We start from the raw sequence: 144179 nt of genomic DNA, 5'->3' as shown, positions 1-144179 counted from the left end.
GGACGCCTCTGCGCTCGCCGCGGACCCATCACCGCCCTTCGACATCGTGGGCGTGGGGACCCCCTCGCCCATAGCTGGCTGGGGCGACCTCTGCTTTGTCGCGGGCACAGACGATCCTCCACCCACCGCCGGCGCGGGTGACCCTCGACCCGCCGCCGGCGTAGGCTATCTCCGCTCCGCCGTCGCTGACGCCTCATTGCCATCCTCCTGATAGTCCGGCGGGGAACTCGCGCCCGCCGCTGCCGCCGCCTCGTCGTCGCCCGAGGGGTGAGCCTCGGCATCCGAGGCCTCCTCCTCGTCGTCCGTGGATTCGGGCGTGGCGGGCCGCGGTTTCCCCTCCGCTTGTGCAATCTTGCACGCCTTGTCGTGCCTCTCCTTCCTTTTCCTCTTCCTCTCGGCCGTCGCCTCCGCCTCATCTTTCCGCTTCTTCACCGCCTCTGCGTGCAGGCGGTTGATTTGGCATTCTTCCAGGACCGGAGGCCTCGAGGGGTGTCACTTCAACCCCTGTAAAACAAGACCAAGTCGAAGTCAGGAGGCGGGGAAAGGAACAGCACAAGACAACAACGAATCCGGAATCGAGACTCACCAGAGAAATGTACCCCGGCTCGGGGCGCATCTTGATCCTCCAAAGATGTTCGGGGTCATTGGGGAACTCCGCCACCGCGCTCCTCGCCCTTCGGGCAGCGATGTCCCGGGGGAGCAGCTCGACCGACGTCCTCGAGCCCGAGGCCCGGGCCCCGGGGGTGAGCTTGAAGATCGGCAGGACCCTCTCCATGAGAGGGATCACCCTCTGCCGGTGAAAATTGGCGATGATGGTAGCAGCCATCAATCCTCTTCGATCTAGGCGCTCCAGCGCGTCGGTGAGGACCTTGAGCTTGGCCTGCTACGCTGGGGGCGATACCCCCCAATCCCACTTCTCGGACCTCTCCCGGAGCACCCTGTTGGTGAACGCTTGGAGCTTGCTGCTGAAGTTGCGCAGGTAGAACCACCCTCGCGACCACCTGGCGTTGTTTGTTGTCATCTTGTTGGAGATGTACAAATTCTTTCGGCTGGGACGCAAGTGGAGCGTCAGGTCTCCTGCGCGCGCGTACCTCTTCGCTTGGTTCCGCACGTGCTCGACGAAAAGCTCGCCGCGGAAGAGGTGGATCCATAGATCCCAGTGCACCTCAATCCCTAAATATCCCCCGCAGACGGCGACGAAGACCGCCGCCTGCGAGATGGAGTTGGGGCTGAAGTTGTGCAGCTCCGCTCCATAATGGTCGCACAACGCCCGCATGAATCGCCCCACGGGAACGCCGAATCCCCGCTCGTGGAGCCTCACAAGGCTCACGTCGTAGCCCGCGGGGGGATTCGGCTCTGTCTCCTCTGGCCGCGGGGAGATTGATGCCGGCGCCCCTGAGTCGGGGTTCAGCGGGAGCAGCCTGTCCTCGACTAGCCGCTCCAAAACCGCCCCGGTGGCGGTGGATCTTCCCCACGGCAACGGCTCCTGGATGTCCTTCATTGCTTCAGATCAGGGGGGACGCGGGGAGGCAAGCTCTGCGGTGGCTAAGGTGCGCTCTCGCTTTCCTTCCTCTACTTCATCTTGCTCTCGGCTACGTGCCCAGAATGCAGGGGAGCGCGAAGAGGGTAGGGGAGGTGAAGGCAAATGGCCAGGTGAGCCCAAAATAACCCCCTTCTCCTCGCTTTTATTCACCGCAACGGACGGGTCCGCCGCCACAGCCAAAATCTACCGCATTGAATGTGCGAGATTTTGCTGACACTGATGGCCAAGTCCCACGAGCGCGGAGTCTCCCACGCGCGCACTCGGCAATAATTACGGCGCGGTAACCGACGGGCGCGGCGTGACTATTGCGCTGTTCCATCCGTCAGCCGCCGCCCACGCCGCTTCGCTTACCCGAGGTAGACGCCTGAAAAGGCATGCCCGCACCGCACCGCATGAACCGGGCCACGTCGCCCACGACCGGCGAAAAACTCGCTCGCGTGACCCACAACTCCGCGCCGTTCGCAAATCCTGATGGAATATTCCTCCCGGGGGCTCTTTACCCTCGAAGGAATCGCATTCCGAGGCCTTACTGATTAGGGGTTCGAAGCCTGGCCCGTCGAGGGTTCGACAGGCGCCCCATATCGCCAGAGTCAGGGACTGCATGGATGTGCCGTACAAGCTACCCTCGAACGCGGTGTTCGAGACATCCTACGCAGTGTTCAAGGCCAGTCGAGGGTGCTTAGTAGGGGGATCCCATCGAGGGAGAGCATCGAGCCCTCGGACCCTATCGAACGGGTCCGAGCCCCGCGTAGAGAACCTTCGCAAGCACTCTATGTGACATGTCCATGGACCACGAGCCAACCCTTATCGAACGGGGCACGGATGTCCGCTTGAACTACCCGCTAATAGCTCATTGAAGCAGCCATAGCTCGCGGCCCGGGCATGGGTAGCATGGTGTGCTTCACTCCTCCTCCCTGCGGAAGGGCGACGAGGGTCGTAATCAAAGTCGAGGGTTCCCCTGAATGCCTTCACACAGGCCTGGGCTCAGGGGCTCCTCGCACACCGTGGTTTAGGCCGCACCCTCGAATAAGTGGATAACCGTCGATTGTGAAGTTCCGCGTGTCTAACCAAATCCCCTACTATTAACGCGCGCCCGCCTGATGGTTAAGCTGAACGCCGAGTCGCTATACCAGCACTGAGAATGCCGAGGGCGGCTGAAAGAATGCCGATGCCGGCTGAAAAAGACGCTGGACGGCCACCCCAGTGAAGCAACCCAGCGGGGCGACGTTTATAGCCCTTGCATGAGTGCAAACACTCCTCCAAGGCCTCGGGGGCTACACCCGCGGGTGCGCTGACGCGCCCCCACGGAGGAAACTTCACACATATTCGAGGACTGTAACCCTCTGTATATCCCTATACCCTCGGTCATCCTTCTCGTGAAGGAGAAAGGGACTTTATTGCTCGATGCAAATAAAGATTACAAAGGGTTACCGGCGCGAAGCCGTCGAAAACTACAAACATGTTGCCACCTGCGTGGCAATTTTCCCTGTCTTGGGGAGGAGCGAGCGCCGGTGAAAGGCCCTGGCTGACGCGACGGCCAGGCTGCTAGGGATGCGAGGAACAGCCCCTAGACCACACGGGTCTAGCGGGATGCGCTCCTCGCAAGCTTTCTCCTATCATCTCCTCCACCGACGACCATGCGGGGGGTCGAGCTGGCAGACAGCACCCTCTACATCGTCTCCCCGAGAGCAACCTTGTTGCCGGGGGGGACGATGCAAAGAACAGCCACCAAACCTGGCACTAACGCCATGGTCAGGCATCTCCACCCTCCTTCAGGCTAGGGGACATCGCAGGAGTAGGACCCCACGGGCCCGATGTTCTTCCGCTGATCCCACTGAAGCTGAGGGATGGTGCGCACGCCCTCTCCGGCTTTCTCCTGCCGCTCGCAAGCACTCTTCTAGCATCAAAGCCTAAAAATGCCAGGCCACCCCATCTGGGGGCCGGTCGCAAAAGGCAAGGGAAAACATTACGAGACTTAGGCGATGCTGGAAGTAAGAGCAGGGAAGTTGAAGAAGAAAGGGAGTCCCTCAACCTCTATTTATAGCTGCGTCAGGCTCCAAGCTTCAAGCCTGTTGAAGGGTGAAGGTTTCGGCAGCCCGTGACGGCGTAGCACTCCACGAGCAAAAGATGCCCTCGGTTATCGCACCGAGACACGACAGAACAAAATAAAGCCGAGTCCCTGGACGCTAAGCGGCACAGCATCGGCCTAGGCCGACCGCCCTCGAACGGCGCGTCGCAAGGCGACCAGGGAAAGCGGGGCCGAGGCCCTGAGCGCGGGACAGTGCGACGAAAGCACCAGCTGCTAAGCAGCAGGCGCCATCGTTGCCCAGTCCCACTCAGCACACAAATGCGTCTCGTCCCCGGAACGAACCAAAAAAGGCACGCGCCTTGAAGTACTCTCCCGCAGGCGTACTACCCCGACCGACGAGTCGTCACATTCGCTGGGTTGGCACCCAGGTGCGCCTGGCGGGTGTACAACACCGACCGGTCACTTCAAGGGGGAAAATCGCCGAAATACCCTTTGGCCGAATCCCTTGACTCGACCAAAGCCTCGGGGGCTACTGTCGGGTACCACGATTAGGGACACCCTAATCAGGGTACTAAGATCACCCTAAAAAATGCAAACACATGTTAAGGCAACTAGGCCCACGTAGGCCCACGGCCTCCTTCCTATCTGGAAGAAAGGAAAGGACTCAAAGAAGCCCAGCATGCGGCACATTTGCATCCCCCCTCGAACCCGCGGAGCGGTCTCCACCTCGCTCGAGGGCTCCCATCGAGACCCTCGACTGCGCCCCGCATCTCCGCCTCGCTAGTGGGTAGCGAATCTACCCTCGAGCGGGCAAATCATCTCCGCCTCGCTCGAAGGTAGCGGACCTACCCTCAAGCAGGCACCTCATTTCCGCCTCGCTCGAGGCCACCCCTCGGCATAAGGGACAAACGGCCCTGCCGCTCACCCGCCCGTCGTACGGAGGCATTAAGTGCCAACCACTCCTCCACAGCGCCCAGGACAGACGGCATCAGGCCGCCATTCCCCACAGTGGCTGTGACCGGAGTCCCATCCGCCAACTCCGGTCCCTGCTCCGCCATCCCTGACGCTGTGGCAACACTGTGGGACCTGTGATGCGGGACAAAACGCACTCGGCACAGTTCCGTTACTATTCTGCCAACTCCGGCCGTCCTGACTCCACCTCATCACACGTATGGCCCTGGACCCGCCCCCTGTTCGGGAAGGGGTCCGGTGTCGCCACGAGCCCCTCGGAGAGGGACGCCCAGCGCTAGCTGCCGGAGGCCCGGACCTCCCCCTCGAGGGGGCCGGGACCTCCACGCGACCCTTGGACCTCCTTAGTGCGCATGCCAGCACTTTGTCCAGGGAGGTCCGGGATCGCCACATGCCCCGTTACCGCTGAGACACGCAAGACCTTGACCTGCAGGGCCCACGAAACGCCATCACGCCACGTCTGGAGGACAGTACGCCCTACAGCGATGGCCACGCCGCCTGCTGGGGTTGGCGGGACGCCGGCGCGATCTCCGAGAGGACAAGGACGATGCCCAGGATGACCACCACGCCCGACGCCATACCCCACAGTGTACTTCCCACAGTACTCGACTGTTGTATCCCTATAGCTCGGGGAGAAACGACGACTTCCGCGATCCCCTACACATGTACCCGTCCCTCCTTGCGTCTATAAAAGGAGGTGGCGGGCTTCCCTTAAGGGGGTCGGTCGGCTCTCTAGGCATAACACCGCCCACAGAGCACACACTCGCTTCTAGCCCCAACATCGCTATTCGCCACGCTCAACTCTTCTTCTAGTAGAGACTTGGGAGCCACCCTTCCTCTCTCGCCTCGCTTGTACCCCCTACTACAAGCACTCCGGGTGCAAGATAATACAGTGCCCTCGCACATCCTCTTGCTGGACGTACGGCCCCGCGGCCGGAACCAGGATAAACCCGTGCGTTACTGTGTTGCCTCTTGCATCAACATTTGGGACGAGGAAACACGCAGCATTTACTAGTTGGGATCCGGACCCCCGGGTCAGGACACCGACAAATACATTACTATAGGTATAGGCTATGAAGCCGATTTATAGATGAGGAATAAAGCCAAAACTAAACTTAACCGTAAAGAAATGCATCTAGCCGATTAAACTTAACTTATCATCACCATCAATCAGATCAAACCTAACCGAGAAAGCACTGACAGCCAGGGTGATAAATCAAATAGAACTAGCCAATGATTTTAATTAGGAGAGAAATTCTTAACTCGAATCTGTGATCGGCTAAAACAGTGGATTGGAACCCCAAGTTACCTTTATCACCTTTCTTTTCATAGAAAAAGAATTTAACTGATAAATTTTAACCTAATACCACTGTTCAAGGATCAGAGCTAATGGAGATAGCTTGTAATAGTGAAACTAGTTCAAACAACAAGCTGGTAAGATTAACTATGACGAGAAACAAGACTCAAATAACCTGAAAGTAAGACTAGAATCAAAGATACTATCGGCTATTAAGATGATGTGAGAAAAGATTAGATAGAAGCCGATAGATCTATGATCGTCGTGAGGTAAATTGTGAAATCTATTAAGTACAAGCAAGAGATCGGACGATGCATCCTTACGAGTACTTAAAAGAAATTGATAACCGGTGAACTCGATTAAAACTAACAAGAGATCGAAGCAATGACAAGTTGACAACCTTGTTTGATTCAAAAGAGATCAGATATCATGATAAATGAATTAGGTAAAACTACAGCAATACACCGGTAATTATAGTCTAGAAAATCTGACAAAGACGATACTTTTTTTTACCGAAAGATAAAGACGATACTTACGAGCAAAACGGAGATCGAAGAGATGTAGCCCTATTCACTTAAGAAGTCACCAGGAACACTACATCACTCCCACTCCTAGGATTTTGACATTAAGCCGAAAAAAGTTGTATTGATTGATGGTTCTTGTTACAAGTCCTGACAGCTACTATTTGTACCCTAAAAATTAAAGACTCCTAGCCGATCATGATGAAACAAACTTTACTAAAAAGAAAATAAATAACACTACTATATTTACAAAGCTTTTCCAAAAAAAGAAACGGACTCTTGCAGAATCTTCTGCTAACGTCACATTCTAGTCCGATTCGCACGGAAACTGGCGTTGTCTTTGACCGAGCCCTTGCCACTTTTGACCATATGTGTGTCAGCTCTGACCATCCTTTCCTATAGTGTTGACCGAAATAGGTTATTGGCCTTCTCCATCGGCTTGATTGAACCACCATCCTTCAATAATTACCCTTGTAAAATTTTGACGTCAACACATTCTTAGTCTAGACTTGAATTTTACTGCTGGCAAGACCATAACACAAGTCTAGTTTTGCTTGTCTAAGTTTAAGTTGAACCCATGTAGAAGCCACTTTGAAATTTTGCGGTAATTTGACTAAATATCACACATATAACTAAAATTATTGGCAAATCATGTCCTCGATTGGTAGGATAAATATCACACATATGACTAAAATGAGGAATAAAGCATGTGCTTGTTTGCAAGTTGAAAGATTTAGAGGATTACAACAAAACCAACAGATTTTTTTTCAACTTGCTGCTCTGGCATCAACACCACCACCATTCACATGTAAAAACAAGTATGACAAACGTCAAGTAAAGAAGATATTACCCATTCACTTAGGTTATATAATCTCAAATCTCTCAGACCATATGATTCACACTGCATGAAATTTGAATCTGACTCTGCTCGAGGGCTTCACTCCGCTGCGGTTGGAGGTCCTCGATTGATGGCTGAATGGCAGAGGAAATGTGTGAAGACCTCCGAAGGTGGTGAGGGCTTCCCAGGTCCGTCAAGCAGAGACAGACACGTGAAATCCGAAGACCCAAAACTGGTTCCGACCTCCCGGGGTCACATGAGAAACGTGTCTTTGTAATAGTGTTCATGTTGTACACACTAACCCTAGGAAATGACCATTTGCCCGGAATACTCTCTGTGTACTGAAAGCAATTGGGGGCATTTTTGGAATCATGTAACCGAGGTCGGGGGTATAAATAACCCCACACATCTTCATTATACAGGGTCGATTTTTTGGGAGAATTATACTGCATTTTTCATTCCCGAAACCGTTTTGTTCACCATTCTCTTCCCTTTCTTTTTGGGTTTTGCAACTTGGATCCCAACATAGATGAACTATTTTTCTAATGACTTTGTCCGTGGAAAAAGAAGCCAAACTGCTATATATAAAATGACAGAGTACTAGCTCACTGGAAGCTGGAAATGAAGCAGCATCATTGAACCGAGACGCGCATTTGCTTCCCTCCAACTAGGCTCTTCTTTATGCTGGTTTTTGCCCAAGCAAAAGCTATATGGCACGAACCATATATATAATACATCCTTTTACGTTAACACCAGCAAAAGCAGTGTTAAAGGGGACCACATTTACCTATGAGTTAGCACAAACACAAGTCATAATGATCGAATTAAATTTTATAATACAGCTTGTAGTTTACTTATTATAATTAAAATCATCTACAAATTTACTAATTATAAGTAAAATCATATACACTCTGACGGCACATGCATTTATTTACAAATTCACAGGCATATACAGCCCATTGGCGCTTAATTTACAGATTGATCTCCGAGACTGCCGGTTGTCACATCACATAACCTCATCCTCAACAATGTCTTTAGCAATCTCTAGCCAAATTCCCCCGAACACCTCCATGATAACTCCATGGTACTCCCTGGAGTTCAGCGACAAGTAGCACTCAAGAAGTTCCTGCATATCCTCCGGCGTGTGCATGTTGTTCTCAATGATCATCTCCATCATGCTCTCTCTGAAGTCGCTGGGCGGGTCCATCGATGCCTTCACGACGGCAAAGCTCCTCCTCGCGGCACTTCTCCGGTGACCGCTAGCTCTAGTAGTGCTGACCCTACCATCAGTGAGAGCATGTACCCTTCTACTCCTCAGCCTCGGTGAACTCGGGCACGTACCACTTGTTGATCCGTGGGTAGGCGCTGGCCTGGTGCGAATTGGACGTAGCTGCAATTCTTGAAACTCGTGGTTGGCTTTATCAATGACGATGGCACTTGCCGTCGATGCTGGCGAGTGATGATGATGATGTTGGTGATGGCGGTGATGGTCTATAGGGAATGGGATGTCTGATGCCTTTGGATTAAGATGGAGAGCGGAGGGGCGTAGCTTCTCAAGTGACATGTGCTTTGTGTTCATGTAGTGGTAGGATCTTTGTGGCGATAATGGAAGAGGCTTTGGAGTTGTGGTTCCATGGTAGTAGTGGCTTGATCTCTTGGAGGTCCTTGTTATTTCGATGTTTCTTTGGCTTGTTGACCGTGGCCTTGGTCTCTTCATGTCCCTCAGCTTGTAGAACCATGAGTTTGGCATGAGATGGGATAGTTTGAACCTATGATGGTTGCTCATCTTCCTCCTTCCCTCCCCTCCCTCCCTCTCTCCGCTCACTACAGTACGGTGTGGTGTGCAGCCATGGAGCATTACATGGGAGGGGAAGGCGGTCTATATATCTTGTAAGAGCGGCAATATAATGGGAGGTACGTGGTTCTGAGCTGAAGAATCTGAGAAGTTAAAAATGTAAACAATTGCAAACACGCTGCAAGTTGGCACGATAAGAAATGAGCCTACAGTTCATATTATACCATAGTACCATTTGGGTAGCAAGTCGCTTAAAAAATTAGTTCAAAGCTACCAACACCTTTGCAAAAGTGTTTCAGCATCGTACCGGTTTCTTCATTATGATTTTGTGGTTGCAATGATGTGCAATTTTCTTCAACAATTATGGAAGCTGAGATAGTACACTTTGGAGAAACAGCAGAAAGTCTTTAGCAGCTTGAAAGTTGCTAATGGAAATCAAGTGTGGGCCAAATGGTCCTAGTTGATTGCTACACACATGAAAGGAAGCGGAGATATACTTGTTTATGGAGTGAGCAACTTACTATATGATATAAACTAGGTCGAAAAATGCACTGTGTTCTTAAATGCAGCTCCAATACTCATTACCCTGCCTTTTTAGAGCAATGCGACATTAGCCTTTTGCCTCATAAGCAACTTTACAGCAAAGCACACGAATATTCTCTCACTTTTCTAAAATGAACCACTGTTGCATTGTGAGAACTTTCTTTGCTGTAGGACGTATCCTTGTTTTCCTTTACCATTTAAATAAGGGAGAACCAGATTGTGTCTCGAGTTTTGCTAATGCCTAATGGTGCTGAGGTACTCCAAACTAACTGTGAGCTGTGAGCCATCCATTTAAAGAGATCCGGACGGTTACTATAGCATATTACCTTCTAGAAAGTAATAGAAGAAATACTTATTTATATAATATTTTATTTTGAGAAATAGGAAAACTAGCAAAACATCTCAGATCTAACTACTACCCTCTCCGGGCCGTTCTTATGTCGAAGCCGGCAGCAAAGCTTAAATCCCGCGCTTCTCTCCTCTCCTCTCTTCTCCGCCTTAGCATTCAGCCTGCTTAAACCTGTTACTAAACTTGCTCTCAACATCCAGCAGAAATATTACACGCTGACAAAAAAAATATTACTAATGCAGTGGTGGCTGATTAGGTGGCTACAATGTATCCTAAACAGAAGGTATTTGCGAAGTAAAAGTTCGGAAATCATAACATAAAATTCGATCATAATATGTGATGTATAATCGCCACATATACCAATGCAATCTAATAAAGTTATCTTCCGGACTCCATTGTGCCACTGCTACAAACATGCCTAAATCCGAGTGGACTTCCCACGATATCCATGTACACCTCAACGAAGAAATTACACTTTCCTGTCATTATTAAGCAATCAAATAATGTTACATTACACTGCTACAGAAATCTTTTCCGAGACAGGCAAAAAGTATTAACCGAGGCAGTTGCAAAAACCGTCTCGGAGCCAACGTCACGGTTAATCATGGCATTAACCGAGACGGTTTTCATGCCCGCCTCAGTAAATAGAATAAAAAAATTAAAAAAAGAGAAAGCTCGCCGAGCCCATCACAGACCCGCCGAGCCCACCGCCCGCCACCACCGCCGCCGCCCTCGCCTCGCCCCGCCGCGCTCGCCCGTCGCTGGCGCCAGCTGACGTGCCTCGCAGCAGATCCGGTGAGGGTGAGCTCGAGCTCCCCTCAGTGGCTACCATCCATCGGCGACAAGCTCGGGACCGCCGCTGCGCCGCCGCGCACCGCCCGCTCGGGGCTGCCGCCTCCGCACACTCGGGGCCACCCACCGCCGCTGCCTCCGCGCGCTCGGAGCCGCCGCCACACGCCCCCCGCTGCCTCGCGCTCGGGCCGCCGCGCCGCTGCCGTTGTGAGGTCGGCGCTGGGAGGAGAGAGAGAGAGATAGAGATAGAGAGAGAGGGGAGGTTGGCGCCGCCGCCGCCAGTTGAGGCTGGGAGGAGTTGGGGTGGGGGAATAATTGAGAGGATAGAGCTAGGGTTTTGGGGAGGGAGTATTTGTATATTGTTTAAATTGCACCCATCATACATCAACTTGTGCGGTTGTATCACATTAGTCCAACAAATGGTAAAACACATGGATAGATGCATGAACTCGTCAAAAGTGTGCATCTACGATCATGTGTACACCACAAAGCATATTTAGGTCACAAGCTTTAATGTGGACAAGAGAGATGACCATAATGCAAAATATCTCTTGGCTGACATTGGTCGTCTCTGCCAAGTGATGATGCTCACGCTATCTATCTGCCCAGTTCAATCTGTCGATAGCTCATTACACATGAACATATATCTGTTGTTTGCTTTTGTGTCCACTGTTGATAGTCTAACATCAAAATTTAATGTTCCGAGTTCTCAAGGCCTAGAATATTATAAGCAAACACACAAGTTGAAAATACAAACAAACAAGAATATTGTAGTCAAAACAAAACTATATTAATTTGTCAATAAAAAACTGTGAGAAAGCACTAGTGATGGTACTAGAAATTCATGGCAAGTCACATGATAAACATTGGATTATTCTTGAGATTCTTGCTGACTAAGGTTAACTGGAGCATTTTGTGTAATGTTAATCTCCTCTATATCTATTGCGGCACACTTAGTTCTCCTATACTATCATCATCTCTCTTAGCCCTTTTCTTACCACGTCCTCTTGTACCGCACTGAAAAATTCGTCAGACGAGCCTACATACAAGAATACATGGCACATATGTGTCAGGATTTTCAGTAGGAAAAAATAAGCTTGCAATTGCAAGCCCTAAGAACACATATAGTTTTCAAGAGATCTGCATGATTGTATCCCAAGCTATCAACCACGTGTTTGGTATTTACATGGGCAAAGTTAATTTGACTTGCTAGCTTGTTGTCTCCAAGGATGCATTGCATCTGCTTCAAGGTTGCATCTACCATACCCATCTAATCTGCCATATGCTACTCGATTTGTTGCGGCCACAAATAATCGTGCAAGGACCGGCTTCCACAGACCTTTAGCAGGAGAAGATGGACTAACCATACGCAGGAAGGAGACCGTCTGGTGCACGTCGCTGAGGTTCCATCAGTGCCGCCAATTGCTGTGGAAATACGAAGCTGCCGATGGGTATGAAAGGCCACCGATATTTGTATCATGGCCCTCCTTTTTCTCCACATTAAAGCTTATGACCTAAATATGCTATGTGGCGTATGTGTGACCTTAGATGCACACTTTTGTTAAGTTCATGCATCATATTGTGCATTTTCCAATTTATTGGACTAAAGTGATACAACCACATAAGTTGATGTATGATGGGTCCAATTTAATCTTATACTAGGAAATTATGTCCGTGCGTTGTTACGGACAAAGTTGGTATAAGTATCAGATATATATTAATGCATGTATATTAATTTGTAGAGATCTACATGATCAAGTCGTGGGCGGAGTGGTCGGTCTGACTCGCATATGAGATGGACTAAGACCCACCTATCAATAACACAGACAAACCAAACTAAAAATTTGAGTGAAAATTTTACTCGCTTTAATAATAAGTATAGATAAAAGAGAAGGGTGCATGTAGTTGGATTTTCCTACTGCTGCTTAGCTTGCTCATTCAATTCCGCCATATTGGACGCGCCACACCTGCTAGGACAAGAAGAGCGATAGTGGATTGGACGTTGGTGACATAGAGGAGCCGGAGATAACCTCGAAACGATGCCTGCACTAGTGTACACTAAAAGGAAGAGCTCAACGTCATGAACACTAAGCGTCTAAGCAGGTTCACCCACACCGCCACACGGACTCGAGGACCAGGGTGTCACCATGTTACGACACACGACAATTATGGAGGATGGAGAGCAATTCGAATTGGGACCGGCAAAGATAGCGTGGCACGTGGTGGATATTGAATCGGACTTGACCCAACGTGCGATAGGGTAATATGAAGGGAATCGGTGGGGACAGAATGATGTAGGCCCATATGTAGGTGTCTAATGACGGATCAAAAGTCAAAGTACCGCAGAAACATTCTGCTCTATATAAGTAGGTAAAGATATATGTTCGCAATTGGGCTTTTCGGGCTAGTGCGCTGGGCCTATTTTACCGAGGGGGATGAGTTACACTGCCCACCTCGATTAATTATTAACCGAGGCGGTTAAATTAGGATGACCGTCTAAGTTAATATTTATTAACTGAGGCGGTCATATTAATAGTGTCCGCCTCGGTTAATCGATTTTGCGAGGCGGTTTTCTGTGACAGTTTCGGATAATAAAAAGTGACCGCCTCGGTTAATGCAGAGCACTAACCGAGGTGGTTAAAAATTATGCCCGCCTCTGAGGCCATCTTTAAAGGTCGCGGTTAATATTTTTTATAGTAGTGTTAATATATACATTAAAAATAAATGAATACACCAAATAAGACAATACAATTACCTTCAGACTATGGAGTTAAACCCTCCATGTAGACAATATTCTTAGTGAAAGTACCATATATCGTTATGGTATTTTTCTTTTCCTTTTTTTCGAGAAACACAGTACAAACGCAGACGCTCACAAATGCACGCATACAACCCTACCCTTATGAGCACTTCCGAGAGACTGAGCTGGCAGATCCTCGAGATTGACAAAGTCACCACTGGCACCTCGCTATTGACGAGTACATCGCCTACCACTGAAAGAATAGCACTGGTTAAATCCTGGAATAAATCCAGAAAAATACGAGCACCAGTGCTGGGTCGAGGACTCAAATCTTGGTGGGCAGACCAGCTGAGCTACGCTCAGTTGGCCTTTGAAATTTCATTTTTCTTCTGTTTCTATGAAGTTTTCTCCTTCACTTAGTATTTAGCATTTTTCTTGTCCTTTTAGCTTCATCATCCAAGTGGTGGCATTAGGGGGAGCAGTGAGAATTTGGATGTTTGTTCTAGAGGTTTCCCTCAACACTGCAACATACAATTGTCCATACAAAAACATGGGCTTCGGGAGGTAGACACCAACATTATATTATTAGGGATAGTTTGATCTTGTGACTTATGTACAATCATCGCAAAGCTGAGCCTCCTAGGAAACTACTAGTCAGGTTGGCGCGCTACGCGCGCCTATACCAAAAACGTGGATCTAAAGTATTAATAGAAAGATATTATCCGTTACTATATTCGAAGCAACATTGTATCGATGTATTGAGTTAGATCTAACAGTAAAGCGGCATAGTAGTTTTGTGTCTGAGAGCGAGCAAATCTCAAGCATTGTAGTATAGAGGTACAGGTAATTTTTCCTTAGGAATTTTTTTTGTGCCAGTAGGTATAGTTTAATTACTTTAGTAGGGAAAAAATAAGATTAGAAATGAATGAACAGTTTATTTATATTTTGTGGGTTTACGGAGGGAAATCAAAACCCAAGAAGCAGTACAACTATCACATGTAAATGGAGTATACAAAGTTTAGTTATTATTTTTGTATATAGGAAGTAGTTAAATATATTTTGTATTGTCAAATAATGGAAGGAAAATATTTTTTCTAAGATAAAGAGACTAACTTAATAGAATCGTGGGCCCCACGTGGGTCCCGCCTGAATAGTACATGGGTCCCACGTGGGTCCCGCCTGAATAATACGTGGGTCCCGCCTGAATAGTACGTGGGCCCCACGTGAATAGTATGTGGGGCCCGCATGAACAGTGCGCGGGCCCCACGTGGGGCCGCGACTCATGAGGTTGCTCCAATTCTTGGAGCTTTAGTATATGTACTCAATTTTATTTTGAATTGGAACGGAAAAGTCTGGAACCCAGCACAACAGAGTCAGAGATCGCCTCCCAACTGAAAATAATTTTCATCAAGATTAGACCCCGTTACCGTCGTAGAGGTCCTACTTGCTAGGTCGAGATGTTTAACAAAAGGGATCTGGACCCATATTTTTGATGAACCTATTCCACACCCGAGTGTTTTAGATGGATGTGACACCCGAGTGCCTGAAGCTGACAAAACACACGAAAAAGACCGGACATAAATTCGAGTGTTTTCATAGGATCTAACACCCGAATTTCCTAGGGCTAACCATTTGAAATACCATTTTGATAAAAATTAAGAGATCAGTAATCTGAATAAAGACACAAGATGGTTATCATAGCTTAAAAAGTAAGATAAAATATTGGATTGCATAAGGTTGAAACTGGATTACATAGGGAAAAAACCAGTGCTATTGTGAGCAAAGCTAACAAATTCCCTAAGTTCATAGGTTAGAAAACTCTTACACCATATACATTTATCTTACATTCGCCACTCCACATAGCTTGGAGCGAAAAGAAAAAGGATGGTTAATAGCTACAAATAGATGACTTCTGAGCTGAAAAAACATCTTGAGATGTCCAACCTCCGGGGCACGATGTGAGCATAAGCATCTTGATTTGCAGGGTGGATGTTGATGTTCGCAAGCCAGTGATTCCCCAATCTCGTAGACAGGTCCACACAGCAAGGAAACATGTGCACATAAAAAAGTTGCACTGATGATCAAGAGCATACATGCGCACACTAAGTAAACCCTGGAATTAACATGTAAGATAATGACAATTACCCTACACACAAATTAACTCAGTCATGCACTGTCAAATCAATTAATATGAACTGTAACTAAAACTAAGAATTGAAATATGAAGCCGAGTAAAAAAAAATTGAAATATGAAGCGAAGTCAGAAGGAGACATTATATGATCACAGAAAAATCAAATGAAGTAAAGTAGAATAGAATAAGACTTCTATTCATATTGGAATGAGAACTTCAGAACACACAAAGACTGAATAGAGCTTCAAAATTCAGTCACAAACGCTGAGTTCATAAATGAAAATCAGAGATCGCAGCTCACGGTATTGAACACAATTTTGTTCGTTTGTTTTGACAACAAATTTGCTTTGAGTGCCCTCAATAGAAAGTTATGTGTGGATGTCCATATCGATGAGAACATAGTGCCTCTCAAATGAACTAGTGGGTGGAATTACACCTACAAACATAGACATCATATGAAAACCAAACATGACAAAGCATGACAATTGAACAATTACAACATGCAGACATACAAATGACAGTATAATAACCACTGGAATTTTAGCTATAGGCACCGTGACTACTGAAATATGAAACTAAATGGCATGCTGGAGAAACATGACATAAGAAATGTCAGCAAATTACAATAAAAACAAAATGGAAATGCCAGGAAAAATTAACATTACAAGAACTATATTTCAGAAAAACTGCAATTACATCTTGTTTAATTACAACTGACAGTATAATTGCCACTGGAATTTTAGAAGATATGACCTGTCACTAAAACTCTAGATAGACATGTAGATCAAAGCTGGTAGACATAGAAGAGATCATAATAGTATTGGGTAATGAGTGAAACCCCTCAAATGCAAATGACAAACAGACATGCAAGGTCATAGATAATTGTCCTCGAGTCAGTCAATTTTGAAGTCATTGCATATAAATATAGTAATGAATTCTCTATAGTTGAAGAAATGAAAAAAGAACATATAAGATAAAAAAATAAAAAGAACATATATAAGATAAAAAAAATATCCGGAGTCAAATATACACATTAAATCACTTGGACCTATATTATACATAATCTAAAAAACAACCAGCAAGATCATAAACATATTAATCTAAAAAATACCAAATCATACAAGCCTTACACCTTGATTCCATAAGAATGACAGTATAATGTGTACTGGAATTTTGAAATAGAAAAACTGTAAGTACTCGAGCAATTTTGAAATTTGAATGTATTTAGCAAAAATGATTGTTAGCATTTAGATGATGGTAAAATTACCATTGGGATAAAATCAAACCAAAAAGGTAGAGAAAATATACCTTGACAGAAAAAGAAAGATCCCGCTAAAGATACTACTAACAAGAATGTAGATACCTGCATTTAATTTCAAAGCAACATATTGGTTTGAAACATTAGAATGAAACATTGTATGCTTGTTAAAAATACAGATCTAAATGAAGAATATAGAAGCAAAACAGTGAATTTGGGTTCTAAGTCAATCCATACAGACGCAAAGAACAAAATTTCAAATTATTTCCATGGCTATCAAATGAATAATAGATTAGGTCTTTTAGCAGAAACCCAAAAAAAATCAAATATTAAATGCATAAACTCAAATATTCAAGTTATTTCTATGGTTAGTCAAATGACAAATAGTTTAACTAATGAGTGAAACCCACATATGCAAATAATAAATATACAAATTCACAGATCATCAAATAATTAGAAACAACCTAACCAGAAACCCTAAACAAGTGGCAGAAAAATCCCATTTATGATTTTCATGTTTGAAACAACTCACCAATGAAGCCATGTAGATTGATCTATTGGGGGCCTTCCCTAGTGTCTAATAAAAAAGACCAGTAGAGTGACCTTGAAATTTTGAGGAGCAAAAAGATCAAAGGTTTTCATAAATATGTCTACCAGATTTTTTGGGGGGGGGGCTTACTATCTAGATTTTTGGGGCCATATTAAAATCCAATAAACGAAAGTATCAAGCTTCTAAATTTATAGTAGGGAAAACATGCTAGACTGATCCAAATGGAAAGTAGATGTTCAGCATGTACGCTTACTATAACTATGTTAAAAAAATGAAGATGTATCTAATATCAAACACAGGAAAAAAATAATCTCATAGCCCTTGCAAACATATGAATATGTTACACCACCATTGTATACGGATTACAGTCCTCAAGTCACTGTAACTTCTATGTGATCCAACTGTAAGTACTAAAATACATTAGTAAGCTTTTATATGATAACTGATTGGATTTCAGATTATAAGATTAAAAATATCAGATACGCACATGGATTATACTACTATATTTCCATATATAAAAAGGACAGATATAAGATTTGAAATATGTAACTAATGTTGCAATTGAAAACGTTGCTGCTAGTATTAGCTTGATTACAATATAGACACAATGAACTGATAATGAGGCGCCATACACATAGCCAAAATTGAAGAACCTAGTAGCATTTTATTTATATAACAGCATAGACATGCTGAACCAACAGTCCCAAGATAAGTGTAAATTAAATAAAGAGTCACCTATGAGTAATAGACGTGGGAAATTCCCATGTTCACAGAATGTATCTATACAATGACAAAATATTTCTTTGATAAACTGTATGGGTTGCATTTCCAGCTGAAATGATGGAATGACATGCTGCACAAGCCTATAAAGAAATGAGAACAAGCATAAACCCTCAAAAATAAAATGCCTTGGTGTTAGTTTGAATAAGCAGCTACTACACAGAGTTCACACCCTCAAAATAAAATGACAAACATACAACAGAAACCCTATGGCCTGCACATGCGACAACTCGAGGGACAAAATGATGCCTAAATAATACTCTAGTATACTACGTTCACCAAATCAAATCTTAGTAAAAAGGCAACAGACCTGACCCTACCACAAATCAAACCAAAGCAAGTCAAAATCGAACACAGATCGAGCTAAATATGATGCAGGTTAAACCCTAAAGTTAATCTAGGTACACAACAATGGAAAGGAATCAACAGATTCATAAGAGAAATGGAGGGATCACAGAATCACAATTGCTAATGATGAATCCGCTGCTTAATCGGGAGCAAAAAATAAAAAAAGCAAACCTAAAGGATAGATACACGGCCAAGCAGGCATCCACAACATCAAACTACGGGAAAAGTTCAAATAGATCGAACACCACAAAGGATTGCAAAACGATTCGCATAATCCAGAGCAGAAAAGGAGTGGGGGTCAAATCAATTCACCTGAGGCGGAGAGCCTCACTTCAGCAATAATTACAAAGGAAAATCAAATAGATCGAAACAACAATCAGCATCCCCAAGGATTCAACGGAATCGGCAGCAAAATGAATAGGGGGAATGGTCAAATCGCCTCACCTGAGCGCCTCACGCCTCGCCCGCAACTACGAACATGAGAAAAGGCAAAGCGAAATGCTTTGTCTTTTCCCACGATCTGAAAACATTAGTGTAACACCCTAGGTGTTAATTTCATGCATTAGTCGCTAATCATCACTTAAGCATGGTCATTAGTGTTAATCATGTATGCTTAGTTAAATTTCAAATCTTGATTGAGCTTTGACCACTGTTTTCTCCCAAATTCAAGACTCAAATCAACTTTTGTCCAACATCAATGTTGTAGAACTTTTCTTCCTCTACAACTTTTGTTTTTGCTGAAAATCAAGTTTCAGTGTAAAATCTTGAGTTTTTGCCAGTCAAATTCGACTCAAATTTTGGTCAAAAGGAGTAAAAATCTTCAAGAGCTCCCGTCTGGCATCCATGGCCGCTCGACGCGCGGCGAGCGCTTGCTCGCTGTCGCCCTGTGTCTTCCCATACCGGCCGCTGCTCACTCGTCCTTGCGTCATCCTCGCCTTATCCCATCCCGGCGCCCCATTCCTCCTCCAATCCCCTCCTTTCTTCCTTTCTTCAGCTCCGGTCGAGCAGAGCAGAAGCCGAGCAAAGCCACGCCGCCGACGCCGCGCCGGCCATCCATGCACTCCCACTCCGATTCCGCATGCCCAGCGCCTCTCCATCCTCGTCCTCCGCCTCGGCCGCATATCCCCCACCCCGGACGTGCGTTTCCCCAGCCGAATCGGCCCTCGCTCCGGCCGACCACCATTGTTGCCGCTCGAAGCTCCGCCCCGTGCTTCGATCTCCTCCCTCCGGCCACTTCCCCACTGATTCAAGCCCGCTGTGAGCTTCGCGGCGTCGCCCTCATCATCCTCGGCCTCTTCCTTGGCCTCTATTGGCCACCCTCTCGCCGGAACAACCTCGCCACCACCGTCCGCACTGCTGCAACGCCGCCGGCCCCCTTCCGACCATCTCCGGCCCCGCTCTTGCTTGGAACCAATTGCAAGTGAGCCTCTCGTGCTTCCCCACCTCTCCCTCACCGCCGGCGAGCACCCCAGCGCCGGAATCGAGCTTCTGAGTGCCTCCCTTGCTCAGATTCGCGACCAGGGACCCAGGTAACAATAGGGACAAATCTAGGGGGCTAAGTGCACAGCTATAGACTCAGATGAATAGTGCCCCGAAGGGTCTTTTTTAAAAATTTGCTAAAACTTTGAAATTTCATAGTAAATTGTAGAAAAATCATAAAATAGCAAATGAAGATGTTTTAGAATCCTTGTAAGTAGATCTATGCAGTGGAATCATAATATAATGGGTGTTAGTTGAAAAAATTTTCTGTAAAAAATAGATTTATGCTTGTTAAGGTTTTAATGCTAGTGTTGCTTGTCTTTTTCATAACTGCAGTTATAGTGCTCCAAATGATGTAAAAATTTGGTGATAGGCTATTATTGTGATGTGTGCGCTGTGGTAAAAATTTCAAGTTCATTGAGTGCAGTATGACCGAGTTATTGATTTAACTCGTTGAATGCTAAGTAAATGGTGTATAAATAATAGAATTGTATAAAAATAAAATGTGTTTCCTCTGCCCTTGGATGGTGTTCGTATGCCTTCTAAACATTTAACATGGCCATGTGCTTACAGAAAATGTTGAGTTTTGCCTTTATCTTGCTCTCATATGTTTAATTTCAATTAAAACTTGTTTTGTTGGTGCTAATTAATTTATAAATCCTGAGCATGCAATATTTATACAATAGCCTCATATTTGCATGTGTATTTCACTGTAAATTCCTAGGCTCATAATCTATATGCATGTTTTTATATCTTTCTTTTTCAACTTGTCTTGCTAAGTCCAAAACAAATATTGTTTGCTATCAATAAATGTTGGAAAAGTTTTATTCCATGCTTTGTCAATAGCTTGTTTTGCTGATAAATGTGTGTTACTAAATCATGGCTGCAAGTTAAGTTTTTGCATTAGTTTAGTTCCTAACTATAGTTTTCTTTTTATGTTGTTAAGTAAATCCTTTTTCTGCATGTGTACTTTTCAGAAATGTATTTTGTTTGGTTGTAGATCATTCCAACTCTGTTATGATCAGTTTGTAGGTTGCTTTTGTTGGGCTTGCTGAAGTTGCTTGCTAGTGAAATAAATTGTCCTATTTGCTCTTTCTTGCTTTATGTCTTGCTTAGCCTCCTTTAAATAAGTTAGTAATACTTCTTGTAGGAAACACTTTAGGCTAAAACAAATTGAATGAACTCTCGCGGTGTAGCACCAACCCATTTTGTCTTTTGAGTTCGTTTGCTGTGCTTACTTGATAAATGATTGCCCAGTCAGGTCTTTCTTGTAATTGCATTGCATCATGAGCACTAATGCATCATATGTTATTTTCTTTATGTTCATGCACTTGCCTCATTGCATATCATTTAGGTACACTAGACGTACAACGTGTGGACGTGGAGCACGTGCTGATGGAACCGAACCACAAGACGGTGTTGGGTGGACGCATCCTGAAGAGAGAAGGACCCGCTAGAGCAACCGAAGACCCGGCTCAAAGTCGAAAGGGCCCAAGGCCTTGTTAGTACTAACACTAGCTTAGTGTTACTCCCAGGCAAGCCTCGGAACATAACCCCTAATTTTAGTATTCAATATTTATTTAAGTATTTGTGCATTTACATTTTTAGAAGTTGTATGGAACCCTAGTATGCATGTTTCTCCCTAGGTACATATGAGTCTATACTAGTATACATGTGTCGTTAGTATTGCCATGCTTAACTAGGATTCGGTAGAAGTCGAGTGATTCCTGTCACTCGCGAGCTATAGGTTTTTGTTACTTATGGCAACATGGCTTGAGAATGAATCAATGAGGAAAGAGAAATAGAGACCAGGCAGAGATGAGTTTGGTTCTGGATATGGAATGGATGGAAAGTAGCCTCTGCCTGTGTCGTTTTAGGACCATACCGTTGTTGGCCCTACTGACCAAGTTTGAATAGTACTAACCACATGCCGAAAGTAGGAAGTAGTCGAAACCGGTAAGCTAATTACCTGAATTACAACGATACTTTGAATTGTGACCCGCTGCTCTGGGAGTGGGATGATGGCGGGTGTTGGAGTATATGTCGCCTCTGGGTTCTCTGGGAGTTCACCGTGAAGGGCCCTTCACTCGGGTTTTGGCAGGCGTGATTCAGATGTCGGAGTAATGATGGGAACAGTTGATGCGTGTGGCCCGGCGTGGTTTGCATGTGTCGTGTGAGTTAGGTCCACCTTGCAAGGTTAAATCGGATCGATTCGCCATCTCTCTCGGTTAAGAGAACCTTGGTCAATGCGTCGCATCGTAGTAAAGAAGTGGAATAAGAATGGAAAGGTGAAGATGGAATATTGCTTCTGTTGGTTTCGAAGAATTAATTTGATCACCCATGTGTGTTTAGCTATTCAGGCAAATCTAGTTGTTACCTATTAAACTAAACCTGAACTAAAATTTGAAAGTAAGGATCCATTGTTAGTAGCATTTTCAGTAAAATAAATTCCAGAGCCAAAAAGCTTTGCATGTCTAGATAGTGGGCTAAGTATACTCATAGTCGGGTAAGCCTTGCTGAGTATTAGTATACTCAGGGTTTGTTGTTATCCTGTTTTCATGTATTTGCTGCTAGTTGGAGCTAACCAGGATTCACATCAGTGGGCTCGATGTGACGTCCTCACGTCTTCGTAATTATCATTGTTTTTAAACTAAATTTCTATTTAAATTCCGCTGCATTTTGAACTCTGATATTTTATGTTAAACTCAATTTGTAAAACACCACATTGTAAATTAAATTTGAGAACTTTTGTCTGCTTGTAATCATCTGTGCTCGTCTTCGTGCGAGACTTCCAGTGTTTTTCGATCCTTAACCCAACAGACGACCGGATTACACCATTTTAAGTGCGTGGTAATTTGATTAACCATTAAGAAGATAGTTAGCGCACTTAAGCCGGTTTAATTTGGGCGGTGCTGTTACAATTATTGCTAGAAGCTGACATCTCAAACCCACCAAACACCGTTAACAAAACAAACAAAACAGAGGAAGCCAAATCCAATGCACATGCTACAAGTCAAAGGAGGATCAGTTGGTGACAAAATCGAGTGCAGGCAATGCCTAAAACACTCTAGTTGTGGAGGTTATCATACAGAAGGATGGTGGGAACCATCCATGGAGACTATAAGAGGGGGGGCTCTCCCTTATTCAAGACACACCACCAAGATGTAGAACTAGTGTTCCATTCCAAAGGCGAGGCCCTACCTAGGCTAGTGCTTAGAGTAGAAGGAGGGTGAGGAGTAGTTCAGGGAAGCGCTGGGCCTATCGGCTCTCTTCTTGAAGCTTTACAGATGTTGGCTTCCTCTGGTCTAAGTAAGTTGGTACTCCTTCCGTCCCGTTTTATAAGCATTCCTAGCATTCAAACCCAAGAAACATCAGTGGGAGGAAATTACGCATGTGCCCCCACTGACACCCCCTCCTTCCTCACTCCCTCCGCCTGCCCCTCTCTCTGCGCCTCTCTCCCGGCCGGCACTTGTCTCCTCTCTCCACTCCCTCTCCCCAATCCAACCGGCCGACCGCTCCTACTCCGCCTCCCGGCGCCAGGCATGCTCCTCCCCACCGCTCGAGCCGGGCCCGAGCTCGACCTCGCGGAGGAGATCCAGTGGTAGGCCGGCGCTCCGACTCCACCTTTGGCGCCGGCATGGCCTCTGTGGTGGGTGAGATGGGGATGCCGCCGCACCTCCCGGTGACGCCGGCGTCGCCGCACCGCGGACCGCTGCTGCCGCACCTCCCTGGGAGGCCTCCCAGCGTGGCGGCCGGAGCGGGAAGGGAAGGAGGGCAGCTCGGCAGGCCCGCGCGCGCGGCCAGAGCGGGAAGGGAGGACGGCGGGGCGGCGGACCCGCGCGGCAGCCGTAGCGGGAGGAGAAGAGGGCGGCTGCTCGACACGGAGGGGGCGTCGGCTCTGGAGCCCCGCGGTCAGCGCGGACCACCTCCGCCCCGCCACGCTCGCCGGGCACCTCCGTGATGCCGCCGCTGCCGCACTGCCCGCGTCCCCTGCTCGCGCCGGTGCTGGGCGCCGCCGCCGCGCTCGGCCCTGCGTCCCCTGCTCATGCCAGCGCTGGTCGCTGCGGCCCCGCGCCGCTGGTCCTGGGTGCCTGCCGTGCGCCGCTGCTCGCAGGTGCCCGCGCGCATCGGTCGCCGCGGTACCGCTACAGCTCGGCCCGCGTGGAGGGAGGGAGAGCGCCAGAGGCCGCCGGCGGCGGAGAATGGAGCGCGCGCAGAGGAGGGCCGGTGTCCGTGGGGTGGAGGGTGCTCGCCGGCGGTGGGAGTATGGTAGGGGCCATGGAGGTGGAGGAGCAAGGCGCGGCCTAGCTTTGGTCCACCGCGCCAAAGGAATGCTCCGCCGCCGCCGCTCAAAAATTTGCTGCTGGTGCCGCTCAGCTCGCTGGCGCCTGCGCTGTTCAACACTTGCCTCTTCCATGGGGAGGGAGGGGAGGTGACTGGAGGGAAGGTGAGAGGCCAATAATGGAGCGGCGGAGGGTGGGGAGCTGCCTGGGTGAGCTGTGGAAGGAGATAAGGTGAGATTTTTCTCAGCCACACATGGCCTCTCGAGGGTGGGCAGGTTGGCAGGGAATCCAATGCGTGTGGGGCCCACAACGCTGTAAAAATGTTTACATTGTGACACAAAATTTGAATGCTTCAGATGCTAAGATATTGGGACAGAGGGAGTATTTGTGATTTCTGTCTTGCATAGTACTCTCATATGAGTGAGATCAGTTCTCGTACTTGTGGGTTCGTTGCTCCGTATTTATACGGAGTGCTGTTGTTTGCTACGAGTCATCAGATATAGTTAGACTACGGTAGTAATTAGTAGCACAGACGTGGTGTTTGGGTTAAGGGTTATCCTACATTTGCCTTATATCCCACGGTTTGTAGAGGTAGGCCGTAGGTGCTCATAGCCCAGTTGGTCCTTCATAATCCTCCACATTAGGATATAGCATAAAGCCATTGGCCAGAGTCTTCTGACCATTTTAGGTGTAAACCGGTGCTCGAATCGAGTATTCTGCCTAAGAGATCAACCTTTAACTCATCTTTAGTACTACCTCAGGAATCCTCTCTATCCTCGCCACTTATCCAAGGTGTATCATTGGACCGACTAAATGATGAGTTAGTGCACACGCATTCCCTGTGGATACGATACCCTTGAATACTCACAGGTGAAAGCTACAACAATATCTGCGTGCCATTGCCGAGGAATGATTGTTGTATCTTTCTTTGAACCTAGTTGGCCCTCATATCTTTTTCTTCTCCTTTTCAAAAAAAAATCTTAGCCTTTATTTTCTTTTTTTTCTTGCCTCTATCTTTGTCCCTGCTACCCCTTTTCACCATCGTATATTTTTGTTTGCTTTATCTTGACCTTCACCCCCGCTATCCATGAAAGGTTATCCTTGTCAATACCTTTCAACCCTTCAGGGTGAGTCTCTAGAACCATCCTTTTTGGAACCAATTCCACATCCGGCTATGAGATTCATCCCTCACTCTTAGTGCTAGTTCAGGAAATTTCCTTCTCAAGGTTAAGCTATAAGCATCCCTATGAGAGGAGCAGAGCTCTTTGAGCAACTAAGGACTATGATCAGCAGAATTCAAGTTTTCATCTCTGGTATACTTGAAATTCTACTGAAGATAGCTTTTCTTAACAGCATGAATCTTGGGGAAAGAACACTTCATGCAAATCCAACCCCCGGATTCACTTTTGGTTCTTTCTTCTTAAGTTTCCTCAAGACCATATCCTGAGGGAGGTTGAGGAAGGAGTGGCTAGAAAAAAAGGGGTCATTCCTAATGACCTATATATTTCGACCACAACTTTCGAGAAGAGGTACCGTAGGAAGTCCATCATGTTCCCGTGTCAAGTCAACCTCCCAGTTGTTTTCACGAAGGAATAGGCCTCGACATTGACCCCTGTATCACAATCCGTAGGACTCATCCTTTTGGTCGAGGGATCATAGGGCCACGCCTATCGAATTGAGTGAACCAAACTCACATTCTCATCCTCAATTACCAATTGATGCCAATCAAATCAAGCGATGCAAAATTCACATCTTATTCCTTAATTTCGGTTGATGCCCAATAGAAGTTGTGTTCACCCTTCTATTCAATTGGACTTCTATTGGAAGCTTAGGATAGATTGCTTTGCGACCACATTCATCTTTAATGAAGTGCGAGGCTTTCTACCTAAGGAGGGGATGAGTTGAAGAAACTCATTTCCCTCATGACCCGAACTAAAAATTGTTCATTTGGCCCACATAGTAACACATTCTCTTTCACTATGGGGGCCATGAACATTCTCGAGTTGCTCTATGCGGAGATCAAGCCACTCACTCTATGAGCATGAAGTTTCTTCACAAAGGTAATGCTCATCCTTGATATATCTGAGATCTTTTCATCCGTTGTGCCTAGTTGCTGAGAGTCTTACGATCATCTTAGGGTTTCCCATCATAGACACCCTTTATGATAGTTGTATTTTGTTCTATTTATCATAACATCTTTGCAGGGCTCGTAGTTGTATTTGTGCACTAACGTTCACGCTTGAACGATAATAAATCAACAAATGGTGGTGAAGCTGAGAACTACATCACCATTGATAAACTGTAGGATGGATTCCACATGGTCAAACTTGCGATCATAAACAATCTCTTTCTCTTAAAAAATAAAAGCAAGGACTTATTTTTAAGCATAGTATGCACCTTCGGGTATTCTTGGTTCTAACCATTGCAGGTTAAGATTAAGAAGAGACGAAGACATACGATGCTCAAGAACATGGGAGATGCATCAATTGTACACTATGATGCTCTTTGGTATTGGAACACACTCGAAAAGGAGACCCCGACGTTGCATACTTGACTTTCACCTAAAAGTTCAAGTGTCGGGGAAATCGCTGAGCGTCTTGCTGCAAGTTCCAGACACGAAAAAGAGTATCCTGATTTAAAGGAGGTGTCAGTTCTGGCTTGCTTGAAAAAAAATAATAAAGATGTGGAAAAAAGAGAGAGATAAAAAAGGGAAAAAGATAAAATAAAATAAAAAATGGTGAAAAGGAAGAAGAAAGAGTGAGAGAGGCAGCAATATTCACATAGGAATTTCATCCGGCCCTTGCTCCACAATGTTTCACTCAAAGAAGCTGATGCATGCAAACAGTCAAGAGGCTGCTCTTCTTCTTTTCCAAGCCTTTGATACTCCACTCCGATTAGCACTTGCTCACATGCACAAAGGGAGACGTACCTTGCGTCTCTAATCATAGAGCATTACACCAAAAAACTTTTATTTTGGTCACTTGTTCATCCAGAATAGTGGTAGTAATATTGTTCACAAATCTTATGTATCTCTCTTCAAGTTTTAGAAAACTATATGAGTGATACAGATTTTGTGAACAACGATACTAACATTGTCGAATGAAGAAATGACCAAAATAAAAGGTGTACATCTTGAGAAGTTATACAACTTTGTAGTTGATAACTTTTAATTTGAATTAATTTACTACTTAAAAATGTGCTTTAAATTTCGTAATTGCTGTGTGCCAAAAAAAGAACACGTAAAGACATGCTTTGTTGTGTGCCAAAAAGAAGTACATGGCAAAGCCATGTTTCATGGTGGGTTATATCTTTGCATGTGTTACCCGTCAAAGAGATTCTTTGCAGTGTGCCCGATAAATTGCACACGACAAACTTTGTGGCACACAGCAAACACACTGTTTCTGGTGGTAGATCTCTTAGCACTTTGGCAGGCTTGTCACCACCCTTGGCACACCTAACAACTGGGGCAAAGCCCAATAAGGGCCCATGGGTGTCCCGGCAAACCCCCCCCCCCCAATTCAAAAATTCTTTAGATCAATTGAATTTCAGCTTTATAGGCACCCCCAAGACCCAAACAAAGGCACCCCCACCATTCCAGCCAACGTCCCAAGAGGGAAAAAGCCCACGAGTCCACAATTGCTGCTTCCTTCCATCCTGGTTTGCACCTCATGAGCCTCCCTTGTGAGTCGTGACTAGTCGCCTCCCTCGCGATCGCTTTGCCTCTCGCCTGGCCATCACCCCTCCGCCCTCTCCCAGGGCAGGCTTGCCCCCTTGCTGCCTGCCTACAACCTGCCTCGTGAGTCCCGACTGTCGGATTGCTTATCCGGCAACTCCATCAGGGGTATGCCCGGCGGTAGATTTCAGGTGAAGGATCACAGAACCATGAACTTGATGGCAACACAAGACAATGATTTAGACAGGTTCGGGCAGCTCAGAAGCGTAATACCCTACGTCCTATTTGGGGTGGATCTGTATTGCCTTGTATTCGAGATGTGGAGCCGCCAAGGCCGGGACTGTCAAGGCTGGCATGGTATGATGTGTTGTAGATGGATCCTATGGGTACCCCCACGACTCCTTTATATAGTCCAGGAGCCTTGGGTTACAAGTAAGGGTTTAGATCTAATTGGGTTGTTTACATGGAAGCAGGTCAGTTATGATCCCTAGATATCTAAGCATCTATGTCGAGCCTCCATCCTGATCCGCTGAGGACTCTTCTGTCGTGCATATCTGCCAGGTAGTCTGAGCAGGGTAGTCGAGTAGGGTAGGCACCTGGACTCAGGGACCCCACTCGGCAGGGAGGTACCAAGGTCTACCTCCATCACCGACCTCTCCCGCTCCCGCCGACCGCCAGGCGTCGCGCAGTGCGGCCAGGGGCAGAGGCTGGGGCGCCGCCGTCCGCACGGCATCCCGGCCCCGGCCAGGCCGGCAGGCCGCCACGTTGATTTTGAAATTTGATTCTGTATTGGTGCTACAATTTGATGATGCAAATGATTAAATTTGGGAAATTATGGAGAGGTATTTTAAGCAGAAAGCTAGCTGCCCAACTGAAGATGAAATCAATTGGGATGAGGAGATTAAATATGACCCCAGTTTAAGGAAATAAATTGATTCTTATCATCCTAACCTGAGAGAAAAGGTGAGAAGAAAATACTTGGAGAATGGACCTTGTCAACCTCGCAGCATAAACTTCTCTCTTCTAAAAATTGGAGAGAAAGAGAAATCAAGAAGATTTATGCGAGAATGGTTTGATGAGTTTGGTCCGTGGCTTGAATACAGTGAGACGAAGCATAAAGCATATTGTTTTTTATTGTTTCTTGTTTAGAGAAAGAAAGATGCAAGATATGATGCATTTGTGGTTAATGGTTGGGATGGTTTTCATAGGAAAGAAAGGATAAGATCATATATTGGTGAGGTTGGTGGCTTACACTATAATGCAATGAAGAAGTGTGATGATTTGTTAAATACAAAGCAAGATATAGATGTTGCTTTCGATCAGATCAATGAAATTGCTAAGAAGGCATACTTTACTCGGTTAAATGGATCCATTGACACTACTAGGCTATTGTTGAAGCAAGAATTGCCTTTCTGTGGCCATGATGAGTACAAAGAATCGTACAACAGAGGGAACTTCTTGGAGTTCTATGATTGCGTAGCTGAACATGATCCAATTTTATGCAAAGTTGTGACTACACATGCTACAAAAATAGATGTTTGCTTGCTCCAGAAATTCAGAGGGACATTGAATATTCTGCAAATGAGGTTGTACAATATATCCTTGAAGAACTTGGTGATGATGTGTTTTGCTTGTTAATTGATGAGTCATGAGATGTTTCTTGCAAAGAGCAAATGGCGGTGGTCTTGAGGTATGTTGACAAATGTGGGATTGTGAAAGAGAGGTTCGTTGGCCTTGTGCATGTGAGTGAAACAACTTCTTCCCATCTCAAGTCATCCATTGATTCTCTACTTGCTAAGATTAAACTAAGCTTAAAGCAATATCGAGGCCAAGGATATGATGGTGCTAGCAATATGCGAGGTGAGTTGAATGGCTTCAAATCTTTGATCATGAGATAGTAGAGCAGCTTATTATGTGCATTGCTTTGCTCAATAACTTTAGTTAGTTATTATTGGCAATCGTGAGAAAACATAAGGGTGTTAGCAATTTTTGAACAAGATTTCTAACTTACTAAATGTGGTGGGAGGATCGGCTAAGAGAAGGGATATGATTAGAGATATCAATTGTGAACAAGTAAGAAAGGCATTAGGTTGTGGGCAACTTGAGCCTGGGACAGGGTTAAGTCAAGAGCAATGTCTTCAAATACCTGGAGGTACAAGATGGAGTTCTCATTATAAAACTCTAAAAAGTTTAGTCAACATGTTTCCTACAATAATTGAAGTGCTAAAGGTTATTGAAAAGGATGACAAAGATCGGCAAAATAGAGATGAAGCATCAAATCTTTTGATAGACTTCCAATCGTTTGACTTTGTCTTTTATTTGTATCTCTTGTTGACTATTTTAAGTGCCACAAATACATTGTCATTAGCATTGCAACATAAGGATCCAGACATTGTAAATGCCATTGGATGTGTGAATTCAACTTGACTCCATTTGGATGATCTTAGAAGAGATGGTTGGGATAAATTATTAGATGAAGTGAATGGGTTTTGTGACTTGCATGAAATAGATAGAGTGGAAATGGAAAGTGCATATATTGATCCCAGACAGCGTAGAAAAAAAACAGGAATTAGAAACAAGCATCACTATGCAGTGGATTGCTTTAATGATGTTATTGATTGGTTAGTTGACGAGCTTGATAGCCGCTTTAGTGAGGCCACCTCTCAATTGCTTATTTGCTTATCCGCTTTCAATCCAAGAGAATCATTTCAGGCTTTCAATGGGGAGACTATGATGAGCTTAGCCGAACTATATCCTGATGATTCTAGCAAAGATGATATGAGGGACTTTTGCCACCAACTTTGCCTTTACATTGCTGATGTGAGAGCAGATAACGGATTCTCCAACATAAACACTATTGGTGAGCTCTCTCAAAAAATGATAGAGACAGGAAAACATTGTTTGTTCCGATTAGTCTATCGACTTTTGAAGCTTGTGCTAGTTTTGCCTGTCGCTACAGCAAGTATTGAGAGATGCTTTTCGGGCATGAAGATAGCAAAAACAAGTTTATCAAATCGCATGGGTGATGAACACTTAAGTCATAGACTTATTTGCTATATAGAGAAAGAAGAAATGAAAAAAGTTACCAATGAGGCTGTGGTTCGTCGTTTTATAACAATGGAAGGAAAAGGGCGTAAATATGATCTCTAAGAGGTAATATAGTCTATCTACTTTAACTTTCAATGGATAACCCTACATTTTCTTTGCTAAATAATTGACCTATTTGTTCTTTTTTTCTTTAGGTTGGATCACATATTTTGCTATATGGAACATCTTTTGTCAATGTTTTGGGATTTTGGCTAAAGTGATCAATGAAGTGTTTATTTAATTATTTTGCTATATACTACAGATGATGACTGGTGTTGACACTCACTAACGATCATTTTCAGGCGTCAACTTGATCAGAAAATCATTAGAGTTTGCATTTCTTACACACATCCTTATCCAATAAAGTCCCTAAACCACACTTCACCTTCTAGAAAATGCAAGTTGTGTTTTTGAGCTAATATGCAGGTTACAAACACACTTTGGCCCGACATAAAATCACAGAAAATATCAGAGCGATGATTCAGGCTCAAATGGACCAAGTGTAGCCCAAGAACCAACCCAAACGCAGTCAAGACAATGCAAGCCCCAGCATTCAGACAAGAGGAGGCCCAAGACAGCCTGCCAGAAGAAGATGGGGGCAGTTGTAGCCCCGGGCAGGCCAACCGACCTACCAAGTCGGCCGAACTGGCTCGTGGGCCCCACCGCCTCAACTTCACCACATGTTGCCTCCTCACTGGTTGCTCAAGTCGGTTCTGCAGGTTCTCACCCATGGCTCCTTGCTATAAATACAAGGGGGGTAGAGAATAGGACACACACACCACACTTCCTCTACTCTCTTGCTCATCTTGCATAGTCTTTAGGCTTAGTGGAGTTTAGGAGAAGTCTAGGAGTCTTCGAGTCGCCGGATCTGCTCGAGAGTCTGGTATGGATTCATCTCTAGCTCTCTCTTGTAATATTCGGTTGTTTGTAATAGAATTAGACTATGGTTACCGATATCTGCTCGAAGTATATTCTGAGTCATCGGATATATGCTTCTTCATATGGTTGCGTTATTATTTAATACTTGCATTGTATGATCGCCCTGTGCTTGAGATGATTAGTATTTCGTGTTTAGAACTCTATCAACTGCTTCAGTATTCGTATGTTTGGCCTAGTGTGATGTCTGTCCATCCGGAGGGTGGGGGCTCCGCACGGGACACTAGAGTAACCCTTACTAGTGTAGACATGGTGTCTAGATTAGCTAAGAGTTGTTGGATGTCAACTATACCCACGGTTTGTAGAGATAGCCGGCAGGTGGTGACAGCCCTATCCGAGCCCGAGTAATCCTCCACGTTCGGTATGGGGGGTAGGAGGTACATAAAGCCACCGGGGTGTACGGGCTCCTCCCATTGCTTCGATAACAGTCTCCCTGTTGTGTAGTTTAATCTCTGACGATCTAACCAATGAGATAGTATAGATATAGCTAGCCTAGCACAATTGACTCGAGCTCTAACTTCTGCCTTGCTCCCGGCCTAGAGCATCTTTTATCTTTCTTTTATTTATTTATCCAGAGGGTAGTTTGTGTGTGTGTCACAATACCTCCTGCCATGTTATATATCTTACCCCTGTTTATGCATGAGAATATTAAAATCTAGATAAAGTTCATCAACTAGTTTATATCCCTTCACTCACCGCCTTCCCTGCGGAAATATAAATGATGCCCCGGTATACTCCCGGGTAAAATACTACAGCAGTATTCCGTGCGCTTGCGGATTCATTCATGGTTCATGAAATACTGCCACCCAAAATTGGCGTCTGCGGGTGTCATCGCTGCTTTCCCGGTGGTGACATTGGTAGGCCCCAACAACTGGTGAGTGTTGTAGCCTAGTCTCTAACAGTTTGCGTATGTGTTACTAATGACTAAAATGACATTGTCATTATTAGAATATATTATCTTTTATTTGCATATTATATGAGTCACTGTATTCTCGATGAAGTTGTGTGCACCCGGCAGCCCCACCCATTTGCTCTAGCTTCGTTCGCCCCTGCCTGGCAATACCACCACTCAGAAGTTCTAAGACCTAAAACACCTGAAACACACCTCATAATAGAGGAGAGCAGACATGGAATCTCCGATAACATTCGTGGCGGGGAGGCGCGCGGGCAGCCCGGCCACGTCGCCCAAAATTCATTGGCCCTGCGATGCTTATCGGGTGGCTCACAGCAGCTGCTAAACTTTTTAGATGAGTCGGCCATCCTCAGAACTGTGACGTGTTGCTGGCGGCTTCAGTTGCCACGTGCTTGGTTTCTTGCTGTGGTGGCAGCTCTAGGCGCCCATCGGCTTCGTCGTCGTCCGTCCCCGCTCTTCTCCTTCCTCTGCCTCCCACCGTCAGCCTTCCTCGCCCCTGCTCGGTCGCACCTGGCCGCCAGCCACTGCCCATTTGTCGGCCGCGAGACGCTCTCCATCATCTTTCCCACGCGCCACGCGTCCATGGTTGCCGGTGATGAAGCCTCATCGACGACATAACCACTCCATGGCCAAATCCAGGGCTTCTGCGGCCGGATGCGTCATTCCCACCACTGAATCTTCAATTCTGTATCAGGCTAAGCCGGGTAATGGCTGCCTACATGTTGCAATTTGCGGCAGCAAACTTGCTACTGGGTGGGCGGTGTTCTGCTTCTGCACTTGCACAGCAGTGGAGCAGCTGATGCCAGGATAACACGTATCAAGGCAGCCACAACACTAGGCAGGTGCAGACGAGAGGGATAAGCAAGATGTAGCAGGCGGAGCCGTAGAAGGGATAAGCAAGAAAGGTATAATATTATGTACTTGATGGCATACGTATTGATGCGATTTTATCCTTATGCTACTGTAGTTGTAAGCATATTGTTGGTCAGTGCAGGGGGAAAGGATGTTGCAGTGGCTCCTCAATCTGCAAGGGGTCCGGTTCGGCCCACTTACGAAGTCCCCTAAACAAAAGAGGGCGGCACGGGTCTGATCCAGTTTACCCCCAATCGACCCTAGGGTCGACCCGACGGGGCTCTCCTTCCTCGCGACATCGTTGCCGCCGCCGCCGCCGCCTAGAGACAGCACCGCTCTGCCGCCTCTCCCTACCTGCTGCTCCTCGCTACACGGACACCGTCCACCAAAACAGAGAGCCACCGTCAAGAGCTACCTCCACTATGGAGTCATCGTCCCCGCCTCTCGGTCATGGATCCCATCGTCTGCAAGAGCGAAGCTTCCCTGGAGCAGTCTCGACGACTAGACCTTCATCACCGGTATTGGCTCTGGATCATTCGGTCCCGACTGCATCACCTGGCCGCCACTTGGATCCCACCCCTCTCCCATCGCATGGTGATCCATGGTGAGATAACTTCTTGCTACAGAAATTTCTTGATGATTGGTTGACCTATAGTATACTACGACCACGACCCACTATTGTTGTTTTGTTTTGCTCCAGACGTGTTTTGCTTTTGCCAATTGCTCCCAAAACCGTTCCAATTAATTAATAATAGTAAAGACATAGTAGCTTTAGAATAGGGCAACATTGTTTCCTTTCATGATGCATTCCAAGTAAGTGTAGGTCATACTCCTTTTCAGTGTGTTGTAGATTTTTTTTTTGCTAAAACTGATCCATATGAATATGCATGGTAATTTATTGATAATTGCTCCGAAAACTGTTCCAATTAATAGTGGTAAAGAGCTAACAGCTTTCATATTGCATTCCAAGTAATTTAACCTTCCATCCCAGTGATTTGTTATGTGCCTATTTGACATTATTTGAGGCCAGTTACAATAACAATAATACTTTTTTTACCTCAAGCTTCTCCTACGATAATCGTGAAAGTCTCGATCTTGCGACAGCACACCGTGTAGGGTCCCTGGAGATTGTCGCTTCACCTACGACATCTATTGGTGAGTAAGAGCTATTTTCATTGAAAGTGTATTTATTCTAAGTAGCATGGACACAAGTTCAAGATTGAATTAAACCATCTTCTTTGATTGCCAGTGTTGTTTAACTATTAATGTGTGAAAGAAAGATTAGAATTGATGGAGCTGTATTTTATTTTTGAACCAATGCTAGAGCTGTGTGATAGTCAACATTGCTCATGTTGTTCTTGCTGTCATGCATAACTTTATTTTCTCTATAATAGTTTAACCCATAAAGTATTGATATGTCAACATTGTTAGGCTTTTTCTTGTTGCAATAGATGACCAGAAAATAACTATCTACTCTCTTTTGTTGGTAGGTTTTAATGAAGATATTCATACGTGTGATATTGAGGTTGACAATAGCCTTCACCAATCTGAGGGGACTGATCCATCTGTTAGAGCAGCAATTGAAAGCAACTAAAAATTTCAGATCCCAATGTTGGCAAGAATTTGAACCGGTAATTGAAGATGGGGTAGTTGTGCAAGGAAGGTGCAAACATTGTGATACTCTGATGGCTGCCAAACGAGGTGCGGGAACAAGTTCTCTTTTGACCCATTTGAAAAGATGCAAGAAGCAGAGCAGAAATCTTAGGATTGTGCAAGACTTGAGTTCTACATTAAGGTCTCCATGCGGTAGTCGTTTGAAGGATTGGAGTTATGACCCAGATGTATCATGAAATGATTATGCGAATGATATCTTTACATGGGTTTCCATTCCTCGTTACAGAATATGATGGATTTAGAAGCTTTGTGTCAAGTTTAAACCCACTGTTCAAGATTCCATGTAGGACTACAGCTAGGAATGAATGCATGAAAGTCTTTCATGAGAAGAAAGTTGCACTCAAGGAAACATTGCAAAATGAAAACTGTAGGTTCTCTCTCACTACAGATATGTGGACAAGCAATCAAACACTGGGTTACATTGTTGTAAACTATCACTTCATTGATGCTGAATGGCAATTGCAGAAAAGGATAATAAAGTTCATTGATGTTAAAACACCACACACTGGAGTTGAGCTTTTCAACAATATCCAAAACTGCATTCAAGATTGGTCAATTGAAGATAAGTTGTTTGGGATTACTCTTGATAATGCTGCAGCAAATAATTCAATGATTGACTTGTTGAGGCACAATCTTGTGGATAAGAACTTTCTACCAGCAGAAGGCAAGTTACTTCACCATTAGTGTGCTGGTCATGTCATAAATCTTATTGTCAAGGATGGACTTCGAGTTGTGGAATCAGTTGTTGTGAACATTTGTGAAAGTGTAAAGTATATCCGTGGTTCACAATCTAGAAAACAGATGTTCAAGGAAATAATTGCACAAGAAGGAATTACATGTAAGAAGAAGACAGGGCTTGATGTGGTTACAAGATGGAACTCAACACTATCGATGCTTCAAACAGCCTTGAAGTACAGTGTAGCCTTTGAGAAATTAAAAAGTGAGGATCAAAAGTATACATATGCACCGTCTTCAGATGAGTGGGAGAAGGCTGCGGTCCTTTGTAGGCTGCTGCAGGTCTTTAATGGTGCAACAGGCATTGTTTCTGGCAGCCAATATTCTACTTCAAATCTCTATTTTCACGAAATGTGGAAGATCAAATTAGCTTTGGAGCAAGAGTCCTCGATTGAAGATGCTGAAATTGCCACGGTGTTAAAGGCAATGAAGAAGAAATTCAACAAATATTGGAACAAGTCATATGTATTACTTTGTGTGCTAGTTATCTTTGACCCAAGGTATAAGCTCAAATTCATAGACTTCGTTTTCAGTCAATCATTTGGAACCAAAGCCAAGCAAAGATTTCATAGAGTGGAAAGTCTAGTTCGTGAGTTGTTTCAAGCATATTCTTCTAAAGGAAAAGAGTCAGATTTACCATCTATGAGCCACTTGGGATCAACCAATCACAAAGTGCCTTCCATGAAGACTGATCCATGGGCAGCTTGGGATAGGCAGCTTAGCCATGATCTTCAATCGCAGATGACGACTGAACTGGATAGATATTTGGATGAGACCGCAGTTCCGCGTTCTGCAGAATTTGACATCTTGAAGTGGTGGATGGGCAATGCTGCCAAGTATCCCACTCTTGCATGTATAGCAAGGGACCTGTTGGCCATTCCAGCATCTTCTGTGGCCTCTGAATCGGCCTTTAGCACCAGCAAAAAAAAAATCAATGATTTTCATAGCAGCTTACTTCCTGAGACGGTAGAAGCACTCATTTGCACTCAAGACTGGTTCAGGGAAGAAGGAAAGAAAACAGAGTTTAGCATGTCATCTATCAATGATTTGATAATGCGCGAAGATAATACATGAAACTGCATTAGGTAATCTTCATTGAAGTTTATGTTGATGCCTCTACATTGTGTTGCTAGCTTTCATGATACAAACAGTTAATTTTAGGATACAAGACATATCCTATTCTCTGATTTTGATGCATTGTCTAATGTTTTCGGATACTATCAATGATTTTGCTGTATTAAGGGTGGTGTTTTATCTGAATATAGTATCTTGTATTCAATATATAGCATGTTTCTCCTGCTGAGTTAGTTCTTGATTTGGTACAAAGAAGGCTCTTACCAATGCAAAGGGCGGTGTTTTATCTGAATATAGTTAAAATACTGTCCAAGATGGAAAAACCCAATGCAACCTGTTCGGCAATACATCATATATAGTTTACTTTTGATGTTCCTAATATGAACATATTGACCTCAGTCGAGCTGTCATTATCCAAACTAGACTAGGGAGCATAGGCATTCTGTTTTGTCCAGCAGTTGAAGTCTCTAAACTCCCTTTTCAGGGAAGTCTGTTGACATGCATATTTAATTTTGTTTAGCACACATTTAATTTTTCATGGCAATTTGCAGTGTTCAATCATAGCCGAGTTTTTCTGTCAGAATCACAAGACCGAAGCAGAGGAGATTTGTGGGCATACAGCAGCTTGGAGAGAACTAAAGACCAAACTGGCCACCACCTGGCACCCGAGTGTTGGAGATGCTTGATGACTCGGAACCAAGCATGCGGACAGCATGGAAATGCTTGATAGCACATTTAGTTCCCTTCTGTGTTATATTTTATATTTTTTTCCTCACATATCTGGCGTAGGGAATGTTTTAATTTAATTGCTCAAACCAAATTGAACGTCAAAGATAGTATCTTTTCGGATTTTTTTTTATCGTATTCATCTTCTATGTTCAATCATCCCAAGAGATTGTTTTTCTATTTTGTTGCCTACTTGTTTAGTCATTAGACAAAGATGACGCGAAGCTCGATTTATTGGCTGGGTTTGTTGTCATGTGAGCGGGTCAGTGTAGCAGAGGCTGCTAGCCTGCAACGTGCCGGCGATTGGCATGTGAACGCTTAGTTAATAGGGTCGACCCCTGGCTACCCGTGGGTCTGGCGGAGCAGTTATTTCTACGAAGCGGTTCGACCCATGAACCTGCTCTGGCACAGAAGGAGCGGCGGGTTACAATTAGGAGCGCTCCGCTCCGCACAGTTTACCGGTTGAGTGGCTCCAATTTGAAATGTCGACTTGAAGTGTCCTAATGTGCCCAATCCATTCCAAGTGCGCCCAGCACTACTTTGACAATTTCAATGAATGGAGCAGATAAGTGCAGCCAAATCTGTTTTACTTTTTGGGTTGAAACTTCAAGTGCTGTACCCATGGTGATATGGATATGCATCACTGGGATAAGGGTTGACGATGCTCTCTAGTGGATACTTATCCTTTGCAATTTATCAATCTTTTTCTTAGACAGGTAGAACATTGGCAAGGCTATTTCTAATTGCATATTCTTGTGATTAATTTATTGGTTTCAAATTTATGCACCAATTAGTTCATGGAATGGCTGTGGTGTTGATCCTTTTTGCAAACAGTTCAAAAATTTTGGTAGCCCTCATCCAAATTCACAAACTATTAGAGATGTTTTGTATTGCCACTCATTGTAGTGGAAAATTGTCTTCTATTTGCTTGCAACTTATGTAAAGATGATTAACCAATTGTTCCTAATTTGTTATAAACGAGGGAAAGTAACTCTATGTTTGCTGTGACCTCATAAAATTGAAATACAAGGAAAAAATGTAATATTCTTCCTGGTGCTGGATGGAAAGATGTGTGGAGTGATCAACCTGACAATACAAGCAAGTTCCGATGACCAGATTGCCCAGGTACGCTGAAATATTTCCATTCGCCTTTACGTCGCTCATGTGTTTGATGAAATGTGAACGTAACACAAGCCACCTTTAAGATTAAATTATGATGGTAATTATGCTTGGTGACAATTGACACAACTTTGTGCATCTGAATGGTGTGCAGGCTAATGAAATCATCCTTCCATTGTCTAGACATTTTTCGTCCATCTAATTGGAGTTTTGCTGCTCAGGAATATCAAAAATAAACAAAAACTTTATAAGGTATCAGAATGTGAGTGTTTCACTTTCTTTACTTCACGTATCAAATTTCTAGATCTGATCTGTTATTGGCTACTGCTCTCTATGTTTTCAGGGTATATTTTGCAAATCTATTTCTTTGGTTCTTATAGTGCGAAATGAGAAACTGACATTTATAGGATGCAAAAGTTGTTACTATCAGGTTCATGTTATAGTGCGAAACGAGAAACCAAGATGGTTGGTATCTGAATAGTTTGATAGTAGAAGGACTGATTGAGTTTTTTTTTGCTATATAGTACACATGTATATTGATTTCATTAATTTAGAATGAGGATATTGGACATTATTTAAGTAGGCTGATGTTATTGTCATTATTCTGGTCGAGTTTAAAGGCCAAAACACTTACTGACTTTTTAAATTTTTGTTAGCTCACTTCCAATTTGCTACCAAAGAAGTTGCAGAAACAATTTCATCATTTTTTTCCCGTATTTGTACCAACCCAACAATACTATATTTTACGTGTATACCATCTACCATTTATATGTCCATTTGATGCATACATATGCATCTCTCATATACGAATCTATGTCCTTCAAACTAAAACAGGACGACAGTTTCTTAACACTCAATGTTAATTATTTTTTTATTTTTCAACTTTCAATGTTACTTAACTCAAATAATATCTCTGATTGAAAAATGACAAACAAGGGCTCTAGGCTTTAACAGAAATAAAAAAAAAGTATTTTTGGAAAAAAAATACAAAATATTGTGAGAAATCAGTGTATATTACCTTACCATATTTTTTGCTCAGATCACCATGTTCTCTTTGTTAGTTTAGGTAAGAGATCATGTGAATCTGTATATCTTGATACGAGTGTCTCCTTTTCCCAACATTCAAATAATTTAAAAAGTATATAATTGTAATCTTCGATTATGATTTGACATTTTTTGGTCACATACATATTGATTTGTGCTGATTTCAAGAGGTTGCCTACCTTTAGTTCATTACATTTCTAATTTCACAGAGAGATGGGTAGAACCAAGAAAGCCAAGAGATGAAGTGCCTCCTTTTCCCAACATTCAAATAATTTAAAAAGGATATAATTGTAATCTTCTGTTATGATTTGATACTTTCTGGCCACATACGTATTTATTTGTGCTAATTTCAAGAGGTTGCTTACCTTTAGTTCATAATTATATTTCTAATTTCAGAGAGAGATGGATGTAGAACCAAGAAAGCAAAGAGATGGAGTGCCTCATTTTCCCAACATTCAAATAATTTAAAAAGGATATATTGTAATCTTCGGTTATGATTTTATACCTTTTGGTCACATACATAATGATTTGTGCTGATTTCAAGAGGTTGTTTACCTTTAGTTCATAATTATTATATTTCTATTTTCACAGAGATGGATGTAGAATCAAGAAAGCTAGGGGATGGCAACTATATATATATTACAGTTGTGAACCTGGCAGATGAAGGGGACCTTGACAAATTCGTACAAATGTCAGTCAGTGGCAATATAACAAATGTTGTATTGATATATACCGTTATGTTGTAGATAAAGTAACAAAAACCACCATGCAATTGAGCAGCCATTTCATATCAATGTATATGCATTATTTGCTCCACTGAAAAATTCAGTTCAATAAACATTATCTAAGAGCTCTAGGACACTAACTACAGGCTCTCTACTACTTAGAAAAGGCGACGCGCGCATCAGCGCCCGCAAATCACTAGTCCTAAAAGAGAGTGCTGAGTACGCACACGCGGGGGAGGGGGTGCCATGGCCCATGGGCCGAGCTTCCGACCCGCCTCTAAGTAGTTATCTATTATCTATCTATACTATAAAGATAAAAAATAATTGAAAATTTTTCTCACCCAAACTAGGCTCGCCGTACCCCTCATGCCAGACCCGCGTGTCAGGATCAAGGGAGGTGGGAGGGTGTGGAGACCCGTAAAAACAGCGTGTTAGGGTTGTTTTTGCCGAAAATTAATTTTTTTTTTGTCACCGCCTCCGGACCTACCCACCGTATACCCCCAGTTACCGAACTGGATCGGCTGCCGCCGCCAATGGCCCGTTCGCCACGCCGGCGCCGCCCGCATGCCGCCACAGCATACTCCTCCTGCTGCTCGGCGCACGCCCCCCTCCTGCCGCTCGGCGCCACCACCCGTTCGCCGCACCACACGCCACGACGGCCTCCTAACCCTCCTGCCGCTCGCCGCGCACCCGATGGCGTTCGTCGCCGCCACGGCCTCCTCTCCCTCCAGTCGCTAGCCGCACAACCGATGGCGCTCGCCGCCGCCACGGCCTCCTCCCTCTCCCGCGGTCCCACCTCGTCCGGCCTCCTCCCTCACTCCTCCCTCGCTTCCCCACCCTCGGCGTCACCCGGCCTCGCGGCACGGCACCTCACAGCCGCAGCCGCGTCAAGGAGGGGCAGCAGAGGCGCCGCTCGGTGGCGTCGTCACCTCGCTGCGGCGCGTGCGAGCACCAAGTGCTCGACGCTTTGCCCACAAGGGGCCGCACCACACGTTTACCTTGCCTTTTCCTTTGAGCATGAGCTTTGCAATCATCATACTATAATGATAGACTAAATTCAATGCAGCGAAGCCAACGCGGTGGTTTTCTCAAGAAAGTCAAAGTAGTAGTGACAATCTTCAGTAATGAAACTTGGCAATGGCTGCGTAAATAGGGCCTTTATAGTGCTTTCTGCCACAAAAGTTGTCATGTTTACTTCTCGTGGTTACTCTGAATATGGCATAGACACCCCCTTTTTCTTATAATAGTGACAATTTTCAATAATGAAACTTGTCGATGACTGCATAGGATCTTTATTTATTATTATGCATCATGTGCTATTCGGAGTTTGTTGTTTCCGTTGTGAGATTAGTTCAAACCATATAATTTCCTTTGGTTTACACCGTACTGTCAAAGTTTCCAGCAATAGTTGGTTTATTCTGAAGAATAAGCAGCATCATTTTGTAGATGTGTGGTTCTGGGTTGGTCATTGCACACACAAAATAATATTGAGAACTAGATTAACTTTGTGTTAGTTTTTAATTAGTACACACCTACAAAGCTTGATTTAACATTGCTAGCAGACATCCATGTCATGAACAGATAACCAGTGGCTCGGTGCTCTATCTTGACTCATTTGCAGGTAGGTATCTATAATTGAATCCAAAGATCCAAAGTAGCTCAATTGGTCTATGTTGACTCATTTGCAGGTAGGTACGTATAAGTTATAACTAAATCCAAAGGATAGAGAGAGGGGAATGATGAGAAGGAGCGTGCCTCCCTCAAGCTTGTTGAGTTAAAGCTGACACCATTATACAGGCATATTTTGAGTTCCTGATATGTAATCAGTCCTACGAAAACTTGTAGCCTGTTTGTATTTTTTTTTTACCCAAAGAATGTCTTGTACTCGTTACTCAAATATTCTCTTGTTAGGTTGTCGGTTATAACTTACAATCCTTCCAAATCCACTCTCAGTAGCACCTTAAGTTTGTTTCCATGATTCCATTTAGTTTTCTTTGTAAACATTTGTGTCTTCATTTGTTTTGCATATCTTGAATATATGCTCGCCTCATGTTTATTTGAATCTAAGGTTATTGGTTTTTACATATTTTAAGAGTAGAAAAATATTGTTCTGTTATGTTAAAATTTTAATTATAATAATTATTATTATCATATTAACAAATAGCACGCCGTGCCACGCGGGCATCTGAAAATAGGACGAAGCTTTTGCAAGATCCTATTTCAGAAGCTTACATGATGGTATTAATTGGTTGAAATGCATTTGGCTAACGAATTTAAACTTTGGTTGTGATGTTTTGGAATCTACATGGTTCAACGGAACATTATTGTTTACTAGGTTTATTTGATTTCATTAATGTATCTGGGAGATATATAATTTTTTAGATTGTTAAAGCTCAAAGTGGATGAAAATAATTGTGGCTGAGGTTATAAAAATAAAATTATCGTTTACACTATTTTGTATACAGATAAAAATTTGGTATAGATATAAAATCTTATTTACTGTATAAAATACGTGCGGCACTTTACTAGTTATCATAAAATAATGATAAAAATTCAGTCCTACCGCGTGCGCGCGTGCTCGGTCTCCGCGTTTCAAGGTTTGAACAGAATCCGCCGCCCGCTCCATCACAGTTGTCTTGGCTCGCTCCCTCACACCTTCCAGTCTTGTTCACACTCAGTCAGCAGTCAGCACAACACCTCTATATTGTGTTTCACTCGCCGCTTGATTACAGCAGTAGTAGAGACACTCCCTCCGGCCCCGTCACGAGCGAACTAGTTAGACAACAGCAATGGCGGCCTCCTCCTTCCAAAGAGGCGGCGAGAGACGAGGAAGATGGGGGAGTCCCGAGCGCACGGTGGTCTGGACAGAGCCCAAGCCCGCGCCCAAGGCGACAAGGAAGGTGGCCGTGGTGTACTACCTCTGCCACCGCGACGGTCACCTCGACCACCCGCACTTCCTGGAGATGGAGCTCCCGCTCCCCTCCCACCGCGCCGCCGCCGCCGGCCTCTACCTCCGCGACTTCACGGCCCGCCTCGAAGCGCTCCGGGGCAGCGGCATGCCCGCCATGTACGCCTGGTCCTCCAAGAGGAGCTACAGGAACGGGTACGTGTGGCAGGACCTCGCCGAGGACGACCTCGTCCACCCTGCCCACGGCACCGACGAGTACGTTCTCAAGGGCTCCCCGCTCCTGCTCTTCCCGCAGCAGCCGCCCCCGCCCACGCGCCGCGACGCCTCCTCGGCTTCCTCCGCATCCTCCTCCGGCCACAACACGAGGGCCGGCCGCCGCCGCAAGAACTGGAGCTCCTTCGACCTCGGCGAGTACAGTAATAACAAGCAGCTGGTGGCCCTGCGCGCCGCCCAACAGTCCGCGGCAACGCAGACGACCAGACACCGCGGGCCGGACCAGGAGTCCACGGAGCTGGCCATCGACGAGATCTCGCCGCCGCCGTCCTCCAGCAGCCCGGACGACGCCCTGGACAGCTGCGGCAGGGACGTCGGCGTGATCGCCGGCGGGCGGATGCGCGCGTCGGCGGTGCTGATGCAGCTCTTCTCGTGCGGGTCCATGGGCGGCGCGAAGCGGGGCCACGCGCGTGGGCGCTCCGACGTGGCGCCGATGAGTGCCGGAGGCAGTAACAGGCAGGCGGCGGCAGAGGAGGGGGATGCGTACGCCTCAGCAGCTGGAGCGGAGTGCTCGTCAGGTGGTGGCGTGGGCGTGGGCAATATCATGGAGCGGGACTACTTCAGCGGCAGCCTTGTCGAGAGCAGCAAAACCACCGGCGGCGGCGGCGATGCCGCTCTTCTTCTAAAGAGGTCCTCCTGCAACGCCGACAGGTAGGTGCCCCTTTTCAGATGCGTGGACGACGCATGCGCGCGTTCACGGGATTCATCAGCTCCGTTTCATTTGATTTGGCACTCCTCCTTACGTGTACGCAACTGAGCAGGGGCGCCGCGAGGCTGAAGCTGCCGGCGGCGGCGAGGGAGCAGGTGGTCCGCGCCGGGTGCCTGGCCTCCCGAGGAAGCCGCGCGCACAAGAGAAACACGAGTAAATCCGTGGCGGCCGCGACGGCGAGCAGGGACGACGGAGGCGAGCGCAGGGGCGCGACGGAGCCGGCAGCGGCGGCCGCCGACGGGGCGGGGAGCAGCTAGATCGAAGGCGAGCAGCGGCCATGAAACGTGTGCCTTGATGTGCAGGCGGCGGGACGACGGGCACGGCACGGCGCCGTGTGGACGCCTCGAGACGTGGATGGACTTGGTGGACGAGTCGATTCGCATGGCGGTGGCTGCAACGGCCCGGAGTTGTACCGATCTACTGTAAACAATGGCGACGAGATCCGGCAGCAGTCTCGCGTGACTGCTCTACTTCCCTAATTTTATTTCTAATCAATTAGTTAATCAATCACAGTGCCTGCCCTCCGATCCGATCCCCTAAGCGAGCTAGCTAGGACTTGTACTCTGTTCTTTCTACTAACCTCCGTTCACAAATAATTGACAACTTTGACTTTACTATTCAAAATTTGGCCTTCAATTTTTTCATAAATTCATTGTTATGCCATTTTAAACATATGTTATACTTAAAGTATTCTTGACACAAAATACAATGATACTCTAAGTGTTTTCATTAACTAGATACTTTTTAAATAATTAGCGGTCAAAGTAGCAATAGTAAAAATCAAAGCTGACAAGTATTAGGTTAGTACTACTCTTCCACGGATCCAATTCCATCCACCCATGTCCGGCCTCTGCTACGTTGTGGAGCGCGTACGATCATTCCATTTGCTCGTTCTTCTCCGGGGCGCGTGACCTGCGGCGGGCCCATCCCTCGAGGTTTGGGTCATTTAAGACTTAGTTCTAGTCTAAATTTTTTTTATTGGAATCTTATTAATTTGAAGTACTAAATAAAATATATTTATAAAACTTTTTGCACAAATGGGTTGTAAATCGCGAGATAAATCCAATGATGCTAATTAATTTATGATTAATTAATAATTAGCGGATGATACTGTAGCATCACTGTTGCAAATCATGAATTAAGTAGTCTCATTAGATTCGTCTCGCGATTTACAGCCCATCTATACAAAAAGTTTTATAAATAAATTTTATTTAGTACTTCATGCATGTGACGAAACATTCGATGTGATATTTTTTTTTTCTCTATAGATTTATGGAGTGGGAACTGAGAACTAAACAGGCCTTAGCGGGTATGGGGCGTGTGAATCGAAGAATGAAGGCAGCAGCGTGCCTGGTCCACCTTTTGTCGTCTCTCAGTTGGACAGTTGCTGGACACCATGTGACAGCAGACCCGCATGTGGGTGGGGCCAAAAGAGTTGACACTTTGACCAAGGACCACTTTGCCTCACCATTACGAGTACTTTTGATTGGACGATTGTCATGGATTGTTTCCGAGAGACCGGATTAAACGTGTCGCACAGAATAGCACAAGAATTTTAAGTTTCTACTAGAAAAATAAAGCTAGGAGAAACAATGTTCATGCTGCATGCATTATTAAAAACAGCAAAATGCCCATGTATTGTTAGAAAAAATAAAGCTAGAAGAAACAAAATTGAAGACAAAACGTACTACTCCTATCTTAAAAAAACAACAACACAGTAGTGCTTCAATTTCAAAGGGGGCCGCGGAGAGTGCTAATTGAAGCCTCCGCCACCATGCCACGAAGCCACCCGTGCAAAGGCAAGCCAAACCTGCGTGATGCTGTAGGTGGCCACCTAGCTCTCGGTCGCAGCTTGATGGTACAGTAATGTTTGGTCGGAGAGCGAAGTAGAATTGATTGGCTCGGTTCTAGATTTTAGAGATGAGGTGATTCTATAGCTCATGTTTGATTGGTGTGGTTCTACTTATTGTTCGGTTGGAGGGACAAGAATTGAATAGCTCCTGTTATGTCAATTTCTGTTACATGGGGCCCATCCGTTAGCTACTATTCATCTTCTCTTCTTCCCTTCCCTAGTTCCCCTATGTGCTGCGCCGCCGCCGACCAAATTGTCCCGGTATGCTGTGCCGCCAAAGCCCTCTACCCCCCTGCCGGCCTCCGCACCATGCGGACTCATGCACTCCACCACTGCACCATGAGGACCGAGGAAGAGAATGCACGAGGCGAGACAACAATATACAGACCCGAATACCCGATAAGGAAGTAAACGGATCGCGGAAGCGGACCCGACACCGATCCGACACCTCTCCATGTTGATTGACAGAAAAGCAAAATCTCAATCAATTGATAAGGAGCAAATCTCATACTATATATACGCTAGTATAAATGTATGTACCTAGCTATCAGTTGTATTTTATAACACGATCGAATAACCTCCCACCAACTATCAATAAATAGACCTAGCCTACCGGCCGGGAAATCTCCATGTGGCCGGCCCTTGTGAACTCATTCCACCGGCCGCCGCGGGTGCTTGGATTAATCTGCTAATTCCGGGGAGCATCATTCGTGCCGCCGCTGGGGCCCGACGGCGGCACCGGCGCCCTCGGCAGCATGGCGAGGAGCAGCGGCGCGTACTTGTCAACGACGGCGTCTTTCACCTCCCTCGCCACATCGATGGCGGCGGCGCCGTCGTTCCCCTTCGGCCGGAGCAGCCGCGCGCTGGACGGTCGCCGGCTGACGAGCAGGAGCAGGGCAAGGCACATCGTCACGTACGTCGTTCTGCTCCTCTGGGCGCTGCGAGAAGCCATTGCTATTTCGCCGGCGGTCGCTGGGAATAATTGGGATGAGCAATAGTGGATCGGAGAGCGCTAATGGAGTAGTTGGATCGGGAGCACGGATGAGCTGAAAGACAGGCTTAGCTTGGTGTGTATGCTAGTGCGTACGTGATTCTGAGGTGAGCGGGGTTTGGGCGGATATATATGGAGGATCGACGGGAGGAAGTCAGGTAGCAGACGGCGCAGTGTGTGGAAGTCTGGAAGAGGCCAAGGTGAGAGGGCAGGCAGGCGGCTGGTGTGGAAGGGGATCGGAATGTTCTCCAGGTTTGACTCGTTAAAAGGGGACAAAAGAGCAGGTGGTGACTATGTTCCCAGCCTGTGGACTCCGGTGACTGTACTAGTACTAGTGCCGTCCGGAACATTTTGCTTAGCAACTCGGACACGGATGCCAATTGTACATGCATGGCTACCTCAGTGACTTTCATGACAAATCGTAAAGTGGAGTAGCTAGCCACAAAGGATCTTGACTACAATAGTTTCCAGTTCCACAGTTTGCAAGTCGTTGGCGTTCGCGTTTCTCTGGCCCCAAACCGGAGGTGCCGAGGTGCCAATTGCAAAGGCGTGGGCTGCCGCAGTGGTTCAACGTTCAACCGGGGCACAAGCCAAGTCGGCGAGACGACGACGACGACCCAAGTCAAAAGTAGGCCGCGTGCGGCGCGCACCGGCCGGCGGTGGCGGGCGAGGCAGAGGTTATGGGGGGAGGCGCGTTCGCGGACGCCGCGTGCCGTGTCGCGGCCGCCGGTGGTTCCCCCCACGTTGCAAGCCGGCGCGATGCCAGTTACGAGGGCTTGTTTGGCAGGGTTCCGGCTCTTTCAAAAATAGCTCCGGCTCTGGATTCTCAGATGGAGCGGCTTCTCTGGTGAAGTTGAAGCCGTTTTAGAAAATGTTTGGTAAAACAGCTTCACTTATTAGATTGATGTGTAAGCCGCGTGAAGCCACGATTTCATGGCTTCATCTTGCCTGTGTAAGCCGCCGATGGCTTCAGAACCGGCTTCACGTGTGAAGCCGGTTACAAAATAAACATTTGGGAGGACTTCACCTGGAGCCGCTCGTGAAGCCGCTGGTAAAGCACTCCCACACGGGGCCTGAATCTGCCGAGCGGCTTCGGCTGGCGGCTGGCCGGGCCGGCCAGAAGGCCAAGTGGTAGTGGAAGATCACATCATCACCACAGCGGCTCTGGCGCACTGCAGTTGCCACGTGGAATGCACCGCGCGATGACGACGATCAGCGGCGGAGAGAAGAAAAATGCGTGTTCGCGCAAGCCGATTCGCTTCCAAGAGAAGTTAATGCCACGGCTCCCTGTCCCTGGTTGGCGTCCGCACCGCCCGGACGTGCCCAACTGAATTGCTTGTTTAGGAGGTTTCAGAAGATACTCCCACTATTCTAAAATAAGAAGCATCTTAACTTTCTGCTAAATTAAACTATTCTAAATTTAACCAAGTTCTTAAAAAATAATATATTTACCATATCAATAAAACTAAACTATAGAAACATATTTTATAATGGGTATAATCATGCTTGCTTGATATGGTTAATTATAATCTATAAATTATGTTGAATTTTAACTACAAGATGAACTCATGATTCCTTGTATATTATTAGGACGGATGGAGAGTATATATAAAAAGAAAAGGAGACCTTTTTCGAGTCTCTCGGCTAAAAATTTAAAGTCTCAACAAAATTTTAGCAACTAAGCGACATTGAACTAGTAATTTTCCAACAAAATGTATGTTAGTCACGCGCAACGATGATTTACGCATGTTTTAGATGAATTAAACATAAAAAAACTCGACTGGAGGTATGACGGCCCAACATTTCATTAAGAGGAATCAGTTAGCTTGAAAACTCTTTGAACCCTAGCAGCGGTAGCGAGGAGAATTTTTTAAAAACCAACCTGAAATTCACTCCCATGGGCCTAGAATCTGAGAAAAGCTGCCAGAGCCACCTAACCAATGCAGCTAGAGGCACATCTGCTCGAAGTATACCATGCATTATGGAAACCTTGTTTCATTGTGGCAGCATTGCGCCGGTGGGGGCGCGTTTCTTCTCCCGGTAGCTTTAGCCTCTAGCAGATGACCCCGATCAAAGAAGGGGATTCTAATTTACGGGCGACCATAGGGAGGGCTCTCTATAGTTTATTTTCCGACCATCTTTCTTTCTTTTTTCTTTTTTATTATTTTTTTTATCATTTTCTAACAAAAATTTTTCAAAGAAAATTTTCAAGAAAAATATTTTGGAGAGGAAGGAAAAACTTTGATGAGAAAAATTTTAAAAGAGAAAGTTTGGAGAAAATTTGAAAAAAAATGATGAAAAAACTTGTGCATCCAAATACAAACAAAAAAAGTTAACAAAATTTTTTGTAAGACACTATTGCATTCAAGAATAACAAAAAAAGAAAAAAAAGGAGAAAAAAACACTGCTGTCCTCGGAGGCTCGGAAGCTCGCCTGATGCTACCACATCTCCTGGGAAGCCCGCTGCCAGCCCGCCTGGGCGGAGCTCGCGGAGCAACTCCAGTCGGAGATGCCGTTCGCCCCTGAGCGCGGAGCTCCCTCCAGCCGGAATCGGATTTAGTGAAAAAAAGAGGAGAGATGAAGAGGGGAAGGTAACCGAGAGAGAGGCTTGCCAGGAGGAGATAATCACTTGGACGTGGGGGCCCGCCACGTTGGTTGGTCAACCGTTAGTTCCCCCAGACGTGGGCGACTGTAAAACCGCGTGATGCAGAGCCGGGAGCTCAGTGCCGCTGGTGCCGTTATTCACCTCTGCTTGCATCCGGCCTCCGGCGACCGCAGCAGGCCTGGGCCTGCACTGCTAGAGTGCTAATACTAGTTCGCGTGACCTTGACCAAGCAGGCCTGATCCACGGCAAGCCGCCAAGGTCACTGCTGCCGGCTGCTGCCATCCGGGCGCACGCAGCCCATTACCTACAGCGGTTTTTTCTTTTTTATATTTAAAAAAAATTAAAATTTCAAAAATATATGTCGGTTTTGGAAAATTTCAAAAATATACCCCGGTCGCCCTATGGGGGGCGACATGGCTCAAATGTAATTTTTTTTCTTCAAATTTGCAACGAAGTCCCTGGAGAAAAAAAGGGGGCCTGTCGCCCCCCCCCAACGGGCGACAGGCCCTGTCGCCCACCCCAGGGGCGACAGGCCCCTGTCGCCTGTTGGGGGGGGGGGTGCGCGACAGGGTCCCCAATGCAAATTGGAACAATTTCTTCCGTTCTTTTCTTTTTTCGAAAATTCACTACAGTGATGCCTTTTTTTTCATATGTAGTTCTTTATTTGTCAGATTATTATGCAACTTTTGATATCTAAAGGAGTTGTGTATCTACTGCTCTCTTCTGACAATGATGGCTTTACACAGAATTTTTACAATATCAATGTTCGAAAGGTGCAATTATGAAATTACTCATTTTGATGGAGATTTGTAGCATCATTCAAGTAAATACAAATTGAGATCGTAGAAACATGAGCTTGTGATATAGCTACACCTAATTCCAGACCTGTTAATGCTAGAACTATAAATAAGGGATCAAGATCTCCTAAGAAATAGAAAATATTATTCAGAAATAGCATAGTCCAAGCAAACCCACTTAAACCCTGGCCACCATTCGCCGCCATTCCCTTTGTCATTTGAGCCTAAAAATTCAGAAAAAAAGAGAGGGGTGAGGAGAAGAAAAGCGGCGAAGCTCTGCCGAATTGCGTACTCCTGATCTACAGGAAACTTAAAAGCACACATGTAATTAATATAACGATAAGAAATAAGAACTAAGAAATGCATTACGTAATGTGAACCACCAAATTTTACATCATAATACAACGATAATGAAACACACATCACACATGCAGTGGCATGTCAGAACCCGTTGCAAACTACGGTAAACAGATTCCGGACTAACCTAACATGCCTTAGGTAATTTAAAAAAACAGAATAAACACAATGATGCAGCATGTCACTAGCACTAGGGTAGTCCTAGTAGCCGTACCCCCACGTAGCAAACTGCGTTGAGCCTTCTCCGCAGTATCCACCCATTGCAGGTGGTGCAGGCGGTGGTGCCGGAGGCGCATGGCCCTTCTTCTTGTGACAAGGGCAGTTGCAGTAAGGAATAGTGCATGGTTCATCATGTGAACCGGCTGCATTGCTGGTATCATCAACTTTGTCGTCTTTGTTACCCTCGCTCACTTCCTCATAATGGTTCACCTTGCATTCCAGATCAAAGATCTTTATCTGGAGGCACTCGATGAACTCCTGAACAGAATCAATTGGTGCAGGATCTACCCACCTAGTAAAACCACAGTTTTCTGGAGCATCGGAAGACTGCAAAACAAATTCCATGTAAGGTGTCTCATTGAAGATAAAGAAATGAAACAACCGAGTATTACCTATGCGTGTGGACATTTAAAGAAACGCCGACCGCCATCCATCCCGTCGGTGCACATCTGCACTAAGCAGTCCTCACCATGTCTGCATTTTGGCCACGGTTCTCTACGGTTATCGTATTGTCGAAGAGGAGTTTCATTGGTAAATTCACTCTTGTGCTGTGGCGGAAACTCAAACACTGGTTCCGGAAAGGAATCAGGTCCAAGAGGCCCCTCCCATATTATGGGGTCTCCCTTTCTTCCCCCTTTTCCTTTCCCAAAACCATAGTAATTCTTCCCGCTAGACCCACCGCCAGACATTGATTATACAATGAGGTTTGATGTTTGAGTTGTGCTGGGAGTTCACAAACTTGGGAGTATTTATAGGCGCACAAAGGTCTGATACCCGGAGTGTGGAGTGTAAATGCACCTAAAATACCTACATGACAACACAGTGAAGAGGCTAGCTGACCTAACACTGAAAAGGCTAGATTCGATTCTCGAAATGAATACTCGATGCATCTCTATGCATGCAGACTCACAGCACTGCATTACTGCCGCTCGGTCGATCGCGCCTAGATGCCGCCTTCCCCACTACACGCCACAGACCTTCGCTGTAGAATGACAGGTCCGTCGTCCTCGCCAGAGAGACTGCTTTGAAGGTGAGCTGGTGTGGTTGCCGTCTTGTCACATCTTTTTGAAATGTTGGAAGAGCACTGCTATTGGGGTTGTCGTCTTTTGTCACGTATGTCTGGGCAAAGAATGCGACATTTGGGAAACCCGTGATCGCCGTGCTGAGCAGTGGCAACCTGTGATCTCGTACTCGCAGCTAGATACACTATGGTTCCTATTTTGAGCTATACAGAGCGCGTGCAGCAGCGCCGCATCTGCTTCCTGGGAAACAAGCCCTCCTTCAACCCCACTCGACCACACTCGATTCAGAGGGGGATGTTTGGAAGGGGGGCTGCCCGGGTAGCAGCTGGAGACCTCGAAGGACCACCTCCTCCATGCTTCAGGGGTGCCATGGCTGCCTAAACCCACGACACCATTTCAACCCTATTCCACTACACTGGATGGGGGAGAGAAATACTGATCCCATGGTTTTCCACCGGCAGCAAAGAACCCAGCTTTAATGGCGGTCCCGGGGAGGAGCCCCGGAGCCCCGCCATTAGACTTGAGCTTGGTGGTCTGTCCATCTTGAGCTTGAGTTGGAAGAAGCACCCAACAAGGCTATTTAAAGACTGGCAGGAGGACGGGTGGACCAAGCAAGGTCTCCCAGCGGGACCCTGGAAGAATCCGCCGGTCCAAGGGGCGCCCAAACTCTGGCGCACTTCCCACTTTCTCTCAGGCCCTCGGTCAGTGCAGTGGCAGGGCGAGACGAGCACGACAACTGCTCCAGCCCCACCACATGTCCCGGTCTGCAGAAATGGTAGTGAGGCATGGGCGCCATGATGGGCGAAGCTCCTGGTCGGGCCCAGCGCCTACGCTCCACGACGAACGCTGCTCTGGCTCGTCTGCCCTGTCAAATCGGAGGGTGTGGCGCGGAACTCACCACTGGCACCCCTAGGTGGTCTGGCGCGGCAAAGGACGTGCGCCATGCAAGTGAAAACCAGCAAGCATGTCAGTGATCAACATGCACAGAAGAGGTTAGGCGGTCAATGCCACAAAAGAAACTATCTTAGAGAGTGTTAACTAGAACTAAGTGCACGGAGGCACTGACACTCCAACAAGAAAAAGCAAAGAAAAACAAGCGGCCCTAATGGCCGGCGTCCGACTCCTCCTGCAGGTCCATGGTCTGGGCCGCAGGGTCACCACCGCCTCTGGTTGGGGGGTCACCGCCGACTTCGGGCACAAACATGGCCACGACGTCCGCCTCCAGGGAGCGGACGTGATCACACACCTCAGACTCATAACCTGGGATGATGCCCAACAACACCTCCTCCACAGGGATATGGGGATGCGGCTCCATAGGCTTGCCATCGTGAACTCCATCGCCTCCGTGGCGAGCTCTCGCGAGCTGTCCACGATGGTTTGCTGGAGGGCGCCATCTAGTGCCTCCAGCCGGTCACCCAAAACGCGCATCCTGGGAAGGATGTAGAGCTCAATCGGAGCATTGCCCTGGGGCAGGAGCTCCACCTCACCCAGGCACGCCGATGACTAGGCCGTCTTGAAGCGCTGCTCCAGGACGCGCACCCTGTCAGCCAACTGGCGGAGTTGGCCGTGGAGCTCGGCCACCTAAAATTGGTGGCTAGCGCGGACGGCCTCCTGCAACTCTGCTTCCAAGCGGGCGATGTTCTCCACGGCGGCGTCGCCGCGTGCCATCACATTCATCGCTACCTCCTCTGTTTCTACAACCCGTCGGTTGGCCTCACGCAGTTGAGAGTCGAAGCTCACCCGGGCATCCTTGATCTTGGCAGCAGCGTCCAGCTCCGCCGCCGAGGCACTCTCTCGCACCTCCCACTGGGCGGCTGCCACCCGCTCATTGGCCTTCGTGGCGGCAGCTCCCTCCCGTCGAACGTTCTCCTCCCGGAGAGACAAATCTTGCGCCCGCTCGGCGAGCACCATTGTGACACCTCAGGTGTCAGTACATTTAAATACAATCAATGTACCTTAGTTAAAGTTAAATTTTTTTTTGAGAAATTAATTCAAGGAGAAAGGGGCAAATAAAAGACAAATCATACAAAAGGAATTAAAGGCAAAAGAAAAAGGAGTGAAAAGCTACTCAAAAATTAATTCAAAAATGTCCACCAAATTTTAGTTGGCTTATGAGAGGTGTTTTAATTGACATGTGCTCAATTGAACTTCAGCCAAAATCAAGTCAAAAACTGAATAAAACTAAAGTCCTTTTGTGCAAACATACAAATGTACCAATAGTTCAAAATATGAGTTTCAAATGAAAATTTGCATAACACAAAAGTTGTAGATCTTGAAAAGTTATGCAAAAATGGTATTCAACACTTTTCCATTTGAGCCCTCCAACTAGGAGATAATTTCAGTTTACCGAGGGGTCCCTGGATTTTCAGAAATCACAAATATGCCCTTATCTCCATCTCTCTCTCCCCCGGCCTACTCTGTTCGCGCCGCCCGCCGTATGCCGCCGGTGGACTTCGTCCACCGCGCGCCCGCGGCCAAATGGACCCGGGGAAACCGTTTAGCGCCACCTGGTCCGCCCCTTGGCACCTCCTCACGCGCACACGCGTCCCAGGCCGCTCCCCGAGCCGCCACGACACCCCCGCCCTGCGCCGCGCCGCTGCAGCTCCGCCCGCTCGCCGTTGAGTCGCCCAGGGCCAAATCGACCGCCCCCAGTCACTACATTCCTCACCCAGGAGCTCCTTGGCCTATAAAGACCCCCAGCACCCCACAGTCGCGCCCCTTCTCCCCCTTCTTCCTCCTCCCGCCGCTTCGCCATGGCCGCCGAGATCCAGCTCTCGCGGACCGGCTAGCCCAGCCCCACATTGCCCCCCTCCGACCACCGCAACAGCTTCGCCACCTCCCAGTTACGCTCCACGCGCGCGGAATCGAACCCAAACCTCCTCCCGACGCCGTTCCCCTTTTGCGCCGCCACCGGCGAGCTCAGGCTCACCGCGGACCGGCCGGCTCCGAAGAAGACCGAGCACGACAGCTACCCCAGAAGCTTCCACGAGCTCACGCGGTGCTCGTGCGCGCCTTGTTCCCCTACCTCGAGCCCTCCTTCACCTCCAGCGCCGGCGAACCGAATAACCGACCCGCCATCAACGCCGACGAGCTCGAACCCGTGCACCAAACACTCGAACGTCGACCAGGGTAGGTGTTCCTCGATCCCTTCTCTCCCACGCGCCTCCCCGTGGCAGCCCCGGTAAGCCCTGCACCGCAGAACACCACCGGCAAGATGCCACGGCGGAGAAGGCCGGCGAAGGACCCGGTTGTAAATTATTTTTTTTGTTTAAGGGTGTTTCTGCAAGTAATCCAGTATATACCAGTGAACTTATAAAATGCGAAACAAATCACAGAAAAATCAGAAAAATGCAAACTCAACTGATCTGGAATCCTTGTAACAAAATCTACAAATTTTGTAACATTTACATTTGCAGAAACTCAACCGAATTTAATCTAGGGAAAAGATTAAGAAAACCACCTTATGCATGTTCATGAAGTTCTGCTCATCAAATGACCTTGATTTTCGGATATGTTATCACTAATGGGATGTTAAGATCATAGTAAAAAGATGACACCAAACCAAAACAGTTATCACTAATGGGATGTTAAGATCACAGTAAAAAGATGACACCAAACCTGAAAGTAAGGATCAACACTTAGCGGCATTTTTGGCAAACAAACCCCACCAACCAAAAAGCCTTGCATGTCTAGTTATCGGACTAGGTTATATCCGGTGACGGGTCAGTCTTGCTGAGTATTAGTATACTCAGCCTTGCTTGTGGCACTGTTTTTCAGGTACTAACTTTGAAGATCTGTTTGCAAGTCTTACATGGCCTTGTACTCTGCCTCCGGGTTGGTCTGTGGAGTGGGATGGCCCTTCAGCTGGTGCTGACCACCCTCCCGCTGAGTGATGCATTCGTACGGGCTTTATCGATGCGTCACGTTATCTCGCTAGTTATCTTTTCTGCTTTCGCTGAACTTGAGACTTGAATAATTGGAATAGTTGGAACTCCGTAGTACTTGCTACTCTGAACATGGTTTGTAATAAATTTTTTTCCGCTGCAATCACTCTGAGTTGTATGAAATGTTCTGTGTTGTAATCTCTGGGCTCACCTTCGTGTGAGTGTTGTCTGCTGATCCTGGAATAGCGTGGCTTTTATCGAGGCTTCACTCGAGGAACTACCGGTGAGTGCCAAATTGGGTCAGAGTTGCTTAGCAACAAAGATCAGTGCACCCGGGCCCAGTAGTTTTGGGTGGTTCCGCCACAGCTGGCATCAGAGCTCGCAGACAGCCTACCAGAGATGGCAACCTCGGTCTTCAAAACAACAATTTAAAACTTGACTTCAAAGCTACTAAAGTTTTTGAAAGAGTTTAGGATCTCCAAGGACAAGTCTAGGACGTAAAGCCCTAGGGAATCTTATGGGTATAATCAGGTGGCTTATTTTGTATGGCTAACTTCCATCACATTACCTTTTAGTATTTAAATTCTGTAATTTAAATTCTGCAACTACATCATCGCCACGAAGGTATGCTTACTCAGTCAGCTGAGGGAGTCTGACCTTCCCGTCGGTGATGCGAGCCGAACGCTGGAGCTCAAGTAGTGGCCTACTTGAGCTGCTGCCCATATACCAACTTCGGTTGAATATATGGGGAGTAACGGTTCGAAATTGGAATTCAATTCCCCGTCAAAGACGGTACTCAGTCAATATGTTGTTTCGATAACGTATGCTTAACGTTGTCCATACGACGGTAATGGTATGGATGCCGATTCTATAGTGATCGGTAATGTATGGGGACGCTTTCGTGAGTGCTGGCATGAAAGGTTCATTTTATATACTGTCAATCTTCTGCAGGTACGCTAACTCGAAATTGAATTATAGGCTATCTAGCTATATCGAGTAGCTATATAGTGAGAGACGTAATATGTATGCCACCAAAGTCATTCCGTAAGACCAAGGTTACTTGGCAATTTTTCCCTTGGTGAGGACGTATAGGTTCTGCATTCATTCTCAAAAAGGTTAGCAAATAAATCTCTGGAGAAATCGCAAGCAAATCAGCTAAAACACTATCCTAAGGAGTATCCAGAAAGTCTGCAACCTGGTTTCCACGAATTTTAACCTTCTGTTAAGTTACTCAAATCGACTTGGGGTAGTAAGACTAAATGGTTTTTCCTAAGTTATCAAGCTTCTGTAAAAATTTGAAATTTTTTGAAGCCTTCTAGCATGGTATTTGTATTTTTGGATCAACCCTGTGTAAAACTGTTAACTCTGAACAGTCTATACAACTGAAATTTTTCGACCTTTATATGTTGTTCAAACTAAAAATCGTTCAACATGAAAGTTGTACACAACTAAGTGATGAACTTACCATAAAAATTTGAAATTTTTTTGACGTCTGGGTTGAGAGTTATAGTCAAAATACACCCTCTCTGGACACTCAGTTTTCCTGGTTGACATCACTCTGAATACCTGAGCATATCACCCCCATGGAATCCGAATTGAGCTTAGTGATGACTAGATGAATCGTTCCTTAATATCAGAGGGATCTTGTGTAAATTTTTGAGAATTTTTGAAGCAAGTTCTCTACAGTTTTGGCCATTTCTTTCACTGTTCCAGAGTTAGTAGTTCTTGTTACCATCAGCTGATCCATCGGTCTTTTGTTGGGACAAATGAAAGAGCTGCTGGTCGTTGACGCGCAGGGGCACGTGCACTCCACTTGCCTGCACTGGGACGGGTTTCCCCGCCGTCTTTGGGAGCTTTTGAGTGCAGATGGTTACCTCCAGCCACCGGTTTACGATGGCCACGAGTTTGTGGAGGACGGAGTTCGTCGCTGCAGTGTGACGATGGTGATCCCGCAGCACCCGCTCAACGGGTGGGAGCCGATCGTAACTCAGATGGTCGGTCACTACCTGCTGGACACTTGGGAGCTTACCGCCATGAGGGCGATGACCACCTTTTGCTCTTTGCGCCCTTTGGAGGTGGTTCTGACCGCGTTCGGGTTGTTCCCTGCACCTGACCCGGCAGACTCGCTTTGGCTCGACCGGATGGCACACGTGGACGTGGTCGCTACCCTTGACCCGGTCGGGGCACTTCGGACGACAGCGATGTGCTTGGATGGTCTTTACAGACTTCACACTTACCAGAGTTACGCCGTCGCTCAGTTGGTGGACCACGCTCAGGCCCTGCACCTGGCGGTCCAGCTGAGAGATGGGCAGCTTCAGGAGGCTAGTACCGAGCTCGAGAGCAGGGCTACTCTTATCGCCCAGCTCCACGGCCAGGTTCACGAGCTTCAGGACACTGTGTCGGATTGTGACGCTACGATCAACTTCCTGGAGGACCAGTTTCACGACCTGCAGCTTGAGTTGGACGAGGCCCAGGGGCAGCTCCACGCGATACAGCACGCGCAGGATGCCCTTCACGCACCTCCCGACGAGATGCAGGTGTACGAGGAGGACGAGCCCCAGGAGATCGAGGGCTTTTCGGAGATGGACTCCGAGGACCAGGCGCCGCAGCCCGCACCAGTTGAGGTTCACACTCCCGCGGCGAGTGAGGCATCGGTCAACATGTAGACCGAGGCGCTGTTTCTTAGCTTTTGTAGACTCCTCTTAGTGTAGCCTACTTTTGGATCATGGCTACTAGGCTAACTTAGAGTTGAGTAACCCCCTTAGTACTGATGTTAGGAGTGACCAAGTAGAAATGAGAGAACGATGGATGTAATGAACCCCTAATGCTACTAGTGTTAATTATCAGTGAACTGTGAAAAGCTGAAAGCAGCAGCTAGTTTGAATTTTTATCCTCTTTTCCTTTCGGATCTAGCTCCTGAGTTGAATACCAAAGTTGTCCCAAATTTCATCGGGAATATGCTCGCAAAATTTCAGCCCAAACGGATCAGTATCGCAGGAGATAATCGCAAATTACAGAAGCTCTGTTTTCTGTGAAACAGAAAAACTAGAGAAGGAGTAAATGAATTTTTCGACTAACCTACTCTGGAAATCTGACTTTGTGATGACTACCAAAGTTGTAGATAATGAAATTATCTATCTCCTGTAAAAATTTCAAGTTTATATCATGTACAGAACTCCAGTTATGAGCATTTTTGTATCACGGATTTTCTGCACGACGTGATTTAAGCATTTCTGAATATTTACATGTCATCTTGAGTTGAAATTCCCATTCGAGATGATGATAATGATGGGTCTAATGCAAAAGTACTCACATTTCAGATGGTGGGATTGACTCGAGGCACCCCTAGTGGTTTTGGAGCCGGGGGGAATGGCGATCCACTTCCACCTCCTCCACCAGTGGGTATTGCTGAGGTTCTTGCCGCCCAGACAGAGATTTTGCGGCAGTTGGTTCAAGCTCAGCAACAACCGCGGGGTGGGCATCATGCTCATCATACACAAGAGGCGAGCTACCAAGATTTCCTCAGCACTCAGCCTCCGCTGTTCAATAAAGCGGATGAGCCTCTAGACGCGGACGCTTGGATTCGCACTATCGAGTCCAAGTTTTCTCTATTGACTACTCCTTGTTCCGAAGCGAACAAGACTCGCTATGCCGCGCAGCAGCTTCGAGGATCAGCTCGTATGTGGTGGGATCATTACCACGGCATGCTACCGGCTGATCATGTGGTGAATTGGAATGAGTTCAAATTGGCTTTTCGAGACCATCATATTCCAGCTGGACTTCTTGACTGTAAGCTCAATGAGTTCTTGGCCTTGACTCAGGGCACTCGTACTGTGGTGCAGTATGCCCAAGTATTCCATCAATTGTGTCAATATGCTGGACATCACGCGGATACCGACGCTAAGAAGCGTGAACGCTTCCGTCGAGGCCTTAGTACCAAGTTACAAGAGAGGCTAAATCTTGTCCGAGCAGACTCTTTCAATGAATTGGTGAATATGGCTATCTCTCAGGAGGATCTTATTTCTGCACACCGCGCTGAAAAGAAGCGCAAGGCACCTGCTGGACCCTCGAGTGCCTCTGCACCGAGGTATCGTATTGTGCAGAATAGCCCAACCGCACCCTCTCAGAAGGCCCCTCAGCCAGGGCGTTGGATTATTCGACCTCCCCAACAGCAGCAGCAGACTCGATTCGGGTTTCCTCAGCTAGCTCGATTTGCACCTCAGCAGCAGCAGAATGGCCCTAGGCCGCATACTCAGCCAGCCGCTCGCCCTGATAATAATAACCGCTGTTTCAGATGCGGGAGTCCGGATCACTTTGCCAAGATGTGCCCCCAGGCGGGACAAACTCAAGGGCAGGCTTCTCGCAGAAATGATCAGAACAAGGGCAAGAAGCAAACCATTCAAGTCAGGCAGGGCCGACTTAATTTCACCAACTTGGCTGACCTACCCGAGGGAGCGCCAATCATGTCGGGTACATTCTCTATAAACCATCACCCCGCAGTTATATTATTCGACTCTGGTGCATCTCATAGCTTCATTAGTTCTAAATTCGGAGCAAGGGTTGGGTTAGATTTTTGCCACACGAAAGGGTCATTCATGATATCTACCCCGGGTGGCAAAGTTGCATCAAACCAAATCGTTAATAATGCGCCACTAAGTTTGGGTAGTAAAACCATCCCTACCACTTTAATATTGCTGCCACTAGAAGGTATGGACATTATTCTGGGAATGGATTGGATGAACAGACATGGGGTAGTGTTAGATACCTCTTCCCGAGCTGTCGAAATAAATTCTCCAACTCATGGTCATTCGGTTCTATATTTACCTCATCACCAATGCAACAACTCTTGTGCCTATGCCATGAAAGATATTCGTCTCGAAGATATTCCGGTAGTCCGTGAATATGCATATGTGTTTCCGGACGATTTACCCGGTATGCCTCCAGACCGGGATATCGAATTTATCATTGAACTTCAGCCTGGTACAGCCCCTATTTCAAAAAGGCCGTATCAAATGCCGCCTAAAGAATTAGCCGAATTAAAAATCCAGCTGCAAGAACTTCTGGACAAGGGTTTTATTCGCCCAAGTGCTTCACCTTGGGGTTGCCCAGCATTGTTCGTAAAGAAGAAGGATGACAGTCTGAGGTTGTGTGTTGACTACCGGCCTCTCAATGCGGTGACCATCAAAAATAAATATCCACTTCCCCGCATTGATGTACTGTTTGATCAATTGGCTGGAGCAAAGATCTTCTCCAAGATTGATCTTCGTTCGGGTTATCATCAAATTAAAATTTGGCCTTGTGATATTCCCAAGACCGCCTTCTCAATCAGATATGGACTCTATGAATATTTGGTCATGTCTTTCGGTCTCACCAATGCTCCGACTTATTTTATGTATCTCATGAACTCGGTATTTATGCCGGAACTTGACAAGTTTGTCGTGGTCTTTATTGACGACATTCTGATCTATTCCAAAGATGAGGCAGAACATGAGCAACATCTGCGCATTGTTCTTCAACGTCTCAGAGATCATAAGCTGTACGCAAAATTCTCCAAGTGTGAATTCTGGCTGGACACAGTCAAATTTCTGGGTCACACTATATCTAGTGAAGGCATTTCAGTTGATCCCAGCAAAGTACAAGAAGTGATGGACTGGAAACCTCCTACTTCAGTTCATCAGATCCGCAGTTTTCTTGGCTTGGCGGGGTATTACCGCAGATTTATTCCGGACTTCTCCAGAATTGCTAAGCCCATGACAGAGCTACTAAGGAAGGATGTCAAGTTTAAATGGAACGCAAAGTGTGATGAAGCATTCCATACTTTGAGAGCACATCTAACCACTGCACCAGTCTTGGCTCAACCTGACAACAATAAACCATACGACGTTTATTGTGATGCTTCAGGCACTGGTCTTGGTTGTATTCTAATGCAAGACAATCGGGTTATAGCCTATGCTTCCCGAGCTCTTCGGCCACACGAGCTAAATTATCCCACTCATGATCTTGAGCTAGCCGCAGTTATTCACGCTCTCAAGCTTTGGAGGCATTATCTTATGGGCACTCATTGCAATATCTATACCGACCATAAGAGTCTCAAATACATTTTCACTCAAAGTGAATTGAATATGAGGCAACGAAGATGGCTAGAATTAATCAAAGATTATGACCTGGAGGTTCATTATCATCCGGGCAAGGCGAATGTTGTAGCCGATGCGCTCAGTCGCAAGGTTCACTGCAATTGCCTTTCAATGGAGTCATATAATGACACATTGTGTGCTGAAATGCAAAGGCTGAAATTGGAGATCATCCCTCAAGGTTCTTTGAATCATATTTCGGTGGAACCGACACTTCACGACAAGGTTATCATGGCACAATTACAGGACAAAAGTGTTGGTATCATCAAGCAGAAGGTAGTAGAAGGTGAAAATAAATATAAGTGTTTCCGAGTGGACCATAAAGGAATTTTGTGGTTCGAGGATCGCCTAGTCGTTCCCAAGAATCCTGAGCTGCGGAAACAAATCCTGGACGAAGCACATCTCTCTAAATTCTCTATTCATCCGGGTAGCACCAAGATGTACCAAGATCTCAGACAAAATTTTTGGTGGACTTGCATGAAGAGAGAGATTGCCAAATATGTCGCAGAATGTGACACCTGCCAGAGAGTGAAAGCTAGTCACTTGAAAGTTGCTGGAACTCTCCAACCTCTACCAATTCCGTCTTGGAAATGGGAAGATATCAGCATGGATTTCATCGTGGGCTTACCAAATACTTCTCAGCACCATGATTCCATTTGGGTCATTGTAGATAGGCTCACAAAGACTGCTCATTTTATTCCAGTGCATACTGAATATCGAGCCAATAAATATGCTGAGATCTATATTGATCGGATTGTCTGCCTACACGGTATACCAAAAACAATTATATCGGATCGTGGTCCTCAGTTTGTGGCAAGGTTTTGGGAGCAACTCCAAGAGGCTCTCGGAACTAAATTAATTCGAAGCTCAGCTTACCATCCACAGACTGACGGACAGACCGAAAGGGTGAATCAAATTCTTGAGGATATGCTTCGAGCATGTGTCATCCATTATGACAAGAACTGGGACAAATGTTTATCCTTGGCTGAGTTTTCTTATAACAATAGCTATCAGGCCAGTCTGAAGATGGCACCCTTCGAGGCCTTGTATGGTCGACGGTGTCGAACTCCTTTGAGTTGGTCCCAGACTGGAGAACGTCAAATATTTGGACCCGAATTAGTGGTCGAGGCTGAGGAGAAAGTAAAAATAGTACAAGCAAATCTCCGAGTAGCCCAGTCTCGGCAAAAGAGTTATTTCGATAAAAGAAGGGATCCTTTGAAGTCCATGGTTGGTAACTACGTCTATTTACGAGTGTCCCCAACTCGAGGCGTTCAACGTTTCGGAGTCAGGGGTAAGCTCGCACCTCGCTATGTCGGGCCATATGAAATCATTGAAGAATGTGGACCCGTGGCTTATCGTTTGCGACTTCCTTCACGACTTGCCGCCATCCATAATGTTTTCCACATATCCCAACTCAAGAAATGTGTTCGAGTTCCTACGGAAATCATTGATCAACAGGAAATTTTAGTGGAGCCCGATCTCTCATATACCGAATATCCACTCAGAATTCTGGATCGAAAAGAGAGAGGTACTCGTCGAAAGGTGGTAAAAATGTATAAAATTCAGTGGTCTCATCACACTGAAGAAGAAGCCACCTGGGAGACGGAGGATTATCTTAATCGACATTATCCGGGTTTCCTTAGCTCCACCTCAGGTATATCATTTTCCCCACCTCAATTCAATCATCCAATCTCGGGACGAGATTCTTTTTAAGGGGGGGAGGTTGTGACACCTCAGGTGTCAGTACATTTAAATACAATCAATGTACCTTAGTTAAAGTTAAAGGAAAATTTTGAGAAATTAATTCAAGGAGAAAGGGGCAAATAAAAGACAAATCATACAAAAGGAATTAAAGGCAAAAGAAAAAGGAGTGAAAAGCTACTCAAAAATTAATTCAAAAATGTCCACCAAATTTTAGTTGGCTCATGAGAGGTGTTTCAATTGACATGTGCTCAATTGAACTTCAGCCAAAATCAAGTCAAAAACTGAATAAAACTAAAGTCCTTTTGTGCAAACATACAAATGTACCAATAGTTCAAAATGTGAGTTTCAAATGAAAATTTGCATAACACAAAAATTGTAGATCTTGAAAAGTTATGCAAAAATGGTATTCAACACTTTTCTATTTGAGCCCTCCAACTAGGAGATAATTTCAGTTTACCAAGGGGTCCCTGGATTTTTAGAAATCACAAATATGCCCTTATCTCCATCTCTCTCTCCCCCGGCCTGCTCTGTTCGCGCCGCCCGCCTTACGCCGCCGGTGGACTTCGTCCACCGCGCGCCCAAGGCCAAATGGACCCGGGGAAACCGTTTAGCGCCACCTGGCCCGCCCCTTGGCACCTCCTCACGCGCACACGCGTCCCAGGCCGCTCCCCGAGCCGCCACGACACCCCCGCCCTGCGCCGCGCCGCTGCAGCTCCGCCCGCTCGCCGTCGAGTCGCCCAGGGCCAAATCGACCGCCCCCAGTCACTACATTCCTCACCCAGGAGCTCCTTGGCCTATAAAGACCCCCAGCACCCCACAGTCGCGCCCCTTCTCCCCCTTCTTCCTCCTCCCGCCGCTCCGCCATGGCCGCCGAGATCCAGCTCTCGCGGACCGGCCGGCTCCGAAGAAGACCGAGCACGACAGCTACCCCAGAAGCTTCCACGAGCTCACGCGGTACTCGTGCGCGCCTTGTTCCCCTACCCCGAGCCCTCCTTCACCTCCAGCGCCGGCGAACCGAATAACCGACCCGCCATCAACGCCGACGAGCTCGAACCCGTGCACCAAACACTCGAACGTCGACCAGGGTAGGTGTTCCTCGATCCCTTCTCTCCCACGCGCCTCCCCGTGGCAGCCCCGGTAAGCCCTGCACCGTAGAACACCACCGGCAAGATGCCACGGCGGAGAAGGCCGGCGAAGGACCCGGTTGTAAATTGTTTTTTTTGTTTAAGGGTGTTTCTGCAAGTAATCCAGTGTATACTAGTGAACTTCTAAAATGCGAAACAAATCACAGAAAAATCATAAAAATGCAAACTCAACTGATCTGGAATCCTTGTAACAAAATCTACAAATTTTGTAACATTCATATTTGCAGAAACTCAACTGAATTTAATCTAGGGAAAAGATTAAGAAAACCACCTTATGCATGTTCATGAAGTTATACTCATCAAATGACCTTGATTTTCGGATATGTCATCACTAATGGGATGTTAAGATCACAGTAAAAATATGACACCAAACCAAAACAGTTATCATGTTAGGACAATCAAGATTCTCTAATCTATTGTTAGCTTTCTCGATTTAATTATGGAAAATATGCACATGAACTTGCCCTGGAATTTTTACTGCGTGCATGTAAAACTAAAGCACTGTTAATAACTAAATTTCAGATTTATTAGAGTTCATTTGCTATATACCATGATTTATGCTTGTTTAATCAACTTAATTCCTCATATATAGTTATTTTGCTCAGAAAAATCCATATTTATTTCTTGAGTCTCTTTTTATCTCTTTATTCCTGTATAAAAATTTTGAGCTGCAGTTACTGAGTTTGTCTTTGTCGAATAATCATGCTTAGCATCTTAGTGCTAGGTTTACTATTTTTGTTTTGAGTAATCTACAATGTTTCTGGTCATGATTTTTGGGCATGATCTTGTTTAGAGTATGTTCTACCTGTAATAAAAAGTTCAGATGCAATACTAGTCAAATGCACCTTGAGAAATTTATGCAAACTCATGCTAAGTTAACTGAATAACTAATTTATCATAGTGAGTTAAATCTTGAACAATTTTCTGGAGTATTTTTAACTCATGACTAGTCTCTGGTAAAAATTTGAGAACCAAATCCTTAGTAAAACTTTCTGTAGAATTAATCTTTGTTAATGGCTTGCTGTTTTTATTCTTTTTATCACCTCTGCTGTATAAGTTTATAAAATCTGGAAAAATTTCAGTGCTGAGTATATGCTTTGAAGTTGCTCCCATAAAATTTTTAGCACCAGAACCCGTGTTCAACATTCTGTACAAAAAGATGAAGCAACTAGAGTAATCCATTTGCATGAATAGTTATAGTTTTTGCTCTATGGTAGATGCTGAAATTTATACCATGAATGTTCAAGTTTGGATCTGAGTTACTTTAGTGTTTCATCACTAGCTCTTTAGTAGTTGTGTTGTTAAGGAATAATGAAAGCATGCTATGTGTTGAAATTAAAAATGAAAACCCAAAACCCCACTCATTCATGAATAAACGTAGTTATGTTTGCTACTCTATAAACGATTGCCCATGCAATGAAATGTGAAATCGTCACTAAATTAACTTTCGTGGACTACAACTTTATCGTGAAGGAAAGAAATTGTTATCCATGAATAACTCATAATCTTGCATTGCATATAGAAACGGTTAATCTCGCGGACGGTGACTACGAATTGATGCCCGCGGACTCTCGTGCGGAGCAGGAGATTAACCTGAACTGTGCTAACTTGTCTCAAGACCTGGGCCAAGCCTCAGAAGATTTTCTGCCTGACAGTGCCCAAGAAGGCAAGCCCCGGAGCATAATCCCACTATTTTCCGAATTTTCATTCAGCTATCTATCTATTAATGTATTGTAATATTTTGTTTTATGCATTTAAGTTTTCTAGGCGTTGATCGAAAACCTTAGATGCATGATCCCTAGGAACCTATGTTTGATACCGGATCTTTTATCGACTAGTTGCCATGCTAAATAGGTACGGTAGAAGTCGAGTGGTTCCTGCCTCTCGCGAGCAAATAGGTTTTGTATTGACTTTAATTCCTGCTGAAATATAAGGACAACGGGCGGGGTTGTGTAGTTGTGATACCCCGCTGGTATAGTCAAAAATGGCTAAGGCCGCGGTGTGTGGCTCATTTCGTTAAGCGTTTGAAAGTACTAGCCACATACCGAGAAATATGGTAATCGGCAAGCTGAAGTACCTGATTGGACCGACGAGTGGAACGATCTCGCACCCTCCTGGTAGAAGTAGGGTTTATTTTTATGTCGCGACGTACGGGTGCAGAGTGGTCGGACTCTGTAGTCGGGGAGGGTGTGCCGGATCCACGGACTGGAAAGAAAGGGGAAATGTTGTGTGGGTGACTTGGTTCCCATACGTGTGGTCTAGGTTCCCCTGGCCAGGTTGAAATTCGATTCGGAATCGTCCGCCTCTCACGGCATGAGATTGCTTAATGATTTTGGTCACATAGAGTAACAAGTGGAACATGATGATGATAATACTGCTGGTTGATTAAATGATTGCTCTACCATGTTTGTGTAGAGTTAGTTGCAAATTTAGAATGGTTAATCCCACTAAAATCCGGCTAAGTAAAACCTGAAAGTAAGGATCAACACTTAGCGGCATTTTTGGCAAACAAACCCCACCAACCAAAAAGCCTTGCATGTCTAGTTATCGGACTAGGTTATATCTGGTGACGGGTCAATCTTGCTGAGTATTAGTATACTCAGCCTTGCTTGTGGCACTGTTTTTCAGGTACTAACTTTGAAGATCTGTTTGCAAGTCTTACTTGGCCTTGTACTCTGCCTCCGGGTTGGTCTGTGGAGTGGGATGGCCCTTCAGCTGGTGCTGACCACCCTCCCGCTGAGTGATGCATTCGTACGGGCTTTATCGATGCGTCACGTTATCTCGCTAGTTATCTTTACTGCTTCCGCTGAACTTGAGACTTGAATAATTGGAATAGTTGGAACTCCGTAGTACTTGCTACTCTGAACATGGTTTGTAATAATTTTTTTTTCCGCTGCAATCACTCTGAGTTGTATGAAATGTTCTGTGTTGTAATCTCTGGGCTCACCTTCGTGTGAGTGTTGTCTGCTGATCCTGGAATAGCGTGGCTTTTATCGAGGCTTCACTCGAGGAACTACCGGTGAGTGCCAAATTGGGTCAGAGTTACTTAGCAACAAAGATCAGTGCACCCGGGCCCAGTAGTTTTGGGTGGTTCCGCCACAACCATCTCCTGGGAGGCGGCCTCCGTATCCTTCTCTTGAAGCTGCTGCTCCCTCTCTTGCAGCGTGGTCTCCTACTACTGAAATGAGCCTGGCCCTCCTCCAGCCCTGCGAGGCGGACAACAAGGTCCTGCTCATGGGCTGGAATGGTGCCTAGCTCCTCTTCCAGGTGAGGTGCACCAGGTTGATGGCGAACTCCTCGAGGACTGCCACCAAGAATGGTGAGAATGGCAGAGCCATCCCCTCCGCCAGGAACGAGAGGAAGATCACCACCTCCCGAGCATTGCGGGGCGCGGGGAAATCTCCGCCCCGGCGAAGCACAATGCCCGCCGGCACCATCTTCCGAGCCACCTCCACACCATCGCCGTCAATGACAGACGGCCCGAAGTCTAGGACCCGAGGGCCGCTCGCTTGTGCACCCCGACAAGCCATGGCGGAAGCAAGGAGGAAGAAGAAGGCCGGTGGCATGGAAAGAAGGAGTGTGAGGGCAAAGAGGGAGCGTGGCGGCCAGCTGTGCTTCCCCCTCCACTTATATACCTATGGGGGAGAGAAGAGGCGAATCGACACGGGGAGCGACCACGGCGACGCCTTGACTCCCCCGGCAGATTTGACACGATCCCCCATGATGGCGACATGGGGAAGCTGCAGCGAAATGGAAGGAGTTCTTGGACCCACCACCAACCCATGCTTCAGGTTGACGGTAGGCCCGAGGCTACTGTCAGCATAATTGGAATGGAGGTACCCATTACCCCCGATAAAAGCTTGATTAGAGGGAAGGTGGCCCACCAGCCAGCAACGTTAGCAGGAGTGTGCCTAGGGTCAAGAGCCCAGGCCGTCCGCCCATGAAAGCGGGCTAGGCCTGGGCCCACCAAAGATGGCTCAGGGACGTCCTTTTCCTTCCCATGAAGACACCCGCCTAGCAAAAATCTTTTACCAGGCGGGAATCGTAGGGGATTACGGCACCGCTCCACCGAGATCGGTACGATGCCAAAGAAGAGCACGACTTCCCCATAAAAACATCATGATTACGGGGGAGCCTTGTGCTCAGACGATAGAAGATAGACGGCGGCAATAGATTATCCCTGAGCTACGTACCATCGAACTGTAAATGGGTGGTGGCAGGGGCCCACCACCATTTACCGCGCGTGACGCTAAGGTAACAACCGGGGGAGCCCGAGCCGCCTTCCCGGGGTTGACCCACGGTCGCCCCGGGACGCAGGGGCCCATAGGGCACGCCCGAGGCCATCGTAGGAGGCCCTAGGGCACCCCGGAGTATGCCTTCGAGGTCATCCCGAGTCATGGGCCCCATTAGGCAGACCCGGGGCCACCACGGGGCACCCCGGAGCATCGCAGAATATACCACGGAGCACCCCGGGATGCCATCGGGTCTACTTCAAGCACGCCATGGCGGGCTCAACAGGCTGCTCGCTCGACTGACAAGGAACAGGATAAGCTGGAGGACTGCGCCCACCATGCGAGGAGGGTATTCACATAGTTGGAAGGAAGATTTGTACTCTATAAATAGAAAGATCCCAGGACATGTAAGGGGATCGGATCCCCGAACACCGATAAGCTAACCAACCACAAAAACACAGGACGTAGGATGTTACGCCCTAGGGCGGCCTGAACCTATCTAAAAAACCACTGTCTCACCCTTCCTCCGGGGAAGCTCTTGCTGCGTGTTACACACCTGGCCGAATCTCTAAACGGGGGTTCCCACAAATCCCTGTTAGCAGTACTCACCCACCATCACTGGCGCACCGAGATACAAGTTGGTTCACTCAAGAACCAACACAAAAGGTGGAGCACCTTGCTCTCACACCCTCTCAAGAGCTAATCCTAACACTAACACTCACAAAACTTTTGCTAAGCCTAAGGATTTGATCGCTAAGCACTTTGGTTGGATTAGAGATGTTCTTCAATGTGTATGGGGTCTCCCTCAACTCCAGCAACAACAAAATAGCCGGGGGATACCATATATATAGCCCACAAACTTGAAGTAGCCGTTTGTAGCTGTTGGACACATTTCTGTGTGGGTGTCTATTCAATCGGTGCTAGACCGTCGGTTTAACCGGTCTCTCTAAGCTTAGAAGTAGCCGTTGAGTTTCTGACATGGGCCTGCAGCTGACATGGCCGATGTCGGTCCAACGGACCGTCGGTTTAACCGATGCTGAAGACTTTGGTTCTAGCGCTTGACATGCTTTCTGGATAATACCAAGGTCAATGCACTGATGATTGTTCTATGACCATCGGTTCAACCGGTGCTGAAGGCTTCGCTTCTGACCTCTTGACATGCTCTCTGAGTAATGGTATGTCGATTGCACCGACGTCCTTTTGTGCACCATTGGTCTATCCGGTGCTACTGAGTTTTCTTCACTTGGCTCAGCATGGTACGTCCAATTGCACCGATGCCCTTGCGTCGGTCTATCTGGTGTCTACCAGTTAAACCAGTGCTGAGTCATCGGTTAAATCGGTGTTATTGTTTTTGGTAGAACTTGTCCAATTCAACGTTTATTTGAGTTCTTTCTTCTTATTTTGTTTTGCTAGAACTTTTTATTTCATCCTTGAGCCTAGATAGATTCGCTAGACAAACTTGTTAGTCCCAATAATTGTGTTGTCATTCGGTCACCAAAATTATAAAATAATCACCTAAATGGGGCTATGTTCGTTACAATGTAAGTATCAACTTACGTGCATAGCATGTAAAACAAAATGTTACCACAAAAACAGAATCTATTATACAAGCAGCAACTTATATATGTATATCGTACAAACTTCTTCAACAATACTAAAGCTCAGATTTACACTTAAGTTGCTACCCATGTAAACAATCAAAACATATGCAAATAGGGTCTAGTTTTTCTCATCTCATCGTATAAACACAATGGTGCAATCGGTATTCAAAACAAAACTCGTACGAGGAAGATAAAATATTTTTATAGAGAAACTTGATTCAAAAGGAGAGACATGCAAAAGGAGGGAGGGAGAGAGACGAGGGAGGTGGGAGTCACGAAGGCATTGGCCGCGTGCACAGCAGGCCATAGCTAGGCCACCGTACCATGGTGCGGTCATGCGTTGGCGCGACAAGTTGCCCTACAAACTTTACCATTCTTAAAATTGCTAAAAGTGTATAGGAACAAGCTCACCGTATATTTTTGTTGAATGATCGTATCCATGCGTGTCATGCCCACATCAATAAAGACTTCTAACTGAACAGCCATATTTTTGTCTGACAGCATGGCCGCGTAGATCTATCGCTCTTCTATAATCCAAGGGCTATCTACTGATGTCATAGCAATTGGAAGTCCTCATTTAGTTTTGACATAGAGTACAGCAGATCATGAGATCACACAGCTGCATTATCATCACATACTTACTATATATCCGGAGTAGCTACTAGCAGCAAGAGCACACAGGACATGGCTCCAATTAATCATCAGTCCTGCCCTGGCCCGGCCCTATATGCCCAATGGTACATTATAACACGCTCTACTCCAGAGCCACTGATAGATGATGCACTAAAGCATCACCTCGCCTGCCAGCTATGGGGCTCACGCAGTGGTGGCGGCGGCACAGACCGGCAGGTCCTCCTCCATGGTCGGTCGCTGCTTGAGGATGGGGTTGCTCTCGAAGAAGTTGACCGGCTTGAGGTCGAAGCCAGAGGACACGGTGGGCATGATGGGGAAGTCCTCCTGGCACGGGATGTGATGGAACCCCAGCGTGTACCACAGCACCAGGTCCCTGTTCTCGATCGGACGGTCCCTGTTCGTCCATGCGCATCACCATCACATCATATACAATAATAATCCATTAATTGGATGGAATAAAAGTCTAGCAGATACAAACTAACAAACCTGTCAGCCCAACTGGCCAGTGTGTCCTCCCCTTTGCTCTGGTATACGAACAACCCGCCTGCCCATTCCTCGGTCTTGTTGTAGGGTGTCACCCATATCTGATTGTTGGTGAAGGCACCTCTCTTCTGCGGCGGATCCTCGGGGTCGAGCAAGGTGGCGGCAGTGCCGGCGGGGACAACCTTGTAGCCGACGGGGTTGCCGACGCGCGTCTTCTTGGTTGGGTTGACGACATGGAACTCCGCCGGCTCGTAGAGCTTGAGGCGCACCTGGGCCTCCTTCTCGGTCCGGGCGACGCGGCGAGTGGCCTTGAGGTAGCTCCTCCGGGGAGACTCGCCGGGGCTTGTCTCCTGGCGAGCCATGTCGACCCGCACGAAGGAGTTGTTGGCGCCGTCGACGTCCATGTCCAGCCGGAAGGTGACGAAGTGGTCGTGGATGACGCCGATGACGTTCTCGGAGAGGAGCGTGCCGTGCATGTCCTCGTTGTCGCGGGCCTGGTTCAGGTGGGAGTAGGCCGTGCCCTTCACCATGAGGATGCCGCTGAGGCCAACCTTAATTTGAATTTCACAGACGATGATTTTGTCAGGTCATCATTAACACAAATCACACCGTTAATTATTACCTGCCGAATATATATACTATCTCTGTAAACAAGACTGATTAACTATAATAATCCGTCGATGGATGTATTTGTAGCAAGCAACATCCACTGTCGAGGGAAGTTTAGCACTTGCGTGCTCCCAGCATGCTTGCTTGTCCTCCTAAAGCTAGCTAGCCGATCGCCATCACTGGACGATATACTGTCCAATGAAATGGATGGAACAGCGACGCCATTTTCTGTCGACAAATTGTGTTGTGGGTAGTTGGATGCTGAGGTAACAAGCTGACTATGGCCGAGACGTCCAGCCAACCAAGGCCGGCCGTGCAGTACCAATCCCAGTGATGTGAAGCTCCACTAACCAGCAAGATCGAATCCCTGATCTTTAATGTAGGGTTCAATTAAGTCGCTGAAACCATCATGCATGAGAATCTGACTGAAGCTAGTACCACCAGGGTTCACCTAACCGGTGGGAACCGGTCCGGTTTGACCGGTTACCGGTCAAACCGGTCCGGTCCGATTCCGGTTTGGGCCGGTACCAAACCGGCCCAAATTCAAAATTCAAATTTGAATTTGAAAAAATGAAAAATTCTCAAAAAAATCTTAAAAATACTTCAAGGTGCGACGAATCTAATGGTATAAAATTTTCTCAAAAATTCGTTCGTTTAACATACTTTTAGGGCATTTAAAGTTAAAACAAAAAAGAAAAGGAAAAAATGAGACGGCCCATTAAGGCCCACTTCCGGCCGGTAAACCGGTCAAACCGGCCGGTATACCGGTCCAAACCGGTTACACATGCGATTTTAAATTTAGATTTGAATTCAAACCGGTCAAACCGGCCGGTAAACCAGTCTAACCGGTCGGTATACCGGTACGAACCGGTTGAACTGAGTTTTTTGAATTCAAATTTGAATTTGACCGGTTTCTACCAGTAACTGGTCAAACCGGTCCGGTAAACCAGAACCGGAGTGCTCCGGTTTGGGGTGTCCGGTTGGGAAAAAAAACCCAAAGTACCACCCGTAATAATATAGTATTTATTAGTGCAGAGATCTTAAGAATCGGAATCAACAGCCTCTCCAACTTGTTGATATGTTATGGCCCCTTTACTTTCATTTTTTATACTCCCTCCGTTTGGAAAAGAACATTAAATTTGGTCCCACAAAACTGTTCATTTAAATTGCAGTAAAGTACATCTAAGTAAAACAATAACAAATACTAAGAAATAATTGCATAGAGAAGAGTATGAAACTTAAAATGTAACTTTTCTGGTTTTTATGCATTTGCATTTATTGAGAATCTAGAGAATTAAATAAATAGCGCGATCTTCAATCATAACTATTATAATTAATTAACGGTAACATGATCATTTTCCGGTACTAGTAGTATGTCTAAAATTTTCTAAACAAACGGTCTAAACTTATTAACTACAGGACTAGTAAGAACATCTATAGTATCATTTATATAAGGACACGGGCAAATCTTTTGTTCAGAGTCTAGTTAGCAGATCAATCGTCCTAATTTCTTGGAAACCGGTCCAAATGCCACCGACGATGTGCATGCACCTGCAGAAGCGTGTGCATAAAAAACTTGGCACGTTTTTGCACGTACGGGAGAGAGAGAGAGAGAGAGAGAGAGAGAGAGAGAGAGAGAGAGTACCTTGATGCGGATGAGGCCGTCCATCTGGAACTCCCAGTCCATAATGTAGTCGTAGTTGGCCACGGAGGCCACCATTCGCGCCACCAGCGTCACCTTCGGACGCGACTCCCTTATCTGCAGGAGCATTATTTCAGTGTGTTTTGTCCTTCCGGGGGAGAGCAAAATAAAAGACCGGTGTCATCACTAGCTTAGCTAGGGTCCAACCATACGTTGCATCATGGATAGAGCCATCGGTTTGGTAGCTACCTCGCTCAGTTCCACTTCACCTACTGCGTGAGCCACTCTTCTAATTTTGCAGCCGTTCGGAACACAGTTAATTACGTTCACAAATAGATGTCGCAAACATCGTGCATTTAAAACTGGATCGGAGAGTAATACTAGATATTAGAAAACAAAGAGAAATTTATACCTTTCCCCCATGTGATTTGAATCTAAAATTCTGCATCTGAGTTTTTATGTTAACATTAACCGAGACAGGCACATCATAAGATCCGCCTCAAATAATACTGGCCCATCACGAAGCCCAGACAGCCCTTCTCGGCATGATATGTCGTTTGAAGTATATAAACACGAGTTAGGGTTTTCCTCCTCATTCCTCTCCTCCCTCTCCCAGCCGCTACCCCTCCCTCTCTTAGCGCCGCCCCTGAGCTGCACTTCTCTGTCCACAGCAGCAGCGGAGGTGGCGCGCGGCCCTCTCCTCTCCAGGCAGCGCAGCTCCCTCTCCTTTCTCCCCTTCATTCGCGGCGGCATGGGGAGCTGCAATGGTGGTAGTAGCGGCGGTGTGGGCCTGGCCGAGGTGGTGGCGTGGGGAACAGCAACAGCGGCGGTGCGAGCTCGACCGAGGCAGCAGCGCCTCCCCACCCCAAGAGGCGGCGCGCGAGCCCGAGCAAGCGCGGGAGTCTGGCTCGAGCGGCGGCGGTGCAAGCCCGGCAAGGCGGCGGCGCGTGAGCTTGAGTGGCGGAGGCAGTGAGGTCAAGGTGGCGGCCTTCCCCTTCTTCCCCACGGATGGCGTCCTCCACCACCTCAAGATCTGATGCGGGCGAGGACGGATCCGTAGGAGGATGGGTTGTTCCGCGAAGGCGTTCTCCACCACGTTCAATGTGGTGGTCCAGCAAGTCACCGGCGAGCTGCGGTGGCGGCCTATGGATGGGCTTGGTGGGCCTGTGGATGGGCTCACTGGACTTATCCACGGGTTCTGATTTTTTAATTTTTTTGTACTCGATTAACCGAGCCTACAACCGCCTCAGAAAAGGTCCGAGGCGGTTGCAAAAAAATGTCTCGGTTATTCGTTTTTACCCGCCTCGGTAAAGATTATTGTAGTAGTGGTTGTCCCAAATATTAGGTGCACCATATATAGTAACTAATGACACAATCCTTGTTATTTTAGGTCATTGGGTTGACCTGAAAAGCTTGATAAAATGAACTAGGTCAACATTTCACGTAAATAATTTGGAGTAGAATTGAACCAGCTAGAATGACCTTGTACTATACAATAATTAATTAATTAACCTAGAAGACAGTATTGGGTATACTACACGCACCCTTAACAGCAACGAGTCTATATACAACATGATTCTTTAGGATAAAATTCTAATTGGTGACACTAGTTTCCACATACAAAAGAAATGGTCAAGTTCAATAATCATGAATGCCTGAGAAGATATCTCTAATGACAGGGGAGGAGCTCCCCATACACCATCGTGGCCATGGGGCTGCTGGCCCCAGCTAACTGCAGCACAAAGACCCCCTCACTCCTCCCCCGCATGGCAGCATGAGCGCTGCAGCGGTTCAGCCATGGACCCATGGTGGCTCGAGGCTTGAGTATGTACATCGACGAGTAGAAATCAAGTTCAAGGCAATTTCTGCCCCCACCTAAAATAAGCGAGCGAATGCCATCCGGCGTCACTAATACTACCAGCGTTATACTGACTTCCCGTTAAATCTTTTGTAAAATTAAGGTTTCAGCTTTTCAGTTAAGCAAAAAAAAATTCAGGAAGTGTGCTTCAATTCTGTAGTCTTGCCCAAGACTCTTCATCATTCCCAGATAAATTCTGAAGATTATATATTCTTTCGCAAGAAAAAAAGCTCACTGATCTGTCTACCACCAGTCTTTGTCACATACTTGCCACTAGCCAAAAAAGATGACCGGCGGCTACATTTGGCACGGCACGGCACGGCATGCCTAGCCTAAGCCTAAGCCTAGCCTGACGTATAGCACTGGCTCCGTGGCAATAATCTACCTAGTTTAATTCAGGTGCCCATTTTTTCTTATTATATAAATTTCTTTTTCTACCACAAACATTAGTTCAATCATGAATGAACTTGTAGAATAATTGTTTTCTACCACGAGTCCTTGAAGCTCAGATATTTTCATTTTCTATTTCACGGAAGATTGAATAGGACGGTTTCAGATGCTGTCCCGTTGTTGTTGATCGCATCTGCAATTCAAGATTCTCGCTTTTGTTCTTACACTCCCAGTACTACAGTGTCAGAAATATCTTAAGCCACTTTCTGCCACACCCTCTGCGAGTTGCCAAAAACCCTTTTATATTTGAAAGGTAAGTGTTGCCAAAAAAAAAAAACTAGAAGAGGACCGGTTCGTGTACTATCTAGCGTATGACTCGCAGCCCCAGTGACAGACATGGAAAAAAGGACAAGATCGGTGATGGAGACTGTAAGAGCACTTACGTCCATGCCGGTGATGGGGCTCTCCGAGTGCCGCCACGCGACGTCGCCGGCGTACCGCTCGAAGACGCAGATCATGTTCTCCCGCACGTAGGGCCGGCCGTCGGCGGCCACGAAGACGCCGTCGAGGTAGCGCGCGTGGCGCGGGCAGTCGTTGAGCGGCACCAGCGGCATGGCCTGCAGCCCGAAGCCGTACTCGCCGGCGTCCATATAGGTCTTGAAGTACCAGGCCTCGGAGGGGTCCATGTACGGCACGAACAACTCCGACGCCATGCCCTTGTACAGCACCTCCCGGTGCGCGCCCGTGCGCGGGTCCTGCACCCGCGCGCGCGACACCACCATGCCGGCGCGCGCGTCCGCCTTCAGGTGGAGCTCCCAGCCGCCCCACCGCACCGTGTGCCCGTCCACAAGCTCGACGCCCGGGCCCGACGGCGCCGGCTCCATCGACGGCGCGCGCACCTTCTGGAACCCGTTCGATGCCGGGTCGCCTTCTTCTTGCATGTGGCGGGCGTACCGGTAGTCGGTGTTCGCGGCGGCGGGGATCGGGATGCCGGCGCCGCGGTCCGAGATGTGGATGACCTCGGCCGTGTCCATGTCGACCAGCACGGTGAGGCCCTCGATGGGGCGCATGTAGAAGTTGGCCGTGCCTTCGGCGGAGAAGCACTGGACCTTGATCAACCGGCGGTTTTCCTCGGTGGGGCCGTACCACCCTAGGGAGATGGGCAGGCACGCCACATCGGACAGCCGGACGCCGCGCCGGCGGATGGTGGCGTTGAACGCCGGGTCAGCGAACGGCGCGAAGCAGAGGGACACCTGCTCGTCCATGGTCATGGTTGGGTACCCGGAGGCGGGGACAGGCAGAGGAGTCACGGCGCCACCGGCGAGGTCGACGGCGAGGACGAAGGCCTCGCCGCGGAACCGGACGACCGCCACGGCGCGGCGCGGGGGCAGCGGGTCGACGCCCCTCCGCCATCCCAGGACGACGGCCTTCTCCGGCTCGTCTAGCGCGAGCGAGTGCACGAACAGGGACGACGGCGACGACGCGAACGGCGGGTGCGCGCGGAGGATCTCGCGCGCGCGGTTGATCTCGCTGACTGTCAGCGGGTCCAGCGGGTGCCGCGGCACGTCTGTCTCGTGCGACGGCGGCTTGGGCTTGGGCTTCGTCCGGTCGCCCTTCCGGCACCCCCACGGCGCGAACCGGGTGCAGCTGCTGCCCGCGGCGGCGGCCGCGTCGAAGAGCGAGGTTGTTGGCGTGTCGATGCCGCGTGGAAGGTGGAACGCGGAGCGGAGCACGAGGAGGACAAGGGCGGCCCCGAGGGCGAGGAAGATGAGCCGGAGCAGGGAGGTGGAGTGATCCATTGGAGTGGTGGGTGTCTCCTCTCCTCTGGCCTTGGTGTGTGCAGAGCACTGAGCTCAGTAATGACCTCTGCCGCCGTATATATGGTGAGTTGGTGACGGTGCTTGGCGCCTTGGGAGGTTGGGACGAGGGCAGCTGCTGTCCGCTGTCCACTATACCATATTTCGACCCTCCTATTATTGAACGGGTTACGGTACGGTTTTTATCACGACCCAAAGCACGACACATAAAATTTTGGCCGTGTCGGCATGTCATGAATACGAGAGCCGGGGCATGCCAAGGATCTCAGAACTCACATTTTGAGTTGTTTTGGGCTAGCACGGCACGAAAATAGTCCATTACCTCGCACGTAGCCCACTACTGTACTATTGCGATTAATATTGCTTCATAATTAACAACCATCACCGAAGGATTAGAGGTTATCTTTGTATCACTAGTGTACTCTTACGTTTCCTATTGAGCCCTATTATAAGATGTAAAATTTTTAATGAGGCAGTGTACTACTGCAAAACAAAATTAATAAAGCACTTTTTCCTCCAAGGCTCCAACTCGTCTCTTCTCGTCTTTCTTATATTAGTTTGATTTTTTTTCTCATTGTTGCTAATATACCAATGCATAGGCATGGCGTGTTACTTATGATCATCTCTTCTTATAATGATGAGTACGCAAGCCCACTGCAAATATTTGAAGGGTCGTGCTTGGACCAGCACGACACGAAGACGTTGTTATGCCGATGTCCTAAATGTGCTGAAAAGTCTAGATCTGACATGGCAGGAGAGAGCCGGGCTGGCCCGGCACAGGACGGTCCAAGTCCCACCTCACCTCAGTAGAACGATGCCTTGTGATAGCTTGGGGTGGGAAGATGTGGATATATGGATTTCGCTCAGCTGCACACTTCGTCCAGGCACGGTCAGAACTGCATGCTAGCCACGCATACAATCAGCTCGCCACCTGGCACCTCACTTCCATGCCTTAGACAATCACAGTAATGGTTCCAAATTCCAGATTTGTGCTATGCAGTCCCACCGTAGATTCCAGATTGAAGAACTGATCTGTAGAAAGGCTATGAGCAGGGTCTGTGTCCAGATTTTGGCGAGATTTTATGTTTTTCTGACCCAAACAAAAGAAACCGCCAATTACAAAGGTTAACATCTTGTTGAGAGATGCAACTTTCATATAACTGTTGGATCTACTACTATTGTCAATTTTTTCAATTAGCGATGCTTTATTGCCCCCCTAGAGTTGCTGCTTATTCCTCCTCTATCTCTTTATTTTTCTGCTCCTCTTTTTCCCTCTTATCATTCCCATATATCCTTTGGTGCAGCAGCTCGCCAAACTCCACGCTCGTCGCCTCCTGCCATGCCCTCGGCCACGCCCGCGCCGCGCTCCTCCTGCTACGCCGTTGCCCTCTCCCCCATCGCCGCCTCCGCCTTCCACCCCCAGCGTGCCGCGTCGGCCTCGCCCTCTCCCCGGACGCCATGAAGCTCAAGGTGGAGCCCTCCAACTCGGTGTAGAAGACCATGGTCGTGGTCGTCGCGTCCCCGCGTGCCGCCGTCCATCCCCAGAGACGGTGCAGCTCCATCATCGACGGCACCGGGAGCGTCGAGAAACTCACGGATGTCAAGGCCAATCGTGCGGTCAGCTCCATCGACGCGTTCGCGTGCGAGGCGCTGCGCACACTCTGCCTGGCGTACCAGGACGTGACTAGCGGCAGCGACATCCCCAACCACGGGTACACGCTCATCGGGTGTTCGGCATCAAGGATCCGCGTACCAGGATGTTGATGAGTTCAGCGGCAATTTCAGCAGCTAGATCTTCTCAGCGGTTGCCGGTGCCACCGCGGCATTCCAGGTGATCATCGTGGAGCTCCTACGGACGTTCTCTAGCACGGAGCACCTGAGCGGGAGGCTCTGGCTCAACAGCGTGATGATCAGGTTGGTCAGCCTGGTGATTGGTGCCATCCTGAAGCTCATCCCTGTTGATTCGGCAGCGACGTGTCTGATCGCCGTGATGGGTACCAACCCATCCTTCCATCACGTTGAAGTCAAATAATTTTGGCGTGTTTGGATTAACCCTGGCTGGCCAAACAGAAGTTTAGCCATGTCCTCCTAATAATTTGGCTGTCGATTCCCTTCTACCTTTGATTAAAAAATAACTATCGAAAAGAAATTGCCATAAATAATTCATAGTACTCTTAACTTTAGAGGCATTGAGAGGTGTTACGGCACATATGAGCCCACCGGCCATACACATATCTAATGCTTCCCAACGCCTCCGCATGGACGCCTCTCAATGCATTCCTTCATATTGGGCCCATGAATCAAACACATGAAACGTCTCCGGACACCTCGCAAGCATTGTAAAATTTCCCCTGCCGAGCCGATCAAATTTGTCGGGTATCTACCAGAGCTCCACTTGTCTCCACCTTTACCAGTCCTTTTATTTTTGGTTGGCAGCCGGGTAGCCTCGTCCTTGCAAAAGAACATCAAGTTGCATATTGTTATGTCATAAGATATATATAATCTTTTCGATATGGGTGTGTGTTGCATGTCATGAAGGCAAACAAACAAAGAGCAGCATAAACTGAACGAGAATCTTTGCCTCGATTTGGAGCAAAATTTGGTTTACAATCCTTGATATCTGACAATGTGAGACAAAGAACAATTATATACAGTTAGTATGTACAGACGAGGTGCTCATGTTTTACACAGGACAACAAGAATCTTAGGTGTAACGAATAGGGCACCATTTATGCAATTTCGAGTGATTTTAGTGATCGTATGACAACGCAATCAATGAGACTAATGATTTTATCAAGTGAACATTTCTAGATCACAGGGATGAAGTAAAAAGGCCATACAAAGCAAAACACAAAGAAAGAACTCGAAAGAAACGTTGAATTGGACGAGTTCTGCAGAAAACAGAGTCACCGGTTTAATCGATGCCTAAGCATCGGTGCATCCGATGGTTGTCGGAAGATCCGACGCCCGGGCATCAGTGCATGTCTGAGCGCCAAATGAAGATCAAGTGAAGCACCGATTGAACCGACGATGTCAAGATAGACATCGGTGCAATCAATGTACCATTGTCCAGAGATGATGTCAAGCGAGCAGAAGCGAAGTCTTCAGCACCGGTTGAACCGATGGTGCGTCGGAGCAATGACGTCAGCAAGAGCAACGGCTACAAGATAATCAAGAGTCACCGGTTGAATCAACACCATTGTATCGGTTCAACCGATGGGTGCCAACTCAGCTGTAGAAGCCTCAGAGAAGCCAACGGCTAGTTTCAGCTTGTGAGTGACCGGAAGAACCGATGCAGAAGCACCGGAAGTTCCGATGCCCACGCAGAAAAGCTGCTAACAGCTACAAATGGCTAGTTCGACTTGGAGGCATATATATATAAGTTCCCCCGGCCATTTTGAGTTTGCTGGAGTCCCAAAACATCACACACACATCCAAGAACACCTCCAAGCAATCCAAGAGCATAAAGATCAAATACTTAGTCCTTTGCACAAGCTTTGTGAGGGTTAGTGCTAGATTAACTCTTGAGTGAGTGATCAAGCAAGGTTTAGATCCTTGTGCTGTGGTTCTAGAGTGAACCAATATTGTATCTTGGTGCGCCGGCCATCCTTGGAGCTTTGGTGGCTCGCCGGCAAGTCAACGACCCTCCGGCTTGGTGTGGAGCGGCGTCGACAACATTGTCCGGGGGACAAAGACCCCTCCTTCGTGGCCAATCTCTCTTAGTGAAGATCGGGATCAAGGTAACCGTGATTGTGTTCACGGAAGATACTTGTTTGCCGGAAAGCGATACTCTTAGTGAGTGCTTCAACAACGTGGATGTAGAGGCGCCTTTGTGGCAATCCGAACCACGGGATAAATTCTCGTGTCGAGAGTTCGCTTCCTCTCATCCCTCTCTTTAAGCTTCCGCATTTTATTTTGCAACTTATGTGCCTTTATTTTTATAGAGTAGTTTCTTGATAGGATTGGCTATAGATTGCTAAATTCTTTTGGGATGAGGGTTTTACACTAAGGTGAACCGTAGTTGCACATCTGGATATGTTGTTTTAGTTTAAGTTTTGTGCAAATTAGTTGGAGCCATATATTAAGGTTTTAAGAGTGCCTAATTCACCCCTCCTCTTTTTAGGGTAGAGCACCCGATCACTTTCTGCTTAGGTAGAGAGAAAATGTTTACCCAATAAACTCATCCTCGCATACAGCAAACCGCCGTCGTCAGCTCATTTGTCCTGGTCAACACGATACCTGTTCTTGTCTCCGGCACTCTGCATCTTTATAAGCCACCAAGATAAGGAAAAAGGCAAAGCAATATTTGGTCGAACAGAAGGAACTTTGATAGAATTTGTGCAATATTTTCTTCGACAACACCCAAACTTAGTGGAGAATCAAAAACGAGCAATTTTGCGCCACGCTATGACCGAGAAATTTAGATTTTCGCCATCCCAAACGTTGAGCTTCGCGTAATTGCCATCACAAATATGGGCTTCACAAAATCACCATCTAAAACGTGACAACTAGTTTTCAATGCCATTTAATCCATTTTGTTGATTGTTTTTTTCGCATTTTCAGGCACTAGAAAGGATGAAAATACCCTTTCCTCTATCGACGTTATCTTTATGCCTTAATTGTGGCTGGTTGCTGCTGGCTCTGGTCTGCTTGCCGCTTGCTCTGGTGTCCGCTCGCCGTCGCCGCGGCTTGCGCCACCTGCTCACCCGGACCTGCACGCTCCTTGCCGCCCTGCTCCCTCTGCTTGCTAACCGCCGCCGCTCGCTCGATTCGACGCGGTCGCTTGCCGTTGCCGCGAACTCAACCCACTCCGTGCTCCCTGTCAGCTATGACGCACTCCGGCCGTTGGCTGCTCGCCGTCTGGAGTACATTGCATTTGTAATAATCACTACAATACTCTTGCTTAATGAATTAAAAAGCACTCGTAGATGAAAAAAATGATGGTAAATACCGTTGAGAAGAGTCCATTGCAACTGTCACTACTACAAAAATAGTTTGTAGGGGTGGGTAGAATAGCATTTTAGGGGCGGGCGCGATACCCGTCCCTGTCTCTCGCTGCAAAAAATCGAGATTTCTTGGGGCAGATAAAGAGTCCGCCCCCCTGTAAATGAGTTTTCAGGGGCAAGTCAAGGCATCAGCCACCTCTGAAAAAAGATTTTCAGGGGCGGGCAATGCCCTGACCCGCCCCTGAAAATGAGTTTTCAAGGGGCAGCTTGTACCTTTAGCCGCCCTTGAAAATTCTTTTTCAGGGGCGGCTTGTGGCACAACCCGCCCCTGGAAATTGGTTCCCGCCCCACCCATTTCTCAAATTTGTTTCCCGCCAATTTTTATAAATTTGTTTCCCATCAATTTTTACCAAATGTGTTTCCCACTTCTAGTTCGCGTGAACTTTCACATATCAAGCTAGCGCGCAATTGAGGATTTTCTATCGATGATGTTTAAATATAACTAATTACAAATTCAAAACAAAATTATAAAGAAAGTATCAGTACAGTGAATCATTAGAGTACATACATTCATCATGAAATTGCACATAGAATTAATTGCATAGTTTTGTCCTATTTCTTCTGACTAATGCTACTATAGCCGGCTCGGAGTTACTGATTGTCCCACTTACGAAGGTTTCTATATTTTGAGTCAGTTGACAGGTCATGCTCCGGGTGAACAAAATATCCATATATATGGACCACTTCATGCAATATGAAACGACATAAATCATCAACTATATTGAGAAGTTGTCGCTCATGGAGTGGACCTTGGTGTTTTTCCCGTGAAGCCTGCAAATAAAACATTCATTAGATGCAAGCAGAATAATATGCAATTATGCTTCTATTCCTAGCAAAATGTAGACCCTTACACATTGGGGATCTATTGTATATCTATCGAGCTCCCTCATGTGCTCGCACAGATAGTATCCACAGTACACAGAACCTGCAGGTTGCTTGTGGCATGGAAAGTGTGTGCATATCACCATTTTTTCTTGTCTATCTCGGGAATGAATTCCTCCTTTGAAAATGTAGTGCTTGCAAGCCCTGTTATTTTATGGAAAAAATAAATAAGAAGTTACTTATATATGGAAGATTTAGTATGATGTCCAATACGATATATGAAAAAATAAATGTAGAGGATAATAATTTCGCTAACATTTTTAGGATGGATAGGAATTCTGCGTATGTTTTTTTTCTCAAAATCAGCAGAGTCAAATACAAGCATTTTTTCGAGCTTCAGCTGTAATATAATTGCAATCCAGTGATTTCTGCAAAAATATCATATAGGCATTTACTCGAAGCAAGTGCATATTATAACAAGTGATTGAAATTACACATACCAGAAGTGGTATGGTGCCCATATGACATCCCTGTCCTGCCACCGTTGCATTTGAAGCAATATGTATGCACCAACTTTCCTTACGATATCTTTGTGTAACTCTCTTCGCTTTGCAGCTTTTGCTTTGCGCGTTGAACACTTGTTCAGCTCATCGTGGTCGTCCTTCCACAACATTGGCCCGTAATGCCTTAACTCACAAATAGCGAACGGGTCAAGGAACACAACCTTACGATTTATAGCATCCGCTTGTCGTTGTTGCATCCTGTAGAATGAAATGTCCCAACTAATTAGATAATTATGCATATATAATTATAGGTCATTGCATACAAGGTATCAGTTCGGATGCAATACTTACATGCACCAGAGTCTGACCATTTCTATATTGAGTTCTTTGAGGCAGAACATGTCATGGATCTCTTCAAAATCGAACATGATATCATTGATACTCGTAGATTTGGGTCCAAAAATATCGGGATCATACCGAGCCCAAATGGTTTTGAGTCCAAGTCTACATGCTCTCGTGTACCAACTATGCATCCTCTTCATAAAAGGAGGAACCCCTTCAATCAAAGAGTCGGGTAGAAATGGCTTACCATATTCAAATTTTAGCAGACATTCCGGTAAATCTGCTATGTCATCGACCCCAACATAATGATGGAAGTCGTAGTCAGTGCGGGGCAAGGAAAAGCCCGGTCGTCTAGTGACACTAGAATCCGAAACATACTTTGATTTATCCTTGAACTTATCCTTTGAGCTCTGCTTGGTGTTTGCCACGTGCCATCTATTTACAATCTCTGAGTCTTCCTTCTCATAAGACCGTATCACTCGTGGTACATTCTGGCCAAGTTGTGGCGGTGGAGTCGAGCCCGTGTGCGCTCGTGGTGATTCTTGCCTAGGTATGCTGATGATGCTTGAACTGGTAGACGAGCTGGTCCGGAAGCAGGAGCTGGTGGTGATGCTGGAGCTCGTGACGATGCAGGAGCTGGTTGCGGTGATGCTGGAGCTGGTGGCGAAGATGGAGCTTGAGGAGCAGGTGGCGAAGGTGGAGCTGGTGGAGATGCTGGAGCTGGTGGCAAAGATGGAGCTTGACGAGCTGGTGGCGAAGATGGAGCTGGAGGAGCTGGTGACGAAGGTGGAGCTGGAGGAACTGCTGGAGCTTGTGGCGATGTGGCGGGGCCGGTACATATGGTAGAGCTGGTAGAGACTGTTGTGGTGATGGCGAGATAAGATCTGGTGAAACAAGCAGTATAATATATCGCTTGTGCCACAGTATGGTGATGCCAATGCATTGTCCAAGCATGGTCTTCCCATCTGCAGTGAGGATGTCTATCTCGATGTCTTCATAGCTTGATTTCAGGAGCTTCTGCACTCGCACACATGCATATAGGGGCGGGATTGGTTTTCCCTCAAATAAAGCTCCAACAGGATCCACGTGGGCCTTGACAACTTCTTTCGTCTTCCCAGCTCTACCGATTGGATAGAGCAGCATGCATGGAGTAGTACTTATTACAGATCCACCGGGTATGGTTGTGCTGTCGTTGACGCAACACTGCTCTGAGCACATGTCGAATTCGATTGGGATAATACCGGAGGGGGCAGCGTCACAAGCTAGCCGGACTGCTGCTCTGCAATTTGGGCAAATATTTCCTTAAATTTTAATTCTGCTGCTTGCTCTGCCACTTGTATCATCTCTTTCTTGTAGTGGTCATGCCTCTTGTAGATTGACCGGTCCTCTTGGAACCCATCCTCAAATGACAACTTAGAGGACACGCCTCTGACGTGACCTCCATGCTCTTTGGATCCAAGGGCTGTACTAAGCACATCCTTGTCCCTCTTGGCTTTGAACTTTCCTTGACTCTAATGGTCGGTAAGTTCATATATTTTTTGTGCGACGGCTTCGGTTTGTGGTTCGTCAAAATGTGGCTTGCCATCCACTGTCTTAGGCTTTCTTCCTTCAAGCCAGAACCAGCCACGATCAATAAGGCCTTGAAAATGGTCAGGTAGCCCTGCGGCTATTATAGCTTCTCTTTCACGCCGCTACTGATCGGCCTTTCTTTGGTATCCCCCCGGGCCAAGATGGACTTTATGAATGTTGCTCAATGCTAGATCTCTATTTATGTTGCTCAGAGCTAGAGATTCCTCAGAGTTCTTTTGCCGAACAAACTCTTTCCATTGTTGTGGTGTGATGTCCCCATAATCTGAAAAGGTGTTCGGCCCTTCTGCACATACTTGGTATTTAGTTCACTCTTCCACCGGCGGAAATTTTCACCCAACATCTTCTTAGCATAATGCTTCACTGTATCTTGAGTTTCTCTTGGCAAAATAAAGGTTCAACTCAATAGTTGCCACATCGCCTCCTTCCTACCCTTAGGAACTGTTGGCCAATTGGGGATCGTTGGATCCAAAATCATCTTTGTTCTTATTATAGAACCGATTGTGTTCTGAAACTTTGCACTTACATCAAGAGGCTCTATAGACTCGCCTACTAGACTAACTCCTCTTGGCTTGTTATAGTCCTTTAAAATCCTTGTCAATAAATATTTTTCTCCCAATCATCCCAACCCCTTCCAACCTCCCAAAAAAGCGAGGAACGGGCAGACCAATGGATACTTTATCATTTAGGTAACCAAGGCAACACTCGATGACTTCCTCAGTACTATATCCCTCGATCATAGAACCCTCAGGATAAGCACGATTTAGTACGTACCGGTTTAGAATGGACATGAAACGCTCATACGTCCACATTTCGTGTAGGTAAAGTGGAACCAGTGCACGTATTTGGTCGACCATGTGAATCATTAAGTGCTCTGTTATATCAAAATAACCAGGAGGGAAGCACATCTCGAGTTGTGCCATAGTCTCCCCAATAAATTCTTGAAGATCATTCAATTCATCTTCGTTGATCACCTTTTGAGAAATCTTGTTGAAGAAATAGTACAGCCAAGTGATTACCATCTTCACGTATAATGGCTTGATCGTTCTAATTGCAATAGGGAGGAACACCATCAACAACACATGACAATCGTGACAGTTATATCCGCATAGCGAGAGGTCTTTCATCGAGACTAGTTTCTTTATGTTAGATGAAAAACGACTAGGCACTCTGATCCCCCGTAAGCTCTCGCACATTGCCTTCTTCTCATCATGTGTCAAGTTGTAGGAAGCCGGAGGAAGTTCATATCTTCCATTTCCTTTTTCAATAGGGTGGGGATTCTTTCCTATCTCCATAGCTACCAGGTCTTGACGTGACTTTAAGGTATCCTTTGTCTTTGATGATGTCTCTAAAAGGAGCCCAATCATGTTGCCAAACACATTCTTCTTCAAGTGCATCCCATCGATTACATGGCGGACCTCAAGATCACCCCAATACGGCAAGTACTTGTAGAATATGGACTATTTCTTAAATGGTACGCCTGCGATTGGTGCCTTATCTCTATTTTTCTTCATCTCATCTTTTGTCACCTTCCCATAACTGACCTGGATGGCCCTCACCATTTTGAAAACATAGTTCCCATCTCTTTTTACTGGAGCAGAATGTAATTCAGGCTTGCCATCAAAAAAAATTGTGGAACTTCTTACTTCGGTAACGATGTCCTTCCACCAAGAAACGTCTATATCCAAGGTAAACTAACTTTCTAGAACCTTCCAGAAAAGATGATACAGTCTCATCCACGCAGACCGTGCAGCCCGTCCTACCTTTGATCTGTCTCGAAAGGACAAATAGAGCCTGGTAATCATGGATGGTGGTGAAGATAATAGCTCTGAGATTAAATGTTTGCCGTGTAAAACCGTGAAACATATCGATACCATCCTTCCATAGTGTTTCCATCTCTTGCATCAAAGGTTCAAGGAAAACATCAATATCGATGCCAGGATGCTTGGGTCCTTATATAAGGATGGACAACAGAAGATATTTTCTCTTCTGGCACAACCATGTAGGCAGGATGTGCATCGTCAAGATCACCGGCCATGTGCTGTGCGTGCTAGTCCTTTCACCAAATGGATTCATTACGTCCGTACTCAACGCAAATCGAACGTTCCTTGGGTCCTTTCCAAATTCTAGATAATAATGTTCATCAAACTTCTTCCACTGGCGAGCATCGGCTGGATGTCGAAGCTTTCCATCGCCCTTCTTGCGCTTATCTGAATCCCACTAGCGTATCAATTCAACATCCTTTGGGTTCGAGAAGAAGCGTCTTAGACGGTCGGCAACCGTGAGGTGCCACATAACCATCGCAGGAATTCGCCTCTGTTTCTCGGATATGCCTAAAGTAGTGTTTGGTGGCTCCACTGAGGCACCCTGCCTCTTCCTTTTGTTCCTATCTGTTGGACCTTGGTTATCACCACCACAATAATCAGCATTATTTTTGTATCTATTTGTAGAACATACAGAGCATTTGCCCAAGTCTTTGAAAGTATCCCCATGATAGAAAATAAAATGATTTGGGCATGCATGAATTCTTTCCATACCCATTGTGAACAGGCTGACAAGCTTCTTTGCTCGATATGTGTTTGTAGGCACTTTATTTGGCTTTGGAAGCAACCAGGCCAACATAGCCAGGAGATCATGGAAGCTACTATCTGACCAGTTGTGCTTAGCCTTTAGGGTCAATAGCTCAAGTACAAAACAAAGAACGGTCCGGTGTTTTGAACATCCTTTGGATCGCTTGTATATATTTTCCTATGCTGATTTCTTCACCATCTCGAAATTTTCTACCCCCTTTGCACTACCGACCAACAGCTCTGCTTTGTTGTGCTGCAACAACTGGCTCAGGAAATCACCATCATTAAATTCATCGCTATCATCATCACTGCCAATATCGATGGGCCCCCCATTCAAACCATCACAATAGCCACCACCAACATCTTCATCATCACCGCACGCATCATCATAATTATCAGACAATATATTAAACTTGGGGTCTTGCAATATTTCTTCAAATTGATTCTCTCTCGGAGGTGGTGCTTCTTCACCATGTTTATTCCAGATCATATAGTTGTCTATGGAACCACTAATCAAGACATGCGATCTAATTATAGTTGTATCGCTAAATACTCTCATATTTTTGCAGGATTTGCACGGGCAATGTATCAGATATGTCTTCTCAATTCTTACATGATTTTCCGTAGCTTGAATAAATTTATTAAGTTGCTCACGAAAATATGCATCCGTCCTTCGTGCTTTGTACATCCATGTCCTATCCATCTCTAAATACCAACAACATAAAATCAATAGATAATTTCAACAGATTAGAACAAGCTCTTAAATAATATTGAAAATAAATGCTAAACAACTCAACAGCTAAGAGTAGATATTGGAAACAAATAAAAGGGAAAAAATTCAAACCCCAACCCATTACATTATGTGAAAAAAGGGGAAATCAACTCTTTTTCTCTCTCCTTTATATATCTAGTAATTTGTTTTCCTAGAAATGAGGCTAAAACAAGAAGATTGGTTGCAAATAATTACATAATTATGCTCTCAATCTAATTTAGCATAATTTTATCCAAAAACTTAAGGCAAATTGTGGCTTAAATGGTAAATCCATCCAATGGAGATCTAGATCTAGCTAGGGAATGTGAGAGCAATTTAAGCCTTCAAATTAACCCAAAAGCTTAGGAAAACCATAGAGTTAGCATCTATTTACCTCCTAGAGCCCCCAACTCCAAGGAAATCAACTTCAAAACCTTCCCTCCTCTATTTTTGATTTATGACATTTTCGGACAGCATCTCCCTCGAGAAGAGAGAGTTCTGTCGCGAGGAAGAAGAAGGTCTCGCGCCTAGATATTTATGGTTTTTTTCAGTGGCGGGTGACCTCACAAGCCGCCCCTAGAAACATATTTCCAGGGGCGGCTGATAGCACCAGCCACCCCTGGAAATTAGATCTTTAGGGGTGGATGACGGTATCAGCCGCCCCTAAAAATGAGCCCCATTTTCAAGGGCGGCTGATGCCATCAGCATCAGCCGCCCCTAAAGACTTGTTTCTAGGGGTGGGTCATCTGCTACAGTACCCCACTCTTTTTGTAGGAGCAGGGTACATTTACACCCGCCCCTGAAAAAAAAGAGGGCGTTCCTGAAAATCGTTTATGTAGTAGTGTGTTCCATTACGTCTGGTCTAGGTCATCTCAATTGGGTTCCTGAAAGAACGATCAAAGCCCTAAAATCATCTATATTGTAAAGGATGAAACTTTTTAATACAATTTCTACCAAAACTAACCCACCCATACCCCTCACAAACACTTGCTAATGGTCAACATGTAAGATCAAATGCTTGACAACACTTGGATGGACTGAAAATATGGAGGGAAGCAAAATGATTCTGCCCAAACTGAATTTTTTTTTGTCACAGCGCCAATTCTATACCCACTCGCGCATACCCACATTGCTAATTTTGATCATGGGCAACAAATCAGGTGGCACAGTTGGCTGTTTGGCACAGTTTTTGGCCGGTTAAATTCAAAAGATTTGTGTCGCAATGTTTTCTCTTCTGATCAAGTACTTGCAAAGAACACAGAGCAACATAATTCACACATCAATCTGGTCAAGTCGGCCACCGACTCCTGTTCCATCTCCGGCCGTCGGTCAATCATTCCGACAGTGTGTGTCCATCCCAGTCTGATCAAGTCGAGGCGTGAGCCCTCCATGCCGCGTACGGGAGCTTATCGCGGAGGACTTTGTCCGTAGCAGTTGGAGCGGGGTGGGGCGGAGCGGAATCCCCCGACCCCAACTGAGGGTCGAGCGAGGCAGAGTGGCCCGACGTCCACGCAAGGGTCGGGTGAGGTGGAGAGATCACGGGGGGGGGGGTCAGGCAAGTCAAGCTGCTCCCACGGGCGCGTCCCAAGGGGGCAGGCTAGGGGTTTCGCACCCTTAACCCATACTCTCGGGTATCCCTAATATTCTAATATTGATACCTGACAAGAAGGGTAATCGTCGGGTCAACCAAGTTCCCCAGCTCATAGAACAACCCGACCAAACAATATAGCCCCCTCTCAAGGTGCTTTCAAATGAGGATGAAGCTACTACTCAGTTTGTGGATGAAACCCACCTCACAAAAGGTCTGCTTCGTGGCAATGAAGTCCCGATTCACCTAAGGGCAGGCAAAAAAGCGTTTGTACTAGGGCAACATCTTATGTGGCCAGAGTTGCTTTACATGCTACCAACGAGAATGTGTGAGTTGCATCAATGGTACATGAAATCATCTGCAGAGGGAAATATAATGTTCGCTGCTTGAATTAAAGATAACCATTTCCATCGGGGGATGGATGGCGTATGGATCAATTTTGAACATCTTTGGTTTCTATACCATCAAGATGCCCTAGACAAGTCCCTCGTCAATGCATTTGCTATGTAATTGTTTCCTCTCATTTCTATACTCTATCTCTACTAAGTTTGTGCTTTCTCATCCCCTCCTTTTATTTTTAATTGTGTAGGATGAAGGTGCAAGAATGCCAAAAAAGGGATCTACAACATCAGCTTCATGGACCCACTTGTTATACATGAGGAGAGTGTACGCAGATGGCTAAATCGGACCAAGAATAATATATTCAGGGCCTTGGATAGGCAGCACGCTTCTACAGTCATTCTGTTACCATACAACTTCGAGTGAGTCCTTTAAATTTTTTTTCATCACTTCAATTTGACAATAAGTATGTATCCATCATTTCTTCAATATATGTGTATCAACAACTTCCACTGGATCTTGCTCTGTATCGAGATTGATCGGACCCGAGTTGTGGTGTTCAACTCTTTGAGGAAGCCAAAAGAAAACTATCAAGCTCTCATAGACATCATGCAAAAGGCATTGGCTCGGTTCCTAAAAAAACACATATTAATCACATCAACGTCGTGTGATCTTTATTTCAAACTTGATGAGCCGATATGAATACATATCGCACATCTACTTTCATTTCTTTAAACACCATGAATATTTCACAACCCATCTATATATGTGGTGGTTGAGACAGAAGCAAAGAAACAACCTACGTGGCTACTACATATGTGAGCACATGCATTATTTTTGCGGACACACAAAAAAGATGACACAGCAAGCATTCGATGTACGTATAACATTAATAACAATTTCTTGCAATTAATTCAATACATGTACTAATTGAAAATATTGGTGTTTGCACATGACAGATTTGGTATATAAAAGAGGACCTTATCGACTCGGAAAGAATCAGGGAAATTTAAGAATCATTCTATGGATTCCTGATTGATGAGCTCATAAATCAAAATGGAGAATTTTATTCGGATCAAAGGATAAGCCTGGCTCGAGTTGATCGAAACAAGCGCGGAGGTGGCGACGGTGACGATGACTAGTATTATTTAATAATTTGTCAGAAAAAACTTATGAGCAAGGATACTTATAAATATTTTTGTAATCCCAAGTGCTCTAGAAGTAATTGTAATATTTCAAGTGTATATAAATATAATATGTATATATAATTTCTTTTGCTTTGCTCGATACAAATATGAATGCTAGATATGAATATGAATACACAAACGGTTACGAATATAAATACAAATTAATTGAAACTAAGAAATGGAAAAGAGCACAAACTAGGCAAATGAAAAAACACTTAGGATCCGTTGCTAACACTAACCGGTACTAAAATTTCGCACCATGAGTCCTTGTGTGTAAGTGCACACGCACTTATTACCGACAGGCGGTACCAGGCGCGGAATCAGTATTAACTGTGGGTTCCAGCTTGGCACTAATGCCTGTTTTTCTAGCAGTGCTGATTGATCGGTTTTTGTATCTTGGAGGCTAGAGCGTGTTCTACCTGCATTTCTGCTCAAATTCTGATATATCAATTTTATATAGGGGGCACGCGGAATTGGCATTATTTTGGATAAATATGCAGACATGAGATTTTAATTTTCATGATTTTTGGCTCAAAATAACGCTAAAAATGGGTCTGTATCGAGCATCCACACCCTTCTTGGAAGCAAATCGTCCGCGGTTTGGCTGTAGTTGTTGAAAATGTGATAGGAAACAACCAATATTGCTTCCATTCTTTGGTTTGAATTTGTTTCTTGAGTAAAGTCCATCAACGGTCCTTAAACTTGTACTGCTGTGTCATCCCGGTCCCTAAACTTGCAAATCGACCATTTAGGTCCTCAAACTTATTCATCTGGGTTATCTCGGTCCTCAAACTTGCTTCACTGTGTCATCTTGGTCCACAAACTTAGAAATCACCCATTTAGGTCCTCAAACTTGTTCAGTTGTGTTATTCCGATCTCTAAACTTGATTTTGAGTCTCATCTAGGTTAAAACAATACGATCTAAAAACTCTATATCAAAAAATAATTCATAATTTTTTCATATAAACTCGAATGAAGACAAACTTTATATCAAAATTGTAGTTCTCAACACGATATATAACTTCGTAGTTGAAAAGTTTTTGAACTAAAATTGTTTAGGGTCCGAAAATATTGTTGTAAGTCTATAAATTTTGAAATTTAAAATTAAAATTTGGAATACTAAACCACTCCAAATAAAAAACTTTTCAACTATAAAGGTGTAGACCATGTTGAGGGCTATAATTTTAACATAAAATTTATCTTCATTCGAGTTCGTATAAAAAAATATAAATTACTTTTAATATAGAGTTTTTAGATCACCCTGATTTGACCCAGGTGAAACTCAAAATTAAATTTAGGGATTGAGACGACACAACTGAACAAGTTTGAGGACCTAAACGGGTGATTTCTAAGTTTAGGGACTGGGATGACACAGCCGAACAAGTTGGAGGACCTAAACGATCGATTTGCAAGTTTAGGGACTGGAATGACACAGCCAAACAAGTTTAAGGATCAATGATAGACTTTACTCTTATTTCTTTATAATAAATCTACGCGAGAAGCAACTGCATAAACAGTGAAATATTTACTAGGTCCAGGGAGGGTAAGAATGGGGCGGGTGAGGGAGTAATTTGCTCCTGGAAATGGATTTTTAGGGGCAGATAAGTTACCTGCCCCTGCAAACAGTATTTTTAGCTGCGGAAAGTAAGGGCGTGTGCGATACCCGCCCCTACAAACCATCTTCGTAGTAGCGACATGTACTATGGTTTTGGCAACTCTATAAAGTATATCCACGACACGGGCTTTGGCAAGTCTACCTTTGAAGAAAAGGTTTCCGCAACGCAAGGACAGTCCATTAATGAACAAAATGCACGTATCCATGTAACATATATATGATATGCGTGCAGAATTATTACTCGTCAGTCATCACTGTGTAAAATTTAGGGAATTGTTACTCATCAGTCAGTTTAATAAACTGTAGAGGCTATATATTGCAGCACCCTTTATTTTGAAAATATAGCTACAGTATTCCAGCAAACTAAAACCTGAAGACGCCCAAGTGAACGTCAGATCCACGGTGATAGTAGCAAACCAGTGGCAAAAGTGCAATGAGCATACACAATTTTACCTCATAAAGTGCGATGCCATGTTTTAGCTTATCAAAATTTCATGGTGATACTGGGCCATAAGCAATCCTTTGACAGTGTCAATAGGCAGTTCGGCTACACTGTTTCATTCTCATTTGCAGTTTCTGATTAGTGCGTATATATGCATGGGACGTACTAAATTTATGCCGATTATTGGATATATATATATATATATATATATATATATATATATATATATATATATATATATATATATATATATATATATATATATATATATATAACCATCCTGAACATGCATGGATGCATGCGTAGCATAGTCCATCTATGTTTCCTTGTCTTGCTCCTCCATCCTTTTCATTTTGCTGCGCATTTCCATGTCCCTTTGGGCGAGCTCTGCGAGCTCGTCGGCGGTGAAAGGCTCAGGCAATGCGCAGGGCTCATAGTCAGCGACATACTTCTCCATGGACTCCATCATGAACTCGCGAGCGCGGCCGTCGGCAGGGCAGGCCATGGACTCGAGGCAGAGCTCGGTGGCATTCTCCGGGACGGTGGGTCTATACCGGAGCAGCCGGGCGTAGTTGGTGAGCAGGTGCAGCATGTAGTCGTACACGTAGTCCATGCTGAGCTCGTCCCGGGCGAAGCTGCTGCCTTCCTCGCCCATCCGCTGCGCCTGTGCCGGGTGGGCGTTGCCCCAGTCGACGGCGAACTTGATGGAGGGGCACATGCGAGCCGCGTCGATGGGCCAGTAGTGCCTGCCGGGGACGAACCCCCGCGAGAAGAAGTCGAGGAAGGGTGTGTCGACGCGGAGCATCGGCGAGCCGCATGCCAGGATGTACTTCTCGCTCACTGACCACCCTCTCCCCTGCACATAGATCTTGTACCTGCACACATAGATGGATCGTCCAAACACATTAATATTTTAGACACAAAATCGCACAAAAGCTTGTTAATAATTTGGGCTGCAAGCAGATAATTTCTGGATACCTGTACGTGCATTGTTTCGCCAGATTGGAGTCTTTGAAGCCATTTCGGTTGGCAAATCCCCAGTTCTGATTGAAGACCCGCGCGTTCCAGTCCCTGCCGCTGTCGGAGCCTTTGTTGCAGCGCATGAGGTCGCGGCGCAGCCCGCAGACGTTGGCGTTGCCCTTCCAGAACGCGTAGGGCTCCCTGTCGAGCCACGGCGTGCGCTGGGTCTCGCGCGCCACCTCCTCCAGGAACGGCGCCCACGGCCGGATGTTCACCTCGGGCCAGCCCTAGAAGGTCCAGTCCGGGAAGACGATGTCGAGCGCCGCGTCCTCCGTGCAGTACATGAAGAGAGGCGGCGCCTCGGACTGGTCCGGGTAGGCGGCGGCGCGCACCACGGGGATGTCGCCGCAGAAGAACATGAGGTTCAGGTCCGGGACGCGCCCCGGGTAGCGGGCCAGCAGCTGGAGGATGCCCCACAGCGTGAACACGTCCCGCGTCTGGTACGCCGGGTGGTACTTCTCCACGTAGGCGCGCCCGCCCACCACCACCAGTCGGAACGTCGCCATGCCCCGCGCGCGCTCCACCGCCTCCCGCGTGATCCCGGCCTCGCGCCACGGCGACAGGTCCGAGTATATGTACCGGAAGTACTCCGGGCACCTCGCCGACGGCACGGCGGCGGGGCGCCGTTCGGAGGACGACGGTAGTAGCGCCGCAATTGGCGGCGGCGATGGGGATGCTGCTGCGGCTTGGAGGCAAGTGGGGAACGCCGAGGACGTCTCGTTGACGCAGGTGAAGGGCATGGGGATCGGTGCGCGGAGTGCCCCAGATGTCGTCGGGGTGTGGCGAGCTGGCCGGCCGTTTCGTCCACGGCCAGTCGTAGCAGCTCCGCTGCTTAGCAGAAACGACTGCACACGTGTACACGTGTTAATTTGCATGATGTGTTTGATTATGTACTAATTTAAGCTAGCTAAACATTATGTGTTTAGTAACAACGTATACGGTATTACAAGCAGGACGTACTCTGTTCTCGATCGAGGTCTACAGTATGCGTATAGATGCCGAATACTGTACCGTAATGTCTATTAATCTATTGTTATATCTATATATAACTAGCATAACAACTACGCACGCTTTCTTTTGACTTTGATCCGGTCTCTAACAACTGACTTCGCGGTGAAACAGGATTAGAAAATGCACTCCACGAAGCACACATTTACCACTATACTCTAGCTATGCACTTGGAAAATGACGCGACTTGTGAGTTGTGAGGATGCATGGTGCATGCTAACATGCACGGGGCATTACAGTCAGTAGCCAAACGCACAAGTAATAGGTGCTGACTTGGAACGATTCATCAAATGTTAGCTGCTGCACTGCATTATTATTAACTAGTCAGGTTGGCGCGCTACGCGCGCCTATACAAAAAAATTAACCTAAAATATTAATAGAAAGATATTATTCGCAACTATGTTTGAAACAACATCGTATCGATGTATTAAATTAAATCTAAAAATTACAGTAAAACGGCATAGTAGTTTAGAGTCTGAGAGCGCGCCAATCTCAAGTATTTTAGTATAGAGGTGCAGACAATTTTTCCTTAGGAATTCGTTTTTTTTGTGTCAGTAGGTATAGTTTGATTACTTTAGTAGGGAAAAAAAGATTAGAAATGAACAAACAGTTCAAGTATATTTTGTGAGTTTACGGAGGGAAACCCAAAGCCAAAAAGTAGTAGAACTATCACGTGTGAATGTAGTATACAAAGTTTAGTTATTATTTTTATATGTAGAAAGTAGTTAAATATATTTTGTATTGTCAAATAATGGAAGAAAAATAATTTTTTAAGATAAAAAGGCTCACTTAATAGAACTGTGGGCCCCATGTGGGTCCCGCCTGAATAGCGCGTGGGTCCCACGTGGGTCCCGCCTGAATAGCGCGTGGGTCCCACGTGGGTCCCGCCTGAATAGCGCGTGGATCCCACGTGGGTCCCGCCTGAATAGCACGTGGGTCCCGCATAAACAGTGCGTGTACTAATTTAAGCTAGCTAAACATTATGTGTTTAGTAACAACGTATACGGTATTACAAGCAGGACGTACTCTGTTCTCGATCGAGGTCTACAGTATGCGTATAGATGCCGAATACTGTACCGTAATGTCTATTAATCTATTGTTATATCTATATATAACTAGCATAACAACTACGCACGCTTTCTTTTGACTTTGATCCGGTCTCTAACAACTGACTTCGCGGTGAAACAGGATTAGAAAATGCACTCCACGAAGCACACATTTACCACTATACTCTAGCTATGCACTTGGAAAATGACGCGACTTGTGAGTTGTGAGGATGCATGGTGCATGCTAACATGCACGGGGCATTACAGTCAGTAGCCAAACGCACAAGTAATAGGTGCTGACTTGGAACGATTCATCAAATGTTAGCTGCTGCACTGCATTATTATTAACTAGTCAGGTTGGTGCGCTACGCGCGCCTATACAAAAAAAATTAACCTAAAATATTAATGGAAAGATATTATTCGCTACTATGTTTGAAACAACATCGTATCGATGTATTGAATTAAATCTAAAAATTACAGTAAAACGGCATAGTAGTTTAGAGTCTGAGAGCGCGCCAATCTCAAGTATTTTAGTATAGAGGTGCAGACAATTTTTCCTTAGGAATTCGTTTTTTTTGTGTTAGTAGGTATAGTTTGATTACTTTAGTAGGGAAAAAAAGATTAGAAATGAACAAACAGTTCAAGTATATTTTGTGAGTTTACGGAGGGAAACCCAAAGCCAAAAAGTAGTAGAACTATCACGTGTGATTGTAGTATACAAAGTTTAGTTATTATTTTTATATGTAGAAAGTAGTTAAATATATTTTGTATTGTCAAATAATGGAAGAAAAATAATTTTTTAAGATAAAAAGGCTCACTTAATAGAACTGTGGGCCCCATGTGGGTCCCGCCTGAATAGCGCGTGGGTCCCACGTGGGTCCCGCCTGAATAGCGCGTGGATCCCACGTGGGTCCCGCCTGAATAGCACGTGGGTCCCGCATAAACAGTGCGTGGGTCCCACGTGGGGCCACGATTCACGGAAACGCTCCGATTCTTGGAGCTTTAGTATATATATATTAATATATTAAATATATTAATTAATTAATTCATGTGGAGCGATCGCTTTGCACCAGAGACACGGATACGAACGAGGAGAGTTGCCAATATACTATGAATTTTGGTGCCGACTGACGAGCAGAGTTTGGATCTCAAGTCGCAATAATGACGTTTACTTAAGCGGAGTATACACTACTCCAGGCCATGCGCACTAGAAACAGCTAGGCATAACGACGACGAGTAGAAAAATGGCAACCTTTCGAGTAAAGGCGCGTTGAGACGAGATAAACTTTAATTTGTTAGACCTCGATCTATATGCAAGTTTACGTAGGTTGGAAATACGTGAATTTTCATATATATAGTAGGTCTATTGGGTATCCTGGGTATGGAATAAGCAATTCCATACCCGAGCCAGCCCGCACACCAGATCCGCCCCATCTCCCGGTCGCCGCTTCCGGTTTTCTGCACCCGGTTCGCCCAGACGATATCCCCCACTATCGACCCCACCGCCCCACGACCCCACGCCCAACCGCCCAGCTCCTGCGAATCCCAATACCACCCCCGGATCTCCTGCCGGCGCCGCTCCCCATCCCGGCGCCCAACCCCTCCATGCCGTCGCTCTCCTCCCGGCGCCGCTCCCCTCCACCGCCCAGCTCCCGTCCTGGCGCCGCACCCTCCCCGCGCCGTTGCTCTCCTCCCGGCGGCGCTCGCCGCCTCCGACGGCGCTCCCCCCACCACGGCCACATTTTTTTTTGGCTAGTCCGCAGTCCCTCCTAGCGCCGCACCAACCTCCCGCGCCGTCGGTCTCCTCTGGGCGCCGCTCGCCTCCCCCACCGGGGATGGGGGAGTGCACTTCCTCGGTGACAACGGCGCCGCCGAGGTCGCGCGGCTTACGACAAGGAGGTCGACCGCTGTGTCGTGGGCAAGATGCAGCACAAGTGAGCGAGCGAGCGGGTGCCTAGATTAGCTTCGCCCTTCGTCTTCCTCCACTCCTCCATTTCCTCGCCCCCCGACGGAATCTAGATTTTCTTCTCTCGGGGTCGAATCGCCCGGCTCTGCGAGGCCGTCCGATTTCGCTCGGTGGATTGGGTCCTTCGTACTTCCCCGATCTGTGTCGGGTTCGTTTCGCTGAGCTTGTTCTCATGGGAATGAATTTTGTGCTGCTTCTGCAAGTGCGAGCATTACCGGCGGAGGTGTAAGATCGTGGCGCCATGCTGCAATTAGGTGTTCCCCTGCCGCCACTGCCATAACGAGGCCACGGTGAGGTCGTGCTCTCTGCCCCCCCGGAGACCAATGCTGTGCTTCTATGGCATTCATGTAGAGCAGTATAGCAGGAAACTTATCTGCACAGGCGCCTTGGTTGTTCAAATCGAGTAGCTGGTGCACTCCTGTCATCTGCTTATACGTGAGCCCAGCGGAACATAAAGTTTCAGACTAACGACCAATCCGCAAGCATCAGGTTAGCCACTTGCTGCATTTGATCATAAAGTTTCAGATATTTATGTGATGCGTGAGTAGCTATGAGATTCAGAATGTTCATATGATAGGTAGCACTAGATATTTATGTGATGCGTGAGTAGCTATGAGATTCAGAATGTTCATATGATAGGTAGCACTATCTTTCTTGACAGTCTAAGGAATTATCTTTGTTTCTTTAAGCACTCCTTGACATGGATGCATAGAGTTTCTAACTTGCTATCAGGTCTGCAGCTTCAGCTTCGTGAATTAAACCTAGGATCAGTCTCCTTAATTTTATTTGTGTTGAATCGTTTTGATGTGTGTTTAAATTCTTCTTGCAATATAAGTCAGCTGCTTCATGGTCAAAACTTTGCAATTTCAGAATACTACAACAGGCTGTAGCAACTATGTACCTTGCCTGAAGCGCACCTGGTGATTTACATAGAACAATATTACATAATGGTATGCAACGATGTGCCCTGCTTGAAGTGCGCATATACATCAGAGATATGTGAAACTGTAGAATCTTGACAGGTAGTTGCCATCTCCAATCTAGTGTACATGCATGAAGAATTTCATTGCTCAGCGATGCCAATTTAATTTATCGGGTTTCGACTTTAAGCACAGATATTGGCAAACATCTTGTTTGAGAACATTTTCTGAAATTTTGTAGTGACTGCATGCCCCACCTTAACCAAGGCGTGCGAATGCACTTCATTTCTGTTTGGTTTGTGTCATGATCTGATCTGGAAGCATCTGATCTGATAAAATGGCCCTTCAAATCAAACAGGGTGTAAATGTGGCACAAGTCATGATTCGTTTGTTTCCATTTTCAGATGTCATGATAGGTCTTCACTCTTCACCTTCATCTGCCTCAAACATTGAGGTTTGCTAATGATCCTTGTTTGTGAATAGTTTACAGATTTCATAACCCCCCTCTTCTGAATTAATAGTGGCTCTATAATAAAATACTTCTTTTACAATCATGATTCATGTTTATGGATTCTCTCCTACGTCTGAATCACACAAAATAATTCTTCAGAGCAATCGATAATTTGCATGACTGTTTACTATAGCATCATTCTTTCAGAAATGTCATCCCTGTTGCGGTCAGTTGGTTCCTCTGTAGGGTGGTAGTAACGAGATGATGCACAACAATTTGCAGTGATGCAGGATCTAGCTCCCAGCAGAGGAAAAAGTGTGGCGACCCCTTGTTTCAGGTGCCTTGTCCCTTTATATTTTCTTCTATTGTCGCGTTATCCCTTTGTTTTTTCTTCTATTGTCAACTAGCATTGTATTCATTGTGTGAAACTCCACTTGGTGGATGTCGTTAAGGGCTGACTTTTAATTTGGGCTTATTAACTCCCGATTTCAACTTCTGTTAGTGGTTGTAGATCACCATCATCATCCCTTTGCCACAGTTTTGGATAATCAATCTACTAGCAAATTATTAGGCTGATTTTGCTGGATTTGTTGATTATTAGTTAAATTTATTTTTATTGGTTAATTGACAAATTGTTACTACAATCATTGTGGTTATGAGCTGTTACCTTCTACCCTGTTACTGCTTGTGTGGTTCTTATAGTCTGACTAGGTATTATGGTAAGCTAGTTTCCCGTAGTGTTTATTTTTTGTATGTGCAGCTAGTACCATTGAATAATATGTCTTACTTTTACTAAGGACTCCTATTTTCTGAACATTAGATGTGTTATCACCCAACTGAATCTTTGCCTACAAAGTATTCTTTGATCTGAACTGTAGTCTTTTGCTCCATCACACATGGGAATACTTGTGACAGGTTTTTATGGTTCACTCACTTCATTTTACAAGGTAGCTAGATTTTTGTGTCTGTGCATGTCATTATCTGTGACGAAGAAACAAACTCCAAGATAGGTTGCATATAGTTAATTTTCTATACACGTGACATTATCTGCAAAAATGTTCTCCCGTTGTGGTTTTTCTATTGCAGGTGGCAGTGACTAAGACTAGGTCACAACTCACAAAGGAAACTGCAAGAGTGAATACACAAGCTTAGGTTCCAGTGAGCTCAGCATGATATATCCAAGACCAAGGGGATAAACACTGTATCATTTAAGTCTACACATTCAACATGTTGTTTTCATGAAAATGACTTCAGTCTACAAATGCCAATGTGTACGTGGTCAGAAGCTAGCTGAAAAAACGGCTACAAGGGACAAGATGGGTCTTAAGGCAGACAGAAAAAGTTAAATTTATTGTTCAATTTGTATTCCTTGACTCACCTAGATGCTCATTTGATAAGAAGTCTATTTGCAAAATACGTATGACTTTACTGGAAATATTGTAGCAGCACTGCTCTATGGGAATAAAATAATTTGTTGAGTAAAGCACCAGCACACAAGTAATAATTTTTTTTTGGAAAATGCACTTCAGTTCGTAAAAAGTGCTTCGCGAATGCAAAGCTCCCTGCGAATCTGGTATATGAATCAATTTTATATCACCATGCATCCCTACCAGACCGTATCTGCGTGGATAAGCAGGACAAAAAAGAAGAAAATCCAAGAAAACCAAACATACGACGCAAAATGAGATGTAAGATGGAGAACCAGAAAAACCGGATGGCTACTGGATCGTACGCGGGGACAGAACTGCACGTGCAGAGGAAAAAAAAAACCGCTTGGGAGCGCAGGCCGCAGGCGGAGGGCAGGCGCGATCGCTTGCGCCATGCGCGTCGGAACTGGCTCGGGTATGGAATAGTTATTCCATACCTAGGGTAGAGATTAGCCCTGGCATATATATATATATACACACATATATATATACATATATATATACATATACATATATACATATATATATATATACATATATATATATACATATATATATACATATATATATATATGCAGCATATATAGTTTTACCAAGATTCAATTTATTTCTATGCAACTTCTGTAGCTCACACATGAACCAACATGCTCAAATTAAAAATATAACATTAAACACAATCGACCTGTTCAAAATTAATTAAAAAACATGAACACAAAATAGTGGGCATTTCTACGACTCATTCCCACCTACAATTTTTGTCACTTGTCCACACACTTTCACTCTTTGTGACTTCTCTTCACCCCCCTCCCCCCGGCGCGCGCTCACACACAAGAAATTGACATTTGCAAAGATTGTTTTCCCTCAATTTTCGAATTCACAGCAAACACTTCTCAGTGTCTGGTTTTTTATTGGCACATTGCCTAATCAACCAAGACATTGGGTCACAAGTCAGGAAGAATCCATAAAAAGCACGAGTAACGCTCTGAAAATTAGTACAAAAATGACACATGTCAATGTATTAACTATTTCTCCAATGGTCCATGTACAACGTGAAGCCAATTTTTGTTAATGGTGTTCAAAAAACAAGTAGTTGATAGTTTGTTTCCTTTGACAGATGTGAGATATCACTGACGTTTAATGACAAATAGTTCAAAAACCATCTAGACAAAATGATTTTGAAATGTGTTGGATTGGATTAGTACTTTGTGGTGGATATCATATTAATCAAGTTAAACAGCTTAAGGAAACTTGATTGTTAAAATTATTTAATGTTGCATTTAAATCCTTTAATTCATTATTGTGCAGTATTAGCGTGTTCTTCCTTTTTTTAAAAATATGTTATTATGTACCACTTCAATTATGTGACAGAGTGGCATATATGGGTGTAGACGGAGCGGATATTATCCATGCGGAATGGTCCAAAGTGGATCAAATACTGATTCAGGATTTTTATATTAGATATCCTGATGATTTTTTATATATCAGTACAAATCCAGGATTTTTTTTGTGGATATTGATTTTGAATTTAGAGTATTGGATATCCGCCTGATATATATCAGACATGTTGAAGTTTAATCACATATTATCCGCAAAATAAATGGTGGCTTAGATCTCCATATCAATTCTAGAGATAAAAAACTCTTTCTACCCTACCATTCCATCCTTCCAAATAAATGCCATTTACAGTTAACACATACAAGAGGTTTGAGAGGCATTTTGCCCATTACTTCATCTATATTTATCTTTTGCAGTTCAATCCTTATACTACCTCCGTTCCAAAATATAACAACTTTTTGACTTTTCAAAGTCAAATCTTTTCATCTTTGATCATAGATAGTAAAAAAAAAAGATTGACAACATAAAAGTGATATTAGTTTATTCGTAATGAAACTAACTATCGTAAAATATAATCTTTTCTATATGAAAGTAATTATTTTTTAAAATATTATTGGTCAAAGATGCAGATGTTTGACTTTGAAAAAATCAAAAAGTTGTTATATTTTAGGACGGAGGTAGTACTTGGTTAGTGCCTATGGAGAGTATACTAAACTTTTCTATCCCTGACGAGATGGATGTGCAGTCCATCTATGTTTCCTTCCACTCTTGCTCCATCCTTTTCACTTTGCTTCCCACCTCCTCGACTCTCTGGCCAGCTTTGTAATATAAGCTGAAAGGTGGAGGCAGTGAGCAAGGCTCGTAGTCGGCGACATACTTTTCCCTGGACTCCATCATGAACTCACCAGCACGGCCATATGCAGGGCATGCCATGGACTCCAGGCAGAGCTCGGTGGCGTTCTTCGGGACGTACGGTGACTCTATACCGGAGCAGCCTGGCATACTGAGTGAGCTGGTGCAGCATGTAGTCGTAGACATAGTCCATGCTCAGCTCGTCCCGGGCGAAGCTGCTGCCCTCCTCACCCATTCGCTGCGCCTGAACTGGCTGGGCGTTGCCCCAGTCGACCGCCGACTTAATGGATGGGCACATGCAGTCAGAGTCAATGGGCAAGTAGTGCTTGCCGGCGACGAGCCCCCGGGAGAAAAAGTCGTGGAAGGGTGTGTCGATGCGCAGCATCGGAGAGCCACAGGCCAGGATGTACTTCTGGCTCACTGACCAAGTTCTCCCTTGCACATAGATCTTGTACCTGCATACAGTGACCGCATTATTTGATATAGAAATGTTCAAACAGTTGAGCTCTACCTAGATCATGTACCTGTAGGTGCATTGTTTTGCCAAATTGGAGTCTTTGAAGCCATTCCGATCGGCATCTTCCCAATCTTGCCTGACCAGGCGCGCGTTCCAGTCGACCTTGCTGTTATGGGAGCCATTGCATCGCATAAGGTCAGTGCGCAAGCCCCCGACATCGGGATTGCCCTTCCAGAACGCGTACGGCTCCCTGTCGAGCCAGGGCACTCGCCGGATCTCGCGCTCCACCTCCTCCAGGAACGGCGCCCACGGCCGGATGTTCACCTCCGGCCATCCCCAGAATGTCCAGTCCGGGAAGACGATGCCCAGCGCAGTGTCGTTCTTGCAGTACATGAAGAGCGGCGGCGCCATGGACGGGTCGGGGTAGGCTGCGGCGTGGACCACGGGGGTGTCGTCGCAGAAGAACATGAGATCCAGGTCCGGGACGCGACCCGGGCAGCGTGCCAGCAGCTGCAGGATTCCCCACTGCGTGAACACGTCCCGTGTCTGGAAGGCGGGGCGGTACCTCTCCACGTAGGCGCGCCCGGCGACCACCACCAGCCGGAACGTCGCCTTGTCACGCGCGCGCTCCACCGCCTCCCGGGTGATCCCCGCGTCGCGCCACGGCGACAGGTCCGAGTGGATGTACCGGAAGTACTCCGGGCACGTCGCCGTCGATGGTGTCGGACGCTGTTTGGAGGACGATGACGCTGCTGACGGCGATGGACATGTCGTTGCTGCGCTGGGGCATGTGTGGAACGCCGAGGAGGTCTCGTTGCTGCAGGTGATGAGGATCGGGATGCGGGGTGCCCCAAATGATGGTGTGTGGTGACCGGGCCGTCCGCCGTTTCGTCCACTACCAGAACCTCTGCTGCCAAGAAGAATGAACTGCGTGCATTCATGTTACTCTGCAATAATTTGGAGAACCAACTAGCTATGATCTGCCAGTTTCGAGCCTGGGACACATTGTATATATTATACATCAAGTATTCATCAGTTACTGTTTCAGTTACTTTCATCATAAAAAATCAGCTTTGTTCATAAAACTCGTACGCAGGAACAGGAACCGTAGAAAATAGCAATGCAAGGACATTAAGGTAGTTAAACATCCATGAATTTGTCATTGTACAGTCAGAAGCATAAAGCCGACACAAATGAGTTTTCTTATGCATTTTAAATTCCCATGGCCATATGATCCACATTTTGGTACGTACAAATCACCCTGCAAATGAGTTGAAAACCAAACTATAACCACACCACTCCATTTTCATGAAAAAATTATATGACCCCACTCCACTCCAAACCACCACCACATACCAATCCAGCCCAAACTTTTGAGCTTATAATGCAATAAATTGTTAGGCAAACTATGGTTACAACCTAATAAGAACCCGTTTATCAAAAAAAATTATAATGTACATCTTGTCATACTGTTTTGCATAGAGTAGTTGCCAATTATACTGAGTCATCTTAAAAAATTTGGGTCAATTTCGATAAAATTTAATTGTGTGAACGCGAGGTTTTAATTTCAGGGTCCGGCTCTTAACATGGAGTCCACGTGCAGGTCTAGTCACACTACTTTGCATAGAGTAGTTGCCAGTCATACTGAGTCATCTCCAACAAATTTCGGTCAATTTCCATAAAATTTTATATTGTGAATGCGATGTTTTAATTTCAGAGTCCGGCTCTTGACATGGGGCTCACGTGTAGGTCTAGCTACACTGTTTTGCACAGAGTAGCAGCCAGTCATAGTGAGTCATCTCCAATAAATTTCGATCAATTTTAATAAAATTTTATAGTGTGAACGCGAAGTTTTATTTCCAGAGTCTGGCTCTGCACAAATGATCCATTTCAACCCTACCCCAACCCATTCCAACCCGCGTTTATATAGAACCTGTTCTGCCCCACCACATTATCTAATACAATCCATTTCAACCCACCCAAACACACTCCATATCAAAACCGAACCCATTAACCCACACCGTTTGTAGAGTGCCGTACAAATGGAGAGATGGGAAACTTCGGATGCAAGCGGACTCGGATTGGTACCTTAGTATTTTTTTTGTTTCCCACTATTCTTTTCTTTGAAACCTATCCTGGATTTCTTCGATCAGTTCAAGAGTTTTGGCCAATAAAGTGACCTGAGGAAAACAATTTATGTCATGGTTCCAACGAATGTAGCTAACTAGTTTGCTGATTTATTTGCAAAACAATTCAATTAAGATGCAGATTCAGAGTTTGAAGTCGGAAATAATTCAAATGTCGATTCAAATAATACTAGCAAGTCTATTCAATACTGTAGCTTTTAATAAGAAGTGAAAGTTTAGATAGCTAATTCCGGTGGAAATGAGATCAATATCTTGTTTCACATAGCTAGATGGTTCGATAGTTAGAAGTTTACGTCTTGAAAAAGGTTAGCTACTCCGAGGCAGAAAGGTCACCATTTTGAATGGTTTCTCGTTAATGAAATAAATAAATATAAATTTGCACATTATCATTAATTAGGTCTTGCGAAGACCGCACATATGATTCCTTTAAATTGACTTTATTAGTTGGGATATGATCTCCATCTTTTGATAACTTTCAGCAACCGTTCAAGATGTTTTAGATTTTAACACGAGCATGAAGTACTAAACACGCTTGTTATATCGATATCGGAATTCCAGTGTGCTTCCTTAGACGTTTACACATAGACACTTAACATGCCAGAGATATCGAAGAAGTCTCGTTGCAGGTGGCAACTTCACTATTTTAAATGGCTACCTCGCTGGAACTAATAATATTTCTACGTATTACCTAGCTCATGCAATTGTAGAGATCATATATTATTTCTGTTCTTAAATATATAAGATATTTATGATAAACCAATTATTTTATTTTGAACTAATTTGCTTGTCCCGAAATAAATAAATTTTGACATTATTTTCATCGAATCAACACGAGTGTGCTTTGTCTTGCTATTTGTCAAGCTGCATGCAAGAAAAGATTGTAGTTGTTACAGTTAGCCTCAATAACAGATTTGTTTCACGGTCAACCTATGAAAACAGAAGGTTTATTTAGTGACTAGCTATAATGAAACTTACAGATGAGCCGCGGTTGATCCACGCGGTGCTGGTGGTGCCGATGAGCAAGGCAAGGGCGACGAGGCCGCCGATGAGCAGCTCGGCGTCCCTCGTTGGCCTCCATAGCTTTGCTGTTAACCGCCCCTGTTCGATGTGGTCCACAGCCATCGAACCGTGTGTTCTCTGTCGTGCATGCACGAAGGTGCCCCACCACCATCCGTTGGGCACGGCGAAAATAATGGAGGCACCAACGCCTCCCTCTCATTTTCCTTTGTCCGGAGTTGCAGCTGAACCCTTGATGGACCGGTACCGATCCCATATGTCTCGACTATATTACTATTATTATTAAAACTGCAATTTGAGGTCTTTTGTGCACATCTATGCTAATTCTAACTGGACCCACTAGAAATATTCTGACAATTAATATAAATGTGGGATTTTTTAAAAAAAATTACGGGGCAACTTGTATTATACTACTAAGAAAGAGGCCAACGGTCCACCCTAAAAGTACCGGCATGAAGAAGACCCGGTACCAATGCTAGCATAGACACCGGTTCTTCTTCATACCGGTACTTTTGGGTTGGATAGAAGCCTATGGATAGCCCTATGGAGAGTCTAAGGTACCGGTTGTTACCAACCAGTAATGTGTGTAGGTGAGATGGTAAGAGAGCTACGCAAGAGGCAAGAGGTTGCAGGTTCGAATTCCGGCCACCACACACACGCGTGTGCGAGCCTCTTTTTCCTAGGTTTAATATATTATTTTGGCCAAAACTACTTGGGTACTCGGTGGAACCTTCACCCTAAGAGAGCCTTATTAGGCACCGGTTCCTTTACCCGTTGCCAAAGATCGAGGCCAAAGGTCCCGGTTTCGGGATACCGGTTCAAAAATCGGTACCTAAGCCCCTTACTAACCAGTATCTAAGTCCTCTTTTCTAGTAGTGGTAATTATAATTTTTAGTCACATCCCAAAATACATGACAAGAATACATGACATCGATGGGCAGAGGATAGACAATGATGGTTGTTTGATATTGTTTTTCGCGTATCCATCGCTTAGGTGCTCCTCCAAACAATAAGCTTTTAATAACCATTGTCTACTCCTGGGTTGGGGATATTCTCTTAACACAAACAGCAGGAGCTCATGATAGGTTCGCGATTTGTTAGTGGCAGCCAACTCTTATGTCATAAATGTTTGGATGCACGAACGTGTACACCACATCGTGCTGTGCAATGACAACGTTGCACGCACGTAGAGTCATTCACAACCACACTCCTGTACACTCACATGATCGATCATTCGGTCCCGTCATAAACCAGCAGTTTGAGCTTAGGGGCCACCCCCAGCGCTCGATCGAGTCCGAAAATAAAGATGCCAATTTCCTCGTCCCAAAACCATCCTCCTTCCTGCGTGACGTGCAGCGTTCTCGGGCCATGTCGGCGAGCCCTCACGCGGCTCTTCCGCGTCCCGGCCTCCGCCGTGCTGTCCATCTGGGCCTTCCGCTTCCGCAACCTCCGGAAGGCCGCCGCCCGGATGAGCCCGCGCCGCCGCCGTCGACGCCGGACGTTCCGGTCAGTGCGCGCGGTATTCTGGCCGCTCGTCGTCCCGCCATCGTCCGCGCCGGCGGCCTCGAGAGCTGAGTGCGAGGCCGTGCGCGGGGAGGTGATACCTGTGACGGCCGCGGTGCACGAAACGCTGGTGCACGCGCCGGTGTCGTCCCCGGAGACGCCGGCGTACGTGAAGGTGGTCGCGCGTCTGCGGTCGGGGAGGAGCGCTGGCAGTGGTGGAGATGGCGAGGCGGAGGACGAGAACAAGGAGGAGGCCTTCCGGAGCTTCGAGAGCTGCCTGATGAAGATGCTGGTGGACGAGGGGAAGGCCCGGGACCTGCAGGACGTGGAGGAGCTCCTCCGGTGCTGGGAGCGGCTCAAGTCGCCGGTGTTCGTCGAGCTGGTGTGCAGGTTCTACGGCGAGCTCTGCAATGACCTGTTCCCCGCGCCCGCGGTTGACAAAGCAGACGTCGACGGCGGCGATGGCGAGGGAACCGTGTCCACATCCGGTGTTTGATCTGTTCTGACCCCCCTCGAAGATCGAACTCGCAGCAGTTTTTCATCAGTGTTTTTGTAGACCTAAATAATTAAGGTGTATGTAAGGCTTTTTATTTCATCCACGACGTCTGCGTGAACTTGATCGATGCATCACAAACCAACGAGATATGATTGGTACGGTGCATTTAATTTCGGTGAATAATTAGCAAAAAGATCGAGAGCACTAAATTTCCATGAAATTAGTTAACTCATGGGAGAGCCTTCCACTGCTCCCCCACGGGGGCCACCCGGTGGCATCAACACGGGGGCCGCACCCCCTCGCCGGATATGGGAAAGAGACGACATGAGAAAAGAAGGGAGCCTTGAGAGAGAGGGAGGGGGGGGGGTGATTATATATCGCAGGAGGCGATGTTTCCTCAAACTATCACCTTAAGCGCATCTCTGGATAGCAATTTGGGCTGCAATTAAGCCCATTAACCATTATCTTTCTTGTAACAAGATCTTCAAAACAAATCACACTTGGCTATATTTGCATGATAATTTTTAAAAAGTATTCTTTAAATACTTAATAAAGAATTTCAGATACTGGAAACAAATATTTTAACCACACGAACAACTGATTATTTTATACGAACAAAAAGGTTAAGCATGACGAACAAATAATAATACGCAATGAACAAAATATTATACATCGCGAACATGTGATTGCATAGGATACTAATGAAAAATAGATATCACGAACAAATTAGTCAACGTCACAGAACAATTTAATCTACAAAGCCAACAAATAATATGGTGTTGCGAACAAATCAGTAATACGATGATAAATAGTTTTACATGAGGACAAATGCATCTATATTGTAAAAATATAATTTTATAAGCATAATTTTTTATCACAAATATATAGTTTGTATAGTAGATAATCTAATTAAAGATATATTTAATAATATACAATCATAGAATGATGAAAGGAAGTAGAAACAAGTTTAAAAAATATAAAAAAAGTCAAGATACAAATAAAAAAGGAAAAGAAATAAAACAAAAGGAGAAAGAAAAATATTTTGTATATGCATGCGTACAATAAAAAATATGAAAAGAAAAGGAAAAGAATGTAGAAAAAGAATAAAAGAATAAGAAAAGAAAAAAGAAGAAAAAACTACTCACATGACCCAATCATCGTCTGCATGCATGCACATGCAAAAAGTAAAGAAAATAAAAAACAGTGTGTAAATTAGTAATAATAAGAAAGAAAAGCCAAAGAAAAAGAAAGAATAAAAATAAATTCTTCATAGTAAATTTGCATTGTGCATGGATGCATGCGTCCGTATATAAAAGTTATAAGTCTGTAACGCATATGTGCATATATGTATGGATATGGACAGCAAATCTGCTTACTACATGCTACCAATGAAAGTGTTATTAGGCTGAAATCAATCTCAGGCTGAAATCAATCTCGTCGGCCCACTAACCAGCTTCAGGCGATGGATCCTTAAATCATCACACACGCGATATATAGTCGTTCCAGGGGGGAGTCCTATATATCTTCCGGAAGATTTTTTTTCTCCACCTTCCATTGTTTGAGATTCGTGCAAAAAAATTACATCTGTTAGATCCTAAAAGCCTAGCACTACCATCTCATCCCTCTTAATCAGACCTCTGCACCGCCGCCCCCACGCCGACCTTTGCGCCCGCCGCCACCCCTGGCGTCGCCGTGCCTAGCGCGCGCGCACCACGCGGGCGCGCCGCCGCTGGCTGGCCTGGTGCGGCATCGTGTCGTCGCCGGCCGACGTGGGTCGGGCCGCTGGAGCTCCGGTCGCCGCCGCCGTTCTTGGGGAAGAAGACTCCATTTTTCAGAAAATGTTGATTTAAGTTTCCGTCGATGTTGAATCTATTATATTGAGATGTTGAGGTAGTTTTTCAAAAATGTTGAATGTAGTATTTTTTATCAAGATTTGTTGCACTGTATTTCTAGAAAATGTGGAATCCAATATTTCCAAATGTTGAATTACTTTTCAAGAAATGTTGAATCTAATTACATCTTTAATTGGGCCTATAATTGGCTTTATAGATACCTAGTTTATCCACCTTGCACAAGACATATAGGAGCCGCGGGGGGGGGGGGGGGGGGGGGGGGGGGTTGCAGAGGGACGTGGACGTGAGAGCCTAAAAACCAGAGAAAACTAAAGTGTCGGTCCATGACTCAAGTTGAGGTAATGGGCTCTTAACGTGGCTCCATTGGTAACGGGGGTATTAACATCCGATAGTAATAATTGGTAATGGTAACGGACGTTATCGTGTGCAGGTCCGGTAATGATCGGGAGGTCGTTCGACTTATTTTGTACCGGGGGCATTATATGGTCGTTATTACCAATAACACGTTACCAAGGTTTTCACGTAGTGCCAACAACGGGAAAGGGGGAAAAGGATATGCTGGACTGGGCCACGAAAATCACTTTAGTAGGGCACCCAACCGTGTGTCCACCAAATAAAAGCCATAAAATCTAGCCCTCAAGGGTCAATGAAACTAGGGAAGAAAATGATGTAAACGTCTTTAAATCGTTATGATGATTGGCCACTTCAGGGCCAATGAAATGAAATTTAGGTTGGTGATTCTCTCCCCTCCGCTGACCATAAAAAAGACCTTGCTCTTTCTTATTCATTTTGCTAATAATAAGAAAGTTGGAGTTTCCAATAATTCAATATGCAGATGATACGTTCATCATCATGGATGGATGTAGCCGGCAGCTCTATACCTTAAAGGCTCTGTTGATGACCAAAATTGCCATAACTGGGCGTACCGGTCTGACCGGTATGCATAGACCGGTCAAACCGGTCATGATGATTTTGCCAAAATTCAGATTTGACTTCACCATTGCATAGCTCTCGTCGAGACTATCAAAATTCATATATGGAACAACCAATTTGGACTTCGGATGAGAGAGTTATGGCTATGGGAAGAATGGACTCAGATCCATACCGATCAGACCGGTTGTCAGGGGCAGTCAGACCGATCTGGACAGCCCAGTTTGAGTTAGGAGTTGTATTTTGACATGAAATTAATTAGGGTTTTGACTCCTAATAGGGTAAGACCATCTCTCCCTTCCCATCGATCAAATTGAGGGTATCCAATCGATCAAATAATAAAACTGTTATCTTTTTATCTTTTCTCTTTGCCCTAGCTTTTTCCCATCTACTACTTGCTGTTCCTCCTTCGTCTCTACGTTGATTGAGGGCGTTCTAGGTGGCCTGCCGATCCTAAAATAACCCTGCGTGCGCCTGCCCCGACGGGTCCTTCTCGGGCGACGTTTGTTGGTTTCGCCGCCAGTCTGCTGGCGACAACCGGTCTGACCGGTATACCCGATCGGTCTAACTGATCTAATCATTGGCGTTGCGTTGTACCATCGCTCACTACGCGTTCGAGCGCTTTTGTGTGTTGGCCCTTGTTATGCGCCAACAGGCTCTTCTCAATACTTCTGAGAACTCAACTGGGTTTAAAGTCAAATATTCAAAATCAATGCTTATCCACATCAATATGCATGAGGCAAAGAGAATGACCAGCTGAACACCTTTGGATGTGCCAAGGCTCTCTGCCCCTTACCTACATTGGGTTACCCTTAGGGACTACAAAGTCAGAAGTTGAAGAGTTTTTGCCCCTTGCTTAGAGGTGTGAGTTCAGACTCTTGTGCACCTTTATCTTCCTCTCCCAAGTAGGAATACTTCAAATGACCAATGCAGTTCTTACTTCTCTACGCACTTTCCATTTGTGGAGAGGTTCAAATATTGATGCGTAAAATCTAGGAAAAGTGGCATGTCTAGTGGTGTGTTTGCAAAAGAAAAAGGGAGGCCTTTGAGCCCTTGAACACCCATAATGAAGCCTTGTTACTTAAGACTTGAATAAATTCTTCAATAAAGATGTACATCCCTTGGGTCAACTTGGTATGGGAAAAGCATTACAACAATGACAAGCCCAGCCACAAAAAATTTGGCTCCTTTTGGTGGTGAGATGTTCTAAGATTACTTAGCTCTTATAATGGTTTTGCTACAGTTAAACTTGGCAATGCTGAAACTTGCTTCCTGTGGGATAACATTTGGGTTTCTCATTTCCCTGCCATCAACTGCCCAAAGCTACACTATTTGCCAAGAACAAACAAATAAGTCTCCGCAAAGCTCTAACCTCAGATCCTCTTCACAATCACTTTCACCAACCCATTTCTATATCCAATCCTTTGGTCAATTAGAGTCTCTTTATCATTGGATTCATACTTTGGTGATCACTCAAAGAATGTGACACTTGGCTATACATTTGGGGCTAGGGTTTGGCCTTCTTTACATTTAGTGGGGCCTACAAGCAACTTACAGAGGTCACTGATGCACATCAGGCTTTAAGATGGCTATGGAAATTCTGTTACCAACACAAACACTAGCAATAGTATTTTTCTCCCATACCAAATCAGCATTAGGCACCAACCACCACTCAGCCAGTAGTACTTTTCTCTCACAACAAATCAGAACCAGTCACAACCAACCGAATAGAGAAAAAGTTCCTTTTGTTATCTTTTCAGAGATCATTTATGCACAAGAGAAATCCTACTAAGACGAAATATGGAACTTCCGACTCATGATTCTGTTCTTTGCCAGCAACCTCAAGAAGAAACCTCTAAGCATCTCTTTCTTGACTACTCCTTTGCTACCAACTGCTGGTCTGCCTTAGGTTTGGTGAGGCTACCACATGAAGATCTTTGAAATCTCGAAAAGTTTCAAGCCTCAGCTTTGGTACCGTTTGTTTCAGCTTTGGCACCATTGGTTAATCTGGTCATTAAGACATGACTTAACCTTGAGAGGAACTCAACCGTATGTAAACATATTGAGAGGAACTCAACCGTCTATAAAGAAGGCAAGGGCTTTCTTAGGCATCTCCTTACGTAGTTATGTTTCTTCTTCTTGGCTTAAACTACTTCTTGTCCTGGTTCCCATCCCCATGTAGTCTTGGTTGTAGTGACTGAGACTATGAAGCCGGGACTAAAGATCCCGGGATTTTGTCCCGGTTGCAACAACCAGGGCTAAAGGGTCCATGATGCTAAACAAATTTTGTGCCGCGCAGGAATTGAACCCGTGACCTTTTGCCTTGTGTATTGTTTCCGTACCACCCCACCTACGCAGCATATGTGACTCTACATGAGATGTCTTACTTTTGAACTAACCTATGGAGGGCTCTTTAGTCCGGGGTTGATAACACCAACCGGGACTAAAGGGTCCTTTAGTCCGGGGTGGTACCACCAACCGGGACTAAAGGGTTAGCCTTTAGTCCCTGTTGGTGATACCACCTGGGACTAAAGAGTTAGTACCACCAACCGGAACTAAAGATAGAATTTTTAGTCTGGATTAGTCGCTCCAACTGGAATTAAAGAGCCATTTCGTCTCCTAGCCGTTGGAACCGGGACTAATGTCCATATTAGTCCCAGGCCCAATACCGGCTGGGACTAATGTCGGTAGTAATGCACTTAGCTCTGTTACAAGAGCGGCTATACCAACATGCTTAATTTGTCTTCTCTTTTTCTGTCTCTTTTTTGTTTCCTAAGTTTCTAATTGAATCTGTACTCTTTTATCTCTTTCTCAAATATATATTCTAATCAGTTGTGGGAACCCCTTGTGTTACTTCAAAAAATAGTAAAGAAGGCACCTCCTATGTGGATACATTTTTTTATTTGATTATTGAAAAATACTACTGTTTTGAAACATAATTTGGTTTTGAAGATACAAGTGCTTATCTCTATATAAAAAAACATGGTGGTGCCAATTTTACGTTAGTTTGGAGTTATAGAAACTCTCCACATGGTTTTAAACTATGGTCCTGCATGTCTTGTGGTAGATTCACCTAAATTAAACTAGTTTAAGTATGCTAACCATTATTGAAATAGCTGATCAGGTTAACGCACACTTAAATTGGTGTAATTTGACAATCTATTGGGTAATTCCTTATTCAACTATGGTAACAACATGATCAAAACATGCACTAGAAGTATTGCATGAACACTACTACAAAAACGATTTGTATCAACACCTCGAATTTTTTTAAAGAGCGGACCAAAAAGTTACCCGTTCCTACAAATTGGGCTTGGGTACTCTAGTAATTGAGCTGCCCCTGATAATGCCATTTTCAGGGGCGGCTCACCCTCCTCCCCCCGCCCGCCGCCTCTGAAAATTGCTGCCTTTGTAGGGGCGGGTGGGGGCCCGGCCCGCCTCTAAAAATTGTTTTCCAAATTCCCCCTATTTAATTCAAATAGAGCTGCAAAACAGTTCAAAAAAATGATTTTTTTATCATAAGCATATAGTGACCCATAGATCTGGTGAAAAATATGAAAACTACAATTCAACATGTTTAGTGTTAAAGAGTGCTCAAAACACAAAGTTAACGTTAAGTGATATGAGATAGTAGTGTGACACATGTCTATATCGTTGTTTCAACACTTTTATTCATTATATATATTGCAATATGATTTTGATATTTTTTCTATGTGACACATATTAAATTATGACTATGGTAAAAATTTCACAATTTTATCATGTATTTTACTATTTTATTTAAGCTAAAAGTATTTTTAGTGGAATTTTGAAAATGATTTGTTAGGGCCGGCCTGCCCCAAAAAAATGTTTTCAAACTTCAACCGAAAGTTCATTTTAATTCAAATAGAGCTGTGTTGACGCTCGGTAACGACTCATTTCAAGCGTCACCTGGAGCCTAAAATTATGAGAACAAAGTCTCATACCTGCTGATGTTATTTAGAAAGAGCCAATTCCACATTTCCTCTTAGAAATATTGCTATATCGGAATTCGGGCAGAAATGCAGGTAAAACAGGCTTCAAGCGTCAAGATACAAACCCGACCATCAGAGCAAGCTATCAGTTCCTGCATGAGCGCATGGAAGACGAGCGTCAACACTAGTGGTAGGAGTTGTTATTAATGAGTTCCACAAAGTGTTAGTGTACATTTATGTGCAGATTGCTTTTGCTTGGAAAAGAGAGGAGAATGCAGCCCATAAGCAAGGTGACAAGTCATCGATCCGAGGCAACACCTTCTCGATGAATCAGATGCGTTCACGAGGATCTACGATCCCACCAGAGCTACCAAACAGACTTAAGACAGGCCCTTGCCCATATACATGACATGGGGGCCCACCTACCAGCCATCTGACCGAAGACCGGGCCAAACGAGGCCAGCCCACGGTCGGTCGACCTCCCAGGTTAGCCGACCTAGTGGTGGAGGCCCACGGGCCCCAACGATTTACAGAGGACACGTGGCGAGGCATAGTTTGTGCTCCATGGCGGTCTGGGTTGATTCCTGGGCAAGATGAGGGTGGCTCCCTCCTATAAATACAAGGGGAGGGGCTCCAAATGAACACATACCACACACCACACCATTCACTCTCCTCTTGAGTTCTCACTTGGGTGAGAGTTGTCTTAGGGAGTTTAGGAGTTGAGGTACTCAGGAGGGGCACCGATAATGGCGCTCTTCTCCAAATCATACCCCTACTAGAGTGAGGGAGATAGTCGGGGGAAGTGCCGGGCTTGTCGACGCTCTTCTCCGCTTGTACCTCGACGGATGCTTATTCGGTTGTAAGTGTTCGAGACTTTCTTTGTTTATTTAAAATTAGAGTTTAGATCGCAAGTTATCATCTCTGCCTTATATTAGTTGATGTGTATGCTTAGCGAGTAGCATTTGACTCTAGAGTTGGGCTCTGGATAGAAAAGGATAACCCTGATCGCCTCTAGAGTTAGTAGGGAAAGACGTAGACGTGGTGTCTAGGGTGGACTATACCACTCAGTTGTCCGATAGTCCCACGGTTTGTAGAGGTAGCCGACAGGTAGTGACAGCCCTGTTCGAGCCCTAGTAATCCTCCACATTCGGATATCGAATAGAGCATTATTACTGGAGCTATTGGCTTGTATAAGCCGGTCGAATCTGGTAGCTCAAAGTATAACGGCGACGTGATCTCTTCTTCTAAACATAGATTCTAGGTCTTAGAAAGTCTTCTCTTTCCTATCCTCCTACACCAGTGTATGTGTTTCCTTGGACAGCCTGAACCCGTAGGTACTGTACTCACATTCCCTAGTGAATACAATGCCCTGGAATACTCTTGGGTGAAAGCTATAGCAGTATCCATGTGCTTGCGGATTTTATTCGTGACATTACAAAGTACCAACAAACTTTCTGGCCCTGTTTCCGGGGAACGGCAGCTACATTATCTTCGGACTCAGTCGTCCTCGTGTCTTTTTCATTTTCATTCCTTCTACCTCAACCCACGCTACCCATGGAGCAGCTATCCTTTCCACAGCTCTCTATCCCATTGGGCGAGGTCTCTGAGCCATCACCATCTTCCTCATCTAACCATGAACTCGACCCTGGCTTTATAGCCATCGTTCGGAAGCGACCCTTCTCGGGAGAAATTCATGAAGATGCCTATGAGCATTTGCAAGAATTCAAGGAACTGTGTTTGGGTCTAGTAATCCTAGGCATGCCACAGGAAGCCTTGCGGTGGAAATTGTTCCCCTTCTCTCTTATAGAGAGGGCGGAGCAATGGTACACCCCCACGATAGGAAATATGAGCGGTGATTGGGAGGAGCTTCGAGATGACTTTTGTTACTCGTTCTCCCTCACCGAACGCATACTCCCTACCGACCGACATCCTCGATTTTGAGCAATTAGAGAAGGAGTCCATACGTGCAGCATGGGCTAGATTCTCACGCCTTTTGGCATCTATCCCAGACATGTCTATACCCGATGAAGTATCGTTGAACGTTTTCTACTCGGGTTTAGACATGGAAACTGCCCTAGAGCTTGACGTCGCCAGCGGAGGATGGTTCGCACACACAACTCCGGAAGAAGGAAGAGACATCCTAGATAGTTTCCTAGAAGACTCTTTCTTCGCTACCGACCATAGTGAACCCCGCCGGGAGGAATCCGCGTCGAGCATGAGAGTCTCTCAACACCCAAATCTGAGCCTTCATCTCCCGCATCCCAATATTCGTTTGTTGATCCCTCTCCCGAACCACGAACACGGAAGGAAGAAGAAATTCAACCTTCGGAGTTCTCTTCCTGATTCGAGGATGATCCTTCAGAAAACATCAGAAATACCTCGAATCTTAGGCACGAGAAGTCTACGGAATCATTGTGTCCTTAGGAGACACTCGATAAAATTTTCCGCCATACACCCGCATTGGATTGGTCAAAGGAGGCAAAGTGTGCTTCCGAAGCAATTCGGATTAGCCCAACCTCTGCAACCATCCCTTGTTCTATGAAAGGAAATATCGTAGAAGCTCTTCATGACCCTGCTGTTGAGGTTTGCATCTTACCCGAGTGCCTTTTGGATACTCTTGTGGGTAACAGGCCTTTAACTCCGTCTGACAAATACTTTAAAAGTACATCCGGACTGTACTTTGAATGTCGGGGGATTGCAAGGGACGTGCCTATCACCATAGACAAAATTGAGGTGCATTTAGATTTTTATATCTACGATATCCTCGATTTTGATCTTCTCCTAGGCCTCCTGCTAGAAAAACTTCTAGCATCTCATGGGAGCCTATATGAAAAGCTTAGGGAAACTGGCTCTGCCACTGCTACGCCTTGTTTAGAAAATCTTCTGGCCAAGCCTCTTCCCGAGCAAAACCCGCTCAATGGGAGTTCTAGAATCCTCTGAAGAATAAGACTCGGAAGATAGCCCTCACTTTTGAGAAGATGAATGTTTATCATCACCCTTGATCGAGTTTGAGCCTCTTCCCGATGGCCTAGAATCTGTTGTTCTCAACCTTGATCGAGATACAACTATGATATTTCACGATGAATCTATTGAGATGGAGAATCAATGGGCCAAGGAATCTTGTGAGGCGCCGACTCTGGATTTCAATGAAAAAGATTCCACAAATGAGCATGAGAGTTTCACTTTTGACATACCACGTAAACCATGCTCATTCAATGCAACTCCAGAGTCAGGCATGCTTAGTGCACCGTGCACACACGAGGACTACAACCAACTCAAGGTCCTCTTTTGTAAAATTTTCAGAAGGATGGTTGTAGATGTATATGTTTATCGTAAACATTGCAGATTTCATGGGTGCACCGTGGCACTAACCTTGCAGCTTGCTTCAATTATTGGTGGTGAAACAATGACCCATCACCAATGATGGCTGCAAGAGTTATCATGGTCGAGCTTATGACCAGAAACAAAGCACTACCAGGAGATAGCCCGGACTATTATTTATTTATTTACTTATTTATTTCTCTTTCAATAAAAGCAAGAGCATGTTCTAGGATATAGTTTTTCTTTCGGTATTTTTGGTCCTAACCTTTCTAGGGGAAGATCAAGAAGAATGATGGACAAACAACACCTACGAACATAAGAGCTACACCGACTACAACACCTTGATATGCCTTGATGAAGAACAACTACAGAAGGAGACTTGAACTCCATACACTTGAAATTTTGCAAACTCCAAGTGTGGGAGAGTTATGTGAGTGCTCCGAAGTAAGTTTCTTTCTCAATCCATATCTTGTCTTGGAATTGGTGTATATCCTCGCATCTTGCTCTATACAAAAAAAAATGAAAAAAATGAGAGGAGTTACCATGGTGACAATATTATCTCCATCAACAAAATGCTGTGGTAAGTACTCTCAATGTCCTGCTTTTGACATTAAACAAAGCCCTATCGGGAGGTCACCCGAGGATCTCCAGGTTCGTGCTCATGCCGATCTCTCTTTGAATAAACCTCAGTCATGCTTCCGTGCTCCCTTTATCTGTTCTCGCATGCTCTAGATTGAATGTGTTTGATGCATCACACATTCATAGGTGTTTTAAATCAAGCAAGGTGTTTGGGTTAAAATGTCTTCTTCAGTCAAACTGACATGGTGTCAAGTTTGATTGATGTCCTAGAGTTACTACTTGTATAGATGTTGGTTGCATATATGGACTAACCCCTGTAGAAAAATCAAATCCAATTGGGTGAGCCAGCGAGCTGAATTCAAATGGAAAGGTAAGCCAAGGTTTTTGATTAATGTTGCACAACATATGCATGTTGATGCAATCTTAATTCAGCCTTGCCTAAGTATGTATCTTGGTGAGATTAAATTTTAGTTTCAATAAATTTTAGGAGCTCCCTGTTTCTTAAAACCGATAGAGCTATTACTCGTAGTTGTTTCCATATTTTTGTTTTTGAATAAGCATCTGGTACAAGAACAAGTGTGGGGGAGATCTCTCAGAACTTTCGTGCATATATACTCGAGATCTCCCACAACACGTGCACAATACCGAACGAACCAGAATGCAAAAAGCCAAGACGAATCAGAGCTTGTATGGGGTAGTGGAACCTCAGGTTTGGCTGACTAGCACTAGCTCCGATCATTTTCATCGCGACGGTTTGTGCACTCTACCCCTCATACTCTCCCTAACCCATGAGTTTAAATGAAATCTTGGTTAATCATTAAAATTAAACTCAAGGTATCCTCTGGTTTTGTGCTTCTCTATGATTGACTTGCATACTTTTTATTCTTTGCTAAGCCTGAGCTTGTGAATCATATCTTAGGGAACCCATGATTGTTAAGTTGTTGACTAGTGAGATATGGTTTGATGGAAGAATCTTTGTTTTATCGGCTTATGTGTCTGGGAAATTTTAACCTCCATAGCTTTACAACTCCACGTGTTTATTCTACCAGAGCCATATGTTGACCTTCATGACACAAACTTTTACACATATGTGCCTTGTTGTTGCATTGAGATTCATCAAACTTTGTGACCCTAGATGTCTTTCATACTTGTTTGATCAAGATCATGTGCACTCCACTAGCTGAACTTCTACACTGGAAGTCAGCTATGCCATTCCATCCATCCACAAAATAAAACTCCATGTTTATTGATCTCTCTCTCTAGTATCTTTCAAATGTGGTATGGGCTATCAAAAAAAAGATGGCATTCCCAAGAAGCATGACCCAAAAAAAAAGACACATCAATGTCCATGAAAAAAAGAGAGAGAAAGAGAAGAAAAAGATATCTATATAGCCATGTCCTTATGATATCCAAATAAAATAGAGAGAGAGGTTCATAAAAGGAGTATTCCATTTCTACCATCCACCTTCCACAATTGTGCACGATCTTGATCAACTTATTTGATTCGTTATCTCCATGGATCCGTTGTTTGATTTTGCAATATATGTGACACAAGTGCATGCTTCCATTTCTCCAACCATGAGCTCCACATAAGCTATCTTTAGAAGTAGGGTGAAAAGAAGCAAAGCCTTGGTGAGGATATATACACAGTGAGTGACATGAGAGATCCTTTGGAGAAGTAAAGCTCTGGTTGGTCTTTGCAAAAATATTTCCAAAACCCCAGTCATATAGCAGGAAAGTGGAGGAGACTGAAGTCAACACCGTTCCGCTCTTCAACTTCCCAAACAATTCATGGTAGACACATCAAAATTCACAGGTAAAGGTAAGGCTTAGAATAATCTGTATGCAGGAGCCATATCATGTGAAGTCGGGTCAGCCTTAGTTCTTGCCTTTACTCGAGGATGAGCAAAGAGCTAAGCGTGGGGGATCTTATTGACGCTCGCTAACAACTCATTTCCAGCTTCACCTGGAGCCTAAAATTATGATAATAAAGTCTCATACCTGCTAATGTTATCCAGAAATAGCCAATTCCACATTTCCTCTTAGAAATATTGCTATTTCGGAATTCGGGCAGAAATGGAGGTAAAATAGGCTTCAAGCGTCAAGATACAAACCCGACCATCTGAGCAAGCTATCAGCTCCTGCATGAGCGCGTGGAAGACGAGCATCAACACTAGTGGTAGGAGTTGTTGCTAATGAGTTTCACAAAGTGCTGGTGTACATTTATGTGCAGGTTGCTTATGCTTGGAAATGAGAGGATAATGCAGCCCATAAGCAAGGTGACACGTCATCGATCCGAGGCAACACCTTCTCGACGAATCAGACGCGTTCACGAGGATTTACAGGCCCACCAGAGCTACCAAAGAGACTTAAGACAGGCCCTTGCCCATATACATGACATGGGGGCCCACCTAGCAGCCATCTGACCGAAGACCGGGCCAAACAAGGCCAGCCCACGGTCTGCCGACCTCCCAGGTCGGCCGACCTAGTGGTGGCGGCCCACAGGCCCCACCGAATTACAGAGGACACGTGTCGAGTCATGGTTGGTGCTCCATGGCGGTTTGGGTCGATTCCCGGGCAAGATGAGGGTGGCTCCCTCCTATAAATACAAGGGGAGGGGCTCCAAATGAACACACACCACACACCACACCATTCACTCTCCTTTTGAGTTCTCAGTTGGGTGAGAGTTGTCTTAGAGACTTTAGGAGTAGAGGTACTCAGGGGGGGCGCCTGTAATGGCGCTCTTCTCCAAATTGTACCTCTACGAGAGTGAGGGAGATAGTCGGGGGAAGTGCCGGGCTTGTCAGCGCTCTTCTTTGCTTGTACCTCGACGGAATCTTATTTGGTTGTAAGTGTTCGAGACTTTCTTTGTTTATTTAGAATTAGAATTTAGATCGCAAGTTATCATCTCTACTTTATATTAGTTGATGTGTATGCTTAGCGAGTAGCATTTGACTCTAGAGTTGAGCTCCGGATATAAAAGGATAACCCTGATCGCCTCTAGAGTTAGGTGGGAAAGGCGTAGACGTGGTGTCTAGGCTGAACTATACCATTCAGTTTTCCAATAGTCCCACGGTTTGTAGAGGTAGCCGGCAGGTAGTGACAGCCCTGTTCGAGCCCTAGTAATCCTCCACGTTTGGATATCGGATAGAGCATTATTACTAGAGCTATCGGCTTGTATAAGCAGGTCGAAACCGGTAGCTCGAAGTATAACGGCGACATGATCTCTTCTTCTAAACATAGCTTCTAGATCTTAGAAAGTCCTCTCTTTCCCAGTGTATGTGTCCTTAGACAACCTAAACCCGTAGATACTATACTCACGTTCCCCAGTGGATACGATACCCTGGAATACTCTTGAGTGAAAGCTACAGCGGTATCCGTGCGCTTGCGGATTTTATTCGTGACATTATAAAGTACCATCAAGCTGCAAAACAATTCAAAAAACATGAACTTTTTACCATAAGCTTGTAGCGACCCGTAGAACTGGTGAAAAATATGAAAACTATAATTCAACATGTTTAGTGTTAAAGAGTGTTCAAACACAAAGTTAGCCTTGTATGACATAGTAGTGTGACACGTGTCTATATTGTTGTTTCAACACTTGTATTCATTATATTAATTGCAATATGATTTTGATATTTTTCCTATGATACACATATTAAATTTGGGTATGGTAAAAATTTCACAAATTTATCATGTGTTTTACTGTTTTATTTGAACTAAACTTTTTTTTGGGTGGAATTTTGAAAATGATTTGTAGGGGTGGGTGAGGGGCTGCCCGCCCCTAAAAACTGTTTATAAAATTCTCCCAAAAATTTATTTTAATTCAAATAGAGCTGTAAAACTGTTCAAAAAAATGTGAATTTTTGCCATAAGCTTGTAGTGACCCGTAGAACTGACGAAAAATATAAAAACTATAATTCAACATGTTTGGTATTAAAGAGTGTTCAAAACACAAAGTTAGCTTTAAGTGGTATGAGATAATAGTGTGACACATGTCTATATTGTTGTTTCAACACTTTTGTTCATTATATACATTGGAATATGATTTTGATATTTTTCTTATGTAATACATATCAAAATATGACTATGGTAAAAATTTCACAATTTTATCATGTTCAGTATTTTATTTGAAATAAAAGTATTTTGGGGGGGGGGGATTTTGAAAATTATTTGTAGGGGCGGGCCGCCCCCCACCCGCCCGTACAAATCCATTTTTAGGGGCGAGTGGGGGGCGGCCCGCCCCCTACAAATCGGATTCCTATATATACCAACACTTGGAAAAAAAATTCAGCTGCCAGGGCATGAGCGCGAACAGACGCTAGGAGCCTGCCAAATTTTCAACCTCCACTTTTTCCGCCTCCACTGCTCCCCACCCTGGACCGTCGCCGCACCTTCGCCCGGACCCACCTCCGCCGCCCCGACCTTCCTCCACCGGGGCCCGCCCGTCCGTCCCCCCGTGGGCGCCCGCCCGTCCACTCCGGGCCTATTCACCGCCGCCACCCCTTGGTCGCCCCTTCCCACGCCGATGTTGCCGACCTCCGGCACCACCACCTCGGCCTCCCAGACCTTCGGCGCCTCCTCCTAGGCACCGCCTCATCGGATCCACGCGCGTACCCCTGCGTGACACCTCCTCCTCCCCGGCCAAGGCACCCGGCCTCCTTCCAGCGCCTTTGGCGCAGCCAGGTCGCCGCACCGGCAGCCTCCACCTCCGCGCGCAGCTGTCCCAGGCCCGCCTCCTCCCCACGCCGAGGCTTCCCGCCGGCGACTCCTCTCAAGGTGAGGATCCAAGGACCCGATTGCTTTTGTTCAATCTTTGCAGGGCCCTTAGCACAAAAATTCAAGGACCTATTTGTAAAGGCTAGTTTTTAACTCTATATGTTTTGAATAAAATAAATGCATGTGCTTGTGAGATTTTGAAAATGAACACATGAATTTTGAAAATGCAAGGCGCACACACACCTAGTGAAGTTGAGAATATGAACACATGAACTTAGTTGCTTTGTATGAAATCTACATAATATTTCTATGAAGGCATATGGCAAGTGGTGGCTTTCGTCGTGGTCGTGGCGGTCATGGTATGGGGCATCAGGATTTTCCGATGCCCCAGGCTCGCCCTCCAGGCTTCACTTTCTGCAGAGTCAACAGGACTAGACCGACTCGATGTTCTCAACCGAACATTCCATCTCCAAGCATAGTAAGATCTATTTTTTGTCTGATTAAGAATGCTTGATACTTATTAATGTGATATTACCTCTAATGTAGCGGATCGATATGTTTCAATAGCTTACTGAGGTACTACAATATTTAGGTGGTACACCTCTTTGTGTGGCAACCACAAAATGCCAACAGTTCAAGAAAATGACAATCTCATTCGAGGTATCATCCAGATAATATGTAGGTACCATGATTCCAATAGTGGCTAGTGAAAAAGAAGCACAAATTCAAATGACTTATGAAATAAGTGTCATCGAAGCTTGCCTTTTGGAACTTGAGATGCATCGTTATCTAATTCCAAATTTGTCGTTCAAAATCAAAGCGCTTCAACAGAATCGACTTGATATTGTTAGTCTCTATGAGAGCCTTGCTCAAAAAAATCTATACGACATGGTATGTAGATTTTGTTAATCTAAAGAATTATGATACTTTCTTTGATTGTGCTGAGAAGTTCATAATATTTGTATTACATCTTCATTGCAGGATATGTTTGATAAGACCTTAACGGAGAAGAGTTTACAAGGTATCCTATGTCAAGCTTTAGAGAAGTTGGGTTATCACTGGTATGAGGGGGGTACACCATGTACAAGGGAAGGTATGTACCAGACTTCTATTGAAGTTCGGTCTACACCATCTCCTACCGCAGAACAAATGTTCACCGTCTACGGCAAAACACTTTCTCGTAGATGTGAAGCAAAGGAGAGTGCAATTATCCGTGCTTTGATGTTCATTCATCAAAGCCTAGGGTACAAGATTGGCATTGGCAATGATAACTATGTTCAGTACCTCTTGCTTACGAATAATATTCGTTAGATGATGTAACGTAGGCATGCAATTGAATTTTTGCACTTGGATGTAATAATATTCATTAGATGATGTTTGATTTCCATATAATTTAGTTTTGTATGCAAAATTATTTTTAGTTACCGAACATATTCATCGTCTCAATCGCGAACTAGATTGAGAGATCAAAATTGGCGTGAATGCAATTCACAAAAAATAGTGGTAAACATAAACTAAACTTTCAAATTTGAATTGGTGAATCTTTTTACAGGTTGGGAACCCATTTCCAGGGTCGGGTCGCCCCCCACCCGCCCCTAAAAGTAGATTTTCAGGGCCGGGTCACCTCCCCACCCGCCCCTGAAAATCGATTTGTAGGGGGTAGGTGGGCGGTGACCCTCCACTACAAATGCATTTAGGGGTCCCCACCTCCTGTGACCCGCCCCTAGAAAAGGGTTTTTAGAGGCGGTTTTGTTACCTGCCCCAAAAAATAAGTATTTTTTTAGCAGCAAAATCTTGCAACAGACGCTCTACCCATCCCTAAAATTGTGTTGTTACCCGCCCCTACAAATGATTTTCGCAGTAGTGGAAGATGAGCACATACAGTACAAACATGCTTGAGGTGACTTGAAATTTAAGTACTACACAAAATCTTTTATGACTGGAGTTCAAATACAAAGAATAATATAACAAGTTTACAAATAGCAGTGGAAACTTAATATTTGTACAAGGAGTTCTCAGGTACTTAAACATGAAAATAAAAAAATAAAGCTTTTTGGTTTGCTTGGTTTATTTACAGAAAAGTCTATTAGTAGTGCATGCTTACTTTCAACATTTTAGCTCAACGTTAAAAGTAGAGATTTCATCATCTAGTATTTATAAGAATTAAACTAGAACAAGGATGTTGTAAAATTAAAGTAACATCACATATACCATTAGTGTTCCATATAATTAAACTGTGTATAGCAAATTGACTAGATTTGACACCTTGCAAAAGAAACCTAATTAACTAGATGACATATATACACCCGGAGCTCACACTTGGAAATCTTTCGTGAGCACACTACCGACATCTTAATTATGCTCACAACTCCGATCTCAAGGGTCAACCACATGAAAGGCGACTTGTATAGATTAACGATTATGTGAATTATTTGTGAAACTCTTTACTTGTATGGATAGTCTAAAGATGTTCTAAGTCGGAGTTCATGCATGTACACACATGAATATTAGACTAGCACATGTATTAGTTGATGACTATGTTTCACAGGTCATGGACATGGAGATGTCAAACTATAGTGTGAACTCATGTAGGACATGAGTCTGAATTGACCCAACACAAGAGATGGTGATTTCTCATTACATAATATGTACGTTGTGTCCTTATACATGAGATTGTTACATGTACTTAAGATGTGAATTGACTTACTTAGGAGCCATCAAATGCTACTCCGTAACTGGGTAGTTATAAAGGTGGTTTTCGAGTTTGCCAAGAAGCATGCAGTGAGACATGGATAGTCAAGATGCTAAAATCTGCATTTATAATTATGACAAGACATTTTCGCCCGTAGCGATGGTTAAATCTATTCAGATTATTCTAGCTATTGCTGCATATCTCGATTACGAGATATGGCAGATGGATGTCAAAACAGCTTTTCTTAATGGAAATCTGACCGAGGATGTGTATATGATGCAGCCCGAGAGTTTTGTCGATCGAAGCAATGCTAGAAGATATGCAAGCTTCGTAAATCCATTTATGGATTGAAGCAAGCATCTCAGAGTTGAAACATTCATTTTGATGAAGTAGTCAAAGGGTTTGGCTTCATTAAAAACGAAGAAGAGGCTTGTGTACACAAGAAGGAAAGTGGGAGCTCTGTTGCATTTTTAATCCTATATGTGGATGACATATTGCTGATTGGAAATGACATTTCTAAGCTTGAGTCCGTAAAGACTTCACTGAAAAATAGTTTCCGATGAAGGATTTAGGGGAGGCAGCATACATTGTGGGAATTAAGATCTATAGAAATAGATCGAAGAGGCTTATAGGATTAAGCCAGGATACTTATATTGACAAAGTGCTAAAATGGTTCAGCATGGAAGAGGAAGAGAAAGGGTTCTTGCCTATGTCACATGGCATACAGCTCAGCAAGACCCAGTGTCCTAGGACAGATGATGAGCGGGACCGCATGAGCAAAGTTCCATATGCCTCGGCAATTGGATCTATTATGTATGCAATGATAAGTACCCCCCTAGATGTTTCTTATGCTCTAAGTGTTATGAGCAGGTACCAGTCTGATCCAGGTGAAAGTCACTGGACAGCTATGAAAAACATTCTTAAGTACTTGAGAAAAACTAAGAATGCGTTTCTAGTCTACTGAGGTGAGGAGGAACTCGTTGTAACGGGTTACACCGATGATAGTTTCCAAACCGACAAAGACGATTCAAAGTCCCAATCAGGTTATGTGTTCCCAATAAATGGTGGTGCTGTAAGCTGAAAGAGTTCCAAGCTGGAGAGTGTGGCTGATTCTACAATAGAAGCCGAGTACATCGCAGCTTCGGAAGCTGCGAAGGAAGGTGTTTGGCTAATGAAGTTTCTTATTTAGCTTGGTGTGTTTTCAAATGCATCTAGCCTGCTGGATCTTTACTGTGACAATAGTGGGGCTACTATTGCGCAAGCAAAGGAGCCTCGGAATCACCAGAAAAGCAAACATGTCATGCGGCGATTCCACCTTATTCGAGAGTTTGTCGAATGGGGTGAGATCAAGATATGCAAAATACACACAGATTTGAATGTTTTTAATCGGTTCACAAAACCTCTTTCGCAGCCTAAGCATGAGGCACACACAAGAGCAATGGGTATTAGATACATTCTAGATTTACTCTAGTGCAAGTGGGAGACTATAGGAAATAAGCCCTAGAGGCAATCAAAAAGATGATCATGTTTCCTTGTATTCATGATTAATAAAGTGTTCATTGAATATTCATGAAAGGTGACTTGTATTGATTAATGATTATGTGAATTGTTTGTGAAACTCTTTACTTGTATGGATATTCTAAAGATGTTCCTAGTCGGAGTTCATGCATGGACTCACATGAATATTAGACTAGCACATGTATTAGTTGATGACTATGTTTCACAGGTCATGGACATGGAGATGTCAAACTAATAGTGTGAACTCATGTAGGGCATGAGTCTGAACTGACCCAACACAAGAGATTGTGATTTCTCATTACACAATATGTACGTTGTGTCCTTAGGCCTGAGATTGTCACATGTACTCTAGATGTGAATTGACTTACTTAGGAGCCATCAAACTCTACTCCATAACTGGGTAGTTATAAAGGTGGTTTTCAGGTTTGCCAAGAAGCATGCTGTGAGACATAGACAGTCGAGATGGGATTTGCCCCTCTCTACCTGAGATATCTTTGGGCCCCTCGAGTGACTGAGATCAAGAAGTGCATGGCCATGCGAAGGTTAAGAGTTAACCAAGGATTTGAATCATGGCATTGAGAAAGAGAGGTCAGCTTAGAGCTAGACCAAATATTGTAAAGCAAAAGAAACAACATGTATATGACATTGTGACGGCTCGTCGGATATGATCTTTGCGTGCGTATAGGAGTTGACATGTCTTGCTAGAGGCCACTATTTACTGTTGGGACGTGTAAGAGTACATAGGTCATGTCTATTCGCATGTGAGCCCATAGGGTCACACACTTAAGGGAAAGAAGTTTGATAAGGATGAGATCCAAATTAGACTGGACTTTAGTGCACTAATGGGCCTCATCAGGCACAAAGGGGGTGCCTAAGGTGGGGCCCAAGGGGAGCCCACCTATGGGGCGCCCCTAGGGGCTATATAAGTAAGGTGGGGGCTGTAACACCCGGTTTATAAAAGGACATAAACCGAGCAATCATATACGTGCCAGGATCAAGTCACACGTATATACAACAGAATGAACAGTATATCACAGCACATATCACATAAAAAGATATAATAAAGCGAATACGAATGTCATTTATTACATTAATGACAAAAATGTCTGATACAGCGGAAGCGAAGTACAAATGCGATAAAACTCTCCGAAGCTGAGCTGGGCGCCACAAGGACGTCGACTGGGAGACGAACGCCTAGAAGTCCTCGTAGTCCTGGTAGCGCTGAGCGAACTCCCTCGCGTCGGCAGGAACTGAGTAGCAGTAGAGTATCCAAGAGGAAAAAGTAGAGAAGAGGCAAGAGTGAGTACACAACTTGTACTCAACAAGTATAACACAAACTATGAGGCTCTAATGTTGGCTGACTGATTGCATTAGCTTTTAAGTGTTAGCAACATTTTATTAAAGCTATTTACTACGAGTTGATGATTTACCATTAACCCAGTTACATAGTAATTAATCAAAATTATTCATGTTGCTACTGAGAACCATACCACAACCATACCAAAACCCCGAGAGGCACCCCCTCGTCGGAAGGAGCTAACCCTACTAATCAAAAGGAGGATCTGGGCCGCTCATAACCGTGAGCACGGCTAGTATACCAGTTTTACACTCTGCAGAGGTTGCACATCTTTACCCACAAGTCGTGAGCTATGCCAGTTGTTCATCACACTTCCTTAGGTGAGATGACTAGCAAACTCACTACGAGGCCGTTACAAAGGATACGTTGGTAAGGTGTAACCGCTAAGGAATCAGGCTCCGCAACGATGGTAACCACCTCGAGGGGTACGCACACCAGCCTCGTAGCCTGGCCACCATTGAAGCTCACCACCCCCCATGCCCCATCGGTAAGTTACTCCCGAACCAAAATGGCCTAATTAGTAAGCCAAGACCGTCCCATTCCAGTCTTGTGGTAGCGCTGTTGTCCCAGGTTGTCGCTCTATGAACCGGTCCTTATGGAGAGTGGCCAACCAGGCAGTAAGCACCGTGTTGGCCCCCTAAACCATGTTTCTAACAAAACCAATTTTAACGAGACGTGAGCCACTCAAGTCACACAGAGGGCCACTCTCAGAATTAAGTTCAAGTAAACCATTAATCAAATTAATTAAAAAGGATCATTATGTGTTATAGCGCGGCACCTAGCACAACTAACCAAAAATGCAACCCAAAGGATATATATAAAGGATATAAAGTGGCTAGGAAAGTCCTTATAGGCATACAATATTAAAATGCAGTATGAAAATGTATTTAAAAGTGATAGGTTGTTCATGTTATACTTGCCTTCCTCGTACTGCTCCTGCTGCTGCTCAAAATGCTCAGAAGACGGCTGCTCCGGGTACTGGTACTGGGGCTCCTCAGATGGATCAACGTCTACGCACGAACACATGGCCAAAACAATGCACAATAATAAGCATACAAGCAAACACTAACAAAAACTAAGAAACAATACATCAATACATAAAAACAACACACTAAACTAGTTTTAAACTATTCTACGCATTACAACGATCGCGTGGACATAAAGAACGCCTAAAACAGAGCTAAAACGCATAATCTAGGCTAAAAACAAGGTCTAGGGGCTAAACTACAAGAAAACCAAGGTTCCAGGGGGTTTTCTGCAAAAACCGAGGGCCTAAACATAATTAACTATTAATTCCAGGGTCTAACTCACAAAAACGACAGACCTGGACGGCGGGTTCAAAATTGGGAAAGATCAGGGGCTTAAGTGAATAAAACAGGCCTAATCTGTAATTATTTTTGAATGGCTGTGGACCGCGGGTTGAATCTAGGAAAACCGAGGGGCTCTTTAGCAAAACGTGCAAGGCGAACCGGTATGATTGAATCTAGGCGCTTGGATCTGGATTGGATGGCTAAGAACAGCTTGGGTCTGGATTTAATCTCACCCGTTGGTTTCTAATCGGGCGGCTCAGGGTAGTTGGGGGTGCGGGCGGCGGCGGAAGGCCGCCGGCGGCGAGCCTAGCGGCGGCAGCTTGCCGGAGTTTACCAAAACTGGTGCTCCAGGGTCTAATTCGACCGGGTCCTCGAGCCATGGTGACGTACGTGGCACGAGCAACACTCCTAGGGCATTATCGTGGCGTTTCAGGGAGGGGAGGCCCGTGCGCTGCTGCAGAGGCGGCCCTACGGCGGTGGCGCCATGTTGGCGTCGGTGTCCTAGCTACAGGGGCGAGTTACAGGCTACGGGATTCTTCCTAAAAGGAAAAGGGCCACGGGGCAAAGCTCACTAGGGCTGTAGTTGGCCGAAGATGCTGCGCGGAGAGGCCGGCGGTGAAGTCCGGGCGGGGCGCAGAGGCGGCGCTTGACCAGAGCTCGGTGACAGGGTCGACGCCGAGGTCGGAGTGGGGAGCAGTGGGCTCTGGGACGTCGCGGGTCCCACGGCGAAGGTCCTGCACGGCTTGGCCGGGCCTCCGGTGCGGCGGTGAGGCGTGGCCGCGGCGGCGCGGGCTCTGCTCCGGGTGGAGCAAACGTGGAGGCGGCACTAGGGTTTGAGGGGGCGTAGCGCGGCGGCTTAGGGTTCAGGGGAGTCACGGCGGTAATTATAGGGCGGCTGCGGTCAACTTGGGTGAGCGTGCCAGGCGGATCGAGCCGCGAAGATCACGGCAGAGCCGTTCAGCGCGGGCGTCGCGGCGGAGAAGACGGGCCTGATTGGAGGGTCTAGGCTGTCAGCGGCAGAAGGAGCGGGCGAGACGTGGCGCTGGCGGGTGGGACCGGCGGGTCGGGGCGACGACGCGCTAGCGGGGTGAGGGCGCTGAGCGCGGGGCGGGGCGTTTGCTGGGCCGCGCGTGTGGGCCGGGCGAGCGCGTTCGCGCGGGCTGATTCGAGCTGGGCCGGGCGCTTGCTGGGCTGCGGTGGCTGCCAGGTGGGGCAAGCAGGGCGAGACGCGCTGCGTGGGTGAAGTGACGGCCCGACTGGTGGGCTCCATGCGCCGGTGAGAGAGAGCAACGGCGTGCGGGTGAGCGGCTAAGGAAAGGGAGCGCGCGTGCGAGCGGCGCTGCTGTCGCCTGAGCGGGAGAGGTGGGCCGGCTCACGGGATGCTGGGCTGAGGAGGCGGGGGGAAAACTAGGCTGGGGAACGGGCCACGCGCGGGAAAAAGGAAAGGAGGGAGTGGGCCGCAGGGAGAGAGAAAGAAAGGAGGGAAAGGGCTGGGCTGCCTGAGTGGATTTCGGGCCGGGTCTGATTGGCTTGTTGGGTTTGGATTTTCTATTTTTCTTCTCTTTTCTAATTCTAGTTCCTAATCTAACTCAACCAAAACTAGTTGAATTCAAACTTGGATTTGAATTCCACTCTAACACTCAAACAAGTAAAACAATGCTCCAGCATGATGCAACAACAAAATTTAACCTATGATAAAATTTTAATTACTTGAGGATCAAAATTTAGATTAAATGCCATCCTAAACACATTAAACCTTAGAAAATTAAATAAAGCCAATTAAATTTATTATTAAAATGCTGGAATTTGAATTATTGTGTTACAGGGGCACCCAAGGAATGCCAACGCTCTCCCCTCTCCTTGCCCGCCGGACCCTCTTGCTTGCCACCCCTCCTAAGCGCCGAAGCCCTAGGTCGCTCTTGCGGATCTAGCAGTCCGGAGCGCGACGCTTCTTCCCATACTTGTGGATACATTGGAAGTGCTGCATCTGCGACACAAGGACGAGCCGCATGTGAGGAGGTTCTCGCAACTGTACTGCCGGCTTCCATCTGCACGACATCGACGCGCTTCAAAAGTTCCGCACCCGCACGTCTAGTGCTAATCCCATGATCTATAACAGCAGTAGTTCCTAGTTATGGGTAGATTTTTTTTTAATTTTTCGCTGCCCATATCCCTACAGTGGTATCAGAGCCAATCCTGCTGGTTATAGGTTTGTGGTGCATGCATATGGAGATATGCATGGGCGTAGATGAAACCCTAATCCTTGTTTCATGTCCTCGCTACGATGGTCGTGTGACGAATTACTCAAACAAGTCGAGCATCCACCATCTGAGTTAAGTGACACATGTAAACCCAGTCACAACATGAGGAGATCAATGAGATTGATCATATCGAAACTTCAGATGGTTCGCCAGATGCATGAGATGCACAGGGCAGATTGGATCTGTTCACCGAGTTGTGATAGAGAGGCAAAAACATGTTGTTCGGTAAAACAGCCATAACTTTTGCATACGAACTCGGATTGAGGCGATTTTTATATGAAAATTTATCTACAAAAAATTTTACACATGATGCCGACTGCATTTGACAGTTTCGCCGAATTTAGATTTGCGAAATTCGTCATGGAAGATCGAGTATTTTGCATTTTAAGTTTAGACGTTGGAAGCGTTTAACTCTGTTTTGCAGGATTGTGATCGGTATGGCCCCTATGTGTATGAGATGCATGCGTGTAATTGTTTCATGACCAACATGTCATGAGTATGACAATTCGGCAGGAGCCATATGAATTGTTACATTTGATGTAATGGCCTGCACGCCAACTTGTGATGATCCGTACCAACAATGTAACTAGATTGAGGTAGTTATAGTTCTTGGAGGCTTAATCACATGGAGGATGGTGCACATAGGACATGGAGATGGAGATCAACATGGTGAATAGGTTCTATGGAGATGGCGATCACCAAAAGAATATGGACTATACTGATTCACAACTATGTGCTTGTCGTTCTTATCGTTTACTTCAATATGCGATAATAATGAGTTTTATGCATACGGTAGAAGTAGAACGATCGATCCCTCACAAATTTTAAGTTATAATGCCCTACCAACTAAACCTTGCACTGTCCCAAGTCATGTACGATTGATGGTGGGTCTATAAAATTAGGGCACCATCAAATTTCTTTGACTAGACAGGTTCGTATTGGATACTTACATCCATAAGGGTTGGTCAGCTTGACAAGGTTATCTTAACGGTTAAGGACCTTGGGGTACAAAGGTTGGGAGCTGAGACATAGGGATGTCACCCAACAAAAAGAGTCATATGAGATATGATTAGCAAGGAGTTGCTTACCAATCTATCTTGTCTTTTAGCGGTGATGCTAAACCTCACTAGTCGACTTGATAGTTGTGGGTCTTGAATCACTAAGAATCAAAAGAGGGATCTTGATTTTAGTGCGAGTAAATTCTGTTAAATGTTTAATGTCATTTACTCCATCATGAATACGTTTGTCTTAGTATTTTGCATTATTATTTTGTTGTAGATCAATGGTTGCACGCACCAACACTTTTTCATTGTGTTCTGTCCTTGAGAAGGAAAAACTGAATGGGAATAATTGCACGGATTGGATCCGTAAAGAATCATTCTCAGGGCTGAGAAAAAGGAAAAGGTTATGGATACCCCATTACCAGAAGAGCCTGCTGAAAATGTGCCCACTGCTGAAAGAGCTGCTTACAAGAGAGCATGTGATGCAAACCTAGAAGTGAGTTGCCTTATGCTCGCTAGTATGGAACCCGAGATGCAAATGCAGTTCGATACAAACCATGAAGCGCACAATATGATCGTGGCACTTCAGGACATGTTCCAGACTTAGGCCAGGACTGCCAGGACTGAAAGGTTCAATGTGTCCAAAGCCTTTGTCGAGACCAAGGTAGCAGAAGGTGCAGCAGTGGGGCCGCATGTAATCAAGATGGTTGGTTACACACAGAGGTTGGAGAAGCTGGGCTTCCCACTTGGCCAAGAGTTGGCCACTGATTTCATTCTTTCCTCTTTGCCATAGAGCCATGGGAACTTTATCTCGAACTACCACATGCACAGGGCTGAAAAGGGCCTGAATGAGCTGTGTGGCATGCTCAAGACAGCAGAGAGTGGTATCAAGAAGAGCACCGGTGGCGGCCATGTGATGGCTGTCTAGAATAAGCCTAACTTCAAGAAGAAAGGTTCTTCTTGGAAGATGAAGGGCAAGGCTAAGGTTGTGAACCCTAAGCCGAACCCAACTCTCAAGGCTAAATTTGGACCAGCTGCAGATAAAGAGTGTTTTCACTATCATTAGCCAGGACACTGGAAGAGAAACTGCAAGCTGTACCTAGCCTCAATAAAGAACCGTTCTTCCAACTCAGGTACACTTGTTGTTCATATTACAAAAAATTTTCTCGCTGACTCTCATGTTAATTCTTGGGTATTTGATACCGGATCAGTTGCTCATATTTGTAATTCGATGCAGGGAATGACAATGAGTAGAAGCATTGAAAGAGGAGAAGTTGACTTCCACGTCGGCAATAATGCAAGAGTTGCTGCTGTGGCCGTCGGGATGATGCAACTTCACCTACCATCAGGATTTGTCTTGGAGCTTAATAATTATTATTTTGTTCCTAGTTTGAGTCGAAACATTGTGTCTCCTTCATGTTTGATAAAGGACGGTTATTCTTTTGGGAGTGAAAACAATGGTTGTGTGATCTCTAAGAATAACATGTTTGTGGCTTTTGCATCCATTAAGAATGGGCTATTTGTTTTAAATCTTGATGATTCTCCTATCTGTAATATAAGTGCTAAAAAGCTTCGGCTCAATGATTTGAATCCTACCTACATGTGGCATTGTCGTCTCGGTCATATAAGTGAGAAACACATGAAGAAGCTCCATTCGAATGGACTTCTAACTTCGTTTGATTTTGAATCATACGAGACATGCGAAGCTTGTTTGCTAGGCAAGATGACCAAGACGCCATTCACAGGTCGGACTTGCTGGAACTCATACATACTGATGTATGCGGACCAATGAGCTTGACTGCTAGAGGAGGATTCCAATACTTCATAACTTTTATTGGTGACTTGAGTAGATATGGTTATGTCTACTTGATAAGCATAAGTCTAAAACTTTTGAAAAGTTCAAAGAATTTCAGAATGAAGTTGAAAATTAGTGTGGCAAGAAGATTAAAGCTCTATGATCTGATCGTGGAGGCGAATATTTGAGCCACGAATTTAGCAATCATATGAAGAATTGAGGAATTGTTCCACAACTTACGCCGCCTGGAACACCTTAGAAATGGTGTGTCTGAGCGATGTAATCGAACTCTGTTTGACATGGTTCGATCGATGATGAGCCAGTCGGACCTACCATTATTGTTTTGGGGTTACGCTCTAGAAACATCAGCTTTCACACTAAACAGGATACCATCTAAATCTGTAGTTAAGACACCATACGACATGTGGACTGGGAAAACTCCCAGTTTGTCTTTTCTAAAGATTTGGGGTTGCGAAGCATTTGTCAAATATCTCCAGTCTGACAAGCTTACACCTAAATCGGATAAGTGCATATTCGTGGGATACCCAAAAGAAACTTTATGGTATTACTTCTACAACCAATCAGAGGGCAAAGTGTTTATCGCTCGGGATGGAGTTTTCCTAGAGAAAGAGTTTCTCAAAGGAGAGAAAAGTGGAAGAACGGTGCAAATCGAAGATGTTCGAGATGAGCCAATAGGTTCAGATTCTACAAGTGACGCTAATGTAGCTGAACAAGTTGAGGAGCCTATGGCAAGGGATACACCGCCACAACCATGAAGGTCGGCAAGGCTCCACCAAGCGCGCGATTTATTATTGTTGGACAATGATGAGCCTGTGACATATGCAGAAGTGATGGTAGACCCTGACTCCGTGAAATGGCAAGAAGCCTTGGAATCCGAAATAGAATCCATGAGAGAAAATAAAGTTTGGAACTTGATTGACCCACCTGATGGTGTCAAAACCATAGAGTGCAAGTGGATCTATAAAAAGAAGAAAGATATGAATGGAAATGTTCACATCCACAAAGTTCGACTTGTTGCAAAAGGCTTTCGACAAGTTGAAGGAGTTGACTACGACTCAGGTTGCAAGTGGGTCACATGTGGGTCAATCGGTGACCGACCCAGCCTACCCATTAGTAAATATTTTGGGTTTTGGATTAGTCCGACCCATTACAATATTTACACTAGTGACCCAGTGGGTACCCAAAATAGACATTGACTGAACTCATGTTCAAACGTTTTCTGCCATCACCATCAATTAGCAGCCACATGGCGGCACGCATGAACAACGCCGTGTTTAGTTAAAAAAAATCAAAATTCCAAAAAAAAATTTCCGGCACCTGCATGGAGGCTTAAATCTAGACAAAAAAAACGCATTGCAACTGCTGTCTGTAAATGGCGAGACGAATCTAATGAACCTAATTAGTCTGTAATTAGATGTTAAATTGCTACGGTAATGCTACAGTTCTAATGACCCTAATTAGTCTGTAAACCGCGTAGCCTTTTGTCCCGGTTGGAACCACCAACCGGGACAAAAGTCCCCCCTTTTGTCCCGGTTGGTGCCTCCAACCGGGACACAAGGCCTTGGGCCCCTTATCTCCTTCCCTCTCCCCCCGCCCGAGCCATTCAGCTCACTTGCTTTCTTGCTGTTCTTGGCTCGGGATAGAGGAGTTCTTGCTCATTTCTTCACCACATTTGTGAAGATCTTTGATCCCCCATCCATCCATCGGCGCTAAAGGTTTGGGGCTTGTTTTTCTCTTCTTCCTTGACTTGTATAGCTCATTTCATGCTTTAGAAATAGAGAAAATGTGTAGCTAGCTCATTTCTTGGACATTTAGCTAGCTAGATTGCATATGTAGGTGTGATTTTCTTTTAGATTTAGATGAGTATGTGGATAGTAGAAATTTTTAGAATGAGTGTAGACACTTCATGTGATGTACTTGAATATATGACCATATTGTGGATAGTTGATTTTTTTATTCATGAATGAATTAATGAAATGAGTATATTAGAATTTTTTGTATTATGAATGGATTATTTTGACACTCTAGTGATGTATTTAATCAGGCTCACATTGAAACCATCTAGAAGCTAAAAAAATCTTTATTTCGAAACAAGTATACGTCGTTAATCTCCATCCAACGGTGATGGCACTACCTTTCGGGGATACACGATGCGCTATAAGGACGTCGCAAATCGGTTGGTCGCATCACCAGCACTTCCGATTGATAAGAAGACAGCATTTGATGCAGTCAGCATGCCCGTTGTTGTACTGAGAGCATATCAACGAGCATGCTGCCTGTGCCAAGTGTTGTGCCTATTAATCGTAAATGTTGGTGTTGCGACTGGCCGATTGGTGACATCCTTGTACCGCACTGTGTCCCCCCGAAAGGAAGTGTCATCACCGCAGGGTTGAGGTTACTGACATATACATTTTCAGAAATAAAGGTTTATTTTTCTTCTAGAGGGTTTCTGGATATTGAAAAGAGTGTATCCTGGAACTGAAGAGTGTCAAAGTAATTAGAAGTTATAGAGATTTCTTTCAATTAATTAGAGATTTCTTGAGGATTAATGATACATTTCGTCTTTTTTATATGATTTCATTGTTATTTGCAAGAGTTATTAATCTGATCATTGTAATTGTAATAGTAAATAATTTTTGCATTGTAATGGTAAGAATTTATAATTTTGTGGAAAATAAAGGTATTTTTCAGTAAAATATGGCTTCAGCAGCTGGAGGGAGTGGCGCCGGTGGGGGTTATCGTTGTCCTTCTGGAGAGAAGGGCACAACTCGAGTAGGTCGTCGGTCCAAAAAACCTAGTGCTTTTCATAGGGCAGCGCTCCGTTATTTGGAAAAAGAATATAGAGAATGCATGGCAAGGGACGAGGAACCTCCGTTTGATCTTGAGGATTTATTGCGGCGTTACGGTTCGTCACCACCAAACTCGGAGGTTTCAGCTCCGCCATCTTCTTCTGCGCCAGCAAGAAATCCGTTAGAGCATTCTGCGTTCCAAAGCAAGGATGGTTGAAAACCTATGTGTTGTTGTCCGAATTTTTAAGTTTCATGTATAGTACTCCTTTGTTAAGTTCTGTTATGTTACATTGCAGATCTTTTAATTATTCATGTTATGTTACATTTAGTTTAATTTAGGTTTGATATATTTTATTTATTCGATACGTGTAAAGAATTCAAATCGATTTATTTAAAATGCAGATGGACCGGCAATGAATGTACAATGCTGACCAACGTTCGAAAGAATTCATTGATGGCCTGCATTATTTTTTGTCTGTGGCTGAGGCAAACAAGCAGAATGGTTTTATGTGCTCCCGTGTGTTCATTGCAACAATAACAAGGATTACTCATCTTCAAGAATCCTACACAGCCACATTTTCGCAAATGGTTTCATGGAGAAGTATGTTTGTTGGACGAAGCACGGAGAACAGGGGGTTACCATGGAAGACAATGAAAAAGAAGATTTTGACGACAACTTTCCCGGAAATGCTGGAATCGGTGCATTCGAGGACGATATTCCCATGGAAGAGCCCGAAGTAGATGTAGCAGAAAATGATCCCAGCGACGATCTGGGGCAAGCATTGCACAATGTGCAGGCAGACTGTGAGAGTGAAACGGAGAGGTTGAATTTCCAGAAGTTGTTAGAGGACCACCATAAGTTGTTGTACCCAGATTGTCAAAATGGATTGAAGAAACTTGGCACCACCTTGGAGTTGCTGCAATGGAAGGCGACAAATGGTGTATCCGACAAGGGATTTGGTGAATTACTCAAACTTGTTAAAAAAATGCTTCCTAAGGACAACGAATTGCCTGCCACAACATATGAAGCCATAAAACTTGTTTGCCCTTTAGGACTGGAAGTGCAAAAGATACATGCATGCCCCAACGACTGCATCCTCTACCGAGGCGAGTACGAGAATTTGGATGCATGTCCCGTATGCAGTGCATTGCGTTACAAGATTAGAAAAGATGATCCTGGAGATGTCGAGGGGGAGCCTCCCCGGAAGAGAGTTCCTGCGAAGGTCATGTGGTATTCGCCTATAATACCACGTTTGAAGCGTCTGTTTAGAAATAAAGATAATGCTAAGTTGATGCGATGGCACAAAGAGGAACACAAGAAAGACTCGATGTTGAGACACCCCGCTGATGGGTCGCAGTGGAGAAAAATAGATAGAACGTACCCTGAATTTGATTTGGGTGCGAGAAACATAAGGTTCGGTTTGAGTACGGATGGCATGAATCCTTTTGGTGAGATGAGCAGTGGTCATAGCACTTGGCCTGTGACTCTTTGTCTGTACAATCTTCCACCATGGCTCTGCATGAAATGAAAGTTCATCATGATGCCAGTGCTTATCCAGGGTCCAAAGCAGCCCAGAAATGACATTGATGTGTACCTAAGACCATTGGTTGAAGAACTCTTATTGCTCTGGGGTGATGAAGGTGTACGGATGTGGGATGAATACAAACAGGAAAACTTCAACCTACGAGCATTGCTGTTCGTAACGATCAATGACTAGCCTGCTCTTAGTAACTTGTCAGGACATTCGAACAAGGGATACAAAGCATGCACACACTATTTAGATGATACCGATAATATATGGTTGACTCACTGTAAGAAAGTTGTATACATGGGTCATCGTCGGTTTCTTCCCATCAGGCATGCGGTACGAAAGAAGGGCAAGCATTTCAAAGGCCAAGCGGACCACCGAACAAAACCGATGCACCGTAGTGGTAAAGATGTCTTCAACATGGTAAAAGATCAAGAAGTTATTTTTGGAAAGGGATCTGGTAGCCAACCTGTTCCGAACGAAAACGGAATGGCGCCCATGTGGAAGAAGAAATCTATATTTTGGGAGCTACCATATTGGGAAGTCTTAGATGTTCGTCATGCAATTGATGTGATGCACCTCACGAAGAATTTTTGCATCAACCTGATAGCATTCTTGGGAGTGTACGGAAAGATAAAAGATACAGTAGAAGCACGTCAAGAATTGCAACGTATGGAAGAACGAGATGCCCTACATCCACAACAGCGAGATAATGGACGACAATACTTAAGTCCTGCCAGCTATACTCTTAGCAAGGAAGAGAAAGAAACCATGTTTGACTGCTTGAGCAGTATAAAGGTTCCATCTGGATACTCATCCAATATAAAAGGAATCTTAAATTTGGCAGAGAAGAAATTTACAAATCTCAAGTCCCATGACTGCCATGTGCTTATGACCGAACTTCTTCCGGTTGTGCTGCGGGGGATTCTGCCTGATAATGTCCGGTTAACCATCGTGAAGATATGTGCCTTCCTCAACGCAGTTTCTCAGAAGATAATTGACCCGGAGAATTTGATAAAGCTGCAAAACGATGTGGTGCAATGTCTTGTTGGCTTTGAGCTGATATTTCCACCATCTTTCTTCAACATCATGACACATCTTCTAGTGCACCTTGTCAAAGAGATTGATATCCTCGGACCAGTATTTCTAGACAACATGTTCCCATTCGAAAGGTTCATGGGGGTACTCAAGAAATGTGTTCATAATAGAGCTCGTCCAGAAGGAAGCATCGCCAGTGCCTACGGAACTGAGGAGGTCATTGACTTTTATGTTGACTTTATTGATGACCTTAAACCGATTGGAGTCCCTGAATCGCGATATGAGGGGAGACTAACTGGAAAGGGTACATTAGGAAAGCAATCTTATGTCTGCACAGATGATTTCTCATTCAAAAAAGCACATTATACGGTTCTTCAACAATCATCCTTGGTTGACCCATATATCGAGGAACACAAGAAAATTCTGCTCTCCAATTTCCCGGAAAAGTCT

The 144179-nt window shown here is 45.4% G+C and overlaps 6 protein-coding genes, 1 long non-coding RNA gene and 2 pseudogenes across 19 annotated transcripts; 4 read left to right on the top strand and 5 right to left on the bottom strand.

Moving 5' to 3' along the window:
* Nucleotides 1–8119: 8119 nt before the first annotated feature.
* On the bottom strand, nt 8120–8990 carry LOC120701444 (transcription repressor OFP1-like). Its single transcript, XM_039985484.1, has one exon. It carries the CDS (start codon nt 8981–8983, stop codon nt 8204–8206), a length of 780 nt encoding a protein of 259 aa, XP_039841418.1. The 5' UTR covers nt 8984–8990; the 3' UTR covers nt 8120–8203.
* Nucleotides 8991–33745: 24755 nt separating this feature from the next.
* LOC120699119 (zinc finger BED domain-containing protein RICESLEEPER 1-like) lies at nt 33746–38075 on the top strand. 3 transcript variants are annotated; one of them, XR_005685236.1, is made up of 5 exons: nt 33746–33760; nt 33850–34311; nt 34771–34862; nt 35198–37201; nt 37742–38075. XR_005685236.1 is itself a non-coding variant. In XM_039982987.1 (4 exons), exon 3 carries the CDS (start codon nt 36183–36185, stop codon nt 37188–37190), a length of 1008 nt encoding a protein of 335 aa, XP_039838921.1. In that variant the 5' UTR covers nt 33926–34311; nt 34812–34862; nt 35198–36182; the 3' UTR covers nt 37191–37201; nt 37742–38075. The 3 variants fall into 3 exon arrangements, 2 of the variants coding, with proteins under 2 accessions (XP_039838921.1, XP_039838920.1); XM_039982987.1 differs by lacking the exon at nt 33746–33760 and having other exon boundaries at nt 33926–34311; nt 34812–34862; XM_039982986.1 differs by lacking the exon at nt 33746–33760 and having other exon boundaries at nt 33926–34311.
* Nucleotides 38076–43485: 5410 nt separating this feature from the next.
* On the top strand, nt 43486–45204 carry LOC120699118. The gene is made up of 2 exons (XM_039982985.1): nt 43486–44636; nt 44747–45204. Exons 1-2 carry the CDS (start codon nt 43594–43596, stop codon nt 44949–44951), a joined length of 1248 nt encoding a protein of 415 aa, XP_039838919.1. The 5' UTR covers nt 43486–43593; the 3' UTR covers nt 44952–45204.
* Nucleotides 45205–47001: 1797 nt separating this feature from the next.
* On the bottom strand, nt 47002–47655 carry LOC120699117. Its single transcript, XM_039982984.1, has one exon. It carries the CDS (start codon nt 47496–47498, stop codon nt 47235–47237), a length of 264 nt encoding a protein of 87 aa, XP_039838918.1. The 5' UTR covers nt 47499–47655; the 3' UTR covers nt 47002–47234.
* Nucleotides 47656–71757: 24102 nt separating this feature from the next.
* On the bottom strand, nt 71758–78737 carry LOC120699116 (primary amine oxidase-like). The gene is made up of 4 exons (XM_039982982.1): nt 77293–78737; nt 74605–74718; nt 72354–72901; nt 71758–72261 (listed from the first exon to the last, which is right to left on the bottom strand). Exons 1-4 carry the CDS (start codon nt 78646–78648, stop codon nt 72051–72053), a joined length of 2229 nt encoding a protein of 742 aa, XP_039838916.1. The 5' UTR covers nt 78649–78737; the 3' UTR covers nt 71758–72050.
* A 16997-nt stretch (nt 78738–95734) lies between these two features.
* On the bottom strand, nt 95735–97178 carry LOC120700887 (annotated as a pseudogene).
* A 2859-nt stretch (nt 97179–100037) lies between these two features.
* LOC120699115 lies at nt 100038–103312 on the top strand. 11 transcript variants are annotated; one of them, XR_005685233.1, is made up of 4 exons: nt 100038–100748; nt 100823–100947; nt 101329–101832; nt 102076–103257. It is a non-coding gene; the product is annotated as an uncharacterized LOC120699115 (long non-coding RNA). The 11 variants fall into 11 exon arrangements; XR_005685231.1 differs by having other exon boundaries at nt 100815–100947; XR_005685230.1 differs by having other exon boundaries at nt 100810–100947.
* A 2029-nt stretch (nt 103313–105341) lies between these two features.
* On the bottom strand, nt 105342–109169 carry LOC120700886 (annotated as a pseudogene).
* A 1183-nt stretch (nt 109170–110352) lies between these two features.
* On the top strand, nt 110353–111260 carry LOC120701442. The gene has a single exon (XM_039985483.1). The coding sequence runs from the start codon at nt 110371–110373 to the stop codon at nt 111061–111063; it is 693 nt and encodes a 230-aa protein (XP_039841417.1). The 5' UTR covers nt 110353–110370; the 3' UTR covers nt 111064–111260.
* The last annotated feature ends 32919 nt before the right edge of the window (nt 111261–144179 follow it).

This window comes from Panicum virgatum, chromosome 3K (genome assembly GCF_016808335.1).
Source record: "Panicum virgatum strain AP13 chromosome 3K, P.virgatum_v5, whole genome shotgun sequence".
Taxonomy (NCBI): Eukaryota; Viridiplantae; Streptophyta; class Magnoliopsida; order Poales; family Poaceae; genus Panicum; species Panicum virgatum.
Note: the sequence above shows the minus strand (reverse complement) of the source record. Positions and strands in the feature narration are given on the sequence as shown.

Coding starts and splice junctions, on each gene's coding strand:
- LOC120699117 (XM_039982984.1), bottom strand. CDS start 47,498: ATGGCTTCTCGCAGCGCCCAGAGGAGCAGAACGACGTACGTGACGATG.
- LOC120701442 (XM_039985483.1), top strand. CDS start 110,371: ATGCCAATTTCCTCGTCCCAAAACCATCCTCCTTCCTGCGTGACGTGC.
- LOC120699118 (XM_039982985.1), top strand. CDS start 43,594: ATGGCGGCCTCCTCCTTCCAAAGAGGCGGCGAGAGACGAGGAAGATGG. Junction 44,637..44,746: donor TCCTCCTGCAACGCCGACAG/GTAGGTGCCCCT, acceptor GCAACTGAGCAG/GGGCGCCGCGAGGCTGAAGC.
- LOC120701444 (XM_039985484.1), bottom strand. CDS start 8,983: ATGAGCAACCATCATAGGTTCAAACTATCCCATCTCATGCCAAACTCA.
- LOC120699119 (XM_039982987.1), top strand. CDS start 36,183: ATGTTCAAGGAAATAATTGCACAAGAAGGAATTACATGTAAGAAGAAG.
- LOC120699116 (XM_039982982.1), bottom strand. CDS start 78,648: ATGGATCACTCCACCTCCCTGCTCCGGCTCATCTTCCTCGCCCTCGGG. Junction 74,719..77,292: donor GCCCCATCACCGGCATGGAC/GTAAGTGCTCTT, acceptor ATGCTCCTGCAG/ATAAGGGAGTCGCGTCCGAA. Junction 72,902..74,604: donor ACGGCCTCATCCGCATCAAG/GTACTCTCTCTC, acceptor ATTCAAATTAAG/GTTGGCCTCAGCGGCATCCT.